Source organism: Notamacropus eugenii, chromosome 1, assembly GCF_028372415.1.
Source record: "Notamacropus eugenii isolate mMacEug1 chromosome 1, mMacEug1.pri_v2, whole genome shotgun sequence".
Classification (NCBI taxonomy): Eukaryota; Metazoa; Chordata; class Mammalia; order Diprotodontia; family Macropodidae; genus Notamacropus; species Notamacropus eugenii.
The window spans coordinates 447,547,921-447,692,099 of record NC_092872.1 but is presented as its reverse complement, the minus strand read 5'-3'; the positions used below and the strand labels follow the sequence as shown (position 1 = coordinate 447,692,099).

The window sequence follows — 144,179 nt, the reverse complement described above, 5'->3', positions numbered from 1 at the left end:
GAACTGAGCTAAACTATGAACCTAATTCCCTTCCTTTCCTTGTCCCCTTGGTACAAGGCAAAGGCAGAAGTAGTGGTGGCAGGATTATGGAGGAGTAAATTTGTGTATTTGTGATCATATCTTAAATGTAAATAAATATTTAAGTGTAAAAACGGATCTGATTGTTAGTGACTGGGATGCAAAGGACCAAGCCCTACAATTAAGAGAACAGCATCAGGGAGGGCTGGAGCCATTTGCAGAAAGCCTAGATACCTCTATACAATCTTCTTAAGGATACCAGAGAACCCTGGAGGAACAACCAAATGTAATATACCTGGCTTTTAGATGGAGTAACAAAAATAAATCCAGCTGGCACCAATATGAAGCAGGGGTCACAGAAACAAGAATTTTATCTGAAGCTGTCTCATGCATGGTTTAGGACCTTGGACAGCTTATGTCAAGCAGCAGTGGCAACATTTCCAGTTCAGCTGGCTTTCTCCAGGGTAACTGTTGAGAATATCACAGCCTGGATGGAAGATGGAAGTGGGGAGGGAGAGGGCAGACAGGAAGAGAGAAGCTCACAGCACCATAGAGAGGGGTTGACAGCAATCCTAATGAGGAAGCCTTAGTTTAACCCCTTTAGATCACGGTCACAAAAACCTGCCAACTCCTGATCTAACGTACAGGCAGGCAGTCTGTGTGCAAGCAAAGAGATCAGAACCCTACTCCAGGTGCTAAGACTTACTAGAGGTGTGACCTTGCACAAGTCACCTAACCTCACTAAGTTTCAGCTTTCTTTACTGAAAAAATTAGGATAACAATGAGTAGCACTGCCTACCTTAAGGGGAAGCCTCTTTGTAAACGTTAAAGCTCAATAGAAAAGAGTCATTGTTCTGCCTTAGACATTTAGTAGCTGTGAGTACCTGACTGAGTCCCTTGACCTCTCTCAGATTTGGTTTCCTCATTTGTAATGCAGATAATAAAATATGTAATACTGACCTCACAGAGTTGTGAGGCTGTTTGTGAAAAGCTTTAAATGTCAATTAATGTAATAATGAAGATGATACTGATGATGATAACATCCCTTCCCACTCTAACATACAGTGTTCTAATATTCCATATTCTAAAGGCCCTTCCAGTTCTAATATTTTATTATCCTCTTCTTTATTCTATTCTAAAATTCACACTGGTCCCTGTCACCCCTAATTGGTCCGCCTTAGTCTGGACCAGCACTTTTTCTCAGCAGTGTTAAGACAAAGGCCCAAGCTAGCTTATGCTCCCTCTGCTGGTATGGGAAAGCTCTATTTCTCTGGCTGCTTTTCCATCAATTTTGTTTGTGGAAGTTTGGATTCCTCATTTAATTTGAGGAATCAGAAATATAGGCAGCCTCTCTCCTCATTCTAGCCCCCAGACTAGTTGTAAGCCTGAGGGATGGAACCTTTAGCTGACTTTACTGGGCCTTATAACGTAAGAATCCCAGCGCATTCTCTGTCACCAACTTCAAATGATATTTTGAAATATACTTTAAGGCCTCCTGAAATACCTATTTCTCCTGGAGTCTGTAATTATTTCCTATTGGTTAATATATAATTAGAAGGCTTCAGAGAGGCATATTTTTTGACATGATAGACGGAGCTATTATGACCTATTGTGTTGAGACCTTCAGCTCCTAGCGACTTTTCCGTTCACGGATCATTGACTCAATAGGCCATAATGGCTCCATCTACCGAGGTCAATACAGGGACTTGTGACACATGATAGACAATAATTGCTTCTGCTTAGAGACTTTTTAGTTCATGGATCACTGACCTGAGGAGCCCTACCTAAGAGGTCTGGGCGGGGGGAGCCTCCAAGGCAACTCAACCTAGAAATCTGCAGAGATTCATCGAGGAGAAAGAGGCAAGGCACGCCTGCCAGCCCTGGCCCACTAATCAGCTCAGCCCATATCCAGATAGGTAGCCCCAGAACCCTGGCTCTAGTGCTTCCTAGCTGAGTGGCCATGTCAAGTCACTGTATATCTCTGGGCTGCAATTTCCTGTTCTGTAAAATGGAGCTGATATTATTTGCAGTAGTTACCTTACAAAATTGTCATCAAAAAAAAAAGAAATTTATGTCTTAAAACACTAGAAAAAAATGTGTTTTTACCATCATTATTTTTGTCTTCCAATCCTTGGCAGCTCTCTAGAAGGGAGAAGGGGAATTTTGGGAAAGGGGAAAAAACAGCTGTCCCCTATCCTCTTTCCCTCCATTTATCCCCCTGATCAACATGGGACTTAAAGGGGTTCCCTATTGAACTAAGGATATTTCTGAGGTCATAGAATCATAGATTTAAGGCCAAAAGGGTAGTACGAGGTCATCTGGTCCAACCCCCTCATTTTATAGGAAATGGATGCCCACAAAGATTAAATGATTTGCCCAAGATGACACAGACAGTAAGTAGTGGGGCCAAGATTGAGCCCTGGGTCCAACACTCTTTCTCCTACACCACACTGGGAGCCTCGAAAGCTCCCTTTCAACCTGGGGATTCTGTGAGTCTGTAACCCTGCCAACCCCAAGACAGGGATTCCACCATCACCCTGACCTGTGTCACCAAATGGCCAGACTCTGAAGGAAGGGCACCCCCACAGATGGCATTTTGGATGCATGAGAAGGCTATGGGTAGAGCACCAAGCACCCACCACATTCACCTTCAAGATGTGGCATTGGCCAAGAGTGAGCCTAATAGTGGAGAATGAACCAAAAGAGCCCATGAAGTTTAATACTAAATTCAATGACAGGCATGTTCTGAGAATAAAGTTGTCATTCTAGCGGCTAGATCTGCCTGACCTAATAGGAATGAGGATGGAAATGTTCCTTAGTTTTGCTGAACAACTTTTTTAAAAAATTATTCTTTGTTATAAGGGACCATGCTCTAAAAGGGGAAGGCAGTGGATTGGGAAATGAAGGTGGTATAAAAACAGAAAATATCAATAATAATATCAATAATTTTTAATAACCAAATGTTCTCTGAATGAATGAGAGAATTTATTTTATCCCCTGTTTCATGGGTAATCTCTGTTAGGCCAGCAATTATGTTTTATCTAAACTTTTCATCTCACCCTCTGTTGATTTAAGTTGGATGGAATTAATTCACACAATGATATACTACATACCTAATATGTGTAGAGCCCTGTGCTAGACTATATGGATAAGGACTGATCCCTGTCCTCCTGGTGCTTATAGTCTAGCCATGGAAATGAGAAGGTGACACATATACACAGAAGATATAAGAAGGAAGAGATTGGGGGAGGAAGAGGAAGAAAGAGGGAAGGAAGGAAGGAAGGAAGGAAGGAAGGAAGGAAGGAAGGAAGGAAGGAAGGAAGGAAGGAAGGAAGGAAGGAAGGAAGGAAGGAAATAAGCATCTATTAAGCATCTGCTATGTGCCAGGCACTATGTTAAGTACTTTACAAATATTATCTCACTTGATCCTCACAACAAGCCTTGGAGGTACTTGTATTATTATCCTCATTTTACAATTGAAGAAGCTGAGGCAAACAGAAGTTAAGTGACTTGCCCAGGGTTACATAGCTAGTAAGTATCTCAAGTCAAATTCAAACTCAGGTCTTCCTGACTCCAGGCCCAGCACTCCATCCACTATACCACCATACTGCCTCTAGCATCAACAGAGTCAGGATTTTGATTTTTCAAAAGATTTATTCATCGGACTATAAAAATATGCATACCCTTTGACCCAGCAATATCACTTCTAGGGCTATATCCCAAAGATATCATAAGATTGGGAAAAGGATCCATATATACAAAAATATTTATAGCAGCTCTTTTTGTGGTGGCCAAGAACTGGAAATTGAGGGGATGCCCATCAACTGGGGAATGGCCTAACAAGTTGTGGTATGTGGATGTAATGGAATACTATTGTATTATAGGAAATGACAAACAAGTGGACTTCAGAAAAACCTGGAAAGGTATATATGAATTGATGCTGAGTGAAGCAAGCAGGAGAACATTATACACAGTAACAACCACAGTGTGTGAGGACTGATTTTGATAGACTTAGCCTTTCACAGCAATGCAAGGACCTAAAACATTTCCAAAGGACTCATGATGCAAAATGCCATTCACATCCAGAGAAAGAACTATGGAGTCAGAACACAGAATGAAGCAAATTACTTTCCATTTCATTAGGTTTTGTTTCATTTTTCACATGCTTTCTCCCATTCTTTTTAATTCTTCTATGCAACATTACTAATGTGAAAATTTGTTTAATAGGAACGTATATGTAGGACCCATATAAGATTGCATGCTGTCTTATGGAGGGAGGGGGGATGGAGGGGAAGAAAATTTAAAACTTATGGAAGTGATTGTGGAAAACTGAAAGCAAATAAATTAATAAATTTGAGGGAAAACATTTATTCATCACAGAATTTCATTTACAAGGGTAGCAAGCACAGATTCACATGCACCCCCTCATGTGGGTGTGATCACACATTCGTACACAGTTATCAATATTCATCCCCATGGAAAACCTCAAGTGGTTTCTGCAAGAATAACTCCAAATATTTTTGTCTCCAACAAAGGAAATCCCAAAATTGGGTCTAATGGACACTCGTGATATGGACCCTTACGAGCTGAGTCACCTTTGTGAGCCACTTCCCCTAACTGGACTAAGTTTTTTCCGTAAAATAAAGATGTGGGACAGGATGGGCTTTAAGGTCCTTTCCAGCTCTTAAATCATATACTATGAGACAAATGTAAAACACACTAAAGAACTATTTATAGTTATATATAAATATAAAACAACTAAAGAACAAAGAACTATATGCAACATGTTCTGTAAGGTCCCCAATACCTTGGCCACATCCTGTTTGTTATACCACTTTGGTCTCTAGGGAGAATGGATTCAAACTTAACACCATTTCTATTATTGGTCCCACCAAGTTCATGTCCAAATGCTGCTCACAGCTGAATGAACCCTTGTCTCAGCTACTGCTGGACTGGTCTCAAAGGTTGCTCTTCACCTCTTGGGACCTAAAAGTTGAATCAGCTGGTTGCAAACCCCAGCATGAAGTCCACTCCCAGATCTACTGGCAGCTTATTCCCCTGACCCTTCAAAATTCACAGTTATAACTTTTAACCCCTTTCACCCAAAATGAAAGAACAAACACCAAGGCAAAGAACCCAGGTCTATATTTACAGGGTATATCTCAGTCTTGGCTAGGAAGGGCCCAAGGCTTTTACCCGTACAGCATAGTCTCTCTTCTTTCATTTTGGTCCCAGAGGAGTGAGGGGCTCAAACTTGGAGCATCTGGGTGACACAGTGGATAAAGTACTAGACTTGTCAGGTAGACTTGAGTTCAAATCCTGCCTCAGACATTTACTAGCTGTGTGACTCTGGGCAAGTCATTTAACTTCAATTTTTCAGATGAAATAAGGATAATAAGGGCACCTATCCCACAGGGTTGTTGTGAAGATCAAAGAGATGGCCCTTATAAAGCACTCTGCGAACCTTAGAGTGCTATAGAAATGCTAACTATTAGGATATTATTATCATAGCTGTTACTACAAAGCATTCACTCCACCAAGTTCATTTTTTAATATGGTGCATTGTTGAACAAGTCCTTACTTCAAGGATGCCTTTGATCCATTGCTACACTTGGTCAAGCAGGTTGCCCCAGATTTGGGTCCTCACCAGGCTCAGCTGCCTACAAATTCTGGCATGGACTCCCATCACTGCACCCCTCTTGAGGCTCACTCTTCTGACTTTTTGAAGCCCACAAAGTTACAGTCTAATCCAGGGGTAGGGAACCTGCAGCCTCAAAGCTACATGTGGCCCTCTGGGTCCTTGAGTACAGCCCTTTCATTGAATCCAAACTCCACAGAACAAATACCCTTAATAAAAGGATTTGTTCTATAAAACTTGGAATCAGTCAAAAGGCTGCACTTGAGGACCTAGAAGGCCATCGGTGACCTCTTGGCCACAGGCTCCTCACCTCTGGCCTAATCCATTTTGTCTCCAATAGTCTTTGACCTAAAAGAGGAAAGCATACACACAACAGGGACAGAAGCAGCAGCAGGGCCATGAGTTCATGCTTTATATTGACCGTAGTGGGGAGAGTAAACCTCTGATGCCTGCTCACTCTCCTCCCTAGCCAGTGGTTTACAACGGTCTTTGCTGCCTCATTCAAACATAGCCAGGCAAGAGAGACATACAGACACAGAGACAGACGGACATAGAGATAGAGGGATGGAGAAAGAAAGGTAGAGATAGAGATAGAGACAGAGGCAAAGAGAGACAGAGACAAACAGAAAGACAAAGACAGACTCAGAGCCAGAGAGAAAGGAATACAGAAAGAGGGACAGAGTAAGGAGACAGAGATAAATAGAGACAAAGGCTGAGAGAGACAGAGATAGACAGAATGACAAAGAAAGAGACAGAGAGACATACAGAGAGAGAGAGAGAGAGAGAGAGAGAGAGAGAGTCAGAAAAACAAAGACACAGCAACAGACAGAGTGGACTCTCACTGGTGGCTTTTGAATACAAATTCAGTTCCTATGTAGAAGTCAATGGAAAATCCTTTCCTCACCATGCTGGGCCCTCAGAGAAGTTAAAAATTCTAAGAGACAGAGGTGAGGAGAGAATATCTCTCAGGCATGGGGGATAAATGCATGGAAATAGGAAATACAATGTTAAGCTTAAGCTGGAAGTAGGATCATAGATTAAGCATGGTCACTGACTCCATGTAGGATCATAGATGAAGAGGGGTCAATGAGTCCAACACCCTCATTTTATATATGAGGAAAATGAGATATGAAAAGTTTAAGTAACTCACCCAAAGTCACATGGGTCATAAGGAGTAGAGTCAAGGTTTGAGCCCAGGTCTTTTAATTCCAAATCCAAGGTCTCTTCTACACCCCACACTGCCTGCCTCCCTAGAAGTCCAATTTGTCTCCAAGTTTTGGAATTCAACAAGTAGAAGAAAATGAGTTGGAAGGAATCATGGAGCACTTTCAATTATCCTAAGCTGTCTCTTGATGCAGATACATCTTTAATCAATATTCTCCCAGGAGTATTGTATGACTGTAAATTATAAAATACCATGATCACCAAATAGCCAATCAATCAAAAAGCATTTCTTAAATACCTGCTAAATGCTCTATATTGTGCCAGAACTACTTAGTCAAAAACAAATCAATCTTTGTCCTCAAGGAGGTTCCATTCTCTCAGGGAGACAGAATGTCCATGTGATATACGTGTATATTTATACAAAGTAAAGGTAATGTTGTGGGAGGCACTAGCAGTTGGGGAACAAGGGACCCCAGAAAAAACCTCAGGGTAGAAGATGGCACTTGAACTGAGCTTTGAAGGAACCTAGGGAATCTAAAAGGTTGAAGTGAGGAAGGAATGCATTTCAGGCAAGAAGGTCAACCCATACAACAGAATGGAGATGGACTGTATGAGAGGAACACAAGATTAGTTAGGTTGGAATATAGAACATATGAAAGGGAGTAATGTATAATAAGACTAGATTGGAGCCAGGTTGTTAAGGGCTTTAAAAAACCAAACAGAAAAGTTTGTATCAGATCCTAACGGTAACAGGGAGTCATTGGAGTTAAGCATGCAATGGAATGATACAGTGCTTCTGGAACATCATTTCAGTTGTGTGAAAGATGGATCAAAGAGGGCGGGGGACTGAATCAGAAAAACCAATTAGGAGGCTAATCTAAGAGTCTAGGTGCGTGCTAAGGAGGGCCTGAAGTAAGATGGTGATCATGATCAATAGAGAGAAGGATAGAAATACAAGTGCTGTTGTGAAGGTAGAATTGACAATATAGGAATGAATATATGAGATAAGAGAGATATGATTGGATCTATGGGGCAACTTTTTAGATATATGGGGTAAGAAAGAATGAGGAGCGAAGGTTGTGAGCCTAAGCAACTGGAAGCATAGTGGTACCCTCAATAGAAACAGAGAAATCTGAAAGAAGGATGCATTGGATCAAGAAAGAGAATGAGTTTGGTTTGGAGCAAGTTGAGTTAAGATGCCAACAGGACATCAAATGAGTAATTACATAGATAGTTGGTGAAATGAAACTGTTAGAGATAATCCAAATGGCAACGAAAAAATGAATAGTGGGTACAAATAGTGGGTACATCATGTTATCAATGAAGGTCTCCAAACAAGAAGTAGCCACAACAACATCAACAAAGACATGTAAGACTGGGAGAGAGATAACCACATAGAAAGAGTGAGAAATAACTGTAATATAAATAGTCAGGAAATATTAAAAGACTTTGAGGGAGGCCATCAGTAGGTTATAGATATCTTCCATGGAAGACTGACAGGAAAATGTGACCAAGAGTGTGAGAAGGTGGTGATATATTACAATCTGCCTTGATGGGAAGAATACCCATTTGTACCACTGAGATCACAGGTCCCTCAAAGCATCCTGGGGTGATGATAATAATGATAAAATAACAATAATAGCTGAAATTAACATAATACCCTAAAGTAATATTATCTGATTTTATTCTCATAAAAAATGGAGGGGTGGGGAGGATAGGTACGGTTATTATCCCCATTTTACAGATAAGGAAACTGAGTCAGGCAGAAGTCAAGTGATTTATCCAGGATCATATCACTTGTAAATATCTGAGACCAGATTTGATCATCCAGACTCCAAACCTAGTGTTCTACCCATTGCCCCACTGAGCAATATGTTGTCATGGAAAGAGTACTAGTTTTGGTGTCAGAAGACCTAAGTATAAATCTAGACTTTCTGATAAACCTGCTGAATGGCTTTTAGAAATTATTTCACATTTGGGGGTTTCAGTTTCCTGAACTATGAAATGAGAGGTGGGATGAGATTATATATGCCCCTTAAGTACATTAACATTCTATGTTCCAAGGTCTCTGGCAGCTCTAAAATTCTACAATTTTAATAAGGTGAATAATCCTCCATTCATATATGGGAAGGAGCATTAGATTTAGAGACAAAGGACCTGGGTTCAAATTCTACTGTTATTTACCACCTGTGTTACCTTGCGCAGGTGACTTAATCTCCCTGGGCCTCAGTTTCCTCATCTGTAAAAAGGAGGGGGTTTGACTGCATTACCTCTGAGGTCTATGATGCCTTTCTGATTACTCAGATTCCAAGTCCAACGCTTTCCCCACTACTCCATAATGCCTCTCACCTGTACTGAAAATGCTGATTGTCCATGAAGCTTAAAGACGCAGATGTTCTCCTTCCCAATTTCCTCTCAACCTTCTCTTAGATTGGTTGGGCTGCTTCCAGCCCCAGTTTCCCTCCTTGGTCCCCCCTGACCCTTCCTCACTCCCATGTTTGGCCCCAGCCTGAGTGATTGGGATGTCATGGAAGGCGCCTGTGGGGTCAAACTGCTCTTCTTGGCAGCCTGGCAGGGGCAGCCGCCTGCCTGTCTGCTCAGCATGGGCACGACGGTCACAGCTGCAAGAGCCATGGGGGACCAGTCATTAATGACAGGGCTCATTATTAGGACAGCAGGTGATGCTCTGGAGTGGTGAGCCTTCCGCCCAGCTCCCACACTCATCAACTCCAAAAGGAGAATCTATTAATATTAGCATCTGTTGAGTCCCCTCCCCACCCCAAGCATGGTGAGAACATCTTGGTTGGGGCAGAAATGATGAAATAAGTAAATAATTGGTGGTTTCTTATATGAAGCCATGGTGGGGGTTTGGAGGGAGAGGAAAGACCATGGACCCTGTTTGCTGTCTGGTCCAGGGGCCAGCTGAGATTGACTTCTGACAGGTCTAAGGATTCATGAGCAACAATGGCTGCCAAGTTGTTTCCTGGCTCCCAGGAATCCAGCCAAATGTGGTCCGTGAGAGTGAGAAGCTGCTTTGGATTTTTCCTTAGCCCCATGTGATTTTACTTCTCACCTGACCTAGCTACAGTGTCATTTTCGGGGAAAGGGAACCCAAGAATACCTTTGGGAATCAGGGTTCAAATTCCAAATCACACCTTACACCTCTGCTTTCATTCTGGAATAGTCAGGTAGCTCCCTTGAGAGCAGAAATTCAGGAAGTTTTAACTCAGAGGACAGCAGAGTAACAAAATGTTAGGACTGGTAGAGACCTTAGAACATAAAATATTCGGACTGAAAAGGACCTTAGAACCTAGAATATAAGAACACAATGTTAAGTAGAACACAGAATGTCAGCACATAGGACATAGAATGTTAGAGCTGGAAGGGACATTGGAACATAGAATATTAGATCACAGGACACCGAATGGATCCTTTCCTTCCTGTTTTCTTGCTACAACACATCTTCTAGCTTATTAACATGCTTGGTCCAGTCCAATGAGCTAATTAATGGGTCTAAAAGTCAGTCAATTTCAGTGTGCTGGCCACGGGAATAGACTAAGAGAAACCTAACAGGAAGATATATACAAAAGCAGAGACTAACCTTCTACTTCGGTGACAATAATAGGATCAAAATTCACATTATAGAGTGTCCTGAGAAGCAGCATTGTATAGTGGTTGGAGAGCTGGCCTGGGAGTCAGGAATACTTGGGCTCAAGTCTCATCTCTGACAGTACTAAATGTGATCCTGAACAATTGACTTAATCTCTCAGTGCCCCAGGCACCTCGCTTAAAGGATAAAACGCAGCAAAGGGGTAGCAGTGGTGGATACTTGGAGCTCCCTACACAGCTGAAATTACTAACATGGCTTTAAAAAAAAAAAAAGCAAGAAAGAAAAGGAAAGGAAAGAAAAAAAGATTATATTTCCCTATAGCTTACAAACTACATTTTTCACAATAACTTTGTGTAGAAGATAATTATTGCTATATATTACTAAATATCATTGCCCCCATTTTACAGATAAGGAAATAAAGGTTCAGTCAAAGCAGTTAAGTGACTTGCCCAGAATTATACCTAGAGAGTAACAGCCAGGATTCAGTCTTGGTCTGGGATCAATGTGGCATGTACTTTGTAAAGAGCTATGTATTCTTATGATAACCAGGAAATTTCAGCAAACATTTATTGAGTGCCCAGTGTGTGCGGGACATTGTGCCAGGGGAAATATAACATTTAGATGCCCATCATAGAATGGCCAGATCCACAGATAAAGCATTTATTAAGGATTTACTATATAGCTGGGAATGCACTAAGTTCTGGGAATACAAAAAAAAAAAAACAAGAAAATAAAAGTCATTACTCTCAAGGAACTGATATTCTAATAGAGGAAAGACACAAAATAAAGAGAAGCTGGAAAATGGGGGGCAGGGAATGGAGACGAGGAGGGCTCCCACAGGCAGAAAGGTATAGGAGATAGAAGAGTGAATACACACAAACTGGAATACCCAACATTCCATTCAACTCCACCAGCCTTTACAAAGCATCTACTGTGGGCCAGCGCCGCTGTGTCGAGTGCTTATTTATTAAACAGTTATTATTAGAATGCTGTGTATTCTGTAGTAGATAGAGAAGTAGTCTCAGAATCACGTACTCCTGCCTTTCACCCCTACCAGGCAGGACCTTAAGTAATTCAGTGCCCCAGGCAACTCTTGCTTTATTTTGTTTACCCTTGTGATTTCATCTGTCTGGAGGAACTCCCGAGGCTAAAACTCTCTCTACCTTTGTAGAACTCTGCCAGTTATAGACCCAGACGTTTGCCTGGGGCACGGAGAGATTATACGATCAGTCCATCACAGAGTAAGATATGAACCTTGATCTTCCTCATTCAAAGGTCAGTCCTCCATCCTCTATATCACCTTGTCTCTTGGAAAAAATGGAAGAAATATAAAATGTTATTTGAGATCCAAGGAGAGGGGGAAAATCATTTTCTGCTAACAGGATCAGGAAATAATTCAGTCTCCTATTTATATGGTGCTTTGTATTTTACAGTGTTCACATATGTTATTTCAGTGGAGACTCACAATGCTCTCATGAGGTAGGTAGGACAAGTATTGTTATACCCCCTGCACAGGGAAGGAAGCAGACACAAGTAAGTGACAAGCCCAGGATAATTCAGATGATAACTTTTAAGAACTACTAGACTATAAGCTCCATGAGGCCAGGTACTGTGCCTTCACTAAAAGCAATAGTCTCCCCAATTCCCAGTTCTACAAGTAGTAGGTGCTTAATGTTTGTTGAACCTGACTACAGTCATAGAATTCAATGGGGCAGTAGATAGAGCACCAGGCCTGGAGTCAGGAAGACCTGAGTTCAAATGTGGGCTTCGACACTTACTAGTTGTGTGACCATGGGTACGTCACTTAACTCTATTTGCCTCAGTTCCTTCATCTACAAAATGAGGTGGAGAAGGAAATGGCAAACCACTCCAGTATCTTGGCAAAGAAAACCCTAAACAGAGCCACAAAGAGTCTGAAAGGCCTGAACAACAACAGTATAGAGCTGAATGAAAGACAAAATAAAGAGGCAAAATTGTTATAATTTCTGACTCATTCTCATGATATCCTTACTAGTCAAATTTTTTATTTGAATTTGAAACCAAGTCCTTTGGCTCCAAATGTAGGGCTCTTTCTAATACTTCTGGTTTCCTAAGATAGGGAAGAATTTATGAGAGGTAACATTTCAGCAGATCCTTGAAGAATGTGAATGGGACTATTCCACGGCTCTTTAAAGATTAAAGAGAGACTGTTAGGAGGACAAAGAGCTGTGCATTTGGATTGGAGCATAATGGACATGAAAGGAAATTACATGAGACAAGGCTGGAAAGGAGTGGTGCTAAGTTGTAGAGGGCCTTGAATGCCAAGCAAAACTTTGTCTTGTTCATAATAGGGAGTCACTGGAGGGTCTGGGGTTTTTTTCCACTTTTTAGACCCTATTTTCTTATTTTTCCCAATTACATATAAAAAACAATTTTTAACATTTGGGTGTTTTTAGTTCCAAATTTCTCCCCTTTTCTCTCATTGAGAAAGTAAGCAATTTGATATAGATTATACACGTGCAGTCATGCAAAACATTTTCATATTAGCCATGTTACAACACACAGATCAAAAAACAAACAAGAAAAATAAAGTAAAAGCATATGCTTTAATCTGCATTCAGATTCATTCACTTCTTTCTTTGGAGGGGGAGAGTACTGTTTATTCTAAGTCCTCCAAAATAGTCTTGGATCATTGTATCACTGAGGACAGCAGTCATTCACGATGGACCTTCATTCAATATTGCTGTTACTATGCATTATAATCTCCCAGTTCTTCTTACTTCATTTTGCATCAGTTTATATGAGTCTTCCCAGGGTTTTGTAAAATCATCCTATTCACCATTTCATATAGCACCATAGTATTTCATCACAATTATATACCACAACTTGTTCAGCCGTTCTCCAATTGATGGGCATCCCTTCAATTCCCAATTCTTTGCCACCACAAAAAGCTATATTTTTATACATGTAGATCCTTTTTCTTTTAACTCTTTGGGGTACAAATGTAGTAGTGTATTGCTGCATTAAAAGGTATGCACAATTTTATAGTCCTTTGGGCATAGTTCCAAATTGGTCTCCAGAATGATTGGACCAGTTCGCAGCTCCACCAACAGTGCATTAGTGTCCCAATTTCACTGAGGTTTTCATGCATGTGAAGAAAGATACTATAGAATAATTGTTCCAAAGTCATGCATTTCAGAGAGCAAAAGCAAGAAAACACCGTGTGTGTATTGGGGAAGGTGAAGGGTCTGGTTTGGCTGGAGCATTGGAGGGTAGGCTAGGAAAAGATTGGAGAAGGCCCTGAATACCATGCTAAGGAGAACTTTACATGACCATAGGAGCCACTGAAACCTTTGAAAAAGAATAGGGATGTGATCAAATCTGCATGAGGAAGACTAATCCGACCATAATGGAAAGAGATGATCATTTATAGTGTGTATAATTTTAAGGTTTACAAAGCACTAACCTCACAACAACCCTGTGAGGTAAGTAGGACAAGGATTATCGTCTTCACTTTGGGTGATAGAGGAGCCAGACCTTCAACCATAGGGAACAGAACTTCCCATCAAGCACTACTTCCAAAGCAGATCTATACCTCCTCTGGGACTCACAGAGTTGCTTTCACTTTACACTTGATGGAGGGGAAACTGAGGCTTGTAAAGAGAAAGTGACTCACTCATCCAATGTCAGAACCTCCATTGGAACCCAGATCTCCTGCCCGTGTCCTTTATTATACCAGGAGAAGCCATCATACGAATGGGGATAGATCGATCCCACATGTCTTCTTATGCAAACTTTTCACAGAGCAAAGAAATCCAAACTGGGGAGGGGAAGATTATGTTTTTGTCTTTTCCTTTTTCAATCACAGTCAGTTCAGATGATGCTGTGCCAGTTACATGTTCTCAAAGGCCTTTTCCTGCTCTAAAAACCAATGATCCTCCAATCTTCCTTTCCCAGGTTTAAAACGCAACTGGAATTCTGTCTGGTGCTCACCAGCTTGTGACTGAATTCCAGGTATAGGATTAAATGAAAGGCACAATAAAAAGGGAAACAATTAGAATTTCTGCCTCATTATCATGGTAATCTTATCAGTCGGATAATGAGGTATTAATGGAGATTTAATGTGCATCTCATAACAGAACCCCTTGGAGAAAACACACAGGGAAATGGCTGTAAATCCACTTAATGATGGAAAGGTCCCAAAACACCATATTCCAAAGGATGAAAAATGTTGGATGCAAATGAGAGAGAATCAAGGTCAATAACACCGCAGGGACCGGAATAATGACAATTTGGGAGATCGACGTAATAAAAATTGCATGTTGCTTTTAAACCTCACCCTCTGTTGTTTTCAAATGTACATTTCATCTAATGAAATAAAGAGCTGGACCCAGAATGATTTGTATGTTTTAGAAACAATAGGAGGAGGGAAAACCCTGTTCCTGGGGCCCCTGTCCCTCACAGGGAAAGAATGGGAAATGCAGCAACGCCGAACCCTCGAACATTAGGGCTGAAAGGGACCTTAGCAATCATAATAACAGCCCCCATTCCTACAATGCTTTACAGATTACAAAGTACTTTCCCCACAACAGCCCTGTCGGGGGCGATACTAACAATATTATTACATACAACCTTAGAACCTCAGAACATGAAATGTTAGAAGATGTTAGGGCTGGAAGGGACCTCAGAGACCATGTAGCCCAAGCCCTTTCTGAGCATGAAGGTCCCCCAGCCATTATCTCTCAACAGTGGTTATCTGGCCTCCCCTTAAAGGCCTCCAGAGATGGGAAATTCATCATTCCCCAAGGCAACCCCCTCTACTTTGGGGCAACTCTGTTTGATAGGAAATCCTCCCTCACATTGAGTCAAAATGTCCCACCCATCCCTCTAGTTTTGTCCTTTGGGGGAAAAACAGAATAGGCCTAATTCTTCTTCTCAATGACATTTCTTCAAATGCTTAAAGAGAGTACCCATGCTTCCCCTAGGCCTTCTCTTCTCCAGGATAAATATCCCCATTTCCTTCAACCAGTCCCTGAATGATGTGGTTTCCAATCTCCCTCCCTCCCCTGCCCCCATCCTAGATGACAGATTCATAAATGGCTGTAAAGGGAAACTAGGGATGTTTGAAGTTTTTGAGCAGATGCCAGAGAGGAGCATCAGGCCTTTGCCTAGACCAAATATCTCTGTATCACAGACCAGAAGTCTTGATCCAGTGAGTCTATTCTGATGGTCTCACTTTGGGAGTGAATCTCGCTGTCTATTCTCTAAATATCCCCTAATCCCATCTGCTTCAGGAACATGTGGGCCCCTGAGAGCCAGATAATCTGCTCTACACCCAACCTGCTCCCCTCTCCTTGAACCCTGACAGTTCCCTCCTTCCCCTCCCGATGTGACAGTTTTTTGTACACATGGACACTGATCCCTTGGTAAAGACTTAGCAGAAACATGATGGGCATCTTTGAGAACCTAGAGGACTATCTTATAGAAGAGGGATTAGATTTGCTCTGCATGGCCCCAAAGGAGAAAATGCAGAATCGTGGGTAGAAGCTGCAGAGGCAGATTTCAATTCAAAATAAAAATCCAAATAAAACAACCAAAAAATCATTTGCTTTTGTGCAATTTGAATGTAAGTTCCAATCCCTCCTCAGACACTCGCTGGCTGTGTGACCCTGGGCAAGTCACTTAGCCTCAGGTTCCTAACCTGTTAAATACCTCACAGGGTTGTGATGAGGATCAAATGAGGTAACATGAATTACAGAGTTTTGCAGACCTTAAAGTTACATATAAATGCTAGCTGTTATTATAATGATGATAAGGAGGAGGAGCATGAAAATGATGATGATGATGATGATGATGATGATGATGAAGATGATGATGATGATGATGATGATGATGATGATGAAGTTGATATGCCAGGAACTGGGAATACAAAGATGAAAATGAAATAATTCCTATATTCAAGGAGTTTTCAGTCTTAGAGGGAAAGGAAAATTAGAGGGGAAAGAAGAACACGTACACACAGAAGTAAAAAGAAATAGAGACAAAATAAATATAAGGTATTTTCTAGAGAGGAAAGCACTAGAAGCTGGGAGTGGGGGAAACCAGGAAAGTCCTCACCTAGGAAGTGATGCTTTGACTGAGCTTGGAAGGAAGTAGGGATTCCAAGAGGTAGAGGTGAGGAGGGAGGAGAACATTCCAGGCCCAGGAAACAGTCTGTGCAAAGAGATGGGAAATGGAATGTCACAGAAGGTCAACTGCAAGTGGACCAGTTTAGCCAAAATGTAGAATGTGTGAAGGGGATTAATGTTAAATTAAAAATTTAATTTAATTTAAAATTTAAAAATCTGGAAAGAAAAAGAATGAAGCCGAATTGTGAGGTTGTGTTTGATTGTTCTGTCAAAGAAATCTCTACTTGAGGCAAGAGGGAGTTACTGGAGTTTCTTAAGTGAGAGTGACATAGACTTCCATTTTAGGAACAATACTTTGCTGTTATACAAAGAATGGATTAGAGAGAGGAGAGACTGAAGGAAAGGAGTCCAGGGAGGAGGCTGCAGAAACCTTCTAGGCAAGAGGTTATTAAGGCTCAAACTAGAGCAATGGTTATGTAAGTGGAGAGGAGAGTGCAGCAAGAGAAGTAGTGAAGGTAGGATCTACAAGAGTGGGCAACAGATTGGATACAGAGAGGGAGGCAAAGGGAAAAGTTGAAGATCTCACAATTATGAACCCAAGTGCCTGTACCATATGGTGGTACCCTTGGCAGATAAAAGAAAGATAGGAAGCATTGTGGATTTGGGAGGAAAGATAATGAATTCTGGTTGGGACATATTCAGTTTGAAATGCCTATGGGACATCCAGCTGGAAATATCCAAAAATCAAAACTGTACAAAAAGATTATGAGCCATTTTATAAAGTAGTGAGTTCCCTGTCACTGGTGGTCTTCAAGCATGGATTGTATGACTACTTGTCAAAAATGTTATGGAAGGGGTTCATCCTCAGGTACTAGTTGAACTAGATGGCCCCTAAAAATCCCCTCCTGCCCAGATTCTGTGAGAGACACACAGTCTATCCACCTTCAAACTGAGCCTGGGGATCAATAAATTTTAGCAGACAGCTTGGTGTACTAGAAAAAACCTTGGCCTTGGAATCAAAAGAACTCAGTTCAAATTCTTGCTGTCATCTGTTGTGTACCCCCAAGCAAGTCACTTCATTTCTCCAAATGTCAATGCTCTAATCTGTAAAATTGGGACAATAATATTTACATTTCCTACTTCATTCAACACACATTCCAGAAACACTTATTATTCATCATATGTGACAGGCATTGTGTGAAGTATACAAACGTGGAAATGACCAGTCCCTGCTTTCAAGGGAGGTGAGGAAGGGAGGGAAATAGAACATATAAACAAATAAGTATGACACACAGTAGGAAGTGAAGCAAAGGGTTTGATACTTTCAGCTGGGGGAATCAGGGAAGACTTCACTGAGTCTTAGAGGAAGATGATGATTCTGAAAGACAATGATGGGGAGAAAGTGCTTTTTCAGTCACAGGGACCAGTTTGTGTAAATGCATGGAGGTTAGAAATGGTATAACAAGTTAGAGGAACTATTTGTATTACAGTTTTACTGGGACTTTGAGCTCATGAAAAGGAGTAATGGGAAATAAACAAAGTTTGTTTTGTTTTTTTAAGTAAGGGTGACCTGAGTATATCTGTAGGTCATGGAGAGAGAGCCAAGAGATAGGAAAAGTTTGAACCTGAGAAAAATGCAGATACAGACATAGAGACAGGGATGATGGAGTAAATTCCAGAAGGAGATGGGAGGGGGGATCAAGGGTGAAAGTGGAAGAGTTAGCTTTGATGGAGAAAAAAGACATCTCTTTCTCAGAGACTGGAGCAGAAGAGTGGAGGATGACGGGTAAAGAGGGAGAGAAGTTTGGGGGTGAGAAATAGAGAGGAAGAAAGAGCTCAGGATGGATGAACTCTTCACTCTAGCATTTGAAGATCTCCACACTTTGACTTATTGGCTTTTCAAAATTTATTTTTTACTTCCTTTCATGCTCTCCACATTTTTAGCCAAACTGACCTCCTTGCTGTTTCTTGAACTCGACATTCCATGTCCTGCTGCTCCCCATGCTTGACATGCTTTCTCCTCCTTTCCAACTCTTAGTATCTTTAATTTTCCTCAAGGCTTAGTTCATGAGCCACTTCATCTGGGAAGCCTTTCCTGATTCCTGGAAGTCATTCATACTTCCTGCTTCCTCAAATTATTTTGAAATTATTTATCTGTAATTAATATTCCTTCTTTCTGTTTGTTACCAGATTTTTAAATTTTTTAGCATTCTTTCCTTTTTAAATTTTAAGTTCCAAATTCTCTCCTTCCCACTCACCCTTTTCCCCACTCACTGAGAAGGCAAGCAGCATCATATCAATTATACATGTGAAATCATGCAAAACATTTCCTTATTAGCCATATTTCTTTAAAAAAACAAGAAAAGGAAAGTGAAAAAATTATACTTCAGTTTGCACTCAGTTCATCAGTTCTCTCTCTCTGGAAGTGGATAGTATTTTTTCATCATGAGTTCTTCGGAATTATCTTGGATAACTGTATTGATCAGAGAAGCCAAGTCTTTCTCAGTTGATCATCATTACATCATTGCCATTACTGTGCACAATGACCTTCTGGTTCTTCTCACTTCACTTTGCATCAGTTCATATAATTCTTCCCATGTCTTTCTGAAACCACTCCCATCATAATTTCTTATAGTACAATAGTATTCCATCACAATCATATGCTACAACTTGTTCAGCCATTCCCTAATTACTGAGCATCCTCTCAATTTCCAGGTTTTTGCTACCACAAAAAAGCTGCTATAAATATTTTTGTACATGTAGATCCTTTTGCTTTGATCTCATTGGGATAAAGATCTAGTAGTAGTATTATTTGGTCAAAGGGTATGCACAGCTTGATTACTCTTTGGGTGTAGTTCCAAATTGCTCTCCAGAATGGTTAGATCAGTTCACAACTTGACTAAGAGTGCATAAGTGTCCTAGTTGATATTAGATAGCATGAACTTATAGTGGGTCAGGTGGCACAGTAAATAAAGGGGTCAAGTGTGTCAATTGTGTCAATTAACAATAACTCTTTAATAATTTGTTGTGATTTTTATACAATTTATAACTTCTCCCATCAGTTCAAGTGCATTTTAAATATAAATAATTACAAGCAGATATTACAAATTTCACTTGAAATAAAAAATTTCTTCTCTTACTATCACTGGTATATGCAAATGTACTGCATCAGTTGACAGCTTGGTCCTACAAGGTATTCTTAAATTATGGTCCTTCTAATAAATCTCTTCTTCTAGAGACTCAGGAGCAAAAAGGTAGATGGTAGAGGTGAGGTAGACTTGAGGACATCTAGTGCATTAATATCATAAGGATAAGGAGACAAAGGAATCTAGGATGAGGGATGGTGCCCTCCCAGGACTGCCCTGTGCTTTGTAATCTATAAAGGCTACACAAATGTGGGATATCTTACTCCAAAATGGAAGTAGGTTTTAATCAGCAAATGGACTGTTCAACAAAACAATGTAGATGTTTTCAGGACCAGCCTTTGTAAGAGCAAGCACCCTAGCACACCCAAGATGATCTGCTAGCACAGATCCTTGGATCTGCTTTTCTTAAAGGAAAGCAATTCTTAAGAGGTCAACGATCTTATTTCACTAGTTCAGGGGAAAAGTCAGCACCCTGAACATCAGAGAACATACAAGCAGAGAGATTAGCATGAAGAACAACAGACAGGACTGTGACTGCCTGAATCAAAGTAATATTGCTACACACTTTACATACGCCACTGGATTGAGAGAGCCTTCGCATGTGAGCAGTCGGGGGGTCTGAACATACGGTTACTCAGAGTCTCGACCAGGGAATCAAACGGTCCTTCTCATAAGCTAACCCCCAAAGTAAAATACCAACCTCCCAGTACATATAGTTTTCAACTAATATGTTCAAAGCCAGAAGGCATTACAACTCATAGCTGTGAATTACCAGGGTTCAAAGGATATTGAGCCTTCAGATATTTTCAATGAGCCTGGGAAACTGAACTCCAAAAAGAAAACAACAAAAATCCCACTTTGCTTGGGCTTGCAGCCTTCTAGTTTGTGAGTGGGGGAGAGGGATAGAAGTATTAGAGTTACCTTTTCTAGAAGACATCTAGACATCCCACAGGCTTCCAAATGGTATCTCTTTGCATTTTTTTCAAGCTGACCATCTTTAAGTTGGCATGGGTGGGATGCAGTAGCCACATAAAGATTTTCCATGAGCTCACAGAACTTAAAGCTAGAAGGCACCTCAGAGATCATGTAGATCCCTCTCTCAATTTCAAATCAATTCAACTCAATTCAACAAACATTGATTAAGAAATCTGCTGTGAGCAAAATCCTGGGACAGGATAAATGGAAGAAACACAAAATTCAGATGAAACAAAAGAAATTCAAAGTTTAAACATTTATTAGTCCATAAGACACAGTCCTTGCCCTCATGGAACTCACAATGTAGTGAAGGTCTAAGTTGCTATTGTTCTTTAGTCATTTCAGTCATGTCTCATTCTCTGTAAACCCCTTTGTAATTTTCTTGGCAAAGATACTGGAGTAATTTGCCATTTCCTTCTGCAGTTCATTTTACAGATGGGGAAACTGAGGCAAACAGGTTAAGTGACTTGTCCAGGGTAACACAACTAGTAAATATCTGAGGCCTGACTTGAACTTTATAAGATGAGTCTTCCTGATTTCAGGCCTGGAACTCTATCTACTGTGTAACCTAGTTGCCCAAAGGTATGAGATACCCAGATAAATAACTACAATACACAAGATCACATGAGAGATGCATTAGAGAGGCCAAGTCTGTGCTCTATGAGATCTGAGGGAAAAGGTGGTTACTGGTAGAAAAATAAAGGGAATCAGGGAAGGTTTCATGACTGTTGAATTGAACTTTCAAGGATAAGCAGGAATTTTCAAGTGGAGAAGTAGGACTGGGGATTCCAAGAAAAGGTGACAGCCAAGGTTTAATGGCAGTAAGGCTGTTATGACCAACCCCTCACCTTAATTCTATGAAACCTATGTAACATGATACCGGATTCCATTTACCAGGGACTGAGACCAGCCCATTGACCCTTTCTTCCTGCTCTGTTTGGCCCTGTTCCTTTCCTCAGATTCATTCCCCTGTACTCAGAGCCATCTTAGGCCCAATCTTCTCTTGCTTAGCCTCCTGCCCTATTTGAACCATGCGCATCTTCACAACCATCACTGACCCTTCCCCCTTGAAGGTATCCCTTCCTGTAATGTTATTCTTAAGGCAATGTCTCTTATAACAGGCTTCCCCTAAAGTCTTATTTTAAAGGAAAGGGAAAATGATAGACCTGCTGAGCAAGTGAGGCACTCTGAAGCAGCCAATTCCTGCCAAAGTACCATGTATCATTTTATTCTTTAATGAGAGTCTGGTGATTTTCATTTTTTCCCCTTGTTTCAGCACTAACAAGGTGGCTCTCACTGCAAAGTCTTATCCTAACGTTTCCTTGAGCAAGGGCTGGCGGGAGGCCTCTCTGAACAGGTATCAGCCTTGATTATCCACAGATTTTCTGCCAAAGGGGTTTCCATTTATCTTCATCACTGTTTCAATCTGCAGTCCTTAGTGGAGGCAGCCACCACCGAGCGCCCCTCTTTCATTCTCCCTCCCCCAACAACTCGGTCACCTGGCAGCCAGCTCATCTGTTGTCTCCAATTCCTAATTTCATTCATATTCCGCAGGGGGAATCTCTCCAGCTTGCTTCCCCAAGGCTTGGCGAAGGGCCCTCACAGCCAACCCCGTGTTCCCAGCACCACCTCCTATCCCCTGATTCTTGAGGGAGGGCCACTCCCTTGCTGTGTGACCTTGGTTGGGCAAGTCATTCCCCCTTTCTCAGCCTCGAATAACCTTTGGGAAATGAAACTGGGTGAACTAAGTGATCTCTAAAGTCCCTTCTCCCCAGCTTCAGCTTCTCTGCTACAATTAAGAATAAAGACAAAGAATAAATAAGAACTGCTCCCATCTCTCCAATACTTTTAGGTTTGTAAAACACTCCCCTGGCAAACACCCTGCTTGATAGAGAATTTGATGACCTTAATCCCCATTTTATTCCAAAACTTCAATGGATCTAGATCCAGGGGTGGGGAACCTGAGGCCTCAAGGTCACATTTGACCTTCTAGGTCCTCAAGTACAGCTCTTTGACTGAATCCAAACTTCATAGAACAAATCCCCAATCCTGCTATTCTGTGAAGTTTGGGTTTGGTCAAAGGGCCATACTTGAGGACCTAGAGGGCCCCCAAGGCCACAGGTTCCCCAACCCTGATCTAGGATGTCCTTTATGCAGCTGTTTCCTCCAGCAATGCCTATCCCAGCTCACCCTGGCCTCCTCATCTTTTTGTGGCCCTTGTCTACCCCCTCCCATAAATTCACCACACAAGACTCACTCAACATGCTAGTGGCCTTCTTGCTTTCTTTTCATGTTTTCTCACCTTCCACTGGCACCACCAATGCTGTCCACTAGTTCTCCCCAACTCTTAACCCATCACCTATACTTTTTCCCCTTTCTTATGCATTTCTTTTGTGACATCAGGGTCTTCTACATAATCCCTTTTTTATAAAATGCTGCAGCCGGAGTACATGGACCACGTACTTTTCCGTTGCCATTTTAGTGATTATCAATATCAATTCTTTGGAGGATGTAGTGTTCCATGACTCACTGCCCTATAGCATCACTTGTGATTTCAGAGAATTCCTATATGGGAAAACTCCTTCAATCAACACAGGTTGTCCTCTTCCTACAATTTAAAGTCTTAGGGAGCTACCCAGCGCATTGCGACATGAAGTGTCTTACCCAGAGTCACATAGCCAATATGTGTCTGAAGTAGGACTTCAGTCCAGGTCTCACTGGCTCCAAGGCCAGTTCTCAATACAATATTGCCATGCTGTCTCCACCACTAGAAGCATATCGATATTTTTAAAATGGGTCTTTGTCAGAGAAAAATTTAGGATCATTTGTGATTTCCCCAAAAGCAATTCAACTCACATTCCTTTTAAATTCTAGGTATAACTCCCTATCCATTTGCAATGTATGGCCAAGAAATATATACTGGTGGATGAGTTCTATGGGTTACCTGTCCAATTGTATTTTATAGTCTAGCCAATAGGTTTTCTTCATCCATTTGGTTTTCTCTGCGTAGACAGTTAAATTCATCAGAGTAAGGCTCTTCTGAGTTTCTCATTTAAGAGACTCTACAATGTTCTTGGACTTGATGCAATGAACATGATATCAGTTAAGGCTCAAAAAAGGAAAAGGGATACATGAATTGATGCAAAATGAAGTAAGCAGAACCAAGAGAACATTATACCCAGTAACAGCAACATTGCACAATAATCGACTATGAATGACTTAGCTACTCTCAGCAATACAATGGATCCAAGATAATTCCAAAGGATACATGATGAAAAATGCTATCCATATCCAGAGAAAGAACTAATGGAATCTGAATGCATTCTGAAGCATATGTTTTTCATTTCCTTTATTTTTTTCACATTGTTTTTTCTTTTGGTCTGTTTCTTCTTTCACAAAGTGACTAATGTGAAAATATGCATGACTGCACAAATATAACCTATATCAAACTGCTTACTATCTTATGGAGGGGGGAAATGAGGGAGGAAGAAAATTTGGATCTCAAAATTTTTTTAAATGGATGTTAAAATTTGTCTTGACATGTAATTGGAAAAAATACTTTTTAAAAATATATATATATATTCATTAGGGGAAAAAAATGTAAAGTGAGGAATTCAAAATCACAAAGTTAGTGTCACAGCCAGGATTCAAACCCATCGCTTTATTGCCAATTTAGAGCTGGAAGCAACCTTCAAAATCACCTATTCCAACCCCTTCATTTGACTGATAGAGAAATTGAGGCCCAGAGAAGTTGAGTGCCACGAACAAATAAACATAAATAATGACTATCAGAATCAGGGTTCAAAATCAGGTCTCCTAATCCCAAGGAGACAAAGAGAGGGGGACAGAGAGAGAGACACAGAGGAATTCAGAGACACAGCAATAGCAAAAGAGAGAAAGCCAGGGGAGAGATAGAAAAAGGGAGGGAGCAAGGGGGGGGGGAGAGAAAGGGATGGTAGGAGAGGAAGAGAAAGAGAGAGAAAGAAGGAGAGAAGGACAGAGGGAGGAAGGGATAGAGAGGAAAGGAATGGAAGGAAAGGGAGAGAAAGAGGAAGAGAGGGAGGAAGGGAGGGACAGACAGAAAGGGATGGCAGAAGAGGGAGAGAAACAGACAGAAAGAGGGAGGGAGGGCAGAAGGGATAGAGAGAGAGTAGCTTTTCATGTCACTGACAAATGTACTAAAGAGGTACTTGTTGAATTAAATTGAAAATGTTCTTCAAATGAGATTAACAATTGTTAACAATAATGTTAGCAATAACAATAACCTCACACCCTACCACTACTCCTGAAAAAATAAACTATGATCCTCAGAGATCATCTTGTGTAATAGGCCTTAAAGTTCTCCATCCCTTCCCAGTCTAAATCAAGTTTAATATAGTAGAAAGGGTACTGGGCTTGGAATCAAGAAATCTGAGTGTGAATGCCAGCTCTGACATTTGTTAGCTGTGTAGCAACAGGCAAGTCTCTTCTACTTTCTAAGACATGGTTTCCCCATTTCCAAAATGAATTGGTTGTGTGGAGCCAAGTTGACGGAGTAGTAAGAAGCAATGCAGTGAGCTCCCCTCCAAAAAACTTGAAACAGATCTAGAAAATGCACCTAACTGAATCCTGATGGGGAAAATGCAAAAAAAGTCATAGTGAGTCATTTGTCCAGTCCAGCTCAGCATGAGAAGACAGGGAAGTTTGAGGACACAGAGGACTGGTAGACACACTGCTTCACCCAGAGCATTGTAGCTCCCAGGGAAAGTCTGTACATCAGGACAAAAGGAGATCTCAGATTCATACTGGGGCCCTCCCACAACCATACCAGAGCATTGTAACAGGGAAAGGTGCCAACTGGCAGCTTGGTCACCCACTACCTAGTTCCAAGTCACAGATCCAGGGCAGAGTAAGAAGTGGACTTGCACAAAGACATAATATCCAGCTCCCAACAAGAGGGAGGTTTGGACTATATATGGAATGAAAAAGGAGAAAGATCAAAAGGCAAACATCAGTGATGTAACTCAGACCTTAAGCTCAAAGTAAGGTTTTACCTCTACTATCTAGCCCAGCTTTCAAAGGAATATCCAAGGCAGAAATCTCAGACCAAAAGGGAATGTACAAGTCTGTAACTCTGAACAAACAGATCTTTCCAGCTGGCAGGTAAAGGTTGCATCTGTAATGGTAATTTAAATGGGAAGATCTTTCCCATTCATTAATAGGCCTATATGACCTGCCTGGGTCACATGGTGGGAGGAGCTTGCTGAGTGGATGGAACAGGAAGAGGCAGAGCTAGAACAGAGCTGAGAGGAAATTGGTCAGAGCAGTCAGAACTGAGGGAGAGAGAGAAAAACAGGCAGCTGGCTAGCATGAGTGAGAGAGTTTGTTTGTAAATTGTTAAAGGGATCCTGTTTGTGATTTGTTTAAGGGAGCTGGTTTGTGGGAATCCTAGCAGAGGGAAGACTTGGGAATGGTATTATCCTCTGCATCGTCATTGTGCATAGATTTCTTTGTTACTATGATGGATTTGGCTTTCTGGTGTTGAGATCTGGCTTTCTGGTGTCTAAATAAATGTTTTGGTTCTGTCTTCCATGTGGAGAGTCTGTTGTATTTCACGATACAGAATTTTGCTGGCATATTCATGGCTGCTGTAGGTGCTATGAATGTTGCATTGGTGCTACAGCATCTAAGAACAATCTACTGTTGCTCAGATTCAAACCCAAACCAGAAATCTGGAAGCTCAGACCAAAGGGTCAGCAAACAGATTTTGCCCCAAATCAGACCACTTTGGGGGCACTGAACACTTACATTTCCGCAGCCTATTCCCAAGATGTTCTCAGGGTCTACATTCAATAACCCAAGAAAGCAGCAACAGGACCAGACCAGAGCCTCCCTCCAGATGGAAGAGTCCATCCCTAACATCTAATCCAGCATTAGGAATTATACTGGAAGAATGGGCAAACAAAAGGATCCCACCATAACTAACTATTATGGCAGAATGCCCAAGAAATAAATGCAGAAAAGAATGATTCCAAAATATCTACAGACAAAATCTCAGAGAAAAACACAATATGTGCTCAACTAAAATTCATGCAAGAAAGAAACTAAAGTTTTAAAGAAAGTTTTTAAATTTTTTTATAAATAGAATGAGAATACATAAGGGGGTAAATGGAAAAGAAATGAGAGTTATGGAAGAAGGAAGTAGAAAGGAAATCATCAGGTTGACATAAGAGGTTAAAAGAACCTTACCCAAACAACAAACTTCCTAAAAATTAGAATCAACCAACTAGAAGCCAATGACTTCATGAGGCAAAAAAGACAAGAAAATTAAAGTTAAAAAGCTGAAAATATAGAAGAAAATATATCTCATGGCAAAAATAACGGAGTTCCAGAAAAAATTAGGAATTATTGGCTCCCACAAAAATCATAGCCAAACAAAAGAACCTAAACATCCTATTTCAAGAAATATGAAAAGAAAACTGCCCAGGAAGTATTCATAAGTTGAGAGATGGATACACAAATTATAAGTGTGATGGAATACTGTCATACTGAACTTTTATCAACCAGAATTCCGGAGGACTAATGATGAAACATGCTACTCACCTCCTGATGCAGAGATGAAAGTCTCACAATACAGAATGAGACAAATATTTCTTTGAATGTGGCCAATGTGGAAATTTATTGTTGCTTGTAATATTTTTTTTGTAATGAGTTTTGTTTTTCTTTTATTCTCGATTAAAGGTTTAAAGTAGGGGAGTAAAAAGGCAGATCTTGGCTGATTAAAACAAAACTTTTTTTAAAAAATGAACAGATTGAAATAAATGGCCTCAAATATTCCCTTTTAGCTTTTTATTAAACTTTTAATAGTATTTTTTCCAATTACATGTAAAGATAGTTATCAACATTCAATTTTATAAGATTTTGAGTTCTAAATTTTTCTCCATCCCTACCTTCCTCCCCCCTCCCCAAGATAGCCAGCAATCTGATATAGGTTATCCATGTACAATTACGTTAAACATATTTTATACAATCATGTTAAACATATTTCCTTTTAGTTCTAAAGCCTATGATTTCTATGATCTGTAAAATGAATTAATAATGGTAGTCATCATAGAGGTGGTCTTTTGAAAGCAGTGAGATATAGTAGAAAAGACCTGACTCTTAAGAGTCAGAGGACTTGTGTTCAAGTACTGTCATTTACTGTCTGTGTGACCATAGGTAAGTTACTTCCCTGGTCTGTGTCATTTGCAAAATGAGAATAAAAATCCACTGCCCATTTCACAGATGTGTTGTGAGGAAAGCAGTTTGTAAACTATACAAATGGGAATGACTATCATTTTTTATTGAATAAATAATATGTTGAAGACCCTGGACCTGCCCAATAAGGCCACAACCAGGGGAACAGGCAGCGACAAAAAAGAGTGTTCGTTTTGTTGAAAGTCTATGAATTTCAGAATGATTGGATTAAACTGAATATATTGGGATATAATTGTGCAGTAAAAAATTAAGAATAAAAGGAATTCAGGGACACATGGGAAGACCTGCTCACACTGCTGCAGAGTGAAATAAGCAAATTCAAGAAAAAAATGTAAAATGATTACAACCATGTAAACAAACAGATCACTAAAAGGAAGCTACATTCTGAATAACTGAAAAACTAGTAATAGTCCTAGATAATGGAGAATGTAATATGCTTCCTTCCTCTTGTTAGAGAAGCAGGGAATACTATGGCAGAGTGCCACATACTCTATATCCAATGTGGTTACTTACCCATGTTTTTGAAGGGAGAGGGAGAGAGAAGAGAAAGGCAGAAGGGGGGGAAGGAAGAAAGGAAGGAGGGAAGGAGAAAAGAAGGAAAAGAAAGGGAGGGAGGGAGAGAAGGAGGAAGAAAAGAAAATAGGAAAAAAGAAGGGAGAGAATGAAGGAGAAAAGGAAGTTGAAAGGGAAGGGGGAAAGGAAGGAGGGAAGAAAGGAGAGATGGAGAAAAGGAGGAAGAGAAAGGGAAATAGAAAAGAAGATTGGAAGGCAGGCAGGAGAGAGGGAAGGAGGGAAGGAAGGAAGGAAGGAAGGAAGGAAGGAAGGAAGGAAGGAAGGAAGGAAGGAAGGAAGGAAGGAGGGAGAAAAAAAGGGAAGAAAACAATGGCATAAGCATATAGGCCACAATAATAATACAAATAATGAAGATAGAATGATATAGGGAGGAAGTTGGTGCATCTCTGCAAAATGCCAGAAAACTCGTTTGAAAATCTGGGTTAACTTTAGCGTGGTTAGGAAAAGACATATGTTCATGATACAGACAAGCAACTGAAAAGGAGAAAAAATATGGCCTTTAGTCCATTTCTTATAGGCTACTATGGAACTAGAAGGACGTCAAAGGGCCTCTAGCCCACACTAAACCTGAGCAGGAATCCCCCCTCCCACCTCAGACAAAGGACCATCTGGCTTTCAATTTAAAACCTCCAGGGAGGGAGAGCTCCTGGTGTAATGTAAGGAGCATTGGTCTGGAGTCAGGAAGTTGGGAGTACTCAATTCAAGGCTGACAGTCAGTGACGGTGTGACCTTGGGTGAATCATTTTCCCTCTTCAGGCTTCAGTTTTCTCAGCAAAGTAGGGGTAAGGATAGCTGTATTCTACTCTGCCTGCCCTGCAACTAGGCTATTGTGAGGAAAATGCATTATAAAGCTTAAAGGTGCCATAGAAATGGTCATTATACTTCTTTCCTCCCAGGAGGTCCATTCCAATTTGAGTATTCTGATTGGAGTACCAAGTTTTTCTTTATATTGAACAGAAACCTCCCCTTTCTAGAACACTTTCCATTTTTATTCTTACGTATTCTCCATATTTGTGGCTACTGGCTGAGAATGTCAATTCCCGGGGAGGAGGTCTCCCCAAATTCCACCTCAGAGACAATTTCTGATAGAAATTTTCCAATTCTTCCTTCCCTCTTTTGTCATTTACAAAATTGGCCACAAGATGTCGCCCCAGGAAAAGCCAAGGTGAAAAGAAATAGGCAATGTGTATGGAAATAAAAATGGGAGAAAAAAAAAGTAGCACTGGTCCCATTTCAATGGTGCTTTACAATTTACAAAGCATTTTCAGTCGATCAGCATTTATTAAGCACCTCCTATATGCCAAGCACCATGGGGAAGACTGGAGGATACAAAGGCAAAAATAGTCCCTATCCTTGAGGAGCTCATAGTCTGATGGGGAGTGGGGTGGTGCCTGCCAGGGGAGGACGTGCAAACCCCCATGTACAAACATGTTATATGTAGGATAAATCCAGGAGAGTCTCAGAGGGAAAGGCACCAGATTAAGGAGGACTGGGAAAGGATTCTTGCAAAAGGTGTGTCTTCAGCAGAGACTTGAAGGAAGCCAGGAAAGTCAGGAGACAGAGATGAGAAAGGGAAGTCCAAGGAAAATGTCCTGTCAGGAGACAGTGCCAGGCCTAGAGGCCTGAGGGCTACCCGAGTCTTCTTACCTTACCTCTCGCAGGTCTTCGGCTGGCCAAACCGGATGGTCGTATGAGAGAAGAGACCTCCCAGAGTCGAACAAGGGTTAAGCTTTTATTCAGGGTTCTGGTTACAAGTGCAGGGGGAATTCTTCCTTAGGAGGGAGCGAGGAATCTCCCAAGGAGGCAAAGATCTTATAATAAGAGATTGGAAGTAGAAGTGTAAGTGGGGAGAGAGGGGGAGGGGAGAGGAAAGAGAAAATGCGGAGCCTTGTCCACACACGTGGCCCCTCTGCCCAAGAGAACTTTCAGGCTTTCCTGACCCTACTTAAGTTCTCCTGTTGCGTAGTTTACACGTCAATACCGAGCCTGTTAGGTAACAATAGGTGTGCCCAGATCCGGGACAGCCTCGAGAGCGGGGATGCTCCTCCCATCACGTATCTCACGGGAAGAGGCGGAAATACACGAGATTGCTCGGTCTCACTCCTCGATTCCCTGGTGTTTATGGGGGGCCTCGTGAGAACTCTAAGATTTAGAAGTTCCCACCTTTACCCGCCCGAGACTGTCCACATGGAATTGAGCTTCCATCCCCAGCAAGACAGAATATCATGTTAGAGGAGCAGCCCGGAGGTCAGAGTCACTGGATCGAGGAGTTCATGGAGGGGAGGGTGAGGTGTGATATGGATACCAGAAAGGTAGGAAGGGTCAAGCTATGAAGGGCTTTGAAAGTCAAAGGATTTTATATTTGATCCTAGAGGTAACAGGGAGCTAGGGAGTTTATTGAATGGGGGTAGGAGGACAGAAAGTTGGCCAGATCTGAATTTTAGAAAGATCACTTTGATAGCTGAGTGGAGGATAGATTGGAGTGGAGAAAGATGAGGCAGGGAGACCAACCTCTAGGTTACTGCAATAGTCATGAGGGGGTGAGGGTACTGGCACCATCAGAAGAGAGAAGTGGGCATAAAAGAGAAATGTTGCGAAGGTAGAAAGTACAAGACTTGACCATTGATTGGATGTAAGGGGTGAAAGAGAGTGAGCAGCTGAGGATGATACTGAGGCTGTAAGCAAATGTGATGGGAGGATGGTGGTACCTCAGCAGTAATAAAAATCAGAAGAAAGGAGGGTTTTGAGGAAAAGATCAAGAGTTTAGTTTTGGACATGGGTTTAAGATGTCTGTGAGAGACATCCAGTTCAAGAAGTCTAAAAAGTAGTCAGAGACCCGAAGTCAGAAGAGAAGTTAGAGCTGAACAAGTAGGTCAGAGAGGCATCTGTACAGAGATAACAATTTAAACCATGGGAGCTGATGGGATCAAGTGAAATGGTGTAACAGGGGGAGAAGAGAAGAGAGCCCAGAGCAAGCTGCTATTAGCGGGCATGACCCAGAAGATCGGCCAAAGGAGGCTGATAAGTGGTCAGAAAGGTAGGAGGAGAAACCAGAGAGAGGAGTGTCACAAAAACCTAAACAGAAGAGAATATCCAGAAGAGGGTGAAAGAGAGGGTAAAAAAAAAATGCCACTTTCCTCAAAATAACTTGATAAAGTAGATAATACAACTGTTACTATTCTCCTTTTCTAGACAAGGAAATGGGTTCAGAGAAGGAATGTGACTTGACTTGCTCAGGGTCACATAGGTAGAAAATACTAATAAGGTTTTATTAATTAATAAATTATTAATGTATTAATAAATTTAAGAAAATAAAATAAAACTTTAAAAATAAATAAATAATGCTAATGAATAATTATAACAAAAAATCCATTACTATCATGCATTAAGATTTACAGAACACTTGCCTGAGATGCAGTGGAAAGAGTGATGTATCTAGAGGCAGAGAATTAGATTAAAATCCCAGCTCTGCTCTGACTATCTGGATGACCTTAAGCAAGTCATTTGGCCTTACAGTTTGTCTCAACTGTAAAATGGGAATAATAACGCCTATCTCCATACAGTTTTTGTGAAGATCAAATGAAATAAAACTTTGTCAATTTCAACTTTTCACATTAAAAGTGTTATATAGTTGTTAATTGTTACCGTTATCATCATTATTGTCATCAGGATTATTACGACTACTACAATCTGGTGGCTTTAGGCAAGTGACTGAACCAGAAGACTTCTAAGGTCTCTTCCAGCTCTGACTCAATGCTTCTGTGAATTTATATTTCATTAATACTTCAAGGTTTACAAAACACTTTCTTCACAACAATCTTCTAAGGAAAAGTGTATAAAGATTATTTTGCCCACTTTAATGGGGAGGTGAAGGCTCAGAAAAGTGAGTTGCCCAAGGTGATATGGCTAGTAAGTACAATAATAAAAGAAATAACTTGAGTTTCTATGGTACTTTATAATTCACAAGGTAATTGCCTGAAAATAGTGCTGTGAAGTAGGTAGTGCATGCACTATTATCTCCATTTCATAGATGGGGAAACCAAGGTTCAAAGAAGGGAAGTAAATGATCACATAGGTCATGATTGGCTCAAACGTAGTGTAAGGATTATGGGACATAGAACTGGAAGGACCCTTGGAGATCATTTAGATTCCCCCTCCCCCCCAATTTTTACAGATGAAGAAACTGAGGTTCAAGAGGTGAAGTGATTCGACCAAGGTTTGATAGATTATAGAAGACAATCTGGGAATTAAATCCTTGTCAGGTCAAAGGACCAGAGAGTTCAGTGCTCTTTACACTCCACAACGTCCCCTCCCCTAACTAGAACTATTCTCACTAAGTGTCTTCCTTCCCTTTTGCCAGTCCTTCCATTCAATAATCAATCCATCAGTGAGCATATACGAAGCACCTCTGTGTGCCAGGGACTCTATATCAATCTGGGGATATAAAGACAAAAAAAAAGATAGCCCCTTTTCTCAAGGAGTTTACATTCTATTGAGGTAGCAATCAGTACATACATAAACATACATATATGTAGCTCCTGGGCTCTGGGACTCTCTTCCAAATGACACTCAGACTAGCAGGTTGGGTCCCCAAACCATAGAGGGCATCATCTCTCTTTAGGGTTCTAGGGGTAACCTCAAGAAGCTGGGGCAGGGGAGCTTCTAAGACAGTCACTCATGAGCCCCATCAGATGTGTTCTCCCCAATAGCGATTGTTAGTTAATATCTTCCCAATATCAATTAGCTTTTACAAAGAGATATTCACTGAGAAGATATAGCAACAAGTAAAGCACAACCAGCTCTAAAACGACTTTCCTTCACCATCTTGGGTCTACTAGGTGTGGCATAGCCAATGTAGTGTTTTACTCCCTTACTTATAGATCAACGTGACTCAGGCTCTGGGTCAGTTCGATGTTGGGCTGGTACAGGTAGATCACTCCTTGGGGTTGGATCCTTACCAGTCTCAGTTGCTAGGGCTTCAGACTGCCATGGACTCTAGTTTCTGGACTTCTGGTGGTTCTGATCTTTCAAATTTCACGAGGTTGTAACCTGGCTTTCTCTGTCTCTGATACCCACCCAAGATAAAGAAATAAACACCATAGTAACTGAGGCATGTTTGTGGCCATGTGCAGCCAGGTTGGGAGAGAAGAGAGCCAGTCACCACCTCTCCTCCATCCTGAAGGCTCCCAGAGGTTATCACCTCTCTCAATATCAGGGCGAGAAAGAGAGAATCTGTCTATTCAAGCCTTTTGCATGAATTCTGTTCCGGTTCAGCAGACAATTAGTACATTTTTTCTTACTACTCAGAGTCAACAGAAAAGAGAGAAAACCTTGTCCCTCTGAAGCAGAGAGAGGAAGAGCCCTTTCATCATGCATTTCCAAAAGCAGGCTCACCAAAGCATCACTGGACTGATGATAGAACATATCGCACATGCTCTAAGAACTACAAGCCTTCACTGACCTGTCCTATCCCTCATTACATTTACAAAATACTTATCCCCAATTGATCAATGGTCAAGGGATATGAACAGAAAGTTTTCAGAGGAAGAAATCAAAGCTATCAATTTTGTTCAGTCATTTTTCAGTTGTGTCTGACTCTTTGTGAACCTATTTGGGGTTTTCTTGGCAAAGATACTGGAGCAGTTCACCATTTCCTTCTCCAGTTAAGTCTAAGATGAGGAAACTGAGGCAAACAGGATTAAGTGACTTGCCTGGGGTAACACAGCTGGTTAAGTGCCTGAGGCCAGATATGAACTGAAGAAGATGAGTCTTCCTGTCTTCTGGTCTGGCATCCATCCACTTTATCCACTGTGCCACCCAGATGACCAAAGGCTATACTCATATGGGAAAAAATGTCCTAAATCACTAATAATTAGAGAAATTCACATTAAAACAACTTTGAATCAAAAGGAAAATGACAAACGCTAGAAGGGATGTAGGAAAACAGATACACTAATACACTGTTGGTGGAACTGTGAACTAATCCAGCCATTCTGGAGAGCAATTTGAAACCATTCCCAAAAAGCTATAAAAGTGTTCATACTCTAACCCAGCAATATTGCCGTTGGGTCTATACTCCAAAGAGATAAAAGGAAAAGGACTCCTATGTATAAAAATATTTATAACAACTCTTTTTGTGGTGGCAAAGAATTAGAAACTGAAGGTATACCCATCAACTGGAAAATGGCTGAATAAGTTATGACATATGAATGTTATGGAATAGTATTATGCGTTAAGCAATGATGAAGAGGGTGGTTTCAGAAAATGTTTAAGGGGATGAGAAGATTTGTCTGAACTGATCCAAAGGGAAGTTAGCAGAACCAGGAGAATTTACACAGTAACAGCAATACTGTAAATATGAACAATTGTGAAAGACTTAGTAACTCTGATCATTGTATTTAATGCCCACCACACTTCCAAAGGACTAAAGATAAAAAATGCTATCCACCTCCAGACAGAGAATTAATGGGTTCCAAGTGCAGATTAAAGCATATTTTGTTCTCTTTCTTTTGGGGGGGAGGGCAATATGGCTAATATGGAAATATATTTTGCATGATTTAATATGTATAATGAGTATTATAGTCTTTGCCTTCTCAGTGGGTAGGGAGTGGTAGAGGAAAGGAGAAAATTTGGAACTAAAAATAAAATTTAAAAAAACTACATATATACGTACAGACGTAGGACATACACACACACACACACACACACACACACACAGATCTCAAAACAAGGTAACTTTATGCTAGTAGCTTTGGAGATCAGGAAAGGCTTCATATAGAAGGTGTTGCTAGCATTGAATTTTGAAGGAAACTAGGGATTCTAAAAGGCAGAGATGAGGAGGGAATGAAGTCCAAGCAAGGGAGACAGCTTGGACAAGGGCATAGTAATGGGAGATGTGTGATGGATAGCAAGAAAGCCAGTTTGACTAGATTGTAGAGTGTGTAAAGGGTTTTAATGGAATGGAAAAGCATCCATTATTACCAAGCACTATGCTAAGTACTGGAAATACAAGTAGAAATATGAGACAGTCCCTCCTCCCAAGGAGCTCCTTCTGATTAGAAGTTTCTTGCTCTTATTTAATCATAGCACCTGGAAAGGTCAGGCAGTACTTAGGGTATTGAAGAGACAGTAGCATGCCAAGTGGGGTTTGGTGTCAGCATCTAACAGTGGACAACTAGGCAACAGGACACTGAGGGGCGAGTAAGGAAAGGAAAAGAACCATAGCACCTCTCGGTGGCGGCAGGCAGTGCTGCTCCATCTCCAGGTCTATTGATTGTTCTTAGTGAGAGAATAAGGCTTTTCTGCTTGCTCTGTGGGACCAGTAGTGATAATATATAATAAAACTGGAAAGGTAGGTTAGAGACTGTTTGTGAAGCACTTTAAATGCCAAAAGAGTTTGTATCATATCCTTAACATAATAGGTAACCCTAGCTTTCCTCGGTGGCTTCTACTCACCACTCTTCTCCACAATCAATACTTAATTCCAGTCCCTGTTAGCACATACAAGTTATTCAGCTGGTGTAAATTCAGACCTCCCAAAAGAGACATTTCATTCTCTTTCCAAACCTTAAAGTGATCTGGCAATGTGAGCGGATGCTAGTCTATCTCAGAGGAGACAGAGCAGTAACCGCCCAAAGAGTTTCGAGCTGGACTTAGAAGACTCGATTTCCAATTCTGGCTCTAACATTTTACCCCATTTGAGCACATCGTTTGCCTCCTCCAGATCTCGCTTGGGACAATAAGCTTGTAGCAAACAAAGTTGTTGTAGGGTTCAAATGAAAGAGGGAGGATTGTTGACACTAATGATGAACTTAGAATGAGGAAGCTGTGGTTTGGAATCCTGACTCAGATACTGCTGTGTGACCCTGGGCTCGTCACTGAACATCTCTCAATCTCAATTTGCTCTCTGCAAACTGTGAATAATATCACTTACACCATCACACTAGTATAAGAAATAAATTATATCATGTATGTAAAATGACTTGCAAAACTAAGGTATTATATAAGTATGAATTATTGTTATTATTGTTTATTATTAACCCATAGAACATTAGCTCCTTAAGGACATCCTTAAAATGGTGCTTTGAACATAATAGTTGCTAAAGAAATGTTTGTTGATGACTATTATGGAAGCCTTTTGCATAACTACATATGTATAGCCTATATTGAACTGCTTGCCTTCTCAGTGGGGAGGGAGGAAGGGAGAGAAGTTGGAACTCAAAGTTTTAGGAATGAATGTTGAGAATTGTTTTTGCTTACAATTGGGAAATAAGAAATACAGGTAATGAGGTGTAGAAATCTATCTTGCCCTACAAGAAAAGAGAGAAGATGGGGATAAGGGAAGGGAGGAGTGTGATAGAAGAGAGGGCAGATTGGAGGAAGGGGTAAACAAAATGCAAGGCATAGTTATGGGGTGGGGGAGGGGAAAGATGGGGAGAAAATTTGGAACTCAAAATCTTGTGGAAATCAGTGTTGAAAGCTAAAAATAAATAAATAATATAATAAGATGTACATAACAAAAAAAAAAAAAGAAATGTTTGTTGAAATATGTCTAACAAACATAAATTGGAAAGCTCTTTTAAAATGCCAGGTATTGTTAAAGTCCCTGTCAGTTCTAAAATTCTATAATCCCAACAATTCTTGGTTATTTCAGTGTCATGTATGATCCTTGAGAGAAAGAATGGTGTTCATATTATTTCTGTATTCCTAGCACTTAGCTCAGCACCCAGGACACGGTTAAGTGTTTAAAAAAAATAGCTGTTGATTGATTAGAATTATAGAATTTTCAAGGTGCAAGGAACTTCAGACAGCAATTATTCAGGTATCATGGTATCATGAAAAGAGCATGAACTTGGGAGTCAGGAGATGTGGATTCAAAGCTAGCTGTAGGCAAGTAATTTTAACCCTCCGAATTTCAGTTTCTGTCAACGGTTTCAGAAGCTGTTAACAACTGTTAACAACTGTTAACAGAAGAGATGATAATATTTGTATTACCTATATCACTGGAAGTAACCGGGAGCTTTAAAATTCTAGAATGGGAAGACTTTAGAAACAGAAGTAGATGGAACTAGAAGTAGATATCAATATATAGAGACACATAGAGATATAGATTTCAAGCTAACAAACAGGAAGTGATTGTCAGAGAAGTCACCCCAAGGAGGTTTCACTAATATAGTTAATATGTAAGCTTGCATTCTGGTTCCAAAATTTACTATCTGTATGACCTTTTAAAAAGTCACTTAACTCAGAAAAGGAAAATGATAAATATTGGAGGGGATATGGGAAAATTAGGATATTAAACGTACTGTTATTGAAGTTGTGAACTGATCCAACCATTCTATAGAGTAATTTGGAACTAAGTCCAAAGGGTTATAATATTATTGCATACCCTTCAGCCCAGCAATACCACTACTAGGTCTATATCCTAAAGAGTTTTTATTTTTAAAGGAGGGGGTAGCAGGGAAAAGGGCCTATTTGTACAAAAATATTTATAGCAGTTATTTTTGTGGTGGCAATGAATTGGAAATTGAAGAGATAACCATCAATTGAGTAATGACTAAACAAGTTGCGGTATAGGATTGTGATAGAATACTATTGTGCTGTAAGAAATGACAAGCAGGATACTTTCAGGAAAACCTGTAAAAACCTACACAAATTGATCTGAAGTGAAGTGAACAAAACCAGAACATTGTACACAGCAACAGCGATACTGTAGAATGATCAGCTGTGAATGACTTAGCTATTCTTAGTAATACAATGATCCAAGGCAATTCCAAAGGACTCTAAAGAAAGAATTTATAGAGTCTGAATGCAGATTTTTAGAGTCTGAAATTTATAGTCTGAACGCATACAATTTTTACTTTATTTTTTATTGGATTTTTTGGGGGAAGAAAGGGGAGAAGTTCATGTTGTCTGTTACATGATGACTAATATGGAAATACATTTTGCGTGATTGCACATGTATAACCTATATCAAATTGCGTACCATCTCAGACAGAAGAGAAGGAATTGAAAGAAAGAATTTGGAACTCAAATTTTCTTTAAAAAACAAATATTAAAATTTGTTTTTATAAGCAATTAGGCAAAAATGTTTAAAAAAAAATAAGTCACCTAATATCTCTGGGTCTCAGTTTCTTCATTTGTAAAACGCAGATACTTTACACTTTACTGTTTACCTCATGAGGCTATTGTGAGAAAAGTACTTTGTAAACCTTAAAATATTGTGGACTTTACAGGGGCTATTACTCTTCTTTTTATCAAAGAAACATCTAAAAAGGCACTTACAATTCAGTCTTTCTTTTCTATAGAAATGACTAAGGGGTAGAGGGGTGTGTGTGTGTGTGCGTGTGTGGGTATACATCTGGGGCTCAGATCACAGTAATTTATATAACTGGGCAAAAAGTGGGGGCTCAGTCAGTTCAGTCTTCAATGGGATCTTCAGGTGAGCAAGGGTGTGGGGAAGTCCGTTGAGTAGACTACTAGGTGGTGAGTTGAATACAGCACTGGCTCTGGAATCAGGAAGACCTGAGTTCTAATTGGGTCTCAGACACTTATCAGCTGTGTAACCCTGGGCTTATCATCCTAAGGCAGGTCCTGTAGACCCTTCCTTCCTCCCTCCCTCCTTTCCTTCCTTCCTTCTTTCCTCCCTTCCTCCCTTCCTTCCTCTCAGAGCCCAGAACCCCTGCTTTAGTACAGTGGAAAGAGCACTTGCTCTGAAGTTTGGAGATGCTGGGTTCAAATGCTGCCCCTGACATTCCCTCTGTGACCTCGGGCAGGTTACTTCTCCCTGGGCTTCAGTAAATACACCAGTAAAATGAGGGAATTGAAGTAGGAGGCCTCTGTGGTCTATTTCAGGTCCAAATCTCATCATATGATGGATGGTAGAACTGAAGGGAAAATGAAATGAGAATGTCAGGGTCGATTCAAAACCCCAGTTCCTGGGAGAAGCTGGAAAAGTATAGATGATACCATAGAATTTCAGACTTGAAAAGGACCTCTAATACAACCACACATAAGCACAAGACCCTTCTACATCTCCAAGTCATCATTCAACCCTTGAAAGACCTCTAATAAAGGGAAAACCCATTGCATCCAGAAACATCCCCCTCCGATTTTAGGTAGCTTTGTTAGAAAATTTTGCTTTACAATGATTCTAAATCTGCCCCTCTATATACATCCTAGAAGGAGAGTTAACATAGTTTCCCTTCATGAGAAGCTGTTAGGCACAATGAAACAGGAATACCTGTGTGGCACAGTAGATAGAGCCTTCTTCTTGGAGTGAGGAAGACCTGAGTTCAAATCTGTCCTCAGACACTTACTCGCTGTGTAGTCCTGGGCAAGTCATTTAACCTTTCCACTGCCTTAGTTTCTTCATCCATAAAATGGATATGATAATAGCAACTACCTACTAGGGTTGTTGTGAGGATCACATTAGACAATATCTGTCAACATTTCTCATAGTAAACAAGTGCTTAATAAGTACTTACTTAAAAAATATCAACCATCAAGTTTCAGGCCTAACCTCCCAGGTCACAGGAATTTGCTATCAATTCATCTGAACACAGTACTCAGTAATGCTAATGGAAATATAAAGATCTACAAAATGGAGTTTCTTTTTGAATTCAAGGTTTACCTTGGCATTCAGCTTGCCAGCTCAAAACAGCTGCCTGCTTGTCATTTGCTAGGTCCTTAGCAGTCCAGTCCATGGCTGCCATTTGCAAAACATCAGAGCCCTGGATTCACAACACCCAGGTGAGAGGGGCAAGGAAAGTACTATCACAGACATTTTACAGGTGATGATTAAGGCTAGGTAAGAAATGAGGCAGAGAATGACCTCTTTTACCTAACCAAAAAAAAAAAAAAAAGTCAATCTGAGAGGGGAAGCCCCTCAGGGCTTCTGGTCAAAACAGAAACAATTGCTATTTACATTCACTGGTTACCTCAATCAAATCAAGACCAAGGTCTCTCACTACATCCAGGGCCATCTCCAGTTGTCCTAATCATTGGACCCAGATGGCTCTGGAGGAGAAAGTAAGGCTGGTGACTTTGCACAGCCCTGGTTCACTTAAATCCAATTCACTTGTAAGTCATCACCTCCCTGATGTCATGGTTCTCTTCAAGAACAAAGGACAGACAACAGCTGATGAGCCAGGATCAGACTGATTAAAGCACTTACCAGCTCTGCAAAATGGGGGGGAAGGGTGCAATAATATTGGCATTACATTCCTCAAGGGGTTATTCTGAGGATCAATGAGTCATGGAGGTAACACATTTTATGACCACAAAGCAGTATCCAAATATAAAGAGTTAGTATCATTGTTATCCTTACAGCTGCTTCAAATATTAATTCTTCTAGGGAAATAAGAGGGTCTTTCACTTCTCTAGTCATTGTACATGAATTATAGATTTAGAGCTGGAAGCAGCTCCTCCTATAAACTATCATTTTACAGATGAAGAAACTGAGGTCTTAGGAACATTACTTATTAGGCCTCAGTTTCTGAAATGAGGAGGTTGAACTGGATGACTTCAAAGATCCTTTCCATCTTTAAATCTACGATTCCCAGAATGGAGCTTAAAGCAGAATTTTTTATCTAAAAAGGGCTTTAGGAATTATCCTCTTTAGCTGAAGAAACTAAGGAGATACAGAAAGCTAGGAACAAGGCCAGGATTTGAACCCAGGTGTCCTGACTCTCCATCCAGGGCTATTCATACTACACTACTTCACAGCCTCTCTGCTGACTGATCCTTTAGCAGGCTGAAACCCCAAGACAGGACTCTCAGACAAGCCTGTGGCTTCTTCAGTCTGACCACAGGAATGTGGCAATGGCAGACAGCACATCTGTGCATTTTTTGCCTGTCAGTTTGAAAAGTTCTCTCTGTGCACCTGGAGACGCATTATTAGCTTCTGCTTTGGTTCATTCTCTGGTCAGAGAAAGTTTTCATCTCAGTCCTAACAATATTAAGGGTTGGTGCTTTCTCACTATGATGAAAGCGAGAAGAGAAAAAAAAATTCAGAAGAACGGTTAAGCTAACAAGAGACTACATTAACAGTAATATTGAGCAACTATGGGGAAACCATAAACAAAGCACTGTGTGAGATCTGAGGAAGAAAGGTGTCACTCAAAGGTGGGATCTGGGAAGGCTACCCAGAGAGTCCCATGAATTCAGCTTTAAAGAATGAATAGAAATTCGCCGAGTATGGTGAGACCTCCTTTCTAAGGCTCATTTTACATTCAGCGACATTCATTCATTTGTTATGCATCTACTATCTGCAAAGCATGGCACTGGACAGCTAGGATGATATCAGGTTAAATAAAACAATTAGCTACTGCCTTTAGAGATGACAATAGAGGAGAAAAAGATAAGACAGATCAACTGACTAGGAGAAAGAAGATATGGGTACAAATCCTTTGGGTGTGACCGACCATGGACAAATCACTTAACTTCTGTGGGGCTCAGTTTCCTCTCCTGTAAAATAAAAGACTAAATGACCTCTGAGGTCTCTTCCAGCTTCTGTGAATAACCCCTACAGAATGCTAAGTGAATATAAGCATGAAGATGGGAGAGGTCACATGCGGCTACTAGACCCTTACTTCACCATTCCCCATGAATGACAGAAGCAGATTAGGAAGAAGTTAAGCACTTTAACAAATTAATATATGCTGCTCTTCCTATAATCTCAGGTCTCATAGGGACCATTTAGTTCAACTATCTCCTCAACAGGCTTCATCACCTCTACTGTGTCTCCTACAAATGGTCATTCAACCTCTGCTGGGAGCCAGTGCCAATGAGGCAGGCAGCCCATTTCACTGTTGGTCAGCTCTGAATGTTAAGGAGTAGAATATTTTTCCTCCTTTTTGTTGTTTTTGAGTCGTTTTTCAGTCGTGTCTGATTCTTTGTGATCGCATTTGGGGTTTTCATGACAGAGATGCTAGAGTGGTTTGCCATTTCCTTCCCCCGCTCATTTTACAGATGAGGAAACTGCGACAAACCAGGATCGATGGCTTGCTTAGGGTCACACACACAAAGGCCACATTGGAACTCTGGAAGATGAGTCTTTTTGACACTTTCCTCATTGCACCACCTAGCTGTCCTACTTTGTTCTGAATTGATGCGCCCTCCCTTCAAGTGGGTTTTCAGAGCGTCTCCCTCCCTTTCCCCTTCCCGTCACTGACTCTGGCTCTTTACACTCGTTTTGTAACCCTCAGGTTGCCAACACCAACAGTCCTAGGTCCCAGGATAGACTGTACGACCTAATGACTGAGACACCTGGTCTCAAAGGGCACCATCCAACAGGCACAGCCCGGCCGTGATCTCTCCCAGCTACGCAGGTAGCTTAAATCCGTATAAACGACCTCTCTTTCCCCTTCCCACCACCCCAGAGGCCCCAGAAGGGCAGGCAGGACCCCCATTTCCTTGCCCCAATACCCATAGCCTAGCTCCAGGCGGCAGGGCGGTCCTGCTCCTGACAAAGACTCCAGGCTACAGCGCTAGAAGTGAATCGAGGCTCCCAAGAAGGTGTGACTGACCGCTCCCCGCTCCCTGGAGCTGGGGCTGGGGCGAGATCTAAGCTCTCAGAAGCTGGATTTATGCCCCAAAGCCCGGGGCTGCAATCACCCAGGGAAGGCGACTTTTCTTCCATCTTTGCCGAGTTTTTAAGTGAGTGCCAAGGCAAGTCAGCCTTCTCCTAAGCCTCCCTCTCCCTCTCCTTGCGCCCAGGCAGCCTTAATAGAATCCCACTTATCCCTCCCTTCCTCTGCCCCGGGCTCTGTGCGTTCAGCTCCGCAGAAGGGAACCTCGAAGTGTACAGACTGAGCTGGAGGGCTCCAGGGAGAGGGCCCGGGGAGAGCCGATAAGGTAATAAATGTTAGAGCGGGAAGGCGCTTCAGCGCCCAACCCCAAGTCTTACTGATAAGGTGCTTCGGGGGTAAGTGGCTGACCCAAAGTCACCAGGGTAGCAGAGGTGGCATTTGAACTGGGGGCCTGCTGCTCCAAATCCATGGCACTTTCCATTGTGCCGCTGAAGACTCACCACCCCTGTACCAGTGATGAAAACAAACGGGCCCCCAGGACTGGGAAGCTCAGGGAGCTTGGGGCTGGCAAGAGAGCTGAAGCACCAGGACCCCCTTGGAAAATGGATTACAGGCTTGGGGGGGTTACAGGTACCCAACCTACTTGTACCCGCGGGAGCTGATGAATCTGGTGCGGAGGTCCCTTCCCACAGGCTATAAAGGATTACTCAGACCCAGTCCACAGACAGATAATCTGGGAATTGAGGATAGGGGAAAAACCTCACTGGCTGCTTTCTTACAGATTAATGGATTGTTAATACTACAAAGGCTTCAGCTCAACAAGCATTAATTAAGTGCATAACTGTGCAAGAGCTGTTCCATAAACAGAGGGCAATAGAAAATTCAAAGATATGGCACTTGATTGCATGGTGTTTACATGCTGGTGGCAGAATACACACAGTCACAAAACTAAAGAGGCACTCTGGTAAAGTGGAAAGAGTGCCAAATTTAGAGTCAGAGGTCCTGGGTTCAAATCCCAACTCTGATGTATTACCAAGGAAATGCTCCTTGAACCAAGTGTAAAATACGGGGAATGAGCTAGATGAATTTATCCAAGCACTTATCAAGCAGTTATGTTCCAGGCACTGTGCTAGGAAATGAGACAAAAATTAAAGCCCCTGCCCTCAAGGAGAAGACCTTCTGTGGGAGACAACATAAACACATGAGCATATATAAGGGGGAGAGAGGACAGGGAAAGGGGATGTTTCCCAAACATGGGAAATAGTCTATGCCTGATGCACTGAGGCTTGGAGATTGAAATATTGTGTAAGGTAAATAAAAAGGCTACAACTTGGTCTGCAGGAAAAAGCAATCAGGGATCAGATTGTAAAGGTTTTTAAAAGCCAAACAAAAGAGATTATATTTGAGTCTAGAAAGGAGAGAGCCACTGGAGTTTCTTGAGCAGAGGAGTAACTCAGTCAGACCTGATTATCAGTTCAGACTGCTTGGGGAGGGGAAAAGATAGGAAGCAAGGAGATAAGTTGTTATTCAGTCCTCTCTGACTCTTCTGACCCTATTTAGGATATCCTTGGAAGAAATGCTGGAGTGGTTTGTCATTTTCTTCTCCAGCTCATTTCACAGATGAGAAAACTGAGGCAAACAGGACTAAGTGATTTGCCCAGGGTCACTCAGTGTCTGAGACCAGAAATAAACTCAGGAAGATGAATCTTCCTGACTCCAGGCCCAGCATTCTATCCGTTGTGTCACTTGGCTGATGAAGTAATCTTGATGACAGGTGATAAGGGCCTAAACTAGGGCAGGCATATGATGGAAGTAAGAAATGTTCCAGAGGAGGAATCAAGATTTGGTGATTGGATGACCTCTTAATGTCCTTTCTAGCTCCAAATCTATGATCCTACATACAGTGTTACCTAATAAATGCTTCTGAAAGGTGTAAATGAAGTGTGAGGTGGGGCAAGGGTGAAGTGGGGGGAGGTGGTGTTGGGCCTAGGGAATTAGGGAAGTCTTATTGAAGAAGGGGGCTTTGGGCTTGGGTGTTAGAGGATGGTTGGAAATTCATGTCCTACTCTGATGCCTAACCTGAGTTCTTGAGGGCGTCCTATCAAGATGGAAAGGACAGATCTACGAAAGTGTACAAAGATGGTGATCTATAGATAGGTTGCCATCCCCAGACCAAATAAAATCATAGGTCTTTTTTAAGTCTTGCACAAGCTTCTTTGCATTGCACTCTGCTGGCAATTGCACAGACATAGGATCTATAGCTGAGACCCTCCTTGAAAGCACATCAAATGTCATCTCATCAATGAAGTCTTTGCCTGAAGGTGCACCCTTAGACCTCACATAACCCTTAGTTTTGCACTCTGATGCACTTACTCCAACATTCTGGAATTGGATTTAGAGCCAAAGGATCTGGTTCAAATGCCATCCCTTCCATTTAACCTCTCTGGGACTCAGTTTTCTCATCTGTAAAATGAGAAGGCTGGACTCCCATGACCTCCAAAGTCCCTGCTAGAGGTGTTCTCACCGACATGAGTATTCTCTCTCACAACATAGAATCCAGTCACCTGTGCTTACCCATTCTGTGTGATTGTCTTTCCCTAAGCTTGTCAAAGGGGGTCCGACCCAACAAAATGGTGATAAATTCTTTGGTCAGGGCAAAACATGAAACAAGTGATCCACTAATTCTACAGTATTGTGTATTATATTCTTCTCTTGTCTTATCCCTCTCTCTAACTTCAGATCTCATGTGGGCAGGTAACATTTCAGTCTTTGTATATCAAGCCAAGTGCAGTGCCTTGAACATAGTAAATCCTCAACAAATGTTCACTGTTCACTTTGAAACTAAAGTATCTCTCCCAGTCATTTGCACAGTGCCCTTCTTCTACATGGTAAAGGCTTACCAAATGCTAATGAATGAATGGTAAGACCCAACAGTTTGGTCATCTAAATTTCTCATTTAAAATGAACATATGGGCTGAGAGGCCATGTGGCATCATCTTCTGGAGGTCAGAAAGGCCTGACTCAAGTTCTTCCTCCAAGACATACCAGTTGTATGACTTCCAGCAAGTTATTTAACCTCTTGGTACCCCTGGCAACTCTCTAAGACTCTGGGTACATCAGAGTTGCTGGACTGCATCAGTGGGAGATTCAAGATCAAAATAAAAAACTACCCTGTGGAAATAGAGGAACAAGGATAGTCACTGGAGAAGTGAAGGAGGTTGCCTAAGTTCACAGAGTTAAGCAAGACCTGTGAGATGGGAAATCTACTCCTGGAATGCCAAGATGATCTGGACAATAGGTTGCTGGAAAGCAAGAATGCTAACTGAACTATATTATTCTTAACAGCCTGTCTGTTCTGTTAGCATGGGTTGCATTGTTCAAAGTGTTGTCATGTGTATTCATGCAAACACAGAATATGGATGTTACAAACTGAATGATTCATAATTGAAATAAATTTGATGTATACGAGTTAATATTTCCCTCTGGGCAAGTTCTGTACCACTTCTGTCACCTCAGCCAAATAATTTTCCACAAAGTGGAATGTGATATAATAATAATAAAAATTCACATTTGCATAGCCCTTTAAGGTTGGCAAAGCACTTCCCTCACAACCACCCTGGGAAATAGCGTAATTCTTACCTCCATTTTACAGATGGAGCTGAGGCTTACACAAGTCCCTTCACTTGCATGTGATTCATTCCACCTTCTTTAGAAGAGTGCCCCATTCTTACTTATCTTCAATCTCTTCTAGTTACTGGATGCTTCCCTACAGTCCACAAATAAGTCTGTTTCCTCCATATTCAAAAAACTAAAACTCAACTCGATCATCCATCTCTACTAGCTATCTTCCCATTTCTCCTCCCTTTTATGGCTAAACTCCTTGAGGCCATCTTAAATTGGTGTTTCTACTTCCATAAAGTCCAGCTTCTGACATCATCTTTCAATTGAAACTATTCTCTGCAAAGTTACAAATGATCTCATAATTGCCAGATGTAAAGGCCTTTTCTCAATCCTCATCTTTAAAGTCTCTGCAGCCTTTAACATCCTCTTCTCCTTGATACTCTCTCCTCTCTAGGTTTTCATGACATTCCTCTTTTCTAATTCTCCCCTACCTACCTCACTTGTCTCCTCACTCCTCTGGTGGATCTTCATCCAGGTCGTGCCCATTAATAGTGAGGGTGTTATAGGGCTCTGCCCTGAGCCCTCTTCTCTTCTCCCTCTCTGCTATTTCACTTGGTGATCTCATCAGTTCCCATTGATTCAAATAACATCTCTGCTGGTAATTCTCAAATCTACTTATCCAGCCCTAACTACTCTGCTGACCTCCAGTCTCACGTATCCAAATGCCTACTGGACGTCTCAAACCGAAAGTCCTGTAGACAGGATATCTCAAACCGTATGTCCTATAGACATCTTAGCATAATTAAAACTAAGCTCATCTTTCTTCCGCAGACTTTCCCCTCTTAATTTCTCTATTACCATTGAAAGTACCATCAACCTCCAAGTAACCTAGGCAGAAAAGTAAGTTGTTATCCTTGACTGGTCACTCCACCACCACCTTCCGTTGTCAATTTTACTTTTGTAACATGTCCTATGTGCCCTTTTTCATGCTGCTTCCTCCATTAGAATATGGGCTCCTTGTCTTTTGCCCTTCTTTGTATCCCCATCACTTAGGATAGTGCCTGCTCCATAGGAGACATTTAATAAGTGCTTATTGACTGACAAATGATACATCACAGTCACACCCTTCCTGACTCCTAAGTTAAGGGCAATGGGTCTGGGATCAGAGAGCTTAGGCTCCCAGCTCCATTACTTCAAGCAAGGTCATTTAACTACCCTGGGTCAAAGTTTCTCCAGCTATAAAGCAAAGGAGTTGGACTAGATAGTCTTAAAGCCGCTTTTATCTCTATATCCTTTAAAACTCCTTCATCCCTTGCCTTTTTAGAAGTAGCATGCTGAACTTCTGTCTTGAGTATCCCTTTGCCAATCACTGTACAACTGAAGTCCTTCTCTGGTTCTCCATCAAAAAAAGTGATCCTGGGTTCCTTCAAGTGTCTCCTTAGGAAGATGGCATTGCTTTGGGATTACATATTCTCCTAGTGCCAGTCTCCCTACCATTACTGGGATTGGGGGGGATTCAATGCCTTTATAGATGCCATGGAATAAAATTAAATTGGGGGGTTTGGTTTTGTTTTCTTAAAGACAGATTTTTATTCTGAACTTTACTTGGTTCTTAAAAGTTACTTTATCATCTACCTCCCTTCCCTTGCTATCTGAAACAACAAAGGGGTAACAAGTAAAAGATGTTCCAGGCAGCATGTTTTACTGCAGATACATATAAATATGCTTCACTAAAGTCCTTATTTCAGTATGTAAGGGAACCTAGGTTCTTGAAGGCTCTGTCAGCCAAGCTTGATCAGAACCTTCACTTTTTTCTTGATTGTTGAATGAATGGTTCATGTTCAGTCATTGTGGACATTAGGTAAACCAGAGACAGAGAGAATGAGAGTTTTTGAAAAGCTTAAGCAAAAGTAGAAAGGTAGGACACTAGTAACACCTCTATCCATACTGCTTCAAACTGAATAATAATGGCACCTACCATTTTTATAGTGCTTGCTATTGCACTATCCACATGCACCACCAAAAAGTGGTCCCAGAAATTAAATTTACCTTCCTTCAATGTATTTTATCAGCAAGTCTCTAATGAAATGAATCCCATACTCACTGTAACTTTTAGACTGTTCTTAGGTACACTAGTAGGCTAAACACTGGAGTTGGGATGAGAAGACGAGCTGGAGTCCCAGGCAACTATTTAGGTCACTGCCTACTAAATTCTGTGCCCATGGGCAAGTTACTTCCTCCAAGCCTCCTTCCTGCTTGCTTCTTCACCTGTAAGATGAGGTTTTTACTTACACTAATTAATTTATATGGCTTTTGTGGGGGCAATACCTTGTATATGCTAAAGTATTAAGTAAACCATTGCTACTACAATACAATTTCCATTGCAGTGTGGTGTAGACAACACTAGTCAGAAGATTCAGGTTCAGGCCCCAATCTCAGACTAACTGATTAAACTTCAGCATTTCTACCTCAAAAATCAGCAAATGCTATATAAATCAGGAATTGATTTCTTGTTTTGTTGGTTGTCTAGACTTAAGAAAGCAGAGAATATTGGTAATGCAGAATAAACTTTAAAGTGCCTGCAGCACATTTCCCAACCCGCCTACCCAGGCCCCCCCCCCCCCCCCCCCCCCCCCCCCCCCCCCGCCCCTCCACTCCTGCGCAAGAGCTGGCTGTTAAACATTTACCAATATGCCTCTGACTAGAATCACAGGGCTTTACATATAGTAGGTGCTCATTATGTGTTGAACTGAACAACTACACTCCTCATTTAGAGCTCAAGCAGAAAGAATCCATTTAATTCTCAGCTTACCTATAACAAAGTCAAATTCAACTCCCTGTCTTCCAGGAATGTTTCCATGTTTCATAATTTTCTAAATGCACTCTCCCTTAGCCTTGGGAACACAACAGCTGTTTTCATTTCCATCATGGCACAGAATAGAGAGGATACTTTTTAAGCCTCATATTTTAAAATTTTTCTACCTCTGTGGCCAATTTTTTAAAAAATTCTATGCTGAATGAAGACATTCCATGAATACTTATAGCTCTAGGAAAGGAAGTTTTATCATTCAAGTCATTCCATTATCTAGCTCTGATCTACCTATCAAAGCTCAGTTCATACTATTTCTCTTAAGGTATACTCCTATCTGTGTCTCTCATCATGCTATCTTCGATGTGCTGAGGGCCTTTCTGACTCCCTCCCCTTCCAACCAAGTCTAAGTCAGACCCCTTCTTTTAAGGCCCAGTACAAGTGTCACATCACCTCTCCCACGAAATCTTACCTAAGCCATCCCTCTCAACTATAAGTGAACTCTCCTCCCTCAACTTTCTGATGGTACTTGGCAAACAAAGTCCAAACATTTCTCTCTCCTTTACATGACCATAAACGTTGTTTCCCATTGGGTATAAGCATACTAAATGCAAGTCTTGTGTTGGAACCCAAATCTGAATACTGGGCTCTGCACAAGTATGTGCTTAACAAACATTTAACTGAATTTATAAGCTAGGATTCTGAGCCTTTTACGTGGACCTAAAAAGGATTGTGACATATTTCTTTAATAGCGTCACTATTTTTACTGATAGGTCTGGCTAAATATGTAGCCAGTGAGCAGTGAACAGACAATTAACTTTGTAACCTTAGGGAAGCTGTTTAACCTCTCTGAACCTCTCTGTTTCCTCAGCTGTAAAATGGGGATAAAAATAGAACCTAATTTTCAGGGTTGTTTTGAGGATCAAATGAGCACTTTGCAAATCTTAAAGTGCCACATAAATGCTATTGTCATTATTATTAAGATCAACCGATTAAAATCATTCAATAGTCAAAACACAAAAAGCCCCAGACAAAAAAGGCTAATGAAAAGCTATAGATAATCAATTGGCAAAAAAAGAGCCCAATATGTACATAATTACTAAGTTTTTAATATAAAATTTTGCCACATGTAAGGAGGATATAGCATTAACTTTAAAATGTAGCCCTGCTTCGGTCCAAAGAGAGTAAGGAACTCTTACTAAGCAAAAGTTCTTTCCCATGTTCCTGCTGAGGATAACAATGTGCTGTTTGTTTCAAGCCCAAATATGCTAGGCGGCCTTCTCAATGAGATGTTTGGCCTTTAAAAGAAAGTCTAGCAATCCACACAGGAAAAATCATATGGGTAAGAATGCACATTGTCCAAGTTCTATCGAATGGGGTAGCTCATTGACTTGGTCCACTGGTCCACATTATCTTGAATAATCACTGCAGGCAGACAATGAGAGGGTCTAGAACTAAGTAGACAAATGAGCTAGATCACATTAGGAGGCTAAATAGTACTTTCACAATGACCTCAAACTTCTTACTTCCACAAAAGCCCATCTCTAAATAATATTCCCCTACTTAATGCAATATGGTTACCAATCAGGAACCACTGCAATATCAGATAGAATCAAAATTACATGACCCAAAAGACAATGGAAAGCTGCACTGTGGATCTCAATTAAGGTGCAATGTTACTACTTGTATGAAAAAAGTGGTATGAAAGATACTATCTACTACATGCATGCCCAGAAAAGAAGGTGACAAAACCATATAGTATGAGTGAGGGGTAAGTTATGGGCAACCACAGTGCTGCATTTCTACTCACCAAATATTAAAAGAATTAGAAAAAGGCTTTCAGTGTCTTGAGATGTTTTTCTGTAGAGGATTAATGGAAAGATAAAATCACAAAAGATGGGAAGATATAGATGGGATGCAATATGCCTTTCTGGAGAGTTTTCACACCATTGAGTTCCCAGATCCATTAAAGTATTGAAGCCTGAATTTAATTTTTAACAGGTCCCTTCTAAAACTATGTGTATTCCATATAGAAAGGAAAATCTGCGAAGGAAGGGTTTTAGATTTTTCCATTTCCTCACCTTCCCCCTTCCCTTTAGGTCTTATCTGAAACGTAGGCTTATGTCTGAAGGGTAGGGCTCCTTATCTGTAGTTTTCCTCAGCTGAAAAGACCAGCTATGGCTTTAGGAAATGTAGTTATGATAATAGCTCACATATATAAGCATTCTGGACACTTTTGTTTTGAGCATCACAACCGTGTACAGTAAGCAGTATGAACATTATTCTCTTTCATAGATAAGGAAACTGAAGCTCATGAAGAAGTGACTTGTTCAGGGTTACAGAACTGCAAAGTGACAAAGGTATGACTTAAAACTAGGCCTTCTGATGCTGAAAATCAAGGCTCTTTCCTTTAAACAAAGCTGTCTCTAATGGTGTCTATCTTTTTAATAAGAACTAAGTCATACAATTTTCAACAAATTGGATTGCTTTAGGGTTTCCATAACCAGGGACAGAAAGAAACTGTGCCAAAAGTGAAACATTCATCTTCATAGGATTTTAAAGCTTGTAGGAACTTAAAACATAAAGTCCAACACCTCTCCTCCCTCATTTTATAGAGGAGGAAACTGAGGCGCCAAAGTCAAGAAGAAAGAATTGGAATTTGAACCCAAGATTCTGAGGTGTCTCAGGCTGGTGTCTCTTTCCATGGAGCTCCCTGATCTAGAACCTTAGAAGATTAAAAGTGGAAGGGAGCTTGCTTAGGCTTAAGTTATCTAGGGCACCTTCCCCATGGATAAGGGAAGCAAAAATAAACAGCAGCAATATGGTGCAGTGGAAAGGACACTGGATTTGGCGTAAGAAGACGCCTGAACTTGCTCGACTTACTCACATGGAAAACTGGAGGTAAGACCAGGGCTTTGGGTCTCTTTTACTCCTAGATCAGTGTTCTTTTTTCCCATGACACTCATGTAGCCTTTCTTTCTAATTCCTTCTTCCAAAACATTTGACATATTTTCAAGTGTTCTTATGGAAAAGATAAGTGTGAATTCATGACGAGCAGTAATAGTTACAACTCAAAAAGAATTTTCAACATTGCTTATAAGACAAACTACATATGATGATGGAAACAAAATCCAGGGAGTTAAACTGCTCTCCTTTTTTAATCAGTTTTACAGAATGATATAATACATTAATAATCACATTAGAGACAAGACAGGTTTCCTGTAGGTATACAAGATTGTGCAAGCTTATTAATTTAGACTTATAGAAGAAAGGCTTTACCAGTTTCAAAGAGGAGAGGCAGTACAAAGCTTTTCAATACAGGAGAAGCACACGATAGATACACAACACAGAATAGTTCAGCAGAGATGAAGTCTAAAGCCACACAGGCTCAGCCACACTGACTGCTGTTGGCTAGCTACAAAACACTCTCTTTCTGAAGTCCAACTTCCTATTTGGCTGCTACCGGGAACCTCCTGCCACATCACTGGCCACACCACCGATCTCCACTTGACCACACAACTCTTCTTTGATTTCATTCACATGCAGCTTTCTAAGGAGAAGCAAAGCTATTCTTGACTGAGGAGCCATTTCTGGTATTGCTTACACTCTAGAATATATTCAGTTACCATTAGTCTGGCAAAGAGCTCCCAAGTATTTTGGCATTCAACAGTTTTCCAAAAAATAACCACTATCAATCTTTAAAAAAAAAAAGGAAAGAAAAGAAAAAGCCTTCGGTTAAAAAGATTGTTTCTGGAACTCTATTCTCTTAAAATTATGGCAGGTAACATTCAGAATTCTTCAGAATAATCTTGCTTAAGTAAAAGAAAATAAAAATAGGGCAGACACAGACTTTCCCTCAAAAAAAGAAGGTGGGAGTAGAAAAGAAGAAACATTTTTAAAAAGTACACATAATATCAAAGAGGAACAGCTCTAACAAAAGAACTCCTGGGCTCTGATAACCTACAGCTCTTGGGCAGTTCTGAGAAGAGCACTGATACTGGGAAATCATCCACTCAACGTTAGGACAGGAGAACACAGAAAAGACCAAACAAAGACATCTCCCTGAGCCAACTCTGTGGGCTGACTGGTCAGTTTTCTGGGTCAGTTCCCTTAGGTTAACTGACCAATACAAATATCCACAACTAAGAAATCATGTCAACCTTAGCAAATGCAATTAACCCAAGATCTCTTGGGGTACCCAGGGTGGGTACCTTAACCTTAACCCCAAAACTAATTTTCACATCATATTGGTTAGTTCTCCTGGTAAATTTGGTCTACAACCAGAAACCACAATAAATTCCTATTTTTTTTTTTAAAAGAACACCTCAGGATCTATCTTTATGCCTACACCTAGCCATCCTATTAGACAGAAAGCTTATTTCTACTGAGAGCCACTGCCATAGTTTGTCAAGTAATCAGGTAAACAAATTCTCTACTCTTTCCCCTTCCACCTTTACTTCTATCTGGGGGAGAAACAACCATTTTTATACATTTCATTTACCGTTGTTTGGACCAAAAAAAAAAAAATCTAATCACATTCTAAACCCGTTTATAGCTCCTGAAGTTCTGCTCCTGTAGCTACAAGGCTCTTGTAGTAAAACAGTCTTTGCTCTTGTTATTGTTTGGAGGGAGGAGGGGCATTCTTCTAGCTTCTTGTCTGGGTAATTTTTTTTTTATTTTTGGTTTAGATAGTTTTTGTTTGTGTTTCTGTTCAACCACAAGAAGAAAACCAAAATGAAATGTTCCTACAGATATATAATATGAAGAATATTTAAAAGTCACATCAGGAAAAGACACCTATGAATCTGATGATTCCTTAAAAAGCTTAATTCTTTGATCAAAAAATGTTTATATAAATGGCTTTCAATAATCAGGGTATTTTTTATTAAAAGGAAAAATATGAATCAAGAAACAGTTCTTGTTGAAATTCTGATGTAAACCAGAGGCAGTAAACTCATTTTACAGAGGGGTTGAGGAAAATTCAAAATCTTTAATTATGTTTCTTCCACTCAATTCTCAGAAGCAGCAAATAAACAAAATCAGTTTTCTTCTCTTTTCAATTGGGAAAAAATTAGGCCTATAAAAGGGGCCTAGAAATCATATTGACCAACCTCCTCATTTTACAGATGAAGAAACTAAAACCTAGAGAGAAATGACTTGCCTAAAGTCCCATAGCTGCTAAACAAAAGCGTCAGGTTTCAAACACCAGTCTTCTAATTCCAAATCCAATGCTCTCTCTACCATGTTAATTTTGCAAACCTCCAATGTGAACAAGTGTCCCAAATGAACACCCACTGTGAAGTCTTTCAGCATGAAAAGCAAGAGGTTTTGTGCCCTTTCAAACTAATGTTTCATTTTAAGTTATTGGGAGAAAGTTCAGTACAAATCTTCAAACAGCATTCCAAAACTTTGAAAAAGCAAAGTCAAACCCATACTACTTCTTTTCCCCTCCCCACAAAACATACACACACACACGCATGCATATACACGCACACACACGCATATACATGCACTCACGCATGCACTCACGCATGCACTCACGCACACATACACGCGCACACGCACACATACACGCGCACACGCACACATACACATGCACACACGCACGCATACACACGCACGCACGCACACACACACACACACACCAGGTAATGTACTGATTTCCATGCTTAAATCTCAATAAAATAACAAATCCTAACACTGAACACAACTGGGTCATTGTTGATCCTGAAATAATTCTTGCCTTGAGGTTTCTCCGAACAAATACATTAAATACCTCTTGAACAAGCTCTACTATGTTAATCTGCTAAAAGCCTCCACTATCAGGCCTAAGAGTACAGTCATCATCTCCATCATAAATGAAAAAAGAATGCATAGCCACAGAAACTGGACTTCTATGGTGTTCTGACTATGGGCTCAAGCGTTTGCATTACTACAGGTAGGCAACACTAAATAAGGCAAATTCTATTGCTACCAGCACTTTAACACTATGCCTCCAGTCAAGGTTATAAAGAGATGAAACCCTTACCCCACCCTCCACCCCCTCTCCAAAACAATAAGTCTATGTAGGTTCATTTCTGAATCTTATAATTTTCACATTGATGACACAGAATCGATTTGAACAGTCCCTGGGGGGAGGGAGCAGTCAATGTACAATGAAAAAAATATCTTTTGTTAAATTATCAAAATCAAATCACATTACAATTGACTTCAAATTTTTAAATAGCAATGGAAATAAGTTGACCAGTTGAATCTTAGAAATCTTATCATACAAATGTTTGGGGTTTTGTTTGATTTTTGGTAATGGAATACATAACAGACTTTGACCTATGTTAACAAAGGCAACTGTGATAGGCACAGCCTAGGAAACAGTATACTGTACACAAGTTTGTATTTTGTTTTTTTAAAACTTAAACAAGGGATGAAAGTTTAGCAGTATTAATTTAATGGGTTCACTCATTAAAAATAAACATCTAAGTCTACACCTACTTCTGTATTACTTGATGTCTTCAAGTAAATGAATGGAAAAGGGAGAATGGTGGCATAAAGAAACTGATTTTTCCCTCAGTATTTTATAAATGCTTAACAGCATATCCTAAAGAACAGACTGTCTTTTCTTGCCCACAAGAAGATGGCCATTACATCCTCACCCAACTGCCAGCAATAAAAATACTTCAGGGAGTGGGGTGGTACTAGCATTAAGAGTTGACTCAGCTCTCCCTTATGTAAAAGAACCGATTATTATCTATATTGAGAAATAACCGAGGTACAAAATAAAACCAGCCAGTGTTCACTTATATACATGACATGTGCTTAATGCTGTCAAGCGCCTGCTTAGTCAGCTTCTCAGGCACCAAGGATAATCTGTCAGTTTAGTTATCTAAATGAAAAGAAAACCATGTTTTGTTAGAAGACAGGAGAAAATAACAGAAATCTGCCCAAATACCCTGACATGGTGCCTATCTATGAATATATATGTATGTGTGTGTATATATATATATTATATATACATATATATAAAATATATATATATTTTATAAGAACAGTGTGATTTGTTAAAATATTTTATGACTAGTAAAACCTGCACCACTAGAGCAGACAATACAAAGAACACTTAGTAAAAAAAACGCCATTCACTGAATCCCCTGGCGTATGCATTCAATGTGAATAATCAATCAAAACATATATTACAATTTAAGGTTCATAAGGAGCTCTGTCTGGGGTTTGTACAGTATACACAATATTTCAGAAGAAAAATATTACAATAAGGTATCTGATATTTACTATTCCTTTCTATAGTCAGTACTTATCTCTAGACACAGTCCACCTTTTTTATGTGCAGCTCCCAAACCTCCATGGTGAAAGACCCAAAAATTTACACTTCCCGTCAACTGTAGCACTGCATGTATCAAACTCTTGGAAAGTTCAATAAACTGCACTGTATTTTAATAAATATTTATGGGGTTTTTTTGTTTTAAGCTCAGCTTAATTTCTGTTGAGGAAACCATATCACAACAGGGTTATGGCACAACCTACTGTCAAGACACAGAAGTTCCTTGTTTATGAAAGAGTCTGAAGATGTCCATAGTACAACAAATATAAATATATATATTATATTTACATTTCCTTCTCAGCTTCTCAATTTAGGTATACAGAGATTTAGAGATAATGCCACTAATGTTTCAACTGTTATAAACCTTCAGGTTCAGTAGGTGTTTTCTCATCAATATTAGATATCTTGAAAGAGGTGACCTGGTCTTTCTTTTTTTTTTTTTTTAGAAAAGGAAAGAATGGCTAGCTATCCATGAATGGTGACCTAGGAATTTTCTCAAGAGGTTTTTATATTCCAAAATACTTGAAAAATGTGGTCCCTTGTTGCAGCTCTGGCCTCTACCTAGAGTGGGGAAAATAAAATAAACGACCCATAAACGGGAATGGGAAGGAGGAAAAAAACAAAGAAAAGAAAACCTGCTAGTTAACTCATTAATCTGTTTAGTAAAGATCTGGTTGAAAATGCCCGAACTCTGTACAATATACAAGAACAATCTTCAGCCTGCTAAGCAGCTGGTGAATATTATTTAAGAGATTCTGCTCCCCTAAACAGTCTGCCTGCCCTAGCAGGCTTCAGAATAGGTCACTTCCGGTCATCAATGGTTTTAATGAATTCAACTGCTGCTGTGAATTGCATCCACCAATACGATTCTTCTCCAGATAGACAGCTAGCATAAAAGCTACTGATGTACTGAACAGTAGACAGTAAACAGGGTGGGTTTGCCTGGAAGAAAAACAACAAATACAAATTAACCTAAAGATCAACTCACATTTCTTCAGCACTTTAAGGATTATAACATGCTTTTCTCCAGGATCACTTTGTGGGGAAATCTAAGTAGTATTCCCAGCCAAGGCTCCTTCCACATGGTTGTTTTTCTTTCTATTCAGGCAGCTGGTGGTACAGTGGATAGAGTGCCAGGACCAGGAGTCAGGAAGACCCAAGTTCAAATCTGACCTCAGACACTTACTAGTTGTGTGCCCTTGGGATATTAAGTCATTTAACTTCTGAATGCCTCAGTTTTCTCATCCGTAAAATGGAAATAAGAATAGGACCTACCTCCCAGGCTTGTTGTGAGGACCACAAGATAATGCTTATAAAGTACATAGCACAATGCTGGGCACACAGTAAGTACTATATAAAGTTAGTTATTATTATAACTATTATATTGTTATTATCATTGTTGTTGTAAAACAGAATGGATTTTTTTTCTGTTAAATATAAAGCCTCTCATGTGGTTTAAAAAAAAAAACTTCAGAAGTACAAAATGAGACAGGTGTGACTAGAGGGAAATTCAGCTGGACAAGACAAGGAAGATACAATATACAGTGTCAGATGAGATCACTTTTCGAGGTATTTCTGCTGAATTTTGTCAATGTTAAAGAGGAGGGTTAAATCTGAAGGGCTTTTTGCTCCCTGCACTCCTCAAAAATTGCTGTGTTGCAAAGACAAAGGTATGAGAATTTATTCTTAAAGGCAATCTGGTAGTTTTACTGGACTAAAACTCTATGAACTTATATCAAGCTGCTCTGACTGGCTAAAAATCCAAGAAAGCTAATGGGGCCTTCACCTCCATTTAAAGAGGTACCATGATTAGCACAGAACTAGGAAGGTGACAATCTTGTTCTACTCTGCCACAGGCAGGCATAAGGAGTTCCTTATTAAGATCAGGGTTATTTTAGGAAGGACACTAGTAAATTGCAGTATCAGGAGGAAGGTAATCACAATAGTGAGTGAATAGTCTCATTATCACACCTTATAAGAATCAATTAAAGGAAATTATAATGTTGAGTATGGAGGAAAGAAAACTTAGGGAGAATATAACAGCCGTTTTTAAGTAAATGCAAGGCTCTAATGTGAAAGAAGGGAAGAGATTTCATCTTTAGGTAGAAGCTGCAAAAAGGAAAACTGGGGTTTAATGGAAAGTTTCTTAACTATCGACCCTAAGTAAAATGGGCCACCTCAAGAACTCTTCCCCTCCCTCAAAGTCCTCAAGCAAAAGCTGGATGACCACTTGGGACATTGTATAATGGGAAAATTTTTTAAGTATGGTTTGGAATGGAAAATCTCCAAGGTCCTTTTTATCTATCCTCTCCTCCCCCAAATATGTTCACTGGCAGTTCTGTACCCTGAGTACAATAACCAAAGGCCTCCTTTCCTAGGACCCACAGGTAGCTAGACTCGTTTCTCTCTGTTCAGACCAATGAATGAGTTCTCCTCTAATCCTTCCCACTCATGGAGTTCAGATTCACTAAAGAGAAAAAGGGTTCTTTACCCTTCTCTCCTCCCCTAAATAAAATATGGATCAAGGTACCACAGAAGCTGTGGGGCACTAAAATTAAGCTAAGCAAAAATCTGATAATAAACTATTGGGAAAGAAAGGCTTTTGACTCCAGGCCAAACTCATTTAAGTTGTTATTCATTTTTTAAAAGGAATTAGTGAATAAGTTCCTTAGTTATACCTTAGACATTTATTTAAAATCTGTTCTAAAATATCACCAACACATTTGTTTACTACTATTAAATTCTATTGGTTTAATAGCACTTCTAATAAATAAGGTATAAAAAGTTCAGAGTTGCAAATTTGGAGAAAATTAACACTAGAAGGTCCAGGTGAAAAAATGATGCAAAAATATAATTTCATGTCAAAATAAAAATTTTGATCTTATCTATTTGCCTTCGACATTTAAAAAAAAATCAGCACATCAATTGACACAGCTTGGTAAAGTATTCTTAAATTCTGGTCCTTCTAGTATTAAGCAGGCAGAACAAAGTCTAAAACACTCAATTTATACGACATTGCTACAGCTTGCATGAATGCCACCACTGGCAAGCCTAACAATCAAATAATTCTTTCTTTAAAAAAAATACATAAAGATCCTGAGCAGAAAAGCTTGTGGTGGCTTCCAGACCAGAGCACAGGCCGGGAGAGGAGTAAACTCCTCTCCCTTGATTGTGCCACCCTGGAGGAAGTGAGAACTTATAGGTCTCTAGAGTATACCCTCCTCCTAACAAAGGACTCAAAAGTCAAGTAACTGGCTGGGAAAATGCCCCAAAAAGGGGGGAAAAAATAAGCATATAGAATGTTACTTTCTTGGTGAACAGGTATTTTCCACCATCCTTTCAGGTGAGGAAGAACAAGGCATACCATCAGAGGAAGTCATAAAAGTCAAGGTTTCTGCATCCAAAACTTCTAAAATAAATATGCAATGGTCTCAGGCCATGGAAGACTTCAAAAAAAGATTTTGAAAATCAAGTAAGAGAGGTGGAGGAAAACTGGGAAGAGAAATGAGAGTGAGGCAAGAAAATCATGAAAAGCGAGTCAACAGCTTGCTAAAGGAGACCCAAAAAATGCTGAAGAAAATAATATCTTTAAAAATAGACTAACCCAAATGGCAAAAGAAGTCCAAAAAGCCAATGAGGAGAAAAATGCTTTAAAAAGCAGAATTAGCCAAATGGAAAAGGAGGTTCAAAAGTTCACTGAAAAAAATACTTCTTTAAAAATTAGAACAGAGCAGATGGAAGCTAATGACTTTATGAGAAACCAAGAAATTACAAAACAAAACCAAAAGAATGAAAAAATAGGAGACAATGTGAAATATCTCATTGGAAAAATAACTGAACTGGAAAACGGATCCAGGAGAGACAATTTAAAAATTATGGAACTACCTGAAAGCCATGATCAAAAATAGAGCTTAAACATCATCTTTCATAAAATTATCAAGGAAAACTGCCCTGATATTCTAGAACCAGAGGGTAAAATAAATATCGAAAGAATCCATCGATCACCTCCTGAAAGCGATCTGAAAAGAAAAACTCCTAGGAATGTTGTAGCCAAATTCAAGAGTTCCTAGGTCAAGGAGAAAATATCATAAGCAGCCAGAAAGAAACAATTCTAGTATTGTGGAAATACAATGAGGATAACACAAGATCTAGCAGCTTCTACATTAAGGGGTCACAGGGCTTGGAATATGATATTCCAGAAGTCAATGGAACTAGGATTAAAACCAAGAATTACCTACCCAGCAAAAGTGAGTATAATACTTCATGGGAAAAAAATGGTCATTCAATGAAATAGAGGACTTTCAAACATTCTTGATGAAAAGACCGGAGCTGAATAGAAAATTTGACTTTCAAACACAAGAATCAAGAGAAGCATGAAAGGGACATTTTGAGGAATTTTGCTAACATGGCATGATACTAAGTGTTTAGATGGCCTTGATACTTCTAGATCACCATTCCTTTTTCTTGTGACAAAGAACTAGTGGATGCCCATCAAAAAATTTGGCATAAGGACGTAAAGGAATCATATAGAGTCGTAAGAAATTATGAAAAGGATAGTTTTAGAAGACAAGACATGAGAAGATGTGTATGCACTGATACAGAGTAAGTGAACAAAACCAGGAGAATGATTTATACTATAACAACACTGTAAAACTAAACTATTTTGAAAGACTTAATACAATGACCAACTACAATTCCAGACATAATGAAGCATGCTACTCAGCTCCTGACAGAGAAGTAAAGATCTTAAGATGCACATGAGATCATATCATATCAAAACATCATATATGTTTTGGATATGATCAATGTGGGAATGATTTTTCTTGATTATGCATATCTGATATAAAGGTTTTGTTTTTTCTCTCCCCCACTCCCCTCACTGGGGAAGGACAACATTTCTCATTAATTAAAAAAATAAAATTTGAAAAATGGAAAAAAAAAATACATAAACATTCTGAAATGTGAATATGTAAAAATCAAAGTGATACCAAACATTATGATTACCTATGCCTGACAGTTTAAAGTAATAAATACCTTCCTAAAATTAATAGGCAAGAGTGGTAAGTAGTACAAAATAATATTTATGCATGTGAATTAACAAAGGCAACAATAAGTGAAATAGGCATTATCTGTTTACGTCTGGGTTATTAGAGTCTGACACTATTTTTGAAAGAAAGAATGTTTAGTCAGGAGTTTAGGATTACCATCTTTTTTTTCTGAAAGCTCTAACTTGTCATCTAACTTCTGTATAATATAACAGACCTCAAGAACACAGAACCAGTGAACAACAGGCAAAATATCTTAAATTAATTAAATTAAGACCTTAAAACTTGTAAATGTGGGTTATTTTTTACTACCATCATATAGAACAAACAACAATCCAATGAGATAATGCACATGGTGCTTTGTAAATATCAGATTTTATCTTTATTTGTATGCTTCATTTTAGCCAGCTTCTATTGTTGAACACAGTCACAAGGCTTCTACTGTATTTAACAGTGGTAACTGAGTGGTCTTTATAATAAAAGAGAATATCAATGACACAAAAACCAGAAAAAGACTCAAGCTAATCATATAGCGAGAGTGCAAGAAAACAGACAGTTTAACGCACAGGTGTTCTCAAGATACTAAAAGACCTAGAGGAAGGTCTGTAGGGCATTGGGTGGCTCCTCAAAGGAGGACTTACAGAAAGATGTGGACAAAAATCATACCACAAAGGAAGGCAAAGAGTGACTCTGATTTGCATCAGTAATCTCCCCAATGATACTACAAATCTATGGAAGTAAGTAACTGGCTTACCTTTATCAAAACAAACACCAGAACAGGAACAAAATCATCTGCTCCAGGGACTGAATCTTCATTGGCCAGACTGAGCAGGTTCATAATTGTGGAGCACATTCTCAGGATGCACTGCACTTTGTCCCTGGGGGTCTTATAAGCACTAATTGTGCGGATTTCAGATTGTGCAGATGGCCATGGTGCTTCGCGAAGATAGACCTATAGGAGAGAAGAGATTCATATTCTGATACATCAGCTTAACCAGGACCCATCACCACCAACAGACAACGGAAGACTACAGTGTACAAATATGCTACTTTTACATCAGCAATTCTTAACAAGGACAAGTACAGAAGAAGGCCATGTGTTACCTGTGTAGATTGTAAGGTCCTATAAAGTAGGTAGGCATTGGTCAGTGAGTGGGGAACCCTTAAGGTTGAATGCACAAGCTGGAATGTTGTATGTGTGCCTTGAACAGACCCCATCAAGGCTTGAGGGGATTTAGGAAAGTACACAAGTTGACCAGGGGGGTAGTTGCCCCCACTTCTCGCCAGCCCCTGCAAGAAGCTTGATTAGGGAGTGCTGTAAGAGTGAGTCATTCCACTGTTAGCAACCCTTGTGAGAACACTGGAACACTGGACTGGAATAAAGTAAGATTGTTAACCCCTCTGAAAATGTCTGCCTGTCTGACCAGATCAAGTGTGAACCTGTGCTAGTAGCCCTCAAGTGTACTGTATTTATTGGGCATACAGATGTGTAAGGAACAGAGAGAGGACCAGAGTGTGAGGACTGTAGAGTGAGGGCACAAAAGGGAATAATCTGCAGGAAGCCTAGAAAGCTGGGTTGGCAGTAGGCTTTAAGGGTTTAAATGCCAAGGAGAAGAGTATGCATTTGTTACTATAGGTAAGAGGGAATCTCTGGAGCTTATTGAGCAAGGAAAGAACACCAGGTGACTAGGCACACAATCTAATATCACACTGACTATTGTGGTTACTGCATCACACCTTTGTCTGATGCCGGGCTGGAAGCCTATTTAAAACTATAGTTATCTTTCACATGAACTGTGGACAGTTACTATTTTCCTCATTTTGTACCTGTATAATTGATGTTTTTTAACTTCAAGTAGACTTTATAGTCATTCACATTTAATTTGATCTGATAAGATCCGGTCCATTTTTCCAGTCTTTCAAGATCTTTCTAATAAGTTCCAATTTTGTCATGCAATGAATTAGTTTGTAGAATACACTACACTTTTTAAAATGTTCATAGAGGTGTAATTCATTATTTCAAGATTCATGATTTTGTCAATGAGAATACCTCCAACAACACTGCTTAGAACTCCTTTAAGTCTTGGTAGGTGGTTATAAGAGTTGCTATGGACAAAAAAAGAAAAGCCCTGGTGGCCAAATTCTGGTAGCTCTCCATACTTAATTAGATTGGTTCTGAAATAACCATTATTTTTTAAATTTTAAGGCAATCCTTAAAAGCCTTTCTAAACTGCGTTTTTTGACTGCAACTTTTTCCACCTGACCACACTTTTTTCTGTGTCCAAGGTATTATTAAATGGTATCTGGTGCCCAGAACAAGCAATGGCAGGTACAACAGAGTCTTGAGACCTTAATAAGCAATTTTTTAAATTAAATAATAGTGCTATAGATCTTAGAATATTAGTTATTTGAAAATTGGGAATCTAAAATTGGTAAATAACTTTTACTAACACACAACTACTCTGGATAAACTGGAGTTTGTTATATTACCTCAGGTATCTGAAGTGCTTTATGATTTGCAGTCACTACTTTAGACAATCTCTGGATATGCTCATGAAGAACTCTAAAAACAACAACAAAAATATTTCAAGTTATAACTCATTTCTTTAGGCTTATAGATATCTTCTTTGCAGATATGGATTAGAATAATAACATGAGGTGCTTTTAAATTTTATCTTTCAAAAGATATTAAAATATAGGATAAGAGTTAAGTATAGAAACTCCTTGGAGTATACTGAGACTCATTTACAGATGGACCAATATTATCAATACTCTAACAATATTACTGTGAATAAAGATATAGAATTGATGACAATGACCCAACTATTCCAGAAAACAATCTGAAATTATGCTTAAAAAGTGACTAAAATAGTCAGATGCCTTGACCAAGTGATTCCACTCACTATTAGGCATATAACTACCTCTCATGAAGTGAAAGACAGAAAGAAAGGTTCTACATACATAAAAATATTCAGTGTCACCTTTTGTGATATCAAAAAACTTGGAAAACAAGCAGGACCCTATAGACTGGGGAATGAAATAAACTGAGGCACACATTTAAGTACAAAGGAATATTACCATGCTGTAAGAAATTACAAGTATGAGGAATACCGAAAACCATAAGAAGACATATGAACTGATGAACAGTAAAGTAAACACAACTAGGTAAACAATAAATAGAAACAATAAAAAGAAAAGCTTCAAAGTAAACAGTTTGTAAAAATGATGAGCAAGCTTGGCCCTAGAAAACAGCTGAAAAAGTGCCCTAAGAAGCAGCAGACCATGGATGGGGAATGTAGCTTATACTGTCAGTCATTAACTTGGCTGTAGTTTTTTCTCTCTCTTTTAATCTGTTACAAAGAATCGCTCACTAAATAGGCAAGGGGGAAGGAATTCAGGAAGGTATTCAGAAACAATATATTCAAAAACAAATGAATCAGTAAAAAGATAACTTTTAGAGCCTTAAAGCAATCTAAAAATAAATGATGATGCCTTATATTACAATTGCAGTTACAATATATTCTATACAAATTTATAATTTGATCTTCAGATCAACTCTGTGATACTGGTAGTGCAAATATTTTTAGAACTATTAAATATGCTTTTTTTCTTCAAAAGAAGACTTTTCCTTTATAAGACAAGATAAATACTATACATGCTGGCTGGCCTGCTTTAAGTCTCATTTAGATGGTACAATAATAATTACCTTCACTGTTTTAGCAAGCCAGAATTTGCAAAGCATTTACCTCACAAGATTGTGAGGCAGGTATTATTATCCCCAGGTTACAAATGGGGAAACTGAGGCTCAGAGAGGTGAAATGAATTGTTACATGACTAATAAAAAGTGGAACTGGGGCTCAAACTCATTAACCATTCCACTATTACCTCCACAACTCCCCATAAAGCTACCTAGTTTATTTCTATATAGCCCAGCAAAGGCCCAGAACAATGTTATTACTCACTGGTCACGGAGAATGTCTCCATCTTGGTTGGGATAGAAGGCAAGCTTGAAAATTCGGTTCATCACACTTCGCTCAATTGCCATCTGAGCATCTTGGAGCTGTTCCTCACTAGCATTCTGCCAGATGACATCCTGAGCCATGGCACCATATAAAAACTGTAGGAAATCTTCTACCTGAGCTGTCTTATCATCAGCTGCTGTGAGCTTCTGAAAGTCTTCAATGTAAAACAACCCACGAAGTAGAAATTAGGGAGGGAAAAAAACCTAACTGGCTACAATCCCAGCTGCCAACTAAAAAAGATACCAAACTCTCTTGCAGTCCCAGGTCTCTGTGTTTTCCTGATTTTCCGAATAATTACAATGAAGGCGTGAGAGGAGGACAAAAAGTGAGTCTATGAAAACTTAAGGATGCTAGCGTACAAACCCTCTTGCTCAGAAATCTTCAGTAGTTCCTTATGCCTAAAAGAACTTTGGACTGACATTCAAAGTCCCTTAAATTCCAGCTCTAAACTACCTGTCTAGCCTTCTCTGGCTCTAGATTTTGGCCAAACTGGACTACTTGTTCCCCTATCTACTCCTGTCCTCTCCTATTTGCCTACATTTTACACTCAACATGTCCCATGCTTGACACATACTCCTTCATCACCATCTACAGCAATCTTTCTCTTCCTTCAAAGACACAGCTCAAGTGTCAAGTCTATTATAAAAACTAATACATACCCCACCTTCCAGTCAAAAATGATCATTTCCCCTCAAATTTTCCTAAAGCACTTCAATTACTCAGTTGTTATAACATTCAACCTTTTCTCACACTTATTTGTGTGCATCTCTCACCTATTAAGGCAGGGATGGTGGTGCTAATAATAGTAACATCCTTGAGGGTAGGAAGATGTTGTTAATAATATTTAAATATCTAATAGCACTTATGTGCTTAAGACATCTTTACTGAATTGAATTAAAGTCTGCATAATACCCTAGGTCCCAGAACAAAAGAGTGGGATATGAACCCTAGGTCTCCAGTCTCTAATACAGATCTGTCAGCAGATAGAACCACAAATCTCAACCTCAAATCCAAAGTCATTTATTTACCTTGAATGAATTCCCGAATCTTCTTCTCTTTGCTCTCCAGCAATAATCTCACACAAACTGTGGTAAAGTACCGGTTAGCCACCTCTTTGTCTCGCAAAACCCTCTGTAACAACCTTTCCAGATGGGCCTGTGTGGTCTGTAGCCCCTGGCGACAACGGGTGAGGTAAGCGATATATGGTGCCCTTTTCCTAAAAGAAAAAAATGTTTCGAAAAACAACAGATATAGACTAGCATAACATACAAAATCTCTGTCAAGATCAAGATTTTCTCTTCATGAAGTTGTTTTTGGGGGGCATTTGTTCATAAACCAATAGGCACAACCATTCTTCTTGAACAAATCAAAGTGGAAGGGGCCTTAAAGAGGCAAAGAGATGATGAAGGTGGGGAGGAGAGATGATTTCTGCCTTTACATATCTGAAGGACTTTCACAGAGGAAAACTTCTTACCAATTAGAAGAGACCAAAAACAGAATGAACTCTACCAGAAGGTAGTAAGTTTCTAATGCTCAGAAATCTTCAAACGAGACTACAAAGAAGATCCTGGTTTGGTCAAGGGTTGAACTAGATTATGCTATCCAAGGTCCCTTCCAACCTGAGATTCTATGATTCTTTTAATTTACAGAATCAAAAATCAATCACAAGACCTGAATTCAAGGTGGCTCTGTCACCAGCTAGTTGTGTGATTTTGGGCAAATGACTTCTCTTTGTCTCAGTTTCTCCATTTGTAAAATGAGGGGGCTGGACTGGCACATCTCTAGGATTCTAATATTCTGCCAGAGAGGTAAAGTGACTTGCCCAAAGTTACACATTAAGAAAGCAGAAGAGCTAGGAAGAAAATTCAGATGTGACTCAGCTCAGTTTTCTGTCTGCATGTTATGTGGCACTGACTCAGCTCTGCTGTCTAGCAGTGAATAATGTCACAAACAAACCCAATGCTTTCAGACTGACTCATTAAACCCTTTAGTAGCCTTCTCTCTACATCATGGCTTGTGTCCTGCAAAAAAAAGATAGCAGAAAATCAACTAATAGGAGCCCAGAATGATCACACAGTAGTAATGTGAATACAACTCTGGGTTACTTTGGCCAAAGTGGAGTAAATCTGCTCCATTCTCCCACTCCCATAATCTCTTTTCCATACCAAAGCACTCACACCCTCTATCATTACCATTTATAATAATAATTCACATTTCTATAGTGTGTTCAGGCCAACAAAGCACTTCCTTCACAAGCCATGCCTATTTTAAAATGAGAAACCTGACTACAAACTCAACCCTCCTATGTCCAAATTCAGTGATTTTACAACTAACACAACACAACCTTTGTTTTGAGCAGAAATAGATTCACATATGAACAGCAAATTTTTTTAAAGGGAGGAAGATGTATCCCAGGCTAATTGATACCAAAAACAAGCACATCTCTCTATAATGACCTCACTACAATACTAATGAAAGCACATCTACCAATTTTTTCCATTATTAAAGCTAAATCCTACCACTAAGAGGAAATAATAATAAGGGGAAAAAAAAAACACAGGGAGCTGAAAGTCGAGTTTAAAAACTGAATGAGTGGATAAATTACCGGTAGTCCTCTGCAATAGATGCCAGAAGCTTCCGACAAGTTCTATTATCAAAGCGTCCCACGCAGCGAATTGTTTCTTGAAGTTGAGCCATTAAGTTCTTGTCTTGTAAATTAATTGCTTCAGCTATTTGAACTTTTAGGAAGCATACAATCTCATTGTCTAACAATTAAAAAAAAAGGCAATTTATACTAGTGTCATATATTTCCATAAGCTTGCATAAGACAAGAATATCTAACACAACCACTGCCTGTGGAATTCCAGATTGATAAGGAATCTGCTCTACCACAATGCATACACTGTCTGCCAGGCCATCCCTTCTCCAAGCCTTAGTAGACAGTCACATTGAGTTGCAGTGGCAAAAAAATTTCATCATTACAATACAATCCCTCTATTAATAAAGCTCTATGCATTTAGCTAGGGGTGGGGCTCTGCAACATAGGGTTCATTGCCAGGCCTGTATTCAAAAGCATACCCATATTCAAAAGGACCCGGAATCAGGAAAACTTGAATTAAAATCTAGCCTTAAACACTTACTTTTCAGGTGTGTGACCCTGGACAAAGGATAATCTGCCTCAGTTTCCTCATCTGTAAGATGAAAATAATAATAACAGCATCTATATCCCAGGGCTAAAGTGAGGCTAAAATGAAATAATATTTGTAAAGTGCTTTACAAACCACTAAGCGCTATGTAAATGTCAGCTCTTATTATAAACGCTTGTTGTACCCCTTTGGCATTACTCTAAAAGAAGCTAAAGTCACTTGCAACCCATTGTGAGTTATCAGAGTAGGGTTTTTAAGAGAAAACTGCCTCTCAAATTATGCATAATTAGTACAATCACACAATTAAAATCCTCCTCAGATGACTCATTATGACATGGTAGTAACAATGAGCTCCTGAAGGCTACAGTATTGTAGCACAAGCTTTACCAGGTTCCAACAAACTAGAAGAAATTCAAGTACAGGTCAGATAATGGGGCTAAATGTCTGTTATCTGAGGACCAAAATACCTGAGGAGAGAATTACTTATTAAGTGATCAAATTTAGCCATCAAATAATAACAATTTTCAATTAGCCAATGTACATTTCTTATTTTTACTCACAAAAATCATCTACTACGACATGAAGGACATTGCCATCTTTTTCAGTAGAGTAGTACACCAGTGAAATCAAAGATGCTTGGACTTTTTTAAAGTCTAATTCAGGAACACAGCAGTTAATTTTTGTGGGTTAGATGAAGAACCTAATCACTGTGTACAACATACTGCTCCTCAGAAAAAAACACACACTGTATTCCAAACCATCAATTTACAAATTCACTTTAGGAACAAAACTTATTCCCAAGTTGGGAATTATATTTATGGTAGTATATTTATTTCCACTACCTTATTACAGAATGTTTTGTATAAAAATACGAGGCCATCCATCTCTGTGAATATATCCTGGACACGTTCACTAAACTGGGAGCTCCTGGAGAATAGAAATCATGTATCATTCCATCTTTGCATCCTTTAGCAAGTGACATATTTAATAAATGTGAACATGAATTATCCAGGTTTCAAGGACAAAACAACTTTGATTATATCAGCATGGGAACTCCCTCTCCACTTTAACACAGATAACAATCCTTCCATTTTTTTTGAGATGCTGTGGCCAAAAAAAAATTACCCTCCAGTAATAATAATAATAACTAACATTTAGATAAAGCTTCTGTCCTAGGCACTATACTAAGCACTTCACAATTATTATCACAGTTGATCCACACATCAGCCCTGGGAGGTAGGTACTATTATTATCACCATTTTACAGTTGAGAAAACTAAGGCAAACATGGTCCCATTGCCCATGGTCACACAGCTAGTAAGTGTCTTAGGCCAGACATGACTTCAAGTCTTCCTGACTCCAGGCCCACTTCTCTATTCAGTGCACGATCTAACTGTTCCAGAAATCCATTTTCTGGTGAACCTTCTGAACTTCATTATAGGATCTGTGGCTAATACAGAGCCTATTACTGGAACAATACTTGAGGCATGCAAGAACTTACACTCTATACTAATTAACCTTAAAGAACCATACGCCACTTCTGCACCAGAATGAGATAGCAAAATTTCTGTTCCTTAGTGAAGGGAACTGCCCATAAAGCATATTATAAGTATTAATACAGGGGGGAAAAAACATGTCATTATGCACTGATCAAGCAGCATCTTACCTTCTGGGTCCGTATGATCTGGCAGCCCATTTCTCGTCGAATGAGTCAGCACTGGGAAAGCAACAGAATCTGCTGAGCAAAGTGCAAGCCTCAGTTTCTTTTTGGCATCCCTAGAAGAATGTAAAAATACAGAAACTAGTTTCAATACTGAGAGACATGAGCCTTTTATTATAATAATAATAAAAAGCTGAGATGAGGCTTTTCATTTCAATTCAGAACTGGACAGCAAGATTCAAAGAGCACACATTAATGTACAATGTCAACATGGTAGGCCTACTCCAGTGGAGAACCAGTGCTTGGATTTTTCCTGTTGAATATTTTTATCAGTGACTTACATAAAGGCAAAGATGGTCTGCTCAACCAATATGGAAATGAAGTGAAGCAAACACACTAGGTGATAAAGAAAGGTTCCAAAAAGACCCTGACAGGCCAAAGTTTTGGACTAAAATTAATATGCTATAATTTAATAGGGACAAATGTAAAGTGTTGTACATGGATACAAAACATCAGTTTCACAAGAACAAGATGAGGGAGGAATGGCTAGACAATAGTTGTTGTGAATAAGATCTAGAGGTTTTAGGGGACTGCCAACTCAATAGATGATATGGTAGCCAAAAAAAAAGCTAATTTTTTTTTTGAGAAAGACATTATTAAAAGGCAGATAAAGAAAGATAATAATAGGAATAATGAATCCTAACATACTCTGTTTTCATCAGAGAGCATTGGTTTTAAGACAGGCATTATTAAGCTGCAAAATGTCCAGAGAAGGGCAACCAGGATAGTGAAGGGCCCTGACTCCATATCACAAGAGGATAACAGATTGAAGGAACTGGACAAATTTAGCCTAAAGAAGAAAAGATTCAGGGGAGACATAATAGTTATATCCAAGTGTCTGACAGCTATTTTTAAGCCTCTGAAGGGCTGAAAGTCATTTGGAAGAGGGCCTAGACATCTTCTGTTGGGCCCCAGAAGAAAGGACTTGGAGCAATGAGTGGTAGTTGCTAAGAAGCAAATTTAGGCTGGATGTTAGGGAGAAGCTCCTCACAATTATTTGTCCCAAAGTGGAACGGTCTGCCTTGAGAAATGATAAGATCCCTCTCCCTAGAGGTCTTCAAGCAGAGGCTGGATGATGACTTGTAGCGTATGTTACAGTAAAGATTTCTTCTGCATATGAATGGGACTAGATGCCTGCTGTAGTTCTTCCTTATTCTCAAATTCTGTAATTCTGTAAAATAGATCATAACTGTGAAAATATACAAGATAGTTCTTACTAAAGGAGCCTTTTGGTTAATGGGCATAATTGGGAGGAAACAATGTTCTGATATGGTGAAAGGATAAACCAAATCTTTTTTCCAATATCTGTACAGCTAGCCATTTATTTTTCAGAGACTTTTTCTTCCAAAATCATGATCATTAACAGAGAAAAAATGCCAAATGTGCCCTCAAATCCTTCAGTTTCTAGAAATTTATTCCAAGTTTCTTCCATGTTAATCAGCAGAAATGGTTAACAATCAGTAGACTGAGAAGTCTTGGCAAATCCTGGTCCCATCTTGAACAATTCTCAATTAAGAGAATATACTTGTCATTTTGTCATATCACACATGTACATGCCTGAATCTATAAAATTCTAAAGGATTCTTCAAATAAATGATGGATCTTCCCCCTACGTGAGTGCAGTTACAAGATACTCTCATCAGCCAACTCCTGACATGAAGATGACGCGGCCTCACAAAATCCAAAATCACTTCCCATGAGAATAGGTGGTATTGTCCTCAAGAACTTCATATTTTACAATATAAGAAAATCAAGATATGCTAGAAAAAACACTGAATTTGGAGCAAAAGATCTGTATTCAAGCAAAAGTTGTAGAATCATTCATGCTAACACTAGTTGGTTAAGCAGGAAGTCACGAACTACAACTCTGGCCATGATATGAAGAATTACCAGCCCTTATCATCTACCTTACAATTCCAGCTGAAGGTCCTCTAGGCCTTATCATCTGCCCTGATATTATATCCTCCAGGGCTTGCTGAAATACTCTAAGAACCCCTGGGTCCTGCCATCTACCTCACTGCTAAACTGTTAGGACTTCTGGGTCTTTCCATGAGTCCTGCAGCTGACCTCTTACATATATTGTTTCCTACAATAAAAGTGTGGACTCCTTAAAAGCAAGGATTGCCTCAAATTTTCTATTTTGATTAATCAATAAGCATTTATTAAGCAGTTACTATGTGTTAAACAAGATTTCTTTTCTCAGAACTTAACACAATGTTTGGAACAGAGTAGGCCTTTAATAAATGCTTTTTAATTCATTCATCTACTAGCTGTACAAGACCAATCAAGTTATCTCAATGAGATAATACAACTTTTATATAACCCTTACTATGACCCAGGCACTTTGTTAATAAGTACTTTACAACTATCATCTCATTTGATTCTCACAACAAATCCTGGGAGGTAGGTGCTATTTTATGGATGAGGAAACTGAAGCAAACACTGGTTAAATCACTTCCCTAGGGTCACTCAGTCAACAAATACCTGAGCCTGGATTTGAACTCAGCTCTTTCTGACTCCAAGCCTAGAGCCGTACCACCTAGATGCCTCATAACAGTTCTTCAACCAATTTTTTTCCTCATCTTTAGCAAATGAATTAGCTAAAGATTTGATTTTGAATTCTGTTACATTCACTATTATCCCATTTGTGCATTATAGTTATTGGTGTAAATAACCCATCTGTGTCACTAGAATGTATGAGCCAAGAAGGCTGAATTTGTGTGTTATAGAAACTTTGCTTCTTACAGCACCAAAGTAAATAGCAGCTGAGCAAACAGATAACCAAAGTGATTGCAAGGCTGGCAGAAAGCCCAAATGCACCCTCCAAGGCCCCACTGTACCTGTAAGAAAAAGGGGAGTCCTGTGGGGGTGCTGCCTGGCTGGCAGAGTCCGGGAGATCATCAGCGGAGATATTCTGCAGGGCTTCATCACGAGGAGAGTCATGTACACTTTCACCATCTCCCATAACTTCTAAACAAAATCCATTCCCCAAAAAGCACAATCCTGTTAGTTTGAGAGGCTCTAAAGAGTCAAAAGTTTTCAAATGAATTGTGTTTTGAATTGTTAATGCATTTCTTTGAAAAACCAATATGGAAATTGCACTTCTCTGTTAAAGATGAAAACTTCAATACTAAAAAGCATTTATTTTTGGACTGGCAACTAACACTAAGGTCAGTTCTACTGAACTAAGGTCTGTGAAAGCAGTCTACCTCCTCTCTAAACTGTGTATCTAACCCAGCACACAGCACAATGTTGGGTGGTAGGTGCTTAATGAATTACTGTTTGAAAGATTATGAACAGGACAGGGTCAAAGGAGAGAACAGAAGGTGGCAGGACAGGATGGAGGGAAATATAGTTAGTCTTTCACAACATGACTATTATGGAAGTGCTTAGTATGACTATACATGTATAGCCTACATCAAACTGCTTGAGGGTGGAAGGGAGAGAATCTGGAACTCAAAAGTTTAAAAGAACAAATGTTAAAAATTGTTTTTACATGCAATTGAGAAATAAGATACAAAGGCAATGAGGCATAGAAACCTATCTTACTCTACAGAAAAAAAAAGGAGGAACAGGATAAGAGAAAGGGGGACATACAACTGACAGAAAGAAGGGCACACTGGGGGAAGGAGTAATCAAAATGTATGCAGTCACAGGGTGTGGGGAGGGGAGAGATGAGGAGAAAATTTGGAACTCAAAATCTTGTGGAAGTAAATGATGAAAACTAAATTAATTTGGGGGGGAAGAAGTCCACCCCTCCCCAAAAAAGAAAGATTACTAACACTAAAGAAGTTTTGAAGTTATATATTAATAACTGACATTTCCTAGCATTTTGAAGTTATAAATGCCTTATATACATTTTATCTCTCATTTGATTATCAAAACCGCCCTGTAAGTACATAGAAGAAATAGTATTATAAAATTACAGGGCTACTAAGTGACAGAGCAGAAGATGGCCTCAACTAAGTCACTGACCTAGAACAAGAGAACTATGACTGGTCTACAAGGGCCCTTATGCCTCATCAAATACAATCTCTTCAATTCAGAGATGAGTAAAGTGAGGTTCCACGGAGATTAAGTGATTTTTTTGCCTCAGATCACAAACATAAATATTGTCAGAACTGAGACCTGAGCCTGGATCTCTAGAATCTATTGCCCTCTTCACTATACCACACCCTCTCTCTTAGTATGTGTCAGAAGGAAGGATTTATAGACATCATAAGGACATATTCCTTTCATTTTTCCTAAGATTCAATTGACACATTTCAATCTAAGTCAGGTAAACTGTTTTAACAGATTGTGTAGGACATGTAGCATAACCCACCCTTGTTGTGACACAAAGTCCATACTGAGCCAAGTGGGCTGGACTAAATGATCTCTAAGGTGTTATAAACTTCTAAATCTATGATCCTTTGAGATCTTAAGTTCATCTCTAAAAAGATTTAAAAAATCAATTGCATAGTTCCACAAGAACCAACACTGAAGCCATTTGGAAGGGAGTATTATCAATTCAATTTTCAATTAAAAGCTCACAGTTAATTCCTATTTTTAAAAATAAAGACATAATTTCTCACTTCCTTCTCTTGAACAGTGGTTCCTTAACTTTACTATGAGTATCTTTTTTAATGTCAAAAAATTTATGGCACTCCATTAAAATAGTTGTGCTATTTATTGAGAAAATGAATTGTGATTAAATAGACTACTATGGATGCAGCATACTTTTAAATCATTTATATTTTATAATTCATAAAAGCATCTACACACATTTTAGATTGTGGTTATATATTCAAAACATTCAGTCTACAATCTGTTTATTATACTTTATAACATTATTTTGTTAGAGCTAAATAAAAATAAATTGACAATGCTGATATGCATATGGATCCCTGCAACACCTTCACAGCTCCTCAAAGGTCTACAGGCTATATAGGCTGGGAACTACTGCTCTAAAATACCCAGACATTAACACTTCCTATACCACCACATCAAGGTAAAAGTCAGTCTAAAATTTTTTATCATGCTTAGATTCACAACCATGAAATCTTAGAGTTGAAAGGGATCTTATAAAACAAAGAATAATAAAATACAGAATACAAAGAAGTCATCTTAGAATACACATTGCGCAAGTTGGAAAGACCTCAGAAATCATTTTCCCCTAAGAAGTGTGGGATAATGAGACACTCTGATAAGTTAAATGACTTGTCCGCAATCAGAGGTGATTAGTAGTAAAGCCATAACTTGAACCTCCACCTCTATGAGGAGTACCAATTTCATAACTTCTAAAGTTCTTTTTATGTGCTTTAATCTTCTATGACTGAGAAAAATCTATGGGAAGAATGAAACCTAGATGTTAATGACTCTAACCCAGAGCTAGTTCTTACCTGCACCTTCATAGCTCCCCACAGCTCCTTCACCAGGACTAGTTCGTTTAATGGCATTCCTATATTTGTCCAAGATATCCTCAGCAACCTGGGCCTGTGCACTGAGTCTGGGGGCAGGATCATCTGAGGAACCAAAGAGAACATGCACAAGAATTGGTTCACTTCCATATGCACTGTCTTTGAAGTTAGTACGATACCAGTAACAAGAAAATCCCAAGGGCGAATTAGGAGGCAAATCTTAAAAAGAGCACATATCTCAATGTTAAGAGGCACCATGCAGCTGCCTACTCATCCCCATTTCTAATAATCAGAGCCTTGCTCAAGCAGAAAATTGGGATGAGCAGCTCCACATCTCATCATCGCCAGCATTCTACACAATGAAAATTCAGTGAAGACTACAGGGTGAGGTGCATTCCTAAGCAGTCACACCCAAACCAACTGGATTAGCAGGTGCATTATTTAACAAGACTTTTCACAAATGCCATTCTATATGTAGACTCCATTAACTCAGAGACATCTCCAGGCTGAGGGGGGAAAAAGGTAAACTGTTCAGACCTCAGAATTAAGTTCTTTTTAAGGAAAAGAAAATATTCCTCCATCCTTTATTTATAAATTACTCTTCCACACCACTTCTGAACAAGGCTGCCTCACATTCCAACAAACTGAGACCATGTGGTTGTTGGGGTACAGCATAATTGTACGTTTAATGCTACTTGAGGCATTCTAAGATCACCTGCAGATGTTCAAGGAATGCTTTAAGTGCACCTGGTATGAATCTTATCATCAAACTGTAGTTCTTCTACTTACTAAGGGAGCAGTCACTTATCCAGCAAAATAAACCATTCTAAAATGGGGTCATAGCCAAAATGAAGGGAGGAGTCACTCATTAATTGATAATTAAGAGAAAGTACTCCAAGTCTCTGGGACGCAATGTATCTTCAAAGGTCACAAATAACAGTATCCTGGGAGATCTGGGAAATGCAGTTATCTTTGAAGATCAATTTACAAGTAGGATCCCATTTTAACATATTCAAAGGGACATCAGAATCATTATAATACATTAAATATTTAAAGGACCTGTAATTTTAGATGTGTGAGTACTTTCTACCAGTGTAGACTGCAACCCTTCTATGCCTTAGTAAATGGCTTCTTAATACAATAGCCAATACAAAAAAATCTCCAGGAAATCAAACTTTAAACAAGCAAAAATATCTCGCCAAATTTTAAACAAGTCTGTCCACACCTAGCTAGGATTGTTCTCCAATGACATTGGTCTTACACTTGAAGGCTTTCCAGCGTGGTAAAACTTGACAGAGCTTGTGCCTGGCTAGCACAGTTTTTGAGAACTCAGGGTGGCTACTTAATAAAACACTGGAGGAATTGAGTGAAGAACAATAAAATTAGAACAAAATATTATAACAAGGTTACAGAGTTGGAAATTTTTAAATTTTAATAAAGTAAACACATTTACTGGTACTATATCTGCAAAACAACTAAACGAAGAAGGGAGGGGAAAGGTAAAGTTTTGTGTATTTCATAGAATGTGAATTGGAAGGGACTCTTCAACTCAAACCTCAAAGGTCATTTAGTTCAGGGCTACTCAAACTTTTTCTTCTGACAACCCCTTCAGCACTTCTTATACCCACAGGGGAATAAACCCACAGTTTAAGAAGTGCTAAATCCTGCATCTTAGCATGAATCCTCTCCAAAACATCGTTGATAAATGGTCCTCAAAATTCCCTATGAAGTCCTTGAGGGATGACAAAATCACTACCCGCTGAAGCATTCCATTTCATTTCTGTATAGTTCTCACGGTTAAGAAGCTGTTCTTCACACAGAAATGTAAGCCCTATTTTTATTTATAGCTTCTTAATTTCTAGAAGCCTACAGCAGAGACAGACAATCTCTTTCAGGTTTTACCATCAAGTTGCAAAGGCCAAGTGACAAATCTTTATTGTCTGTCGGAGAAAAACAAAGCCAGCAAGAAAACTGTAAAGGCTTTGAGGACAGGCCCAGTGGTAAACTATTTTGTTATAAACTAACTAACCTAAAGCAAAGAAGCTCAGGATTGGTCACCAGATGATGAATATTTTTGGCCAGAGTAACTCATAAAGACTGTCTACTAAAGCAAAGAGGGGCCACAATATGCTGGGGTAGAGGAAGCACTCATACTCATAAAATCACAAACCTTTTGAAATACTGCAGTAAATAGATTTGTAATAAAATTGGACATTTTCCAAATGTGTTGATGATTCTTTGATGCTAAAATGTTTTGCTTTTAAACAAAGAATACTTCTTGGCATTTGGTTCACACGCTGATGAAGATTATAGAAATAAAGAACAAGTCAGCCAGGATGAAAAAGAAAAAAGATTTGGAATCAAAAGAAAACTATGTTCCAACTACAACTTTGCCTCTTCCTAGCTGGGTAAGCTATGTACTAGCTGGACAAGAGTCATCAAATCTGGGGTTCATTGAGGCAGCTGGTGGTGGAATGGATAGATTACTGGGCATAGAGCCAGTAAGACCCAAGTTCAAATCAGGCCTAAAACACTTACCAGATATGTGACCCCTGGGCAAGCCACTGTACCTGTTTGCCTCAGTTTTCCTCAACTGTAAAATGGGAAGAATAATAATAGCACCTACCTCCCACGGTTGTTGTAAGGATCAAATGAGACGATAACTGTTTTTTTTTTTTAAAAAGTGCTTAGTAAAATGCCTGACACCTTGGTGCTATATAATGCTTATTTCTTCCCTCCCTCTCCAATTCTAGCATGCTTTTGTGAATCACAAGTTAAGGCTAAAAAGGACCTTAGAAATCACCTAATAAAACCTTCTTTATTTTATACATGTGAATATTAAAACCCGAGGAGAAAATGGCTTGTCCAGAGTCACAGAGCTACTAAGTGGCAAATACAGGACTCAAGTCCAATTCTAACTGCTATTTCCACTACTCTGTGCTTCCTGGTACTACTCTGTAAATTACCTAACTATAAGTTTTGATACCTAATCTCAAAAAGTTACTCACAGCAGCACTTCATTCTCCTTCCAGCGTAGGCACCAAGAGCCAGAGAATATTCTTTATCCTTCCCGCCCAACTTAAATGTGAAATTAATAAAATTAATACAAACTCACAAAGGCCATCAACACAATTTTTTAAAATCATGTAATATTTGTAATTATATATAATTACATAGGTATTTAAACATAGGTACTGTGCACATACTTCATGACAAGGACGATATTAAATAGACTGTTGAATAGGACCAAGACTTGGGAAAATAGGTTTCATAGGATTTCTCACTTAAGAGAATTTACTGCATCCTGATCAACAAAGCAACTACTGCTATGACCTACCTAATAGGATGTCTAAATAGTAAAATGGCAATCATCAAAATAGGATTCTACTTGTACCCAGGGTAGCATTTTTTTCCAATTTAAACTATCCATTTTTAATTTTAAAAAACCATTATTCTAACTCAGTACAATAAAAAAAAAATCCAGAATGGAATGAGAACAGATGTAAACTTACCCTAATTCTCTATAGCCGCTGGAATAAGTTAAAAACTTTTAAACTCCAGGTTAGTTAATTATGTAGGCACAGCCTGCCTAATAACATCACTAAAGAGTTCTTAGAAAATACAATGGGGAAAATCACTGAAGTGGGTGCGTGGGAGTGGGGATTAAGAGTAAAGATAAGTTCCATAGGAACAATCAACTTCACAACTGGTTGGCTACATGAAATGACAAGGAGGTATCTCAAGAGTATGGTGGGATTTGCATCCAGTGCATTAATTACATCACTGCTATATAACATTGACCAGGGCAACTTTATGTGGGATACACCTAAATATGGACTCACTCATGATTGGTCTAATCACTCATCAAGTATTGCTGAAGAAAGGAAAATACTAAATCCTCAAGATAAAAATACTAAACTTGTATACAGTGCAAATTAGCACATAACATAAGCACATTTTACTAGTCTGTTATCTGCTAATTAGGCTGAAATTCCATTATGAAAATTCCAGTCTGACATAGCAAAATTACACCAAGCATGAATAACTTAAAGGGCAAGATACTGATAAAACAAATTTAGGGACTTAAAATCTAGGATAATCAGTCAAATACATGGGCTAAAGACGTGGTGTGGACCTTATTCTTGAGATCTGCTAAGGAGTTTTCCCAAGAGGGAATGTGTCTTTTTTGAGAGATAACAATTTGCGTAAATGCGCCTAGAGGTTCAGCTTTATAAATTTCACAATAAATTGAAATTGATGACGATGACGATGATGATGGTGGTGGTGGTCTGCAGCAAGAGCATACTAATAATCCACTACAATCTTCTATTAGAAGCTACGGAGCTATGAAGGAAATATTCCCCATCATTTCACACACATACAAACACACACACACACAAACATACTTTTCTACAGAGGTAACGTTTATGGCACCCAAGAAAAAGTGTTATGGAATATGTGCTCTGGGAATGAAGGAGCCAGGAAGTCCATGGATCTACAAACCTGTAAGTGTTGAGAATCTGTCAGGCCCCAGATCATCTTTGTCTTTTTCTTGTTTTTCTTTCTTTCTAAATGGTATAGGAGCTGGAAATTAAATAAAGTCAGTAGTGTGACATATAACATACTGCACTGTACTCGGAAGACAGTAGTCAGTCATTTTGGAGATACTGGTGTGCCAACAGTTCTAAATGAAAGGAGGCCTTAAAAGCTGAAAACCTAAGAAATTCTCTGTGTAAATCCTTTCCACAGACAAATGTTCTTGAAAACAACTGAACTTGAGTTCTCAGAGTCTATTTGAAGATTCTCTTTTATAAGAAAGGATCAGTTAAGAGGTAATCAGGGATTAAGTTGAATCCACTGCATTCTGAAACCTGCCAAAAAAAACAAAAAAACAAAAAAACAAAAAACACCACATTCAAAGCTCGGAACACCATTCTCTCCTCAGCAAGAGGCCCTAATTATGAATGAAAGGGGTCATCCATAGCTCCGGAGTCCCAGGTTACCAAGGGGAGGTATGTGAAGGTGGCACCTGTTTCTACTCCTGATGCTTCTCTTTTTCAGGTATAAAATACATGTGCAAACTTAAATATTAACATCTCTACAATGCCAAGCTGTTCACAGGAAAAGCACATGTCTCAAACAAGCAAATTTCAGTACCAGCACACTAAGATGAAAGGGATAAAACTCAACTTAAAGATGAAAACTTTAAATTTACTCCAGATGTCCAAATTAATGTTGCAAATTCTAAAAATCAATACCATAATGGGATAAAATTCTTTTTTATTCAGTTTTGGAAAGTGATATATCTGTCCAAAGTATCTTCAAGTAAACTTCAGCAGGATTTCGTATTTACACGTCCCAAGCCTACATATTCTCCTGGGTTTATGAGAAATCAACACACCATGGGTCACAGAGCAGTAACCCTAAAATCCTAAAGCTTTGTCTTAACATCCATCTAAGATGAGCCACTTAAAACACATTAGAAGTCATGTCATAATCAAATTCCCACAAGACCTAGAATACTGACTTACTAAAATCAATGGACTCTATTTCTCTGATCCTAAACCATAGCATTCTAATAATTTTGTGAAATTACCTTTAGGCATAGCTGAAACAAAACGTTTTCTCCACCAAGGTTTGTTTCTGTCTGACTTCTCATCATCACTATCTTTTCGTTCTTCAGTCTGCAGAAAGATTTTAGCATTTTATTCGCAGCTGAGATAGGTATAAAAAGTTTTCAAAACATCTATAAACTATTTTAAAAAGTCCCTGGGATAATGGTTTACTAGAAAAATCATTGCAGACTCTACCTCACGTATAAAATTGCACTGACTGCAAAGGCACGAAATTTTATACATATTTGGGGATTCCATGGGGAAAGGAAAAGGAAGTGAATATGATAGGGAAAGCACCGGAGCAGGAGTAAGGAGGTGTGAGTTCTGGGCCCCTTTCTGTCATTATCTCAAAGCATAATCTTGGGAGAGCTACTCTGCTTCCATTTAAACCTCAGATTCCTTACCTGAAAAGTTAGCTAAAATTAATTCTTCTGCATACCTCATAGAAATACTGTGAGAATTAAATGATTTTAAGACATGGGAAAATGTTTTGAGAAAAGCTCAAAATCCTTTTTGTAAAAAAAAGTTTAAAATACAAATATGAAGCACTATCATTAATAAGAGCTGAATTGTGTGTCCATAGTCTGAGGATCAGATTTTGCAAAGAATCAAAGCCAAACAAGTAAAATGATGGTTCTGTCCATAGAACCTCACAGGGGATGTGAACTGAAGCGTGGAGGAGCTATAGCCTGCAGCAGCGGCAGGAGAACTCCTACTAACAATTCATACTAACTCATGACTCGTTTGAAAAAGCTGTATACTTGTTTGTGGACATCTTATATCCCCTACTAGATTTTTAAGCTTCTTGAGGAGCAAGATAGTGTCTTAATTCATCTCTATATGTTAGCATTTAGTATATTAATTCATAAATACTTATTGAATTAAATTGTGGAATTACTACTACTTCAATAAAAACCAAACTGCCTAGGGATCTTTGGTCTTAAGGTATTTAGCATAATAAGGAAAAGTTTCACTAGAACAATGATTCTCAAAGTGTGATCCACCAACCCTGGATGTCTATCTCCACAATCAAAATTACTTTCATAATGATGTTAAGATATTATTGGCCCACACCTATCAGATTGGCTAACATGACAAAATAGGAAGATGACAAATGTTGGGGAAGATGTGGGAGAGTTGGAACACTAATTCATTGTTGGTGAAGCTGTGAACTGATCCAGCCATTCTGGAGAGCAATTTGGAACTATGTCAAAAAGGCTACAAAAATGTGCATATCCTTTGACCCAGCAATATCAGTGTTAGGACAGTATCTCAACAAGATGGGAAAGGGTCCCACATGTACAAAAATATTTATAGCAGCTCTCTTTGTGGTGGCCAAGAACTGGAAAGCAAGGGGATGCCCATCAACTGGGGAATAGCTGAACAAGTTGTGGTATAGGAATATAATGGAATTCTATTGTGCTATAAGAAATGATGAACAGGAAGACTCCAGAGAGGCCTCCAGGACTTATATGAACTGATGCTGAGTGAAAGGAGCAGAACCAGAAGAACTATGTACACAGAAATAACCATAGTGTGTGAGGAATTTTTCTGGTAAACTTAGCCCTTCGCAGCAATGCAAGGACCTAAAAAATTCCCAATGGACTCTTAAGGCAAAACGCCTTCTACATCCACAGAAAGAATTATGGAATTACATTGCAGAATGAAACAGACTATTTTCTCTTGTTTATGTCTTGTTTTTTCATGGTTTCTCCCATTCATTTTAATTCTCCTATGCAAACATGACCAAAGTGAAAATGTATTTAATAAGAATGTACATGCAGAGCCTATATAAGATTGCATGCCATTTCAGGGAGGGAGGGGGGAGGAAGGGGGAAAAAATCTAAGATATATGGAAGTCATGGGAGAAAACTGAAAACAATTTAAAAAATAAAAGATGTTATTGGCCTATTATTATTGGCCTTTTCCAACTACAAACCTATGTCAAGCTTGATTTTCTTTATATATTTAAAACCAAAACAAAATATCACAATAAAGTGAACGAGGAAGCAGATATAAAAATCTGGTTGCCTTCTATTAAGTCAGATATTACAGGGATTTGCAAAAATATGTAAAATAATGCCATTCTTCTACTTTTTGTTTCATAAAATTCACAAAAAGTTATTTGTTAACATGTTTATTATTTTATTTAGTTTATTATTTAAAGGAATAAGCATTTTAAAATTTTATCGGTTTTAATTTCAAATACAGTAACTATCAATAGATATAACCCACATAAGCAATGGGTTATAGCCTCTACTACCCCAGCTCTTTTGGGTCCTTAATAATTTTTAAGCCTAAAGTGGTCATTAGACCAAAAAGCTTGAGAATCACTGTCCTAGGTCATCAAGTTACACTTAATCACAGGTATATCCTAGCTTGGTCAACAAACTCCATGTTAGTTTGAGAAGTCAACAGTATTTGCTGAGGTCATTCAAACCAACAGTTAACAAAATACTACTCTACTATATCTAGGACTCCTCACCTCTCCTCTCAAGGAATCTTTACTAGGAGATGAGGATGATGATGGAGGTGCAACCACTAAAGGAGATCCAATGGCAGCTGAAGGTAGCAGTTCTCTATCTTCATTCCCAGGACGCCGATTCCAACTGGGATCACTCATGGGTCTCCGAGCTGAAGATACAATATCAGAACTCCTGCTTCGGACTAATCGCTCAGGATAAGAATGTCTCTGTTTGAATGCTTCTGCATCCGTTGGAATCAACACATGAGAGCCAAATCCTGGTAGCCTGGCTTCATTCCCTCCCATTGCTCCTTCCAGGATTGGAGGATCTGGTGGTGGGTGTGATGGTCTAGCATAGTGAACTTTTGGTCTTACTACAGCAGAAGCCCCTTGGATAAAGAAAAATTTCCCAACTGAGATACAAGTAATATAACAAAGGTTTTCAATTACATGATGACTATTTTCTTTGGTTACAAATAATCTGCTAAAAGCCAAGGAACTCAGCAAAATTATAATAATCAAATTTGGCACCAAAGAAGACACACAACAAGGTGGCTCTTTCAACCTCTCTGCAGAAGTGAGGGACTAAAGATGTGGAAAACTATATATAATTTTATGATTTTTTTCAATATTAGTTGGGATTTACTAAAATTTTTTTTTCCTCCTCTTTTCCTTCCCTTTGTTATAGGAGATGACTCTCTAAGGTCCAGGAGGATGATGAGATAGGGATGCACTGGGAAATGTAAATGAAATGAAAACAAAAAAAAGCAACAAAAAAAAAAACTTAAGTCAAGGATCTATATTTATTTTCTTCTTTATAATTATTTCAATACTTGAATGCTTCACAGTAATGAGTAAAGTACCCTGAATTCTTCCATCGAAGCACAAGCTCTCACAGGATTTACTTAGGAAAATCTTCAAGTGCAGGTCTAATACTGTTCTATGTATCTATTACCTGAGGACCAAACTAGCTAAGTTCTGAATGGCTCAGCACCAGAAAATTAGAAACCAAGTATTTAATTTCTTTATCAGCTGCTGCTAGACACCAATGAACAATGAGCTCTAAAGAGCTGAAGAAATAATTTCAATAACTTACCTTCATGTGAAGCCAATGGGTCAAACATTGCAAGTAAAGACTCTGATTGAGAGGGAGGAGAAGTCAACTGGTGGGCTCCTGAAACACAATATGAAACTAAGTCAAAAGTAAACATGGTTTAGCACTTTGAGTTTCCCAACTTGTTCAGTGTTTATTTACTTTCAAAGATCCAATAAAAATTCATAAACAACCCATACCAGAGACATACTCTCACAAGCACAGTCTTACAGGAACATTCAAATACATCTGCACTTTGATAATTTACTTTGCAGACAAATTCTACTGAGCTATGAAGGTTCAAATAAGATAGTATCTGAGGGCCAGCTCTGAGTTAAAACTAGAGGAGTTCATCTCATGGATTCCTAAGTAATAAATTATTTTACCCACTCCAATTGAAGAAAACAATAAAAAAAGACAAATATACCCACTCCTATGTATTCCTTCCCCTCTGCCTATTTCCACAATAACAACAGGAGAATAGTGGAAAGGTCCTAAGAACCACACATAGTAACATAGTTTTAAGGCCACCTATTAACATGTTAGGGTTATCAATGGTCTTCAGAAACTAGAGGAAGATAGGCCAGGTAGCATGGGTCAAGTTATATAGCTAATCTGACATCATTTTAGGCAAAGGAAAAAATAGTAAAAGCTGAACATGTCCTACCATAAAACAAAATGTGATGGCTAGAAATATAACACACACCACATAAGAAAAGTTAATGACTTGGCCACAGATAAGCATGAATAATGTAAAAAGGAAATTTTGGAAGTAAATAGGGGAAATTTCCAAAAATATCAAATAAATCAGTTGCTACAATTCCAATATTTTACTCTAAAGCTGGTATCATGTAAGTATTTTCATAAATTACTGATGTTTTCTTTTAAAATGTAAAAGGGTAAGTAAAATACTTTTCCATTTTCAATGCTGAGAATTAGCATAAATGATATTATTGAGATATAGAGCTGAAAAGGAAATGGACAGGTCCTTTTACAAGAATGAGAGACAACAAACAGATGTACAGCCTACAGTACTACTACAATAGTACCTACAAAACCCTAAAACTGGAGTGTCTATCATGGGGCCTGAGCCTTTTCAGACAAACCCTTTAAACATAATTAGAAAGGATACATATACTAGTAAAACAATAGTCCTAAACACCTCAAGTTTCTAGCTATGTAGCTAATCTCTGGGTAATGTTTCAATCTACCTGGTTCTATGAATTTATATTCTTTATGAAACTGCAAAAAAACACTATCTACAATGTAAATTTAAGAGTCAGAATTGAAAATGCATAGCTCTTGAAAATAATCTAGCTACCAAGCATGATGTTGCCTCCCTGTGATCCTGGCTGCTACAGAGGCTGGAGCTGGTGTATCACTTGGGTTCTGTAGTTCAGAGCTCCAGTGGGCTAAGCCACTTGGGTGTCCATACTACATTCAACAGTAATATGAGGACTCTGGTAGATTTGGATTTGGGGGTGAGGGGGAGTGAAGAGTAAAATGGCCCAGGTTGGAAAACAGAAGAGGTCAAAGCTCCCATGCAGAGCAGCAAAGGGCCTGGACCTATGAAAGACCACTCTAAGTGGCTACTCTGCCTCTAGCCTAAGTGAAAGAAAAAACAGAGTCTTAAAAAAGAAAAAAGAAAATAGTTTGGCTACAAGGCATGTGCTCCAATAAAAAAAAAAGGAAGAGAAATGTGAACAAAAATATTTTTAACAGCTCTTTCAGTGATAACAAAAAACTGGAAACTAAGAGAGTGCCCATCAATAGTGGAATGGCTGAATAAGTCATGGGATACAAATGTCATGGACTATTGTGCCATAAGAGGAAAGAGACTATTTCAAAGAAACCTGACAAGACTTATAAAATAAACAGATACAGAGTGAAATGAGTAGCACTAGAACAATTTACACAATAACAAGAAAACTGTAAAGACAAACTTCGCAAGACTAAAAACTAAAGTTCAACACAATAACTGTGATTCCAGAGGACAAAGCGTATAAATCACAATGTGAGAGAGGATGTACTTATATGCATACATATATACATACAGACAGATACATATATTATACAGAGAGGTATATATAAGTATATATGTTTACATATATACACACACATTTATAATATGACTAATGCAAGAATCTGTTTTGCTTGACTAAACATTTAATTTAATTAACCTTAAATTTGTTAAAAAAGGGTTTTGTTTTTTTTTTAAAGGGGAAGTAGGAAGAAAAAAATAATCTTTATTAGTTGAAAAAATTTTTAAATGGCATTCTCACTGACATGATCAAAAATTTATCATTGGTTAGCACAAAGCTTTTTGTATGGGAAAACTAACTAAAATGTAATGAGGGCAAATTCTTTGTTATAAAATGTACATATCGTACATTTAGACACCACATGTCACCACTGTTACGAATATAAAATTCTTGAGGTCTACAGTAAATGGTTTTCAAATCAATTAGGCTCCTACTGAAAAAAAAGTAGACAACTCTGAATTAAAAAAGAGAAGAGAAAATGCCTCCAGAAAACTGCAGATCCTCTATGGAGTATTTGTGGGAAAATACAAATAAAAGTCAAACAGAATTAAAAAGCAGAGAGAAGCTGATGTGTTGAGAGATAAAAAGCCACACCAATGAAATTATGTCTCTTTCATCGGTTCAAGTATCTCTAGGTAACAAAGTCATGAAATGATGGTGAAAATAAAATTACATGACATATTTGAGGTACCTGGGAAAAGAGGTAAATGTATCTGCACACCTCACGTATATATATTTGCCTTTCTTACCATGGACTACTTCATCCATATCTGGACTGGTGACTGAGTCTTTGCCACCAAAGTCAGAACTACATTCTGATCTAAGGTCCTCAATCTTATTAGGAATATCCTCAGAGGTTGCACTGATGCCTTACAGGAGAAAAATACACATAAAAAACACAAGAAAATGATTAGAAAAGCCTTTAAATATTAACAAATTTATCATGTGCTGGCTAGATAAACTGATTAGTATTATAACTTTTATATTTAGGCTTAAGCATAGTAAAACTGATTTATATAACATAAAGAGAATTAACCTGTAAAGGCAGTACATAATAGCAAGCTACTGGATATTCAAAACAATATCATAATAATGAAAATAATAATAATAATAATAAAATCATAGCTGACATTTGTAGCTTTCTTAACCATTACAAAGCATTTTACGTTGATTATCATCTAAACTGTGCCTTACATGTACCTGAATTATTTCATGTGATCACAATTCACAATACAAAGTAATTTCCTCACAGTAACCCCATTAAGTAAGTAGTACAATTACCACCATCTCTATTTTACTGATGAAAACAATGAGACAGAGAAAGCTTAAACAGACTGTCTGATGTTTAATCAGTCAGCAAGTAGCACAGCCTGAATCTGAACTTCAGTCTTCTGGACTCCCGGACAAATGATCCTTTCACTCTCTTAAACTGTCACTCGCTGATCATCATAGTACAAGGAAAACACAAACATCAGGTTCAAAATTAAATGGAAAACTCATTAATTTAAAAAGTGAAACCAGGCCACAGTCTGTAAAATCCCTTAAAATCAGTTTTAGTTTAAAAAAGAGAGATTTTTTCTGATGCAATCCTTAAGGTTAAATATCATGTTGACATCAACAGAAAACTTTTTGAAATAAAACAAAAACCTTAAAATACTTCTTACGTAAGACAAGATTGAAATACCTGAGACAACACTGAGGCCTGGAGTGCTGGGGCGGGAGCTGACTTCCCGGACATCTGTATCATCAGAGGTGCTACCCAGTCCAGAACAGCTCTCTAGCTCTTGTAATCTCTCTTCCTGTTTGAGGTCTGGGGCCTCTGGATGGAAAACAGTAATGTGCTCACATCAGTGCTTCATTCAGTTCCTTATGGCTTCAATTTCTATTAACCCCTACACAGAAAAGCCCACCTGAGGATTTACAAAACCAGTGTAAATAGATTTCTGTATCTGGGCCAGTTACTTCAGTGGCTTAGACCGCTGTGTTAATGAAGCCAAGCTTAAAGATTCCATTCTTCTACAGGTTGGTTAATTGTGCACAGATGAAAACTCTGTTTCAAGGCAACGGACTATGTCCTCAACTCCAGTCAGCCATATAAAAACTATGTTCTGATAGATGTGCATGGAAATTTGGATAAGGATGTGTGGATATAGCAGAGAGCAAACACATCATCACTAGTAAGCAATAATAAATCAAATTTCAATAGTACTGAATGTTTACAAAGTGCTTTCCTCACAATCACACTATAAGAGAGGCAATGCAAATACTTTTATCTCCATTAGACGGATAAGGAAACAGGCCCAGAGAAGTTAAGTGACTTGCCAATAGTCACATATCTTGTAAATGTTAGAGCCAAGATCTGAACTCAGGTTTTATGACACCAAGTCCAGGGCTCTCTCCACTAAAACATATTATCTTTAGAAAAACAACTCAAGCATATGTCACCACACTCAATTAGTAGCATCATCTACTTATAAAAATGATACCGGTATATCTGATTTTCTGAAAAGTATGCCAAAATATTCACATTTCAAAATAAGTCAATTGTGCCTTAATTAAAGGAATCAGGCCAAACTTTGAGTGAAAGCAATTTTATTTTAATATTGTGAGAACTGTCCTCTAATAAAAGATACTGGACATTTTTTTGTAAGCATGAAAAGGAAAATGTCACTCAATATGTAAAGTACTATATGTGGATTTATAGCAATCCTGCACAAAAGAATTTCTGAAGGCCTATTATTCAATTTCAAACTTTTCACAAAACGTAGGGGGGTACTCTTTCATTGCCACAAACCTAACTGTAACTACAGGACACTCTTCTACTCAGCTTCTGAAAGGCACTGCTAATCCTGTGCTACATCTATGATGCTAGATTGAGAGATAGCTCTCATCTTCAGTGATCCTAATAACAGTAATTGCTCTTTAAAAATACAAAATTGAATCATTTAGAAAAAATTCTGAGCATGATAATTCAAAAGTTCCCAAAGAGTTCAAAATCACAGATTAAGAGCTGGGGGACCTTTAGAGATCATCTTGTCCAAAACCTACATTTATGTTCAAGAAAATAAGAGTCCAGAGAGGACAAGGAATTGTTCAAAATCATACAACTAATATATTGCAAAATTGCGACTTCAACTTCAAAGGCCTTCTGACTCCAAGTCCAGTGTTCTCTATGTCATATTAATGGAGAGAAAATATCCCAAATGAAAATATTTTGCTATAGTGACAAAAGAGAAATCTAATTGTCCATCCCCTTTTCCTACTTTGCTTCATATTCAAGGCCATCTACAAGCTAGTACCACCCGACCTATCCAGCCTAATCACATATCACCCCACACTTAGGTCTGTGCAAATGCATATGTGAGACATATACACAACGTTCTTTCCAGGTAAACTAGATTAGTGTTTACTTTCATTCCTCTGTACATCTGCTTTTACTTTTCTCTATAATTGGCATGCCTTCACTTTCCCTCTTTACCTCTCCTATTTGCAATCACACTTTAAAACTTAAATAAGAATGCTACCTCTGCCATGAATAATCTTCCCTATTAGCAAAATGTTTTTTCCCCTGGGATCTCATTTAACACTTTGTTTTGTACCTCCTCCAATACACTTAACTTATAATAATTCAATGCACATTAAGTGTCTAAAATGCTCAAGATATTATATGGTAGGTGCAGAGGATACAAAGGCAAAAATAAAACAATCCCTTCCCTCAAGGAACTTACACTCTACTGGGATGAAACAATTTGGACAAAGACAAATTAATACAAAGTAAATACAACGGAGGCTGGGAAAAGAGGACAATAGTGACTGGAGAAATGAGTACTCAAGCTGAGTCTTAAAAGGAACAATGTCATATAGATATAGAGGATTTTATCCCCCTATAAACCACCAGTGAGGTCCATGAAGAAAGGGACCACATCTTAACTAAACTTTGAATCTACCCAGTATCAAACAGAGTATGTTGCACATAGCAGTCGACTAAAAAATAAATGTTTGTTAAATAAATGCACACTCAAGCCATGTATTTTTAAGGCCCTTAAACTGATTGCTTCTGTGCAAAGGAAAAAAAAGGAAATGAGGACAGGATACTAACCTGAGTCACTTGGTAATACCTCTACACTCCAAGCTTCGCTGGTTGTTTCTGATATGGTAGAACCAGTGCAGGGGTCAAGAAGCACTGACCCTGAACCTGGCAGACACAGCAAACTGCCTAACATGTTCTCTGCTGCCGCACCTGTACAACCAGTGGGGAGCAAAGGGTTAACAAGGGTCTGGATGGAAAGAGCAGTGACAAAAGGAGAAAGCCCCAACACGAGCTTACAAAATTCATGAGCCTACAGGCAAGGTACTAAGAGAAAAGGAAGAATGCTTTGAACCATAATCATCACTAAAAACAAGGGTTGGCTAATATGAATCATGGCAACACTCAAATTCCATGGACTGGTTTCCTATTTTTCCATACTTTCCTCTCCTTGAAGTGAACACACATCATTCAAATCACTGTGGCCAGCTGCCAATATTACTGACTCAGCTATGATGCTCCGGCTTGCAACATCTCTCTCCACATACACTCCTCCACAGGCAACAAAAGCACTGCAGAGACTCCCGAAAGTTCAAACTAAGAGACTCAACCTCACAGGAACACACTGGCCAAATAAGCTTTCTTCTGGCACCTTATCGAATGATGGAGTACACAGAGCGATAAAATGTATTTGCAGTAGAATACACACCTCCTCTACAGCAGTCATTCAACTGCAAATATAGCTTATTGCTTCATATATTCCAATGCCAGGAATAATACTCCTTTGGCATCTAGAACAGAGTAATGCAAGACTAATTAAGAAATCTATTTACACTATTTAAGAATACATGTAAAAAGACTCAACATTACTGCATGGCTGTATTAAAACATACAACTAAAAAAAGTTCCATGGTTTTCAACACAGTATAATGAAAGAATTGTTCTGACTGGTTCATGTGGGAAAAAACCTTTACCATTTTTAGTACATGTCAATGACCCAAAGATAAACAAATCATTTTCTACAAATAGAGGATTACCTTTTCAAGCTGAATAGAACTTTCAGAGGTGAATTAATTCTTTCTGAGATCCTCCATGCTGCAAATTGCACTGGAATTTACAGGTGTAATTCCCATGCTCAGAAAAGAGTTAATTCGCATCTCAATGACCTGGAGTTTACCCTTGGGAAGGAATTTACTAAAAACAGACTAAGGAAAGATACCAGTTCCTAAAAATAAGAGGAAGCTAAAAAGTAATTCAGGAAAGTAGTTATTCTCTTTCAGAATGAAGTACAGGAAGGGAGAACTTTGCCTATGTTTAAATAAATAAAAATCATAGAATAAAATGACTCATTTCAGAATTAGGTTTACACACAAGAAAATAATACCACTTTACGCTAAAATGTGGTATTTGTTAGAGCATAACAATGAGGGAACAACTACATAAATATCAGTAGAGAGCTTACCATACACCCTCATCAGTTACCTGCAATCTCCTGTAATCGATCTTCATCAATGTTGGGATCAAAATCACTGCCTAAGACATCTGTGCTCCAGGTCTCACTCACTGTTTCTGAAATATCCCGATCATCTGTTAGCCCCATCATATCACGAATTTCAAATTTCCGTAGTTTATCATCAAGGTTATCCTGTGTTGTAGCTGTCAAAAACAATGAGAAGTTCCTCCCTGTTATAAAACAGGCATCCATTTGGCAATGGCCAAGTTAAAAGAATCTTTTTCTGAGTTACAACTTAGAAATGTTTCTTCATTTACCCTGAACACTTTTAATTCACAAAAAATCCATTCTTCTCAGTAAGGTGAGCCTACAAATTTTACTTACTGACGAAATTGAGTGCATGAAAAAGAAGGAAATAGCCAAAAGGGAAATTAAGTTTAATAGTTGCAACATACAGAAATTTTTTTAACTAAAGTCAACCTGTATTTATTTATTAACTGCTACATGCAAAGCAATAAAGGTCTCTCTTATCAGAGAGAGTCAGAATTTGGCACACTGAAAATCAAAAATTACAACTTGATTCAGTAAGTAATTATCACATATCTATAATGTAAAAGAGCTGTTGGATTAACAAAATAAATATGTAACTTGGTCCCTGGCCTCCAAAGGCTTAAGGCAGTTTTTTGTAATTTGCGGTTGTTTTTATCTATTTCTTACCTTGTTCATGTTCCAAAAGCTGTAGAGCTTCAACACCATTACTCCCAGAAGGTCCTGCTCCAAGTTCTGATACAGATTCTCCTTCCAGGTCCAGAGAAGATACCGAATTAGAACGATTTGAAGGACCTATAAATTTTTTTTCTGTTAGTGACTGTCTTTAAGCAAGACACATTGCTGAGCCACATGCAAATTTTCATGCTTTGATAAGTGATTAAAAACTGTAAGATACTGCTCTGAGAATTAAGAATGAAAGTGAAATGTTGAATCTGCAATCTCAAAATTCTTCAGGGTAGTAGTCTTGATTCACAAAATGACCAAAAACTACACTCTGAGAATTAACCATTCAACTTTTTCATTCATATTTTCTGTTGTATGTTCCTGGCTCAACAAGGTGTGTGAATGGTGCAGTGCAACCTATCACTCTTTAATCACTTATATGCCAAGTGTGGTCAGCAGTACAAGTCTAACAAAAACAACTGCAAGCAGTCTGTCACCTAGAGTTATAACGATTTAGCTCTAGTTTAGAAAATATGTAAGATCAAATTTGGAAGAAAAATAACATAAAATTTAAAACTATAAATGCTACTAGGACAAAGTGCTAGTTTATTTGTTCTACCTAGACATGCATTACTTATGTACCTCTAAAGGAGCTATAGAGTCTAAAAGGCAAATACTTTGATGGCCATTCACAGGAAATACGCAAAACTGCCAAAAATTGGCAACAATTTTAACGAAGCAAACTTAGTTCTCTTTTTTCCTCATTTCAGTGTTTTGCATATAAAATTTCAAGTATTTCTCTCTATAGCCAACTGCAGCACACTTACTAAAAGGCAAGGATGGCATAAGAATACTCCTTAATAAAGCTCCTTTAAAGAAAACTACAAAATCTACTTGAATCACAATTCCTGGAATAAAGTAACCCTTCACCTTCAGATATTCCTTCCAGATTATCACTGCAGAGGGAAAAGCGCAAGGTTTTATCAGGTTTACCGTGGAGTTTGGTTTCATCAACAGGGACATCTCCTTGTCCTCCATCTGAAAGCTGCATGTTTAAGACCTAAGAGATAAAGTCATTCTGGTATTGAAATTATAACAAGAGAAAAGGATATGGACTTTTTAACAAATAAGAACAACAACAAAAACCTCACACTTCTATAGCACTTTAAGATTTACCCTTTATTTTAATCAACTCTGAAAGGTAGATAACATAAGAATTCTACACTGAGGATGAAGAAACTAAGTACACAGATATAAAGGAAAGTTCAAGAATCACACAACTAATAAGAATCAGGGCCATTTCCTAATATTATCAAGCTTTAAGCAGAAGAGACTATGTAATACAACCCTTTCTTATAATAGACCAAGGAAACTGAGGGGAAAAGTAACTTGCCTGTGGTCAAATGGATAGTAGGTAGCAAAGATAACATTCAAATACAAGTTGTCCAATTCACAATCCTGTATCCCTTCTATTATACAGCAGGTCACAGTCTCCTAATTTCAAATTTAGTACTCTTTCTACTATATAGTGATACCACTATTTTAAGATTTTTTTCTTAATCAAATTTTCAAAAATGTAAAAGTCTTTTAGTACTCTTAGTATTTTAGTATTAATAAACTTATTATTTTATGACCACTTTCAGCCAATAGGATTTCTAAGGCAGTAAATGAAGCCCTATCTTATAACTTCCCTAACAATTTTCCTTAGAAATGAACATGAACAGGAAGGCTGTGTTCAGTGACACATTCCTAAAGTTCTACTTCTGGGAGGACTGAGGCTTGACTATTCCAGGGATTCTGAGCTGCTGCAGCAAGGATAAAGTATACTGGGTATCCTCACTAAATCTAGTACCAAAATATGAGACCCTAGGAACAAATGGCCACCAGGCTTGACTAAAGAGGGACAATCTGTCCCAGGGCAGAAAGATGGAGCAGTTAATTAAAGCTTCTGTGATGATCAGTATTAGAATTAGGCCCAGAAGAGGCCACTGCACTTCCATTCTAAGCAATCTAGAGAGTTGCTGTTGTTCAGCTGTTTCAGTCAAGTCTGACTCTTCATGACCCTATTTAAGGTTTTCTGGGCAAAGATAATGGAGTTGTTTGTTATTTCCTTCTCCAATTCATTTTACAGATGAGGTACTGAGGCAAACGGGGTTAAGTGACTTGTCCAGACACACAGCTAAAAAATGTCTTAGGTCATATTTGAACTCAGGAAGAGTTCCTGACCACTGGCCTGCCCCTGCCCCTAGCTACCAGAATGAGGGAGACCCAGTGTCAAGATAGATAAGTATAAACAGCTCTTGCTTTATGTAAATTCATATAACACAAATTCAACTTTACATAAAGAATTCTGAAAGGCATAGGAAGATGTAACAGAAACACAAATGAAGAAAGTTAGGAAAAAAGTTTGAATTTGACAAAGATAAAACATTCAAAGATGTGAGTAAACAAAATTTTAAAACTGGCCTAAGCACTGGAGCTAGAAGTGGATAAGAATGATGTGGAAGAGTTGTTTTAGTTTCATGAAGAATTGTCAAATGAGGATCAATTGAATTCCTAGCTACAAAGATTGTAGAAGAACAAAGGGAAACTCTGGAACCTGAGGTCAAAAAAAAAAAGCTCACAAAAGCAGTTGGCAGAAGCATTTCATCATAGAAGTGAATTTTTTTTCCTTGTATTAAAATGATGGATCCAAACATTTCAAAATTTTTAAAAATTTAAAAATAGTTGGCGATAACATTGCTTGCAATTATCAGATATGAAAAAGAGAGCCACTGTCCAAATATTTCTCAGCAGCTTCATAAAATGGTTGCACAATGCAAGGATCTAAGAAAACTTAGAAAGATTCATGATGGAAAATGCTATCCACAATCAGAAAAAGAACTATGGAGTCTGAATGCAGACTGAAGTGCACTATTTACTCTTTTTTAAAAACTGCTTTATTTCTTCTTTCTCATGATTCCTCCCATTTATTCTAATTCTTTTTTTATAACATGACTAATGTGAAAATATGTTTTAATATATATTTATATGTAGCATCATCTTGGGGAAGGGGAAGGAGAGGAAAGGGGAGAAAATTTAAAACTCAAAAGCTTATGGAGGTGAATGTAGAAAACGAAAAATAAATAAATTTTCTAAAAAAAGAGGATTTTTTTAAAAAGTTGCACAGTCAGTGACAAAGGTTGGGTGCAATGGCTGGGGAAGAAAGAACATATCACACACCTATGTTAACTTTACTGTGCTATACTGTGCATACTTTATCATTAACTTTACCTTTCATTTCATAATCCTGTTTATTATTATGGTACAGTAATATGTTTGTATTTTAGTACATTATGTGACTTGCATAAAGGTATTATTTTGTGTATATCTTTGTTATAAATAGGTTAAATAAACTTAGTGAATAGGGGCAAACTCACATCACATAAAAATCATTTTACATAGAGGTCTGTGGAATGGTACACTTACGTTGAGAGATCTATCTGTGAAATAAAACTGTCAGCAGGAAGGATTAAATTTGAGCAAATTTTTTCCTGTGATTCTCTTTTTAAACAGAGTAAGTTGCTGAGATACCATAAAACTTCTAATTTTTCCTTGGAAACAGAAACACTGTAATTTGGTGTGAGTTGAGCTTGCAGTTAGATTTACAGAATCTAGCCATATACAAAGGCTCAATATTGCTGCTAACCCCAGCTCCTAATCCTCAATGTTAATCAAGATGCATTTTACAATGTCCGATATTTGTAAAGCACTTTCAAAACTTTTTATTAGTTCTCATCACAATCTTCCCGACTCATCTTTGAATCAGATATCCAATTTTTTAAAAGATTAAATGACCTATTCAAAGTCAATCAGTACATTAGAGGTACAGCTGGAATCTGAACCCTAAGTATCTTATTTTCCAGGCAAATGTTGGAAATAAGTAGGAGTATGAATATCACTTTACCCCATAAAAATAAGAAATTTTAATCTACATTTAAATAACCAATTGTTAATAGTTTAAGCACCAACACATCATAATGTCAAATATAGTATAAACAATTACATTGTACAATTTTTTTAAAAATCTACTTGAAAATATATTTGTTCACTTTCTTTAAATTAAACAAACTTAAGTTTTGCAATAAAAGTTCATATTGCTACAATACTTTAAGGTTTATAAAGCGCTTTACTTACAACAACCCTACTGAGTAGGCAATGTATAAATCACTGTCCTCATTTCAAAAACAGTGAAACTGGGGCTCAGAGAGAACCATGGAGTTGGAGAGATCTCCACCTTCCACATCTAAAAGGCCCTGCTTGAAAACTCACAGGGAGAAAAAGCTGCTACTGCTCTCAAGGTGACCCTTTCACTTCTTTTTTTGTTGTTTCATCATTTTTCAGTTGTATCTAACTCTTCATGACTCCATTTGGGTCTTTCTTGACAGAGATACTGGAGTGGTTTGTCATTTCCTTCTCCAGTTCATTTTTTAGATGAAGAAACTGAGGGTTAAGTAACTTGCCTAGAGTCAACCTAGCAAATAAGGGTCTAGGGCCAGATTTGAAGTAAGGAAGATGAGTCTTCCTGACTGCAGGGCCAAAGCACTCTATCCATTGTACCACCTAGCTGCCCTATTCCACTTCTAGACTTCTCTAACTCTTTAAAATCCTCTTCTACTAACTAGAGTCAAAATGTAAGGTCTGCCTCAATTTATCCTTTCCTAGGTCACACCAGTGGACAACAGGCCCAGGCAGCCCCTAGGCCACATTGTAACAGTTTCATACAAGCCCAGAGACAGATCACATGTCTGCTTAAAGACTAACTCAGTCAGTTATAGAAAAGGCCATCCACTACTACAAAAATCACAAATTTTTTTTAATAATAATTCTTAATAAAAATTCATGAATGATATGCTTCATCTGCAAAAAGGGAATAACACCTTTTGCCAATTTATTCAAATGCTCACAGAAGCTCAAAAAGGACCCTAAATGTTTAGAGTGATTTCAAAAGATGCAGCTGGTATAATGGAAAAAACCTTAGGCTTGAATTAGAGAAACTTGTCCCAGACCACAAAGCTAGTAAGTCACAGAGTTAAGAATCAAACTCCAACTTCAGTCTTCCATTGCCAACATCAGTCCTTTTACAAGGCATCCTGAATTGTCAAAACCATCAAAGAAAGAGCCTTATAAAAAAATAACTCTTCATGAAGCATGTTCCTCCTAAGGGAAATAGATGTGGAAAGAAAGACAATAAAACAATTACATAGCACAATGAAAAAAGTAATGAATTTGGGGTCAGAAAACCTGTTTCAAGTTCTACCTGTAATACTAAGAGACCATGGGCAAGTCATTTCAGCTAAGCATTTCATTTTCTTCTGTAAAAAAGTGATAATGATCCATGGGCTTCCCAGGGCATTTCACAGGATGATTGAAATAAAAGCATTTTGTAAACCTGAAAGCACTACAGAAGTGGGAATTTCTATTACTATGAAGCTTCAGACAATGTCTAATATTTGGCAAATAAGCCTACCTCATTTTCTGACATCATGCCTGGAGTGAGCTGGGGGCCTGTCCCCAAAGAAATGACCAGCACTTCTTCTGGCTGCACTTCCTGAATCGTCTCTTGGGATACTCCATCATGGTCTGCGTGCTGGTCAATTAGCATATTGGGACGACTTCTGCTCCGAGTTGCTAATAAAAAATTTTCAAATGCAACTTTTGAGGAAATGTTTTCAATGACATAAATGGTTTACAGGTGAGGGAAATTTTTAAGATAACATAAAAGGCTCACAAATAAAAAGTCAAAATAAACAATATAGAATGCTTGCACATGCACAAAAAAAAGAATGGACAAAATACAGAATATAGCTTATGGACAACATAAAGGTAGGACTACCCTACTAATCTACCATAAAATTTCTGACTCTTTTTTCAAGAGTTCAACTAGAAATTTCTAATCACACAAAATGGAATTCAAAATTAAACATCCCAGTACAAAAGACAGAAATACTATGTTAAGTAGCATACCTAAAATATGAAATATTGCCTCCCTCCCTCATCTCTCACAAAGCATTTAGTCACATATTACTACATAGTACAATTATTCCTACATATGTCTTCGCCTCCTATGAGAGCAAAGACCAAAATAACACCAGGAAATATAGTATGATGGAAAGAGTACTGGACTTGAATTCAGAGAACCTAGATTAAGATGCCAAGTATGCTACTTTCTACCGGAGTAACCTCTATAAAGTCATTTTCCCTCTTTGAGCCTCAGTTTCTGTTATCTGTAAAGCAAAGGAGGTGGACTAGATGATCTCTAAGTTACACTGCCGTTCTAAACTATCATTATGTCTTATTTAAACTCTATTCTCCTTACATCAAGCATAGAATTCTGAACATAGTAGGTGATAAATAAAGGTATGTTAACATAAAGTGAGTAATGTGTTTTACAGTCAATATGACTATAGGGTGGTAATAAAAGCACTTTCTCATCAGGTTCTATTTCCTAAAATAAGAACTGATGAATAAATAATTCAGTTTTTACAATGTACAGAGCACCGTATGCTAGGTTGGGAGAGACAGAAAAATTAGATGCAGTCTTGAAGCTCAGACTTTAGTAGAAGGATAAGACACAAATATAAGACAATGATAATACATAATAGTCCATGGTAACTGCCTGAAGAGAAGTAGAGAACAGAGTGCTATGAGGATATGAAGGGAAAGATCATTATACTACTCTACATTAGCTCTATTACACAAATGAGCTAAACTTTAGGTTAAATAGTGTTGTAAAGAAAGAGCATTAGAACTGGAGTTAGAACAAGGTTCATGTCCTAGCTCTATCCCCTGTTAGTCTTGTTGCCATGGGCTAGTAACTGTATTCCTTTAAAATTTGGTATTCTCATCAGCAAAATGGAAATAAAAATAATACATGCAATACTCCCAAGAGCTACTGTGAGAAGATCGCATTGTAAACTATATATAAGACATAATAGAAACAGAAACTATTCAAACTACTTTTTCAAGTTCAAATTTAACAGGAATTTGTTAAGTGACTACTGGATGCTAATCCAGTCAAAGACATCAAAGACTTGGAAGACAAAAACAATCCCTGCCCTCAGCAAAGAGAGAATATTCTCCTGGTGGGAAATAGCATGTACACAGATAAGGAAATATAAAATATAAGCAAAATCAATACAAAGTATTCTCAGAAAGGGTAAACTGTGTTCATCCTTCATTTTCAAAGAAGACCGTGCCATCAGAGAAATGATGACATGACTTGCACTTGACTTTGCTTTGAGTGAGGGAGGGCTGTGCAGGTCACCAGCCTCACTTCTCCTCCAGAGCCATCTGAATCCAGAGACCAGATATTCATCAGGATGACTGGAGATGGCCCAGGATGCAATGGGAGACCTTTGGCCTTTTAGGCTAAGGCCTTTTCAGGTACTCACTTAAAGTGAGGTAATGCCCATTCAGTGAAGAGTCCTCTTTAAAAAGTTGGTTGGTTGGTTGTTGTCCTTCGTTTTCAAAGAGGACCAAAATGACATCACCATGATAAAGTGAAATTTCAGTGTGCCCAACTCTGGCTGATAGACCAATGGAACTCAGCATGCTCTACAACAGGTTAGGCACAGATAGTCCCTGTGAATATCTGGGGTGGATACTCCAAATTAGTGCATCCTGGGAGGGGCAGGAGCCTCAGGGTTGTTGTTGTTTCAAAGAGAAACAGTTACTATCAACTTTTAACTTTAAGCCAGGAGGGTCCAAAAACAGTCAGAGTGGAGCTTGGGCAGGGACCCATTGTTGGGAAGGTTAAGCAGCATCTTAACAACTGAGGGAATCAGGAAAGCCTTTTGTAGGAAGTTGTACATAAGCTGAGTCTTGAAGGAAGTTAAAGATTTCAGAGAGCAAGGTGAGGAAGTAAAATATGGAAGGAGGAGATGAACCAGGAACTAGGTCAATTTGACTGAAATATCTCATGTGTAAGAAGAAGCAATGTGTAAGATCAGCCTGAAAAGAAAGGCTAGAGCAAGATGATAAAGGAGTTTAAACATCAAACAGATGAATTTGTATTTATCCTAGAAGCAATAGGGAAGCACAGAAGCTTCTTGAGCACATCAGAGACATAATCAGACATTTTAGCAACTGTGAAAAGGATGATGTGAAGAGGGGAAGAGACTTGAGGCCAGAGGCTATAGCAACAGTGCAAATAAGCGACGATAAGGCCTGAAACAAAATAGCAGCTGTGTGAATGGAGGGAAGTCACAGAAGAAAGGGACATGTATAACAATGGTAGTACTTAAATAAGGTCAAAAGGAGGAATGAGCTTAAGATGAGAAAAAGTGCTGTTCTGGACATGTTGACTTTTTAGATGTTCACAGGACAATCAGATGTCCAGCAAGCACAGAGTGACAGAGGGTCAGAGTCCAAAAGAAGCTTGAATATACACAATTTAATTTACACAAAAATGATAACTGAATCCCTGGGAGTTAAAGACCAAAGAGGAAGAATTTTAAAAAAAGGAGACAGGAGAGAGTCTTCCTCTGTCCCTCATTCTTCATAAATTCTCTCAGAGGACTAAACTAATAGCCTAATGTACAAAAATATAAGCAGGAAATTTTTCCTATGTTTGAATTTAAAGACTGTGCTTTCTTGTCAAATCCAAGTCTTTGAGAAGATTTCCTTTTCCTTTTGCTCTCCTATAAACCAAAAACTGACTACCAGCCCATCAAGTAGGCTTCTACAAGTCAAAGTACTGTCTATCCTGCTTCTAGAGTTGATGAATCCAGTGGTTCTTTTCAAAATTACTGGTCAATATCATAATGTAATTATAGAATCTTAAAAGTCAGAAGGGCCCTCAGAGGTCATCTCGTCCATCCTTTACTCACAGCAGGAATTATGTCTACCACATCATTGACAAACGGTCACCAATCCTCCGACTATCTTTGGTGATAGAAAATTCACTGACATCAGATGACAAACTTATGAACTCTACTCTTCATAACCACTAACTTCCTTTCAGTGAATGGAAAAGTAAACATAATAAGCAAACTGTGAACAAAAATTCCTCTTCCAGTGCCTATTACATAGTACACCGAAGCACAGACAATTGGAAAAACAAAGGTTTTCCAATATCCCTTTCATCAAACCACCTAACTTAAAGGATAAGATGGAAGGGAATATAAATAAAAACAAACTAACTTATTACACTGACATCTTTCAGAATTAAATATTGACAAAATTAAATATAATCTTTTTGTCACATGGAAAAGGGATTTGGCTCTAAAGAGATAAACTAGGAGCAAAATGAAAGCTGCAGATAGGTAGATTTTTTGACTCCCTTTAATGGAACATCTTCCTAACAAAGAGAGCTATTCAAAATTTGAGTGGGCTATCTCTGGAAATAGTGGATTCATTTTCAAGCAAACCCCAGATGATCTTTTGTTAGGAAGGTAGCTGAAGAGATTTCTGGTTAAGTACAGGTTGAAGTAGATGACCTCTGAGGGCCTTTCTAGCTCTAAAATTCTGGGAAGAGCTTTAGCTGTAAAACTTTGTTAAAGTGATTAAAAAAAAAAGTACTTTCCATTTCAAAATTCAGAGTATCAAGCAAACCCTAATTGTATTTAGGATAAAGTATAACATAGACTATGGCTACATTTAGTGTACAAGAACATTTTTTAAACTGAGCAAACTGTGTTTCTAAGTAAATTCTGTTTCTCTTACATGTACTGTGTCACAATGGATAAATATCATGTGACAGTACTTCATTATTTTGTAGGTAAAAGATAAATTGACACATTATCAAATAAAAACTAGCATTACAAAAAGAGGCAAATGCTCCTTTGGTTACTTATTTCACAAAGGTACAAATTAAATTCAATGACATAAAAAATGAATTCAACTTAAATACATTCTTTAGACCACATGTTTGAATTTTAAGGGACAAATGCCACGAGGACCGCAAAATATCTAAATCTCAAACAGCCATTTACACAAAACAATTAAGACATGCACATGAAGCATAATTTTGTGAAGTAATTTTTTAAAGTAGAAGAAAGAGAGCCTATTACCCACCAAATGGGGTTACTAGAGTAATGTGAGCTGTGAGATTGGTGGCTGAGGGATCCCATGCAGTGATGGCTGCTAACTGTTGTCCTGGGGTTCGACAGCATTAAACAGAAAGAAAATCAACCCTTTGAACAACAGAAACATTTTTAGAAACGTGAAATAAAATGCAATGACCTGGTATCAATTTCATAAAAGAATTATGGGGAAATACTTTAAAATTATTTTCCATTATTTTTACCCCTAAATTGGTTTCAGAGTATAACAAGAGAAACTTGTTACACTGAAATATGCTATGGAAATGACTAACTCCAAATTAATACACATTTCTTTTTTCCTTTTTAAAGAATAGGAGCCCTTGATATTCTAATCGCATATAATGTGCAAATGCAACACAACAATATAGTGGAAAAAGTAGGTGATCCAGTGGTCCACTAAGTAGTGGTTCCACTACTTAGCTTTATTATTATCTGCATGACATTAGGCAAATTACAGACTCATTTCCTTCATCTGTAAAATGTAACATTTGTACTACACAAATGACTAAACACAATTGTAAGCAATCTATCATTTTACTTCAGCAATTTTCTAATGCTTCCTTGTGACTTATATGGCTGATGTCAACACAGCTTCCAGCAAGGCTAAATAACACAGAAAGAGTCCAAAAATGGGACCAACAATAGATTTTTATCTACCATCTTGAAGTCTATTACCAGAAAACTGGCCATCAGGAGATGATTTCCCACACAACCATAGTGACTCAAAAAGAGGTATACTAAAACCTACAGAAGTTGGGAACTACATCAGTAGAAGGAAAACTCACAACAATGAAATCACCAATCTCTGAAGTATTACTAATATTAGTATTATTTAATTTGAAAGATAACATGATGATACTAGTTACTAATAAGAATTAAAACACTAATATTTCTAAGATACAACATAGCAATGCCCTATATTGGCCAGAATTAGATTAAAAGCAGGTAAGAAATACTAAGACATTATTCTATAAATGAGTTGCTTTCAAATAAACTGTCATTTTACTTTCAGTCTCAGAAAATCTGATTTCATTAGTGCAAACTTTCCCTCTACCTACACAGATTACAACCATCCACCCCATAGGGGACAAGGTGGTAAGACCAAAAGAAAGCTAACAAAAAAATCCATCATCTAGGGGCCAACTTTCTGAAATTCAGAGAGGAAGTCCTCCATTCTTAGCTAGGCTAGCCTTGGAATACAGATACATAAAGCCCCAAGGAGTACCATACTTAAAGACTTTCCAACTTATCTGTATCAGCCAGACCTTATGGAAAACTATTCTTTTCTGAGTCCAGAATCAGAGTTCTTTTCACTATAGCACAGCTATAGTAAAGACAACAGCTAAAGAAGAAATACTAAATAAAAACGTGATCAAACTCTTACCATCTACTATTTTATTTGCAGGTACAGTCCCACCCAACACTGTTAACTGGTTTAGCAAAAAAGACTTATTGAGCAAAACAATATATCAAGGACCAGAGGAGTAAGGTTAAAAGGACGACAGTAAACATACTGTCACTCAAGTGACAAGGACACTGAGGTTCAAATGGTAACCTCTATCAAGGATAACTACAAAACTGTGTAATGGGATTTTACAATATCACAATAGGGTTTTGTTATAATTAATAAGTATCACTGGTCAGGGAATGCCTAAACAAGTTAGATACAAGTTATCCACTAGAGCAGGGGTGGGGAACCTGCGGGTGCAGCCTTTTGACTGAATCCAAGTTTTACGGAACAAATTTGTTCCGTAAAGCTTGGATTCAGTCAAAGGGCCACCCTTGAGCATCTAAAGGGCCACATGTGACCTCAAGGCCACAGGTTCCACAAGGTTCCCCTGAACTAAACCATAACCACCTTATATATACAATACTACAAACACCAAGCATAGTGCCTTTCAATAAAAAAGATGCTCAATAAATGTGGAATTGACTTGAAGTTAGAACAAAGCTGGACTAGATGCAGTTCCTGACTAACCAATACTCACCTAAGGGCAAGCGATTTTTTTTATTGGCTGGAGTAGTTGCAGGAGACAACTGAGGAGTATTATATGAAGTCATTTCCAAACTGTTACTTTTTCCTGGCTTGGCCTGGGGTAGGTTTGCCAGCAAGTTTTCAAGAGCCATTCGATCTTCTCTCAGTTGGTCACCCAACATGACATTCTTCATAAAACCAACCTGCAAAGGGAATTAGTCCTTAGTCAGTGTTCTAATAACCCAACCTCTTTTTCACATCTGTCTATATATCTATCTATTTGTATATACACATCCATATAAACTATATGACACTGCCCCCACCATTTTGCAATAAAATCATCAAAATGTTATAATTAAATTACACTACAATGTCTCAAAAATCCTGCTATAACATCTTTCTGCTGAGAACCTGAGATGCAAAATAATGGTTAATGACACTTCTCTTCAAAATCCATTAAAACTCACTTGAAGCAGGCTGTCTCTGGTCTGGAATAGCTCCTTTCTAATATCTAACACCCAAATCCTCCTACCCATCTTTTCTCACAACTTCTACACTAAATGCTTGCTTTCTTGATTTAATTCGCTGGCCAATTCTTTGTCTCTCCTTGCCTGTAATCAGAGGTAGGAAGCTGACCAGATACCGCTGAGTGATAATCTCCCCCTATCTTGTAAGACTTATGATTCTAGTCTGAAAACGATGCACTGGACATGAGCTGCCCCATACACTTCTCCAACCAACATCATACACACTGATCTTTGGCAACTGAAGAACACTTGTATCTCCTCTCTGAAGATGAAGACAAATATATCCTTCACCTTAATCTGTATTTCTCCACAGCTCAGGTATTTCATTTTAAAATTTGGGCCTTCCCTTTATGTGAGTTAAAGCACACTATAATTAAGTCTTATTCTATTATGTATTACTGACCTGTCTGACTTTTTTGTGACAAAAAGCTCTAAAACTTCTAGGACCTTAAACTGTCTTTTCATGGAATCAATAAAGGACATCAACTGGATAATTCCTATAATTGCCTAAATCCATTACTTTTTTTTTTTAATGAATTATTTTTTGGACAGGACTTATAATCTCAGTGGTATAAGAAAAATCTAAGACAAAAACTCCCTTTCCTAATGAAGGCACCCACTCTGCAACTTACAGTCTCACAGAGTTGCCTTAGGCACCAACAAAGTTAACTACTTGTCCAAAGTCATGTAGTAAATAAGTAAGTATCAGAAGAATAACTTGAACCCAGGTCTTCCTAACTCTAAAGTCTACTCTCTATTCATTAAATGATACTTCTGCTATAGTATGAATTAGTATTAATATTCATAAGAATAGCTGACTATCTGGACACCTCTCAGTTCCACTCAAAAATCTTCAATAACTCCCTATTGCTTCTAGGATAAAATACCAATTTCTCAGTATGGCATTTAAAACCCTCCATACTCTGGCTCCTGCCTACCTTCTTGCTTTTACTTATCATTACTCCCTTTCATATGCTCTCTATTCCACTCAAACTGGTCTCCTCACTGTTCCATGACACAGCATTCCATCCTATGCTTTTGCACATATCTGGAGTGTGGATTCCTTTTCCTCACCTCTGTCTCATAAACTTTCTCATTCCTTCAAAGCACAGCTCCAGTGACATCTTCTACTTTGGGTTTTCTCTGATACCTTCTACCCCTGACCCCTCCCTGCCCAGTTATCAGCAGGCTCTGCAATACTTTGCACTTATTTTTATATTTTCTTAATTTTATATGTGTTGCTGCCTCCCCCAATAGAAGGCAATGTTCTTGAGCGAAGTGATTTATGGTGTCTGGCACAGAGGAGACATTAAGTAATCACTGGATGAATTAACATAAATTTCATATGGTTTGTGATTATTTTATAAAGCATTTTACAAACATGATACCACAAGAAGTCCCAACAAAGAACAAAGTTATTACCAGAGTGATGAGCTGGCTGTAGGTCATATACACCACAGTTCGACTCAACCCTTCTAGAAGGTTAACTGAAGACATTGGGGGAGTCTCCACTGCTCGGCCACCGATTACAACATCAAGAAAAGCAGCGACGCAACTCTGTTGACAGAAGAAAAGAGCTCAATTAAATACTGACACTAGAATTACAGTACAATACTTAGAGTTATAGCACAAAGTGTGTTTCTTCAAATGGTTTATAAAAAAACTAAAAAATGTGTCAACATATGAAATATATGCACGTTATGCTATTATTTGTGCTTAACTTTCCTATATATGATACAATGACAATTTCTTTTTTATAAATCAGGTTATTTTACATAAAAGAAAGGAAAGTTTTATAAAAGCACTTTTATGATTCTATTTTCTTCCTTAAATTGCTTAAATTTAATTTTTTCTACATAGCAGAGCTAGAAACTTTTTTAAATGGTCTTTTCCATTAATGATCTCTTCCATAAGTAGTACTAACATCGATCAGATACAAATTAGAGGATCATTTACTACATAAATAACTTATAAAATCAAAGGATAAAATGTCAAATGAGACTTCTCAGACTCCTAAAAATAATACACATCCATATTTATTCTTACTTTGTCAAATTTACCAAGGCTGCTCTTTGCTCGAGGATCTCCCTCCTCAGAGCCAGTCATTGCTAGCTGCTGCAAAAGGCGGCCAACCTGCAATGAGAAACAATATTAGTGATATATACTCTATAACAAAACACTTAGCCACTAATGGATCTAGACTGGCAAGGCACCTGCTATGTGACCTAAGACAAGCCACTTATTATATCCTGGCTTTTGTCTTCTCATGTATAAAATAAGGATGTTGAATTAAATGATCTCTAAAGTGCCTTTCAACTCTAAATCTTATGATTTATGACCTTGTAACAAATAAAAGAGATAAATAAATACAAACCTATATGAAGGAAAATTAAGAAAATAGAATTAGAAAAGCATTTACATTAACTGTGAATACAAGCCAACTTGAAAGGTCTTTGGCGGAACGCTCCAGAGATCTGTTTGACCCTGTGCTTTTGACTGTTTTTATTAAAAACTGAATAAAAGGCAAAGGTAACATGATCATGAAGTATAAAGATGACAAATGAAGATAGGAGGAGTGGCTAACACAATGAATGATAAAGTCTTGATTGAAAAGAAGACAATGATAAACTGGAGCATCAAATCTGAACCAATTAAAATGAAATTCAATTAAAGTCTTAGAGTTGGTTCAAAAATATCAATTCAGAGAAAACATCTTGGAACCAAAATGGCAGATTAGAGGAAACCCAGCTGAACTCTCTCAACAACTCTCTCCAAACAACTTTAAAATAACGCCTCAAATCAAATTTTGGAGCAGCAAAGCCAAAAAAAGGTCAGAGTGAGACTTTTTATGGCCTAAGGAGTTTGTAGCACATTCACATGAAAAGTCTGTAACACTGGGGTAGAAGCTTGTCCTGTACAACATGGCAAAAACAGCAGTACCTTCAGGAACTCTCAGCCCAAAGATGATAAGGGGCTTGGACAACTCAACAGAAAGATATTACAGGGTACTCTTTGCCAGTACTAGGTACACAGCTGACACTGACTGGCAATTCTATTGCCTATATGCAGTTTTGGGTCACAGTTCCAGAGCAGAGAGGAGCACTGAGGGATGGTCACAAGGGAGCAGGGACCCTGGTCCCAGTTCTAAGGCAAAGAGAAGTCAAAAGTGCTTGTGGCTACAAGGGACAAAGGGTCCTTCCGAGATAAAGACCAGAGTACAGACCAGGAGACCAGTGACCAAACCTCTCCCAGGATCATACAACCTTGGAAGCACCAAAAGATTCCAAATCCCTAGAATTAGTTCTGGAAACAGCAGCAAGAAATAGCCTGAAACTTGAGACAGGGCCTCACCATCCCCAGGTGAGCAGAGCTTAACTTTAACATGAAGTTCAAAGTCAAGAAATAAATTAGAAAAATGAGAAAACAACAAGGAAAAAAAAAGAATCTGACCATAAAATGCTACTACGGTGGCAGGAAAGGCCAGGACGTAACCTCAGAAGAAGACAACAATGTGAAAACAACTATAAGCAAAGCTTTGAAGAAAAATGCTAACTGGACACAAGTCCAACAATAATTCCTGGAAGAGTTAAAGAAAAATGAGTGGTAGAGGGAAAATTAGGAAAAGAAATCAAAGTGCTACAAGAAAATTATGAAAAGAGAATTAATAGCATAGTAAAAGAGGCACAAAAAACCAAAATTGGTTTAATGCTAAAAGAGGCACAAAAATCCAGTGAAAAACTGCTTAAAAAGCAGAGTATACCAAATGGAAAAAGAGGTACAAAAGCTCACTGAAGAAAATAATTCTTTAAAAATCAGAATCGGGCAACTGGAAGCTAATGACTCCAGGAGACATCAAGAAACAAAGTCAAAAGAATGGAAAATTAGAAGAAAATATGAAACATCTCATTGGAAAAACTGACCTAGAAAATAGATCAAGGAGAGAAAATTTAAGAATTATTAGACTACCTGAAAATCATGATAAGGGAAAGAGCCTAGATATCCTATTTCCAGAAATGATAAAGGAAAACTGCCCCAATATCTTAGATCCAGAGGGTAAAATAGAAACTGAATCTTCCAATCACCTCCTGAAAGAGATCCCAAGTTAAAACTCTCAGGAATATTAGAGTCAAATTCCAAACCAAAGATTAAAGACAAAATACTTCAAACAGTCGGAAAGAAACAATTCAAATATTATAGAGCCACAATCAGGATTACACAAGATTTAGTGGTTTCCAAGTTAAAGAAGCAGAGGGCTTGGAATACAATATTCTGAAAGGCAAAGGAGCTAAGATTACAAGCATGAATCACCTCCCAGCAAAAATGAATATAATCTTTCAGGGGGAAAAAAAATGAATATTTAATGAAATAGAGGACTTCCTAGCATTCCTGGTTTAAAGACCAGAGTTAAATAGAAAATCTGACATTCAAAAGCAAGACTCAAGAAAAACAGAAATGAGGACTAATAAGAGACTCAATAAGGTTAAATGATTTATATTCCTCCATGGAAAGATGATACTTGTAATTCCTAAGAACTTGTAATTCCTAAGAACTTTGTCATCATTAGGACACTTAAAATAAGTTTACATAGACACAAGGCATGGATGTGAGTCAATTATGTTAGAATGATCTCCAAAATAAAATGAAAGGGTAAGAAAGAGGGATGCGCTGGAAGAAGGGGGAAAGGAGAAGGAAAAATAGGGAAAATTTTCTCACATAAAAGAGGCATGCAAGGAAAAGTGAGATGAGGCAGGCAAGGCTTGAACCTCACTCTCACTGGAAATGTTTCAAAGAGGGAAGTAAATACATACTCAGTTGTGTATAGAAATCTAACTTAGCCAATATGGAACTAGGAAGAGAATTGGATAAGAGAAAAGGGGAAGGGAAAGAATGATAAAAGGGCGGACAAATTAAGAGGCAACGGTTAGAAGGAAAAGAGACTTTTGAGGAGGGACAGAAGAAAATGGGATGAAGGGAAATTCACAGTTAGTAATTGTAATTGTGAATATGAATGGGATGAGTTCACCCACAAAACAAAATCAAATAGCAGATGACAAACCAGAATCTAACAATATGTTGTTTACAAGAGATGCACCTGAAAAAGACACAGAGTTAAAAAAAAGGGGTTGAAGCAGAATCTAATATGCCTCAGCTGAACTTTTAAAAAAAGGCAAGACTAGCAACCATGATCTCAAACAAAACAAAAGCAACAATAATTAAAAGGGATAATCAGGTAAACTAAATTTTGCTAAAAGGTATCATAAACAATGAATAGCAAAAATTTTCACAGCAAGTTTCTCTGATTTATATGAACACAAATCATTCCCTAATGGATAAACTGTCAAAAGATATGAACAGACAGTTTTCAGAAGAAGAAATCAAAGCTATCTATATTCATGTGGAAAAAATGCTCTAACTTACTATTGATTAGAGAAACACAAATTAAAACAACTTTGTGTTATCATCTCATACCTATCAGAAATGACAAATACTAGAGCGCATGCAGGAAAAATAGGTATACTAATGAAATGTTGGTGGAATAGTGAACTAGTCTAATGATTCTGGGGACAAATTTAGAACTAGGCCAAAAAAGCTATAAAACTGTGCATATACCCTTTGGTCCAGTCATTACTAGGTCTGTATCCTAAAGAGATCAAAGGAAAGGGAAAAGGACCTGTATGTACAAAAATATTTACAGCAGCTCTTTTTGTGGTGGTAAAGAATTGGAAATTTAGGGGATGCCCATCAATTAGGGAATGGCTGAACAAGTCATGATGTATTGACTGTGAAGGAGTACTACTGTGCAGTAAGAAACAATGAAGTGGGTGCTTTCCGAAAAACAGGACTGATACAAAGACAAGTGAAAAGAACCAGGAGACCATCGTGCATAGTAAAAGCAATGCTGTAATGGTGATCAACTGTGAAAAACTTCGCTACTCAGATCAATTCAATGATCTAAGACAATTCCAAATGACTTATATCCACCTCCAAAAGAGAACTAATCAACTCTGAGTGCAAACTTAAGTATAATTTCCTTACTTTCTTAATTTTTCTTGTTTTTGGAAATACAGCTATTATGGAAATGTTGTACATGATTTCACATACATAACTGACATTATATTGCTCACCTCAGAGAGTGGGGGAAGAATGAAGGGGAGAAAGAGAATTTGGACCTCAAAATTTAAAAAGAAAAGAATGTTAAAAAAAAATTAGTAAATTTAAGAAAAAGCATTTATAAACTATAAATTTCACAAGAAAATGATGAGAAAGGTATGATGAGATGGTAGTTTACCTAAAAGAGTATAGTGTAAATTTAATGAATCAATAGTATGATACAGCAACAACAAGAAAAAAATTAACACATCCTTAGGGTACATTAATAGAGGGTACAACTGCCCTGATTCTTCCTTCTGGTCAGACCGCATATGGAGTACTTTGCCCAGGTGTGAGTGTCACTGTGTAAGAATAATGATATGGTATAGAATGTAAGGAAGGCAACCAGGATGGTTTTTCATAGTAGGTGATAGTCTATTATGATAATAATCTGAGTCACAGAATTTTAGAGTTGGAAGATCCCACAGGAGAACAAAGAATGTGAAATCTGGATCTAATAACACAGGATTGAAAATTTAGAGCTAGAAGGGACCTCAGAAGTCATCTACTTCAATCCTCTCATTTTACAGATGAGCAAAATGAGGTCCAGAGAAGTTAATGACTTGCCCAAAGTCAGAGAGGTAATATCTACTAAGTGTCAGAGCCAGGATTGAAGCCAGATTAAGACCTGTAGTGATGGCAGTTAACTACACTGATGAAATCACAGTTCTTCTTAAAATAAATAATCAACTGGAATAAAATTTAAAGAAGAGTTGACAGAGATAATACTTTATTTCAGAATATTGCCAAATAAATTGTACTGATTTCTTATATCACAATATAACTGAAGGGAAAAAAACAACTAGATTTGAAGTCAGAAGGCCTATGCTCAAATTCTGGGCTCTTGCACTTAAGAAACCACCTCAGACACTTAATAGGTGTGAGATCCTGGACAAGTCACTTAATCTCTCTTGAACTCTATCTGTACTTCACCTGTAAAATGAGAATTGTAATAGTACCTATTTCAAAGGTTGCTGTGAGTCTCAAATGAGGTAATTTATGTACAGAGCTTTGCAAATCTTAAAAGTATCATATATAAAAGCTACCTATTATTGTAATGGTTAGAGTATAGACCTCAAGTCAAGAAGACCAGTTTTCAAATCCAGTTAGAGACACTTCATATTTGTGTAACCCTGGACAAGTCACTAAACCTGTATGCCTCAGTTTCTTATCTGTAAAATGGGGATAACAATAGCATCTACCTTCCAGGGTTGTTGTGAGGATAAAACAAGAAAATGTCTATAAAGCACTGCATCAGTGCTAGCCAGCTACCTACCTCCTAGGGTTAGCATGTAAATGACAACATATATAAAGAACTATAGAGAGAGCTACAGAAATATCAGTTGCCATTATAAATTTTTTCATAATTCTTAGAAATAATTATGTCAAAAATCAATCCACATAACACTGCATGTCTTATTGAAGTTATCAGAAAATACATACCTGCATCAGATTAAATCTTGCCACCTCATTTATGGGAGCATCAGAAATTATTCCATACTGTTCTGGGTTGACAATTGCAGGGCAAATGAAGCAGGCCAAGAGGAGATCAGTACACATTGCCCTCACTTCTCCAACATCAAGGCGATCTACACAGGAAAGCGTCTTATACATTTGTGATACAATCCATCGTAAACTATGGGGAAAGCAATATGTGTTCTGTTTGAGATAGCCAATAAATTTGTTCACCAAAGCCACCAGTTTGGATTCATTTAAGTCCACCATCTCTTGGACCTTTTGTCTGAATCTATCTGAACCTCTCTCTCCAAAAAGCTTTTCCTGCTGGGATGGAGAGAACCTCTCAATCAACTTGTTTGGATCTGTTTCCAGATGGTCTTCATCTTCAACTAGCAACTGCATGATTGGTTCATGTAATGTTGCTGTGAGGAAGAGTTTGGCAGAAAAGAGACCTTCAGAAAATAACTTGAATAAAATGCTGAATGCACAGGTTCCTCTCCTCAAAAGACGTCTAGGGTTGTCACTTTCTTTAAGTTCAAATTCAATCAGATATCGCAAAACCTGAAGGAGGTAGCTCTCATCTTCTTGCATGATACAGTTGCCATAGAGAGAGGTAAAAACTGTATGGATAACACTCTGAGTGTTATCCTGGTTCAGTTTCTCCCCAGCAACCAAAGAGGAGGCAATGAGTCGAGGGTTTTCCCTTAACCTATTTAAGAATTCTCCATAATAAGTCTCTTGAAATCCTAGCTGCTTATATCCATCAACAAACTGTGTGTCTTCCAAAATCTTAGCATGTTGGCAACATTCAGCAGGAGAAGCTTCAGCACTAAAAGACACACATAAAATACATATCAAATCCCATTGAAAGAGGCAAATAATGAATATCATCTGAAATTGTTAAACCATTTAAGTCTTTTAGCATTTGAATCAATAAGACCATACACCCAATGGAGTAGAACTTGCATGTTATCAGGTGTGATTTAAAAAGAAAGAGTATGGAGTACTGCCAGCTACTGCATACAACTGTTCTCTCTGATATTAGCTGAAGATAAAACAATCATTAGTCAACCAACAAGCATTTTATTAGCTGCCCAAAATAACACTGGTCATTAACTATCACTTATGAAAAATAAGGTAATTCCTTCTCTGCATACTTAAGAATTGAAAGAGACCATTCAAACTAGGTCCATATAAACTTTTATTGCTCATTTCTTATTGCTATTTCTTTTAATTCTGCACTTGCTGAACACTAAAAAAGGAACGTTTATACATACAAAGGAGAATATATAAACTTGCCAATAAGCAAAAGACCCACACAAAAATCCTACTCAGCAAGTACTGACAGAGAGGTAAACAATCACATGGGAGTACAAAAAGGATTATTTTTTTACTATGACAGAATAAATACCAATATTTGAAAATTCTACTCTCCATGGTCTGTGAGCAATTTTAATCTATGATGAGTCAAGTATGTGTTACAGCAAAGACTCGAGTCTCCAGGAGAGTAAAATAGAAGGGCACAAGTTCTAGGCTGGCATGGAATAACCAGTTCTGCTAGAACTCTCCTGATACCCATGTAATTTAGAAGCAGAAGAGAATTACTGTGTGTCACAAATGTTAAGAGCTCAAATACATTTATACCTTGTTATGATAAGCCTGTCCAAGTTAATTCTCTGCTGCTTGGCAATCCATGCTGTGCGGTACAGCTTTTCAGCAGTCTTAAGCACATCTGCATTTAGCCTCTGGATCAGCTGTTTCTCTGAATTCACATAGAGTCGTTCCTGCTTAAGGTGATGAGCCAAAGTGTGAATATCCAGTTTCACCATCTTCAAATGTGAAAGAAGTGCACAGGTGAACACTAAAGAAAAAAATATTTTTTAAAAATGTTAATTTGCCATTTACAACTTCTAGCCAGATCACATTTCTTAAGATATGTATAATGCAGCTCTCTGCATAATGAAACAGAAAGAGCACTGAATTGGAAATCAAAAGACCATAGTTCAAGTTCCACCTCAACTACTTAATGACCCAGGGCAAGTCACTTAACCTCTCTGTTTATCAGACAGGTGATGAATTAGTTGGTTTTGCTGAACTTCTTGTTCTCTTGTTACAAAGTATGACTCACTGAGAAGGCAATAAAGGAGGCATATATTCAGAAATAAAAGTGATATAAAAGCAAAAAGATAGTCAAAAACTTTAAGATATAAAAGCTTTATAACAACAATAAACTGAGGAATTTGCTTAACTTTTCTTCTCTGCTAAAAGAGTTCCATAGAGACTTTTCTCTAAACTTATGAACTGCAGCTAGAAGCAGACAGGGGGTGCAACAGACAGAGTGCAGGGCCTGGAGTCAGGAAGACTCCTCTTCCTGAGTTCAAAGCTGGCCTCAGAGACTTACTAGCTGTGTGATTCTGTGAAAGGCACCTGACCCTGTTTGCCTCAGTTTCCACATTTGCAAAATGAGCTGGAGAAGGAAGTAGCAAACCACTCCTGTATCTCTGCCAAAAAAACCCAAATGGGATCACTAAGGGTCAGATACAACTGAAACAACTGAACAACAAAAATAGGAACAACATGAATAGCACAGAAAAGAAAACAAAAAGGAAAAAGATAGGAGAACAGCTTTGAAAGCTACATGTTGATTTTTTATATACTTTTTTAAAAATTTTTAAGTCCAAATAATAGAAATTTATAGTTTCATGTACAATCTTCTTTCACTGTTCTACTATGTACATAGAAAAATGTTCATTTTATTTTGTGCTTAAATTTTGATTTTGGTACAAATTCCCCCCAAAAAGCTCTAAAAGAATAAAAAATTAAATTAAACCTTTGAACTGAGCTCTATAGCTTAATAGTGCAAATCACAGAATCCTAAGAGTTAGAAAGTTTGGTCAGATCCAAAGACAAATGAATCATAAGACTGGAAACCAAAAAGGTCTTTTGAGACCACCTAACATAACTCATTTTACAGATGAGTAAATAGAGGTCCAGTAATTAGTAGAACCAATATTTGAGTCTGAATCTTCTCATTATAGCTCCATTGGGATCTTTCTACTATGCCATAATCAGGGTTTACTATGGTTGTACAGAGCTATAAGGTTCACCACGTGAGTGAATCAACCGATCTGATTTGTTTTGGCTATTGTTTTGAGGTAGCTAGTGGTGGAATGGATAGAGCAATGGGTCTGGAGTCAGAAAGATGCTAGTTCAAAACTGGTCTCGGACACTAGGGTGATCCTGGGCAAGTCACTTTATCTCAATCTGTCACTGTAAAAAGGAGAAAATAATAGCACCTACCTCCCAGGGTTGTGAGAATGAAGTGAGATAATATTTATAAAACACTTTAGCACAGTGTGGCACACAGTAGGTGCTTAATAAATACTTGTTGCTTTCCTTCCTTCCTTATAGAGCACTGAATTTAGGAATCAGAAAACCAGATTCAAGACATATAATATCTAGACATCACAAATTCCACGGGACTATGAGTAATTCACATGACCTCTGATTAAGCCCAGCTTCTTCTTTATAAAACAGAAATATTTTCTTATATATTCATCTCTCTCTTCTTCATACCTCAAAACCATTCCACAACTTCATAGATCACTTCCTCTTTTATTTCATATCTCACCCTCTTCTCCTTACCAAGATAAATCCTTTCCATTTCCTTCTGGAGTTTGTCCAATCAATCATTCATTCAATCTCTAATTTTCAATCTCTGCCTATATACTGGCTTGTTCTACACTGACTACAAATATATTCAAGTCTTTCCTATACTTAAAAAAAAATTCCCTTGATCCTTCCATCCCCCGAAGATACTGTCTTGGAATACTCCTCAACTCCTACCAGGAATAATCTTTACTCACTATTTCTACTTCCTCATTACCTATTCAGTACTCAATCCTTGCAATCCATCTTCTACCCTCTACTTTCAACCTCTACTTCCAACCACTACTGAAAATTCTCGATTAAAAATCACCACTTAGTTTTTTCCTGCTAAAATCTCTTAGCCTTTTCTGTTACTATATTCCCTGACTTTTCTGTAGCATCTGGAATAAATGACCAGTGACACCTCTTAGATATGTTCTCAACCCCAAGCTTCCTAGAGACATGCTCTGAATTTTTTAATGGGTCTACTGTTCTTCAGTAGTTAATTTTGTTGTTTTTTTTTTATCAATACATTTTAACTTAGCAGATGCTTCCCTAACTAATCTCTGACCAAGTACATTCCCAAAAGTTATAGAAAACTGACTAACTGAAGTTTACTTATCACGGCTGGAAAGTAAGGGGATATGTTTTAATTTTATTCATTTCATATTAACACTGTCTATATTTAACTTGAGCTTTATTGCCTTTTACCGCTGGTTATGCTTCTAGCATTGCAGTCCTGTGTTCTTTTGGCTTTGCTTTCTTCACTCTCTCCATCACTTCCACAAATTTTCAAAACTTCCTCTAAATTTTTCATATTGATCATTCTTTGTGACCCAATTTCTTTTCAATTTGTTCATATTATATAATTTGTTCAGCCATTCCTCTATCATTGGGCACATATTTCAGTTCTACTTTTCTGTTATTACAATTGGTGTTACTATGAATATTTGCTCTACGTTACAGGTCTAAATCCAGTAATAAGACCTTCTTTCTTCTTCCAGCTTCCTCCCTTGATGATATCACCTTATCCTATTAGTGCACCAAGGTATCCAAAATAAGAGAAGTAACAGTTCTGTGATACAGATCAGACCACAAATGAAACTCAGCTCTGGGTGACATATTTTAGAAAGCTTAGAGAGATTCTAAAGGAGGTTAATAACCAAGATGGTAAAAGGTGTAAATGATAACTGTTTTCAAGTATATAAAGGGCTATCATATGTTAAAGGTTTAAACAATCACAAAACAACTAAAAATGAATAATGCAAAATTACAAAGAAACTTGGCCCCAAAGAAGTGATAAGAGAAGACACCTTCTTTCTCTCCTTAAGCCTTTGCAGAGGTTATGGGGCAGAAGAAAGATCAATGAATGAGAAATATTGTCAGATTTTTTTCCCCATCATACTGACAAGTGTTATTGATTTTTTTTCTTCTTCCTCTTTCCTATTTTGCTTTAAAAAAAAATCTTTGTTATAAGGGACAGTTTTCTCAGAGGAAGAAGACAGCAGAAATTTTGGTAATATAATAACAAAGATATCAATAAAAATTTGTTTCCAAAAAAAAGGAAGAAAAGGAGTTAGTAGAACCAAGAGAACACTGTATGCAGTAACAATATTGTTCAAGAAAAGCTTTGAGCAACCAAGGCATTCTAACTATTATAAATATTCAAATTAACTGCAAAGATCCTATGAAGGAAGATGCTGTTTGCATCAAGAAAAACAAATGACACACATACATAATCTGCATGTGTATATATAACATATATTACATACATAATCTGTATATGTGTACATGTATATATACATACATATACATACATATATAAAAAATAAGATCTGTGTGTAATGATAGCCATCTCAGTGTAGGAGGGGATGAAAGTTATAACTTAGCTATATATTTGAAAGAAATGGTAAGTTGTTCATAATGGATCTGCAACTTTAAGTACAATCCTCTTTTTCTATTTCACTTTGTTTGAAAATGCTTATTTCTTTAGTTCATAATAAAATAAATTTTAAAAAGAAAAGGGGTTGGGAATTTCTTCAATTTATCCTCAGAGGTAAGACCTAGGAATAATGGGTAGAAGTTCCAGAGGCAGACTAAGGTTTGTTGTAAAGCTTGCCTTAAAACTCTTCTCTCCCTAATCCATCCTCTGAACAGCTGCCAAAATAATATTCCTAAAGCATAGATATGACCATGTCATTCTCCTGCTCAATAAACTAGAGTGCTTCCTATTTTCTCTAACATAAAAAGTAAATTCCTCTGTCTGGCATTTAAAGCCCTTCATCAATTGGTTGTACTCTGCTTTACTATACATTACCTTCTCTCACATGCCCTACAGTTCATTCAAACCGGCCTTCTTACAGTTCTTCACATATGACATTACATATCCTTTTTCAGTGGCATTGCACTGGCTGTCCCCACTTCATGCCTTGAATAAATTCACCCCCTCTTTGAATCTCAAGTTTCCTTGTAAGCTCAGTTCAAACGCTACATGAGGCCTACCTGAATTCCCTCCCCATAATGCCTGTGTGTAATTACTTTGTATCCATTTTATACATGTTTTGTATACTCAGAGACGCAGAATAACGTAGCACAAAAACTCAGAGCCTGGCAGTTTTCAGATGAAGAAATCACATCATAAAACAATCACATGAAGAAGTGCTCTAAACCACTTTTGGCCAGAGAAATGCGAATTTTAAAAGTTTTGAGGTGGCATCTCACACCTATCAGACTGGCTAATGTAACAAAAAAGGAAAATGATAAATGTTGGAGGGAATATGAGAAAATTGGAACACTAATGCACTGTTGTTGGAGATCTGATCTAACTGTCCTGGAGAGTAATTTGGAACTATGCCCAAAAGCAAACAAACTGTACATACCCTTTGATCCAGCAACACCATTACTAGGTCTGTATCCCAAAGAGATCATAAAAAAGGGAAAAGAACTGTATGTGCAAAAAATATTTACAGCAGCCCTTTTTCATGGTGGCAAAATGTTGTTAACTGAAGGGATGCCCATCAACTGGGGAATGGTTGAACAAGCTGTGGTATATGAATGTAATGGAATATTACTGTGCTATAAGAAATGACGAGCAGGCAGATTTCAGAAAAACCTGGAAAGAGACTGGTACAAAGTGGCATGAGGAGAACCAGGAAAACATTGCACACAGTAGTAGCAACACACTGTGTGATGATCAGCTATGAATGACTTAGCTCTTCTCAGCAATACAATGATCCAAAACAATTATAAAGGACCCATGACGGAAAATGCTTTCCACATCCAGATAAAGAACTAATGGATTCGGAATGCATATCGAAGCACACTTTTTTTTACTTTTTCTCATGGTGTTTTTTTTTTTGATCTATTTCTTCTTACAAAACTGTGACTAGCATGGAAATATGTTTTACATGACTGCACATATATGACCTATATCAAATTGCTTGCTGTGTGGAAAGAGGGAAGGGGAGGAGGGAAGAGAGGAAGATCTGGAACTCAAAATCTTGCTAAAAATTGTCTTTGCATATAATTGGGGGAAAATTAAAAAAAAAAAAACCTCAGACCCTGGGTTAAAAATCTCACTCCGGACAAATACATAATGACTATGCAAACATACATCAGGCAAGTCACTACAGTTCTCAATACTCTAGCAAGTCATTATAAATTGTATAGAAGATGCCAAATTGCACTGATAGGAATTTCCTCATCAAAGAATTATCTATATGACAGGTCCGATCAGTCCCTATCCCCTATATCTTGTATATAGTCATCTGCACACATGTTGTTTCTCCCAACAGAATGTGAATTCTTTGAGGACAGGTACTATTTCACTTTTGTCTCTAAGACAGTGCCTAGCACACAGGACATACATAATAAACGCCTTGCTGACTGAGGGAAATGCTCCTAATAATTATATCTATATAAAAATGGAGGGGGGCGGAGCCAAGATGGCGGAGTAGAAAGACGCACATACATATAGCTCCAAACCCACAACCCATAGAACATCTGTATAAAGTAACTCACGGCGAATTCTGGAGCAGTGAGGCCACAGAACAGTGGAGCGAAGGAGATTTCTGTTCCAGAGGGACCTGCAAACCTCTCGCAAAAGGTCCATTGCGCTGCGGCCGTGGAGCCCAGCCCAGCCCTGCCCCTGCTGAAGCCCCGAGGCTGGGGAGCAGCATTTGAATCTCAGACCCCAAGTGCTGGCTGGGAGGATCAGGAGGCGAGGTGGGTGTGAGGAGAATATTCAGAGGTCAAGTCACTGGCTGGGAAAATGCCCAGAAAAGGGAAAAGAAATAAGACTATAGAAGGTTACTTTCTTGGTGAACAGGCATTTCCTCCCTTCCTTTCTGATGAGGAAGAACAATGCTTACCATCAGGCAAAGACACAGAAGTCAAGGCTTCTGTGTCCCAGCCCACCCAATGGGCTCAGGCCATGGAAGAACTCAAAAAGAATTTTGAAAATCAAGTTAGAGAGGTGGAGGAAAAGCTGGGAAGAGAAATGAGAGACATGAAGTCAAAGCATGAACAGCAGATCAGCTCCCTGCTAAAGGAGACCCAAAAAAATGCTGAAGAAAATAACACCTTGAAAAATAGGCTAACTCAACTGGCAAAAGAGGTTCAAAAAGCCAATGAGGAGAAGAATGCTTTCAAAAGCAGAATTAACCAAATGGAAAAGGAGATTCAAAAGCTCACTGAAGAAAATAGTTCTTTCAAAATTAGAATGGAACAGATGGAGGCTAATGACTTGATGAGAAAGCAAGAAATCACAAAACAAAACCAAAAGAATGAAAAAATGGAAGATAATGTGAAATATCTCATTGGAAAAACAACTGACCTGGAAAATAGATCCAGGAGAGACAATTTAAAAATTATGGGACTACCTGAAAGCCATGATCAAAAAAAAGAGCCTAGACATCATCTTTCAAGAAATTATCAAGGAAAACTGCCCTAAGATCTAGAACCAGAGGGCAAAATAAATATTCAAGGAATCCACAGAACACCGCCTGAAAGAGATCCAAAAAGAGAAACTCCTAGGAACATTGTGGCCAAATTCCAGAGTTCCCAGGTCAAGGTCAAGGAGAAAATATTGCAAGCAGCTAGAAAGAAACAATTCAAGTATTGTGGAAATACAATCAGGATAACACAAGATCTAGCAGCTTCTACATTAAGGGATCGAAGGGCATGGAATAAGATATTCCAGAAGTCAAAGGAACTAGGACTAAAACCAAGAATCACCTAACCAGCAAAACTGAGTATAATACTTCAGGGGAAAAATTGGTCTTTCAATGAAATAGAGGATTTTCAAGCATTCTTGATGAAAAGACCAGAGCTGAAAAGAAAATTTGACTTTCAAACACAAGAATGAAGAGAAGCATGAAAAGGTAAACAGCAAAGAGAAGTCACAAGGGACTTACTAAAGTTGAACTGTTTACATTCCTACATGGAAAGACAATATTTGTAACTCTTGAAACTTTTCAGTATCTGGGTACTGGGTGGGATTACACACACACACATGCATGCACACACACACACATAGAGACAGAGTGCACAGAGTGAATTGAAGAGGATGGGATCATATCTTAAAAAAATGAAATCAAGCAGTGAGAGAGAAAGATATTGGGAGGAGAAAGGGAGAAATGGAATGGGGCAATGGAATGGAATTATCTCTCATAAAAGAGGCAAGCAAAAGACTTATTAGTGGAGGGATAAAGAGGGGAGGTGAGAGAAAAACATGAAGTTTACTCTCATCACATTCCACTAAAGGAAAGAATAAAATGCACACTCATTTTGGTATGAAAACCTATCTTACAATACAGGAAAGGGGAATAAGGGGATAAGCAGGGTGGGGGGGATGATGGAAGGGAGGGCATGGGGAGGAGGGAGCAATTTGAGGTCGACACACATGGGGAGGGATAGGATCAAAAGAGAATAGAAGTAATGGGGGACAGGATAGGATGGAGGGAAATATATTTAGTCTTATACAACACAACTATTAAGGAAGTCATTTGCAAAACTACACAGATTTGGCCTATATTGAATTGCTTGCCTTCCAAAGGGAAGGGGTGGGGAGGGAGGGAGGTAAAGAAGCTGGAACTCAAAGTGTTAGGATCAACTGTCGAGTAATGTTCTTGCCACTGAGAAATAAGAAATACAGGTAAAGGGGTATAGAAAGTTATCTGGCCCTACAGGACAAAAGAGAAGATGGAGACAAGGGTAGAGAGGGATGATAGAAGAGAGAGCAGATTGGGCATAGGGGCAATTAGAATGCTTGGTGTTTGGGGGGGAGGGGAGAAAAGGGGAGAAAATTTGTAACCCAAAATTTTGTTAAAATGAATGTTAAAAGTTAAATAAATAAATTTTAAAAAAATAAAAAATAAAATAAAAATGGAATAGATGCCTCAGGAGGTACTGGGTTCCTTTTGACTACTTTGTTATTTGTCCTTCCTTTAAGAGGACCAATGACATCATGGGGTGATGTCCTGACTTGAGAGTGAATTGGATTTAAGCGAGGCTGAGCTACACTCACTCTCTCTTCCAGAGTCATCTAAGTCCAGAAGCGAGATAAAAGTCAGGATAACTGGTGATGGCCCAGGATGCAGTGGCTGACCTTAGTGTCTTTGATGTCTCCAAAGGCTCCACAGTCCCTGCTTCAGCTGCCACTGGAACAAATTGTTCTCATTTTTCCATTCCACTGGAGGAAGTCTTCATACGCTTTCGGCAGACACCCGGCTAATTCACTGACCGGTTTGTAGCATACATAGGTACCCTCAACCTGGTTTAGCTCATCTGCCAAGATGATGTTACCAGACACTATGCATGCTTCAGCTTTTTGGAGCCACAGGTTACAGTTGGGTGAAGGTACCAAAGACGGAGGAGCTGCCCTGAAAAGGGCTCAGCAAGTCCCCATACTAAAGACATGAAGTTCTCCTTGAACATGCTATGTATATAGGCCTTTAAGCCAATGCTAGATGATGGCTTGTTGGACAAGTGGATTCTTGTTCGACAAGTGGATTCTTGTTCAAGTACAGATTGGACTGGTCTCTCAGATCCTTTCAAATTGTGAAATTCTGTGATTCTATGACAATATGTTTAATTAATCAACACTTAATATTAAATACCTACTATGTACCAGGCAATATGGTAGTGACAGTCCCTGACTTCATGACCTCATTCTATTTGGAAGACAAAATATATATATGGATAAGTAAATATGAGATACAGGCTTGTTAAATAAATATAGAGTTGGTAGGAATAACTGGAGAAATCAGGTTTCTTGAAAGAAGTAGTTCCTGAACTGAGCTTTGGAGGGAACTGGTGCTTTTAAAAAGACAAATATGAGTAGAAAGAACATCTCAAGCATGAGGATGCCTAGACAAAGGAATAGCAAGCACACCAATATGGCAGAAACATTAAAATGAGATAAAGGGAGCAAATGTGTAATGAGTCCAGAAATTCAGGCTGGAACCAGACTGAGAAGGGCTTTAAATGCCAAAAAGAGCTATTTGTATTCTACCCTAGAAGCAACAGGGAGCCATTAAAGCTTGAGCAGTGAAGTAACATGTGCTTTGATCTCCATATAACAATGATTGATGAATTTTAAGAGCAAAGAAGATGGAAGCAAAGAAATTAATTATAAGTCCAAAAGTGAACTCATCTTCCTCCCATAAACCTGCCCTTCCCACATACTTCCTTATTTCTCTTGATGGCACTGTTATCTTCCTAGGCACCTAGACTCCATCCTTTAGAGTCAGCTTAAACTCCTCTCCATCCCCCCTCATCTAATCAGCTGCCAAATTCCAATTACTCTACCTCTGCTAGCATTCTATTGCATATGTCCCCTTCTTTACACTCATGCAGCCAGCCTAGTCGCAACTCACCAGCACAACTCAATAAGCTCATTTAACTTGTCTTCCTGACTCTGATAATCTCAATCCAATCTACCCTTCACACAGCTGCCAAAACTGTCTTCCCAATTTAGATACCTAACCATATTACCTTTCCCAAAACTTTCTTTCAGTGGATCTCTAATTGCTTATAGGATAAAATACTAAGTCCCTATCCTAGAATTTTAAGGCTCCCCATAACTATCTGACCAAAATGGACAATAAACTATTCCCTGAATGTGACCTGCGTTCACCCATTTCCGTGAATCGATGCAGATCATCCTTTAGCTTCAAATGCACTCAATTCTGCCTTGTAAAATTCTTCAAGATTCAGTTCAAGTGCCACCTCTTCCATGTATCCTTGTCCTAATTTCCTCAAGCTAAAATGATTCTCTCCCATGTCAAATTTTCCTAAACCACTCTGCCTGGATGTCTTCCTTTTGCTTTCACACTAAGCAGAAGCTTATCATCTTTATGTGTATACAAATTATAGAGCTGGGGCAGGACCTGTGATTGCATTAATTAAGGGGATTCTCCCTGATTATGAAATTCCCTCTACCAACACAGATCAGTATATTCTCCACAACTTAGTAAGGTATATATTACTATCCTCTAGAACAAAAAATAAACTTGCAGGGAGGTTTTGTCATTTTTTTGTCAACAATACCCACCACAGTACTATAAATACGATACAGATGTAATAAATGTTTGCTGAACTGTCAACTATATAATGCTATAAAAATTGAAATTACTGTAATTAAGGAACCACATTTAAAGTTGTGGCTCTGGAACTTTCTGGTCATGTAAGCCTATAGTTTAAAAAAAATTCCTGAGCCTCAGTTTCTCCATCTGTAAAATGGGAATGATAAAATTCATATTACTTACCTTACAAAAGTGTTAAAAGTGCTTTGTAAACTACAACTCACTTATAGAAGTGGGAGTAGTCTTTAACAAATCAGGAGGCAAATTTAATTAAATTAAAAAATTAAAAGCAAATAATTTATCTCTTTGCTAATATCAACATTGGCAAGAAACTAAAGTGCCTGCTGTTTCTAGAAACAGGTCTTAAAAATGGAAATTAAAGTCATCCATTCTCAATTTGTCAGGAGCATTAACAGACTAATACAAATACACCTATGTATAAACATGAGTTTGTTTCTGACATTTTAATGAAATATGCAACAGGCAAATGAGCTGCTTTTCACCAGATGGGGCTAAGGCCAAGTATTTTATATTTGTTCCATGCAAAACTAGCATCTAAACTAATAAAAGTTTGCTTCAGAGAGATACAATATAAAAATTCAAAGAAAGGACTTCAGACATAACTATTTTTCTAACAATAATCAGTTAGAAACGTAATTCTCAACCATCTCATCCATTTGCTGTTAACCCATCTGGTAAAAGATCATAGTCTAAATCAAAGAATGCTTTCTTTCAGTTCCACATAACTTGTCAGAAATTAAACACAGAAATTTTTACTTCAAATCTTCTACAGTCATACAGTGTTCCCAAGAAATGCCTGGTCAATTAAAGTAATACATAATTTGTTTTGTATATGAACATATACAAGGTATCCCAAAAGTTTTAATGTTTACACATACATATACTTACATATGTATGTAGAGGTGTATCTTTTCATCTTAGAAAATTCAAGTTAGGCATGTGGGAGATTACGAAATTATCATTTGATAAAACCTAGGAAAATACAACTAAGACAACAGTCTCAAAATTCAAGAGTGTGACACGCTAAAAAAAAATTTCACATATAAAAAGATGAAGATATACCTAGGAAGCAGTTTAAGTGGGGAAAAAAAAGGAAAAATACGTCCATTATCAAAGAAACAGTACATGCCAACTATGATGATAATAAAGATTCACACTTAAACAGTGCTTGAAAGCTTGCAAAGCATTTTACATACATTATCTCTTTTATGTCTCAAAACAACCATCAGATAGGTGCAATTATCACTATTTTAAGCTGAGGATCAGAGGGGTTAAGTAACTTGCCCAGGATCACAGCTAATAAGTGTCCGAGCCAAGATTGGAACCCCGAACTTCCTGACTCCCAAGGCCAGCATTCCATCCACTATACCAGGCTGCCTCTCAATGAATGAGCAAGAAAGGACAAAGAATCCTGATAAAGAATTAGAAAAAAGGACTAAAAAAGAATATTGATACTTTATTTGCTGAAGTTATTTAACATTTAAATAATTACTAAACAGCCTTAGCTTTTTGTTATTGTTCAGTTTTAAATTTCTAATAAAAAAATTTAGTTTTTAAAATACCAGGAAAGTTCTAATTACTTGCAAGTTCACTACGAATCAACAAGAGACATAGTAGCTGATAATGTTATCTTAGGTTGCATTAAAAGAAGTATAGGATGCAGAGTAACAGAATTTAATTATCTAAGTTTCAATATCGTTAACTGTAAAATAAGGGCAAGGAGTAAACAGTCTAAGGTCCCTTATGGCTCTGACATATGATTCCATAAACCCATTGTATTCTCTGCCCTGTACATGAAATACAGCATACACTTCTGAACACCATGCTTACGTATTGGCATAAACACCTGCAAAGCTTCCAGAGAAGGGTGACCAGGATTAGGAAGAGTCTCAAGATCATGCCATCCTGGGATTGGTTTAAGGCACTAGGAGTGTTTAGCCTAGAAGACTTAAGAAAGATATTTCCAGCTGTCCAAGTTTCTGAACACTTGTCATTTAGAAGAAAGACTAGACTCCAGATAGAACTAAGGTTCATGTAAATGGTAGAGGGTACAGGGAATCAAATTTTCCCTTACAATAAGGAAAAACAGTCAGATTGATCCAAACAGAGTGGGAATAGGGAGGGCAAGTGAGTTCCCTATCAAGGTAATATTACCACATATTTGGGATACTATAGAGATGAGAGGTCCTTTCCAACTCTAAGAGGCTATGATTCTATCTCCTTTAAAAGACTCTTCTATGAATAGGAGCTGAATTTCTAAGATAGCTTACAACTCTTAAGATACATGATAAGAAGACTACAGATTAATTTAAAGATAGAAAGAGACTTAAGGTCACCTCAGTGGTATCAAAATCAAATGGAAATGGATCCCTGCAGCTACATATTGACTTAGAAAAACACCAATTAGCATCATGTCATATTGTTTTTATTTGTTTTGTTAAATATTTCTTAATTATGTCTCTGGCAGGCCCAGGCTGCCAGTCTGACACCTCTGACAGAGGCCAATTCCCGCAGGTCCTTTGACTACAAATACACCACTTATTCCACTGTACTGCAATGCCTCCTATTGGTGACACAGCTCACCAATAAAGACTAGGTCAAAGTGAGAATACCTACATTTTCCAGATTGCTTAGATGATTAAAAAAAAAAAAAAGCACTTACTTCATGTATACAAGACAAAAAGTGAGCATCTGCAACTTTCAGAGTTTTACGGGCTTCCATTTATTAAATAAATTAGCCCACTGTTAAGTCCAACTAAATCTAATTCCTACAGGGGATAGAGTATGCCCATAAACTGGTTTTCTTCTATTCAAATTTTTATGATAATGTTAATGACTATTCATCAAATTCTAAATATGAAAATAAACTAAACAGTTTGTGCTGAGCTGCTGCTTCTTGCTTAGGCAAGGTTTCAGAAGACCTCGCCAAGATGCCATCTCAAATGGAACATGCCATGGAAACAATGATGTTTACATTTCATAAGTTTGCTGGAGACAAAGGCTACTTAACAAAAGATCTATGAGTTCTCATGGAAAAAGAGTTCCCCGGGTTCTTGGAAAACCAGAAAGACCCTTTAGCTGTAGACAAAATTATGAAAGACCTGGACCAGTGCTGAGACGGCAAAGTGGGCTTCCAGAGTTTCTTTTCACTAATTGCCAGGCTGACCATCGCATGCAATGACTATTTTGTTGTACACATGAAGCAGAAGGGGAAAAAATGAGCCCAAGCCAAGGAACTCCCCCCAGTCCTAATCCACTGCAGTATCCTGAGTCATCACTTTTGAGATATTCCCATATAGCTCCCCCTAGGATGAGGCAGTTGCATGAACACCCCCAGACCCTCAGAATGTACAAATGAACTCCAGGCTTACAATTTGACAGCTAGGGAAAGAAAATACAAACATATGTCAGATAAGCTTTTGATTTTTTTATATTATATGCACCCTCTACCCTACAATAAAAATTTTAAAAAGAAAAAAAAAGAAAATAAACTAAACAATAAAAGATAAATACTTTCCAAAACTGGCTGGGTAGTTCTTAGAAAGGCACCATTCCTAGCTTGAAGCTAGGACAAATTTTGTTTCTTCTTTAAAAACAGTAAACAAACAAAATAACTAAGTACTGGTTAGCAAAAACAAACAAAAGAAAGAAACTGCTGTCAAGAAACAACTAAGCTTCAATCATTTTCACTGAGATTCATAAATCCAAAAGTTATTTTGGAAGATGCTACCTTTCTGAGTGCGGGATGAGGGAGAGAGCCCTCTCATTTCTACAGCACTTTAAGATTTATAAAAATTTTTCTTCAAAATTATCCTTTACTAATCTCACAAAATTTTATGTAAGAAAATGAAGCTCAAAAGCAAATTAACTTGCAAACTATTTTATTCTCCATGAATTTTGCAGATGACAGAAAAATTCAAGCGATATTTCAAAATGATTTTTTCTTTAGTATATCTTGCAAATGAGACCTCTATCCAATTTATAAGATTAAGAGTCATTCTCCAAATAAGGATAAGGAATTAGATATATGGCCTATGGATAAGGAATTAGAAAAAAGCACTTAAAAAAAGCACTGTTGTTTTATTTGTTGAAATTAATTAACATTTAAATAGTTACTAAACAATGCTATTCCCAAAGGAAGAAATTCAAATTATGTCCATATGAAAAAAATGTGACAAATTACTTTTAGAGAAAAGGAAAATTAAAGCAATTCTGAGGTTCCACCTCATATCCATCAAATTAGCTAAGGTATGTGAAACATTCTGGGGGCTCCATAACCTGAAAAAGGCCTAAAAGCTGGATTGACCGATCAAGAGAAAGACATTTTTTGGCACACTCTGAGCTTAACCTATCACAATGCCTTGCAAGCTCTGGCATAACAGACATTATTTGCTTTGCTCTGAGGGAACCCAAAATACTCCTTCCTATGTAAACCATTACGAGGTCATATGAAGCTAATCAGGAGCACTATTCTGTTTATGACCACCAAGGATAAAGAGCCTCACTGAACTGGACACTTTTGAATAATAGGACTCTTCCTATCTTAGTATTTTATGGACACATGCTATGCTATGATATATTTATACACACACACACACACACACACACACACAAATGCTTGCTTGCTCTCTCCTATATACATATATATGTTTATATATATACACACGACATATATACATATATACACACATATATATGGATATATTATGCTCATCAATGTGGTCAAGTCATTTCATTTACATGAACCTCAGTTTCTTCATCTGTTATAACCCCTGATTGGTCTTACCTCACATGGTTGTTGTGCAGAAAGCCTTTTGTAAACTACAAACTGGTAAATAAGTGAGTTATTACTATTACTCACAGAAAAAATATTCAAGACTATATAATTATTAGATTAAAATCCAATACAGTTGCAAAAAAGTAGAATCAGCCAATCAAATATGCTCAAAATATTTGAATCAAAGGATATTCACCACATAGAAGTTACATTATTATCATAATAATGCCATAAAATGATTCAACTACTTTGTGACATTACGAAAATGTATTCAAAAAAGAATTTAAAGGCACAATGTAAAAGACAGGGAGACTAGAGTTGCATGGTACTCCTCCTCTTATCAGACCACTTATGGAGGTAGTATTGTGTTCAATTCTGAGCATCATATTTTAGGTTAACACATTGATAGTCTGAATTATATCCAAAGGTGGGCAAACATAATGGTGAAAAGTCTCAAGATCATACTATATAAAGATCAAGGATTAGATGAAGTAAGTGATCATATTTAGCCAAAAGAAGGACATGATAGCTGCCTTCAACTATTTGAAAGCCACTTTCAGTGATTCCAGAGGTTAGAAATAGAAACAAATGTAAGGAAAAGCTTCCTAATAGGTGGATTTATTGAAAAGTAGAATCTGATGGCTCAAGTAAGTAGCTGGACCACCCTCACTGAAAGAAAACAAAGTCTGAATCAATACTTGCACTTGCTGTTAGAGAGTTCTTGTAGCCTCCAATGTCTCTTCCATGTCAGAGATTTTATGTTCTATTAGACAACCATTTGGTCACACCATATGATTAAACATAAAAGACACCTTAGAGATTCTAACCCATGGCCTTCATTTTACAAATGGCAAAATGGTAAACCAGTATAATCTAATAGGGGGAAAAAACCATCCAAGTAGGTGTTAGGAGCAGTGGTTTATAGTCCTAGCTCTACTGTTAACTCTTTCTGTATATCTTTGGGAAAAATCATAATCTTTCTTGGCCTCAGCTGCTTCTTTTGTAAAATGAACTTAATCAGCCATGCCTAAATCGTGCAATAAAATACATACAAGTGAAAAAATCTAAGTGTATTTATGGGATATTTTGAGAAAATTAAGTGTTATTTAAAACAAGGTATTATTTTGTGGCTAGTTTTTGCCTACACACTGCCAATTTAAGATTACTCACTGTAATGAAGTTTACATTCCCTGAGTAAATGCCAACTGTGACCCACAAGTGTGTTGAGTGACAGCATGGTAATAACCCATATTTAAACAGGCAATGAAGCACACAGAGCGCAGGACCTAGAGTCAGTTCAACTCTGGCCTCAAACACTAGCTATATAACCCTGGGCAAGTCACTTAACTCTGTTTTCCTCAGTTTCCTCATCTGTAAAGTGAGTTGGAAAAGGAAATGGCAAACCACTCCAGTATCTCTGCCAAGGAAACATCAAAAGGGGTCACAAAGAGTTGGACACAAATGAAATGACTGAACAACAACAAAACGTGTAGTAAAAAGAACACTAGATTCAGAGTAAGAAGTTTAAAAACCAGCTTTGGTACTTGTGCAATTATGGAAAATGAATAGATGGGAAATCAATTACCCTCTCTTGCCCTCAGTTTCCTCATCCTTAGAGAGGGCTGTATAGATGACCTCTGAGGTCATTTTCAACCCTTCTTCTATGCAATTCAGAAAGGGGAAGTGACTTTCCAGTTAGACTACTTAGGAAGGTAATATTTCATGCTGTTCCTGCAAAGAGAAAGCAATGATGAAATCTGAGTAAATAATTTTAAAGTGCAAAACAGAAAAATATGCTTTGTTCCTTCAAAGAGTCGGGAGAAAAAAACATTGAGAACTTTAGAGTCCTAAATAAAAAACCTTAACCCCTTTCATTACATTCAGAGTGAGTACACTGGCTCCATGCAGGATTAAGGCCAAGAAAGCACTTGTCATAATAGATAACTTAGGCTAATGAACAGGCATCCTACCTTTGCTTTACTAGTAAAAACTTCTTTTAAACTCAAATAGCCTTAAAGGATACTATCTAAAGAAAAAATGTCAAAATCATAATGCCAGTTTTCTTCCTGGTATTGCCTAACATGGGATGGGGATATAAGTGCAACCTCATCCAACTTCCTATATAACAACAAATACCAACAAATGTCAAAAAGGATTAGATAGCCAGGTCATATGATCAACAAAATGAAGAACTCAACATTTTCTCTGATCCTTTCAACTTCTTAAACCTCTCTCTTCAAAACAGAAAATATGTACAAAGATAATTTCAATTGTCTCCATGGTCTAGGATACCTGGGGAAAAAAAAGAATTTTTTTTAAAAAACTGAACTGATGCCTTCCCTGAACTCAGCACCTCTCCCTCACTGCATCATGCTACAAGCAGCAAGACTTGTTCAAGGACCCAACAGACAGGTTTGCAACAAAACCCAAGGCCTTGACACATGGGCTTACAACAAAACTCAACCCTACATTCCGATCCCACCTCCTTTTTCCCAGTGCCGTGGAGATCCCAGCACCAGGTTGCCACAGATAGTACTACAGATGGCAATAAGTTTGCTGGGCCTACAACAGACATTGCATTAGTAACAGCATTCTGTTCTGCAAAAGGTCTCTGCAGGAGAGTAAAGAAACAGGATAAGGTGCAAGACATATAACTAGACTTGAAATGAAGCTCAACCCCACATCCCTTAACATCCTTCTCCCAGAGGCATGGAGACCCAAACTACAGAAATCAGTGCCACAGTATTAGTGTGGCAGCTCTCTGACCTGCTAGTGTTGTGCTGGAGAAGTGAGAAACAGAGGACACAGGGCACCATTGCTACTCCACCATAGTGTTGTACAGGGTTCCATTAAACATGAAGTAAAGAGCTCAACATTCAGATTGGTACAATTATGCCCACACAAGTCATTTGGGACACAGACCTAGGCTGGTGAATTGTGAATTGCCCAACATGGGAGGAGGCTAAGACACTCTGACATCTAGCCTTCAAGGAAACCATCAGCAGAAAGGATGAAGTCAAAAAGTGAGCAAAAGAGAAAAAGACTGAAATTACCAAAAATCACAAGAAAACTCAAAGACTTTGAACATAAGCAAACAAACAAGAGGGAAAACATTAAAAGCAGAAGGAAATACTGCCTCAAGATCTAGTAAACAAGTTCAGGCATCTACACTTGATAAGACAGAGGACCCTGTAGAATATGAGAACATGAAACCACAAACATGCTGTTCCTAAGTTGTTTAAAAGAGAAATTAAAATTGTAAGAGCAGAATTTATGGCCTGCATAGCAAAAATAATAGGCAAAATTAAAAAAACTTGAATTTGCAATGGCAAGTCTCACCAAAAAAACAAAACAGAAAAACAGACTGCGAATGCAAACACACAGAAGTGAAGGCCAATATACAAGAAAAAAAATAACATTTTAAAAATATGCTCACTATTCAAGCAAAACATACTGATCTCAAAGACAGGATGTATAAAGACAATTCAAGATTCACAGGTCTCCCAGAAGAACACGACAAGTCAAAAATATTAACACTATAATGAAAGAAATAAGAAAACTGTATAGCACTTCTAAACACAGAAAATGAAATACCAACTGAAAGAATTCATAACGAGCTTTCCAGGAAAAAAAAATCCAAGATTGCAAAACTCCCAAGACAAACAGTGGTTAAATTTAAATTTTTAATTCAGAAATAAGTTATGCAAGCAGTCAGGAGAAATGTTTTCAAATACAAAGGAAAAGAAATTTGAATAACATAAGATTATTCAGCACCCACCAGAAGATGCAGAAGAGAATAGAATGTGTTCCAATGAGAAATGGAACTCAGGATGGAGCCCGGGGTGACCTACCCGGCAAACATGTACTTAACTGTACATGAAAAAAGATGTATGTTCAATAATAGACATTTGAAACATTCTTATTAAAAAAACTAATTTGAAAAAATTACTTGCTTCTTGAACACCATAGACAATAGAAATGCAGGAGAGGCGAACAAATGCAGCAGCCAAGGACAACAGTGACAGGGGAAAGAACAGTAAGAAACATCTTTCCAAATGTACACAGGAGACAGAGTGAAGGCAGAAGTGAGATAGATAGAAAACAGTAAGAAGAAAGGCTTGGGACATTATGGATAGAACCTGACAACACATTAAATATAAGTGAATTGATGGGGTTTTTTCGTGGGGCTACCTTCCAAAATAGGGGGGGTGAATGAAAGGGAAGGAAGGGAGAAGGAGACAGAGGGGAGAGTGAGATGTACCCAAGTCAAATCAAAGCCAACAATGAAGGGAAGGGGGACCCAACGCCTGCACTCTCAAGAAGAGAAGAGCCTTCAGAAGAATGGGTGAGGATGATGAGGAAAGGACTGAAAAGAGTGAAGGTGGAGGAAGGAGGAAGTTAGTAGCAGGAGGAGATTCCACTGATGAATGCTCCTATGGGTGAAGAGAGATGTTCAGTAAAAAGAAATGGGTAGATTAGGTACACAATACACAGTAGTAAATTACTATAGTAATCTATTGTTTGTTAAACCCAAAGATCTAAACGTTGGGGACAACAATTCACTATATAACAAAAACTGCTAGGAAACTATAGAGTTTTGGCAGAAACTAGGTATAGACCAACATCTCATCAAGGTGAGGACAAAATGGGTACATGATTTAGACATAAAGGGGTAATATCATAAGCAAATTGGTGGAGCATGGAATAGTTTACCTGTAAAATCTATGGACAAGGAAAGAATTTATGATCAAATAAGAGAAAAGAGAGCAGGGTATAAAATGGATGATTGTGACTACATTAAATTTAAAAAGTTTTGCACAAACAAAACCAATGCAGCCAAGATTAGGAGGAAAGCAGAAAAAGAAGGGAGGGGAGATTTACAGTAAGTTTCTCTAGTAAGGTCTGATTTCTGAAATATATAGAGAACTGAGTCAAGTTTATAAGAATAAAGGTTATTCCTCAATGATCAAAGGATATGAACAATTTTCAGAAGAAGAAATCAAAGCATCTATAGTCATATGAAAAATTTTCTAAATCACTATTTTATAGAGAAATGTAAAATAAAACTCTGAGGTACTACACTTCATACCTATGAGATTGGCTAATATGACAGAAAAGGAAAATAACAAATGTTGGAGAGAATATGGAAAACGAGATACTAAGGTATTGTTGTTCACTGATCTAACAATTGTGGAGAGCAATTTGGAATTATGCATAAAAAGCTATAAAACTGTGCATCTCTCTCAGTTTTGGTAAAGAGAAAATATGAAACTGAACAAATTTCTGGAGAAACTAGAGTTAAAAGAACTATGTTGTCTTCTAAATGGGATAGTGAAAGAAAGCCAGTGCTTGATAAAGGGGAAAACATAAATTACCCAGTTTTTAAAAAACCCTCCTTATTTGATAAAAACTACAGAACAATCTGGAAGTAATTAGACTTAGACCATACCTTACACCATATTCCACAACACATTCTAAATAGATACGCAACCTTAGTAATCATTTTTTTTAATTGAAGTAGATTTATATACTTGTCACAGCTATGGGTAGGAGACACAAATGTATTATGGGGCCAGTAAAACTCCTAACTGAGGCCCAATCAGATTAAATGTAATTCAGCAATGTTCAACAAAATAAACACAACACAGATAATGTTAATTTGTGGCTTTTTAAGTCATAAAGCTACCATCCTTTCTATCTGAATTTGACACCACTATTCTAAACTAAACAGACGTAAGAGGCAATTATAAAAGATAAAATATATAACTTTCATTATAATGAATTGAAAACCTTCCGCACAGACAAAATTAAAGCACCTAGGGTAAAAAAGGAAGTGGTCAAATGGGAAAAAACTTTGTATTAAATTTCTATAAGTGCTTGGTAGCCAAGATATATAACTACATATATATGTATATAAAACTCTGTGTGAGTATATAAAACTATACACACGAATAATAGTTACTCTTCAATAGACAGAGTGGTCAAAAGATATGAACAGTTCTCAAAAGAAGGACAACATATTCACCACCACACAAAAGAATGTTCCAAATCAAGAATAATAAAGAAATGTACAGTTTCACCTCACATCCTGCAAACTAGCAAAGATGACAAAAAAAATGGCAATACTCAATGTCGGAAGGATTGTGGACTGATAAGTAAACAAATACATTGTTGATGGAACCATTTTGGAAAGCATTTTGGAATTATGCAATTAAAGTGACTAAAATTTCAATACCCTTCATACTAGAGATTCCATTAGTGGGCTTATACTCTGAGTATTTATATATATTTATAACGCCTTTTTTTTTATGATAGCAAAGAAATGGAAACAAAGCAGGTGCCCATCAACTGGGAAATAGCTAAACAAATCATGGTACGTGAATGTAATGAAATATTACTGTGCTGTAAGAAATGATGTAACAAATACAGAAGCATGGAAATAATCTAGAAGAACTGACGCAAAGTGAAGTAAGCAAAGCCAAGAAAATAGTATACACAGCAACTACAATCAATGCTTAATTTTCATAAATACAACTATACACCAAAAAAAGTCAAAAGTGAACATAATAAAATTATAAAAATCAAGCATAACTTGGAAGAGATAAAGAGATGATATTTTCAACACATCCCTTTGTGGAAGTGGAAAGTCCACAACTGCTACACATTGTATGTATTTTCAGACTTTTTCAATGTGTCAATTAGTTATGCTGATTTTCTTTCCTTTTTAAAAAATACTGATTTTTCTATAGGATGGCTCTTTGGGAGGGGGAGTGGAAAGGAGAAGGCTACTGGGTATAACTATGATAAGAAACCGAAAACATCAATAAAAATATATTTTAAAAAAAGGAGAAGAAACTGGCTATCCATCTACATATAAATTCATTCAAACACACTAAGGAATTCATGATTTATACTAAAGAGTTGAAAAATATAGTCTCAGCCTATTAATCGTAGAGAATTAACCTCTATGTCTAAGCATCCTTCTGAGAGGCATATAAAATACAGATCTGAATCAGTAATATTCCCTCCTAATAAAGGAAACATCAGAACTTCCACAACTAAGCTATCTTATCAATTTTTAGAGTTGAACTTACAAAACAATTACAACTTCAAATACAAGTCTGAGTAGTTCAGAATTGCAATTATTGGAAAGATGACTAGATTTAGAGTAAAAGGACTCAAGTTTTAATCTCAACTCTGATACTTATTCCTATCAGACTTGAACAGATAATTTCTCTGAGGCCTCCCCAGTTTCCTCATCTGTAAAATGAAGATGTTGGGTCAGTCTCTAAGATCCCTTTTAGTTTTCATCCATTGAGAAGTATGCAAAGAAAAACTGGAACCATTCCATTTTAGAAAAAAGTTTCCCAATAAGACAAATGCTTTCAAGAATTTGTCTCTATGAAAAAAATCTGTTTATAGTTCATATTTAAACTTAAAATCCCAATGCAAATGCTACCTCCACATGAAGCCTTCTCTGATATCCTACATCCTCTTATCTTCCCTTCCCCATTCATGAAGACTATTTCACGTGTCTTCCACACAACACTTTAGTCGTACCTCTCTAACGTACCTGTGATTTTTTGTTAAAGATATTATATTTATGTGTACATCTCGTTCCCTGACCATTGTCTCTTCCACTTACCTGGTACAATGCTCTACATTCAACAGATACCTAAATCTTGCTGAACTGAATCAACCTATGTTTCCACAAGTAAGAGAAAAATCAATTTTTAAAGTAAAGTCTTTCTGAAAGGATAAGGGAGAAAAGAATTTCCCTGAAATCCCTTAAAGTTTAAGAGAAAACTGCACACTTAGGAGTGGGAGGGGTGGGGGGAGGGAACTTAAGACTATCCCTGAGAAGTCCTTGAGTAAATAGTCAACTAAAAAGTTCAATTCACTTTTATGACTACTAAAACCAAGGGTCCTGGAGAAAATAAAAACTAAAGGGCATTTTTATCAAATAGGTCAAAACTTGTCAAACAAGGTCATTAGAACCTAAAAATGTTATATTTTTAAAAACAACTTCTAAGGGCCTCAATTTCCCTATCTGTCAAGAAGGGTCCAGACTATAAAGTCACCTCCTATAAAATCCTACAGGTCTTAACTGAAAGTTAGCTTTGACCAAATAAAAAATGTCACCTGTTTAAAAAATTCAATGTTTTGTCAATGTTTTGTCAATGTTAATATCTCTTAACAAAAACCTGATAAAGTTTCTTCAAACATGTCTATGCATAGTTCTGTGAAAGATGGTAAATAAGCAGACTTTTATATCACAGTGCACTTCCCTAATACCTTTACCAAACATTTCTAAGCTCAAAGATCTCATTGAATGTTCCAAAAACAAATAAGCTGAATTTTTTGTCCCCTACTGTTGATGAGCAAATAAAAGTTGCTTAAGGTTTATAAAAACTGCTCCAAAAATAAAATATCGCAAATTATTTAAAGTTAAATTCTAATTCTTAAATGTTAGCACCAATATCCTTCTATGGTTTCAATTATTCTGGTAGGGTACTGGATGAACCTCTATGGAGCCTTTTAGCTCTAAAATTATGATCACAAGAAAAGGATACAATGGAAATAAGACATTGTTTTTGTAAAGTGAAAATAAGAGTACTGGATTCTGAATCAAAGACATCAGGGTTTGACCTCTGACTCTAACACCAGTTGTGTGACCTTGGGCAAGTAACTTAACCTCTTTGAGCCTCCATGTCATCTATATAATTAGATAGTTGCTCCCTGATCCAGTATGAACACCTATGATCCTATTTTCCATTTGGCAAACTGAAAATAATTCAGAGTTTATGGTTTTACATGTGATTTTATTCCATACATGATTGTTTTTCTTAAGATGACTATACAGGTAACCAGAATATCAATGACCAGTTAGGAAACAAAAAAAGACTTGAGAGTCAAAAAGACTTCAATTCAAACACCAGGTATGCCACGTGCTTGCACTGTGACTTTGGACAGTTTTCCATCTCTGGGACTCATCATCTTTTTTAAATTGAAAGAGTAAGCTCTGGTCCAGCTGAACAGTCTATGATTCTAGTAGACAAGATGTTTTATGATAGACATAATACGTGTAACAAGTTAAATAAAACATGGTACAGTGAAAAGAATGCTTGATCTGAAGACTGAGGTCCTGGGTTCATTTTCTTACCTGTTTAACAATGGGTAGGCTACTTAACCTCTTAACTAAACTCAATTCCTCATTTAGAAAAAGAAGAGGTTGGATTAGATGCCCTCTAAGGTTCTGTCCAACTCTTAAGTCTATGATCCTATGATCTCAGCTCAGACATGATAGGATTTAGAGCTGAAAGTGATCTTTTTGAGGGTTTTTAACTTGAAATACATGGTCCCCCATCAGGTGCGTAACTAGACTTCAAGAGGAAAGTACTTGTCCATGTACTTGGATGGGAAGAATATTACATCTTAATTTTAACTAATACTTAACTAAAAATTTAGCATTTCCTTCCATTATGAACATAGACAATAAAACATACTGAGAAGAGGTCCACAATTTTCACCAGACTGCCAAAGTGGTCAATGACACAAAGTTTAAAAACCTCTGACGCATCAAACCCCATCATTTCACAAATAAAGAAATGGAGGCTAAGACTGGCAAAGGGATCTACCCAAAATAACACAGCAAGCTAGTATCATGGTCTGGCAGAGATTTCGGACTCTTTGACTCCAAATCCAATGCTCTTCTCACTGCACCTCTTCATCTACCCCTTCATTTCCAAGTCTTTAACTGAACCATACCAAAACTGGGAGATACCATCTAAATCCACAATGCAGTAATCCTCTCTACGAATAGTAATGTGTAAGATTAGCTCCCCCAAACCAAACCTCCATTAAAAGCACCAGGTCTCAATAAATACATAAAATGAATAAAAAGATTCAAATTTCAACCTGTTAAAATATTTATGGAGAAAGAACAGTGATATATTTTGCTTACATAAATAAAACATTAGGTCTTAGAAAACCATTTGACTCTATGCACTTCAACAAACATTTATTAAGCAATTATGTAAAGGGTACTATCTGCGAAGTAGGTAGTTCAACCATTATAATCCCCATTATGTAAACTAGAGACAAGATGTAGTCTCCTCAGAGAACTCACTCAATATTCAATTGTCTGAATCAAATACAGTAAAATTCCATTTTATCACCTTTCTCCCTTTTCTTCATGAAGAATTAGCTTCACTCTTTTTTTCATCATTATTATTTTACAGGGGGGATTCTCACACAGGGTGTTAACAATTATTCTACTAAGAGCTGCAACAGTAAAGTCATCCAGATATTGAGAAAACAGGAAGATTTATTGGCTGGTGAGGTTAATTCCAACACAAAGGTGAAAAACAATAAAACTTTAGAGAGGCTAGAAGAGAATTTTAAGAGAATGACTCACCAAACCTATTTACCTTCAAGTCTGCCTCCTTCCTGAAGGGAAGGTTAACAGCAAGACAGATCACATGCCTTTCATTCTCAATAAAGAAAAAGCAATCTGTCTTTGAGAGTGGTAGCATGTGTCTGTCTATAAATCAGAACATTTAAATTAAGACTAAAAAAACTGTTCTGCTACCAACTCCCAAGAGGACTTTACAGGCCTCCCATATCTCAGAACCAGAGGGAGCATAGGTATAAAATCTAAATGCCACAAAGCCACTTTATTATCCTCCTCAAATTATTACCCTGGCTTAACACTGTAACGTAGTATATTAAATGTTTATGTTTTATGCTAGCCTTCAAAACTAACTCGGCTGTGACCTAAATCTTTTCCTTCCTCTAATTAGCAAACTACTGTGGATACTGATCCCCTCCTTTTAGTCACTTTGTGATTTGTATATCCTTATTTACTAAACCTTGGTAGAGGAAGATTCTGACAGTGAAATAACAGATCCCACTGTATCTCAAGCCAAATATCCCGAAAGAGTTTCTATGGAGAACCCACTTCTTCCCATAAGGCTTCCAAAATTTCCCTTAGGCCATTCCAAAGACAAAGTTTCTTACTGAGCCCTTTCTTGATGTAGATAACAATATGCTAAGTGTAATAGAATGAACAATTCTGACTATGCTCCTAAGAACAAGTGAAAGAACACAAATCTTAATATTCTAATAACTTACAGAACTTCAAGTTTCCAAATCAGTTTACATAACATTTGAATCTACAACACTAGGGAAGTAGTGTTGTAGCATTATCACCATTATACCAAGACTGAGAGAGGTTGAATAACTTTCACATGCTCATGGTCCCACAGATAGTAAGTGTCACAGGCCAGATAGGAACCCTAAATTTCCTAACTACAAGCGCTAAGACTGTCTCCAGTTTCTACTAGAGTGGAAAGGAAATTATGAATCCAAAGTCATCAGTTCATGTAGGCACTGACCTGGAAACAGGACACCTGGGTTCAGGTCCTGGCTCTGATACTTACTAGCTGTGTGACATCAGCCAAACTGCTTTCCCTCTCTGGGTCTCAGTTTCTTCCTCTATAAAATGAGGAGACTGGACTAGATAATCACTAAGGTCTCTTTCAGTACTAAGAGTATATGAAACTTGAGGAATATAAGTTCATCCCCAATGGCTATTATTACAACGCATAGAAGCTACACCTTCCCTGCCCTAACCTAAAAATAAAAGATTCTTTCCACTCCCATATCCCTATAATATAAAACACTAAGACCCCAAATGGGGTCACAAAGGGTCAGACAGGATTGAAACAGCAACAAACTCCTCTGCCTTTCACTAAAGGCACCCCAGAGCCTAGTTCCAATGCACTTTATTAATCATATTTCATACAATTCCTCTTCATGCACTCTTTCCAACCAAAATACACTACATACCTCCTTTTCCATCCAGCCCTCTCCTGTCTGTACATTCATGCCCAAGTCCAGAAACCACTCTCTTTACATCCAGACCTACTGAAACTCTCCCCGTCCATCAAAGTCAACTTGGATTGGAGCTCCTTCACACAAAGCTTCCACTGCTTCCCCCTCCCCACTCCAGATTTTCCCAGAGCAGTCTGTCTACAACTCTTCTTTACTATATACTATATAAATGTTACCTCACCCCAGCCCCGGGAGAGGGAGGGCAGAAGCACGGCGACAAGAACACCAACAAGACGTGTGCTGGGGGTAAATCGGAGGTGATCCGAGGGAAGGCCCCGGAATTGGTGAGGGTCTACAAGGGTTTCCGGGAAGGGTCCGTGTCTATTCCTTCAGTGAATTACCAGCTAGGGACTGAAACTTCAAGCCCCCCGCGCGCCGCCCCCCGCCCCCCAACTCCGGCTGGCTCCACCTGCTCTGTCTTGTTTATTTTCCCCAAAGCCCTTTCCTCCCTCCTCTCTCTGCCTTCCCTTCCTCCATCCCTCACCCCTCCCTCCCTCCTAACCCTTTCCCGGCCCCGGCCTCGGGCCTCGCCACGCAGGCCGACCTCCTCGCTCCGCCCGGCTGGCTCTCCCACCTGGCAGCCCTGGCCCCGGTTCCTCTTTCCGCCCCCTCCCCCCTCGCTTTTCCCCTCCCCCCACACTTCCCCACTCGCCCCCTCGGGGTGCGTCCCGACCTCCCCCGACCCTCCCAGCCGCAGAGGGCAGGGCCAGGCCTCACGGGGTCTGGCACCGGGGCCGACGCTACGCATTCCGGGCTCCGGACCGGCCGTGAGGCGCCGGCTGTGGGCCTAGGCCCAGGCGACTGGGACCGGGCCTGGAAAGGGCGGAGGGAGCCGAGGGGGCAGAGGGCCGTGAGGACCCACACTCACCAGGGGAGACCAGGGCGGGCGGGCGGAGGCAATCTCCGGGCAGAGGCTGAGGCTGGGGCTGAGGCGTCGCCTGTCGCAGCTCCTCCGTCCGCCGCCACCGCCGCTCCCTGCTACCTTCGCTGCGTCCAGGGGCTGCCTCCCCTCACTCAGCCGGGCCACCAGCCTCCGCACCGATGCGCATGCGCAGAGCGGGACAGGCCGCGTGGCCGTCGGGACTTGTAGTTTCCGGACTGTCTTTTTCTCCGGGTTTCCTGCCTCCTAGTACTTGGATCAGAGCTGTACGACCTTGGGCGTTTCGCTTTCTCGTTCTGTGCCTCACTCCCTCTGCAAAGCAGAATTTTCTTTTTGGTTCGAACCTGTGTTTTCATTGGTATTGGGATCTAGTGAATAACTTTTCTCTACCAATGCAGATGGGCAAACTGCGGTAAGTCCAACATCATCTCCGTGCCCAGCAGGCGCTGTGTCCAGCACCGGACCGTGTCTCCTAGTGCCAGTCACCTGGCATGTTCAGAGTTTAAGTGATTTGGCCAGCATCAGACAGCCAACAGGAGTCCGAGGCTGGACCTGATGCCAGCTCTCTCACCACCTCCCCTGCCTCTCCGGTGTGCTGGGTAACATCTCCACCCATGAGTCCCTCAATGCTAGCCCTGTGACCTTGGGCAGGTCACAGGATCAGAAATTTACATCTGT

The 144,179-nt window shown here is 38.3% G+C and overlaps 1 protein-coding gene and 1 pseudogene across 9 annotated transcripts; one reads left to right on the top strand and one right to left on the bottom strand.

Moving 5' to 3' along the window:
* Positions 1-57,403: 57,403 nt before the first annotated feature.
* GAPVD1 (GTPase activating protein and VPS9 domains 1) lies at positions 57,404-143,679 on the bottom strand. 9 transcript variants are annotated; one of them, XM_072631926.1, is made up of 27 exons: positions 143,490-143,679; positions 115,340-115,556; positions 113,681-114,524; positions 108,134-108,220; positions 107,510-107,644; positions 105,574-105,763; positions 103,557-103,637; positions 99,010-99,170; positions 94,431-94,560; positions 93,504-93,629; positions 92,816-92,989; positions 91,406-91,546; positions 88,991-89,125; positions 88,056-88,175; positions 85,268-85,345; positions 84,193-84,560; positions 81,689-81,776; positions 80,596-80,676; positions 76,075-76,197; positions 73,534-73,663; positions 70,640-70,749; positions 68,434-68,593; positions 66,857-67,044; positions 65,769-65,982; positions 64,297-64,369; positions 62,561-62,758; positions 57,404-57,703 (listed from the first exon to the last, which is right to left on the bottom strand). In XM_072631926.1, exons 2-27 carry the CDS (start codon positions 115,522-115,524, stop codon positions 57,563-57,565), a joined length of 4,461 nt encoding a protein of 1,486 aa, XP_072488027.1. In that variant the 5' UTR covers positions 115,525-115,556; positions 143,490-143,679; the 3' UTR covers positions 57,404-57,562. The 9 variants fall into 9 exon arrangements, with proteins under 9 accessions (XP_072488027.1, XP_072488019.1, XP_072488021.1 ...); XM_072631918.1 differs by lacking the exon at positions 103,557-103,637 and adding an exon at positions 68,969-69,019; XM_072631920.1 differs by lacking the exon at positions 103,557-103,637 and adding an exon at positions 68,969-69,019 and having other exon boundaries at positions 94,494-94,560.
* LOC140519161 (protein S100-A10 pseudogene) lies at positions 128,836-129,261 on the top strand (annotated as a pseudogene).
* Positions 143,680-144,179: the final 500 nt, after the last annotated feature.

Coding starts and splice junctions, on each gene's coding strand:
- GAPVD1 (XM_072631926.1), bottom strand. CDS start 115,524: ATGGTGAAACTGGATATTCACACTTTGGCTCATCACCTTAAGCAGGAA. Junction 114,525..115,339: donor GACAGGCTTATCATAACAAG/GTATAAATGTAT, acceptor TGTGTCTTTTAG/TGCTGAAGCTTCTCCTGCTG. Junction 91,547..92,815: donor TCGATTACAGGAGATTGCAG/GTAACTGATGAG, acceptor CTGGTTGTACAG/GTGCGGCAGCAGAGAACATG.